This window comes from Rattus rattus, chromosome 14 (genome assembly GCF_011064425.1).
Source record: "Rattus rattus isolate New Zealand chromosome 14, Rrattus_CSIRO_v1, whole genome shotgun sequence".
Taxonomy (NCBI): Eukaryota; Metazoa; Chordata; class Mammalia; order Rodentia; family Muridae; genus Rattus; species Rattus rattus.
The window spans coordinates 74,473,231-74,617,409 of NC_046167.1; the positions used below are offsets into that span (position 1 = coordinate 74,473,231).

Below are 144,179 nucleotides of genomic sequence, written 5' to 3' on the forward strand. Positions count from 1 at the left end.
TTCCCAAACTGCACCCACTATTGACCCTACAGCCCCACCTTTCCCCTCCACTGCCCAATCACAGACTCTAGCCTTTATTGACCAGGTAAAATGGGGAGAAGGTTGCATGAGATCACTGGAGTACCTGGGTGGACTGCTTGCCTGGGGCAGCCACTCCCGAGGAAGCAGAATTAACATCAGAATGTGAAAAGCATCAGGTCAACCCACAACAGGACTGAAAATGAGTGTTGGTTGAGAGAGTTAGAAAGGAGAGTGCAGTGGATGGACAATTACTGAATGCAAGAGAGGATGGGAGACTTCACTTCCTGGGCTTAGGGTTAGGGGTTAGAGGAGAGAGAGTCCAGATGGAGAAGAAAGAAGGGATGAGCCAGTGAAGAATGTCGGCGCCTGTAGGCTCCTTGTGGACACAGAGGAGACAGAGGAGGCAGCCCCGTGTGGGTGGAAAACATGGACAGGAGGCAGGAAAGCCCCTTCAGGTGGCTGGAAGGGCCTTGAGCGCCTCAGCAAACATTGGAATTTCTATCTGTAGGTCCTTCTGAGTCTGGGAGCACCATGATTTGTTCTGTCTTTCCTAGGAGAGGTTCTGGAAATAGAATGAAATTGTAAAAGTAAGGTAACTTATTAATTTAAAAATTTAAAAATAATTGGAGAGGAGAAAAAACTTAAAAGTTTATCCTATTATATAAAGGAAAAGTCATCACTACTACAGAAAAGAGAATCTGTTTGAATGAAAAGGTTGTCGCACACTCATGTGGTATTCCGTGCCTACACATCTAGAGCTTGGAGGCTGAGGCAGAAGAATGAAGAGTTTGAGTCCAGCCTGAGCTACATACAGAGACCTTGTCTCAAAAATAAAAAAGAAAGAGAAGAAAAGAGGAGACAAGAGAGGGAAGAAAGAAGATGGGAGGGAAGGGGACTGATTTCAAGTGGGGGTAGCACTTAAAAATTAATGGTTGAAGTCAATTGTAAACAGTGCCAAAGTCTACAGAAAGGGTAAGAAAATAAAAGCTAAATAAAGATTGGGGTTTTGAACGTAAGAAAAGAAGTTTGGCTTGTGTTTGATCTCACGTAATTGTAATAGGCTGACTCTGCTGTGTTTTACAAGTACCAGTAACTAGTGCTTGTAAAATGCAGAATATGTTTTTGGAATGCATAATGCTTTTCTTCAATGCTTCAGACTCTTAAACGTAATTCTGGGGAACACATAATTTGACTGTTCTATTAGTTCCTTGTTGGGGAGGGTGTTCTTTGTAAGAAAAAGGCATTTGTCTCACGCTACTGCCTTCAATTTATTTTTCTTTTTGAGTTCAGAATATAATGGTTTAATTTGAAAATTGAAGATAGAATGCTCTTTTAACTTAAAGAAAAAATAGCTGGTGGAAGAAAATAGTAACAGAAATATAGTTACAGAGAAATAACTTCAGCAGGACAGCTACTAGAAGGAGTAGAGCTAGAAATAGGAAATTGGGGGCTGGAGAGATGGCTCAGCAGTTAAGAGCACTGACTGCTCTTCCAGAGGTCCTGAGTTCAATTCCCAGCAACCACATGGGATCACAACCATCTGTAATGGGATCTGATGCCCTCTTCTGATGTGAGTGAAGACAGGTACAGTGTACACATATGCGTGAAAAATAAATAAATAAATCTTTAAAAAATGAAATAAGAAATTGGGGGCAATGGGTATTGCCCCAGGACCCTGTAGGCATTGGTTTTTGCTCTCATAAAACTGTTATTCTTCCAACCACATCCTTTAGTCACAGATTCTGAGAAAAGTCTTATATGTTTGATTCTTCTGATATCACACAGGCGCAGGCAGGAAGGAGGAAGGGTCCTGATGGCTGCCAGTGGAGAACAGGATGTTATTTATTTTTTTTAAACATTTATTTATTTATTATGTATACATCATACAGCTTTCTTGCAGGCCAGAAGAGGGCACCAGACCTGGTTATACATGGTTGTGAGCCACCATGTGGTTACTGGGAATTGAACTCAGGACCTCTGGAAAAGCAGACAGTGCTCTTAACCTCTGAGCCATCTCTCCAGCCCAGGATAATATTTTAAAGAAAACTCTTCCTCATGACTGAAGGAGATTTTCACACGTAAGACATAGACCAGCAGCTGGTGTATCAGTGACATGTCATGGCGTTGCTCTGCACATAGGTACAGGGGAGTTCACAGACTGTGGATGTGGAGAAGGGACTGTCGGGGTAGTAGGTGTGAGAATTGCAGTCTCTTGTTTCCACCAGGATCTCAGAAGTAAATGACTCATCCCCAACTGTCTCATTGCCTCTTTGCTGAAGTTTATCTTTTTCCTGTTGAACTTGTCTAATAGGGTGCAGCATTACAAGAAGAATTTCTAGAGAAATTCTAGAAAAGTCGATTGTCTAGTCTCACCTTTGAGAAAGGTGCTATATTGTGTACAGTAAATTTTCTTTAAACAAATGTTCTTATGTGATGCTTATTTTATTAGAAAAAATTTGTAATAATTTTTATAAATAATAGTTATATATAAAACATTTAAAAATAAATGATTTAAAATAAAAATTAAATTTCAAAAAGTTTTCAACGGTCTTTAATTTTAAAAGAAAAATTGATTCCGGAGGTAGCTTATTACCAATGTGATCAGGACTCTAGCTGGAGGACAGGATGTGCAAACTTGCTCAAACACTTGTATTTTACATGACTGTCCTCCCACACAAAAGGGAATCTTCTGATCTGTAGTTTAGGTGCTAATTAAAGCATTTGGGTAACACACCATTTTCTTCAAATAGCCATAGAGCCTTTTTCATCTCAAACAAATTTCACCTACCTTAGAGAGGGAAGATGAGAATGTCCCCCCCACTTTTTTCTTTTTGCATTTTTATTCTTTATTTTTTTTAAAGATTTTTTTATTATGTAGTGTTCTGCCTGCACGCCAGAAGGGGGCGCCAAGATCCCATTACAGATGGTTTCTGGGACTTGAACTCAGGACCTCTGGAAGTCATTGCTCTTAACCTCTGAGCCATCTCACCAGCCCTCATTTTTATTCTCAATATAATTTCCCAGTATTACTTTATCCATAATTTAGTTAATGTACTTTAATTTTCTGGTAATGAACAGATTTATAGTAGATCAAGATGACTAAATGGAAGAAATATGAATCACACTTGACAACAGTTTGCAAAAGCAGACTCTGTTAACTGTGAATGTGTGCATCTGAAAGCTGCTCTCTTAATTTGCTGATACAAAATTAATCGCTGAGCACAGTCCAGAAAAATAACACTTTTAACTTTAATATTTGCTAGTGCAAATGTCATGAAATAACAAATTGAAAAGGAAGTTTTCCTGTATAATGTGCTTCCTGGGAGTTAAATGGTCAGGAAGTGATACTGAGCAGCCACAACAACGTAGTTGAGTTAAACTCTACCTAATGCACATAGAATTGTGTAGTAACAGCATAGAACCCAGACACATCCTCCTCACACTGAAAATCAGTTTAGATATTTTACAATATTCAATACAATGCTGATTCTAAGAAAACACATTGAATTTATTAGGAGATTGTGATCTCTGCATGCACATTAAAGACCAGAAGTCATTACCTGCTCATCAGGCAGCATTACCAAGGAGAAGTGGAGCAAAACCTCAGAGAACAATCACAGTTCATGCTCTGCATGATGCAGAAGAGCATGGGAGGGAAGGCTTTAAGGAAAGCCCCTGGCTTAAGCTCAGAACAGGCTGGAGTATGGTATAATGCTGCAGTGCAGTCAAGGGTTTCACACTCCCCAGCCTCAGTGACAAACCTAAAAAAATAAAAAAAATTGAGGACAAAGGAAGCATCGAATGCTGGCTTCTTGTAAAAGTACATGTGATTAACCAACCCAAACAGATAGACATAAAATTTCATTCTGTAAAGTTTTATAAAGGAAAGTAAACTAATCCTGGGAGTTAGTGCTGTGCAGAGCACTCAGGCTTCTCTGCACCTCACAGCCAACAGCTGCTTCCATTGCACTAAGTCACTCAAAGGAGTTTCCTTTGAGATTTCAACAGATACCTTAGAAAGACCTTGGTAGGGTTGGGGATTTGGCTCAGCGGTAGAGAGCTTGCCTAGCAACCGCAAGGCCCTGGGTTCGGTCCCCAGCTCCGGGGGAAAAAAAAAAAAAAAGAAAGACCTTGGTAGACACTTTAATGTTACTTTATTTTTAAGATACAGTATCTAAATGCAGTGAGACCCTTAGATAACATTGCTGTTACTGAGTTGCAGCTATGCAAGGCCCAGCCTCCCAACCACTTTGTGGTGAGGGAGGACTTTTTATTTATTATTCTTGTAAAATATACATAATATGAAAGCTGTCATTTTAATCTAAGTTGATAGTTGAGTGGCATTAGGTACATTCACAGTATTGTGGGATTATGATTCCCATCCATCACCAGAATTCTTTTACCATTTCACACTGAAATTCTATACCCAATAAATACCAACTCTTTACTTCTCCGTCTCATAGCCCTTCCCAACCGTCATGCTATTTTTCACTGCTACAACTTTGATGTTTCTAGGCTCTTTGTACAAATAAAATCATATATTATTTGTCTCTTGGCAACTGGGTTATTTCTTTTTGTGTAAAATCCTTTGGGCATCTATGTTCTGAAATGTGCTACAGCTTTTAATCTGAATTGTGTTCTATTTGTATATAGTTGTGTTCATGTATGTTTGCATCCATCTTTTGACCAAAGGTTGACACATGGGAGGTAGAGTTAGTTACTGCTCCTCTTATGTACCCAAGTTTGGTTCCTAGTATCACCATTACATGCTAAGATCTACCTGTATTTCTAGTCCAGGAAATCTGATGCATTCTTCTGGCCTCCTAGAGCACCAGGTATAAAAATGGTGACAAGACACATATGTATGTGATTTCCTATTTTAAAGATGGTTGTCTTCATGTATATGTTATTTTTTAACTAAAGCTGATTTAATTTAGGTGCATAAATTTTGCCACTGTATATTCCAAGTGCATGCCAGGTATCAGTGGAGGCCAGAGAGAGTGCCTGATCCCTTGTGATTGGAGATACAGGCATTTGTGACTGCCTCTTGGGTGCTGGGAATCAAAGCCAGGCCCTGTGGATGAGCAGCAAGTGCTTTTAGGGGCTGAGCCGTTTATTCAGCCCCATGAATATGTCTTTTACAACAATAATGTTTGAATGGTTGACCCTAAGATCGTCTTTACCTCAGCCCTCATGACCCAGAAGAAATATAAAATTAGTAGCATCGGAAACTGACTTGGACTTAGCACTTAAAGAATCTTCTCATCCCAAATCTCCACAAAACTAAGGAGAGTTAAAAAAAAAAAAAACAAAAAAACAAAAAAAAAAAAGGGAGCAAAAATGACAATGCAAGTCTTTACAAGGTGGTCGAGCACTTGACCAAAGCCACAGACTGAGTTTATCTCACGTGTGGTAAATAGGAAGCATGGGAGCCCACGTCAGGTATATGCCGGCTGGGGTTTATGCCTGTTGTAAGGAGAGAGAAGGAACTTGCAGGCATGAAGTGTGCCTGGTCTGAATGGGACTTTCTTCTGTTTCCCTGATGCCTACAACACGTTCAGTTAGGAGCCCCGTGCAATTGTGACTTCAGATGTCAATGAAGCTGTTGTCAGGAGAACCTGAGCCTCAAACAGAAGTCCTCTGAGGCTGGGGAAATCAGGCTTTTACAAAGAGCTGGGGGTGTGGATGAAGTATTAGCGAGGAAGCTTTGGATGTGAAAGGAGGAGAATTAGCAGGCTAGAGACACCTGAGAACAATCTGGCTCCTACTGTGTTCCTTGTGTCGCCTCAGCTGTGGTGGGTGAACCCCCTCCAGATCTTCCACTCTTTCTTTTTCTTGGTAATTGCATGTACCTGTCAGTGGCAGCACCCTGCAGGCCCACCTTGGTGGCCTCAGATTAGTCCTTAAAGTTCCTTAGTCCCTGCTCTGTGATCCTTGTAACCTGCATAGCTGATGGAAATGAGGACATTTAATCTCTCCCTTAGACTAAGACCCGTGAATTTCCCCTGGAATCCCATTCTGGGAAGAGACTGATTCTTCCAGATTAAAACTTTGCTGAATAAATATTAACTCATTATCTGAATACCTTGATTCAAAGAAGGGAGCTGAGAATTAGGGAGGGACTTACAGATGGGAAAAGCTCATTATATGGCTTCGTTAAATTACTTAGTTATGCATATCTCTTGTCTGTATCTAAACCTGTTAGGACCCCAAGGTACAGAATAGTTTCCTTATATCTATATCACTGTTCCAAATTAGTCACGTGGGATAAACATGTTAATATGCTCTCAGTTTTCATTAACAATGTTCTTTATTCTTTTCTGTTGCTTTCTTTTTTATTATAAAGAATAATCTCACTATGAATCGCTGGCTGGCTTGGGACTCAGTACACAGACTAGGTTGTCCTTGGACAGCAGAGAGATCTGTCCCTTTTGCCCCTGGTAGGCATGCCACGGCTAGAAAATTCAGTTCTTTTAGTTGGTTTATTTAGGATAAATGGCTGAGCCTGGCTGGTTAGGGTAACCAGGACAAAGCCTTTGGTCCTAACTCCAGTAACAGAAGGTTCCCATAAAATGCAGCCTTTTCTGCCTTAAACTCCACTGTCTTCTATGAGCCTTAGTTTTTTCTTTAGCATAGTCTGTTGTAAGTCATCAGAGGACTGGGACAGAGTTCTTTCCATATTCTACAGATGGCGAAACCCAGGCTCACAGAGATAAGTGGTTATGTTAAGTGTAGCTGCTCATCTTACTCATCCTGCCATTGTAAAGACTCAGTAAATGAAGTTGAAGCCATCCAGCAGGCGTGGCAGCACAGGTTGTAATCATGGTGCTTAGAAAGTGGAGACAGGAGTTTCAGAATCTCAAAGTCATCCAAGGTGAGAACGGTCAGTAGAGTCGGATGATAGGTCCATGGAACCAAGGGAGACTGTGATTGGTTAAGGACAGTGCCTATCCAGTTCCTGCAGCTCCAGAAGTTCAGGTCCAAGGCCCGGTTTGGATTCTGGATTCTGTTTACTGTCCAAGGTAGCCTAGGTCACTTCAGGGCCAGTTTCTCATTGCTCATTAAAGAAAGAAATTCTCCTGCAAGTGGGAGAATTAACCTTAGGCAGGGATGAGCTCCCAATTGCATGTGTCCCAGTGCAAAGTGTTCATCCCTGAAACCATAAACACACAACCAACAGAAATGGACTCAGCAGGTTTTACTCCTATATTGCATGTACTTACACATACTTAAAAGGAAGAAATTGGAAGGGAAAAATTTAGGAAGGGATGAAGAAAAGAAAAAGGAAAGGGAAAAATGATGTAATATTTTTAAAATATATATAAATACATTTTAAATTAAAAAAAAAGGCTAGAGAAATAGCATAGCATTTAAGAGCACTGGGTATTGTTACAGAGGACATAGGTTCTATTCCCAGAAACCACCTGGTAGCTAATCGGCTCCTGTAACTCCAGTCCCAAGGGATCTGATGTCCCTTCTGGTCTCTGCCAGTACTGCACACAGACATATGCTGGCAAAACACCCATATGCATAGCATAAAAACGAAGCTTAAATGGATTTCTCTAAAGTGATGTCTTAGTCCCAAGACGGGGCTAGTTAAAATGAACTCCTTTTGGCTTCACTTGGAGGCTGCTGTGGCCTTCCTCTAACTCAGGGAGGGGCTGTCCCAGTAACCCATTATTAGACACTGGAGTTGAAAGGCCGGGGTGATGCTATCTGTGGTAGCACAAGCCTGCGATCTCAGCGCTCAAGGGACAAGGCAGGAAGATCATGAGTTCAAGACCCACCTCAGCTACATAACGAATTTGAGGCTAGCTGGAGCTAAATAAATCCTGTCTCATTGTTATCCCAAATATTTTCAAAGTAATTTATAACCATAAGGGATAGAGACCATGTTGTATACTAGAATTGAAATAGAGCTTAAGGAGATATCATTGTGACCAGAATTGTATGTTTATATGCATCATGTCCTTAAAAGTAGACATTAAAATTTAAATATAAATCCTCATGTTACATATTTCAAACAAAGATTCAGACCCTTTATCATTTTATATTTATTTTGCCTGTGTGGTTATATAGATTACATATATATCTTAGTCTTTTCACATTAGTTTTTAAGTTTAATTTCATTATAAAAAGTAAAGTAGGACCAATTTAACAAGTTTAATTTACATATAATCAATGTGTTAGTAAGTACATGGTGTTAATAACAAACCATGATCCTATGTAGATAAAAAGTCTATTCATAAATAATAAAAAGTCAAATTTTAATAAGCAATGAATTTGTGTTTATTGCTTGTTGGGATTCTGTTTTCATAAATTTCAAGGTCAAATGGAAACTTAACATGGAGATCCTTAGTAAACATATTGTTAGTTTGGGCAGAAACAAAAACAATTATGTATAGAACAGAAAAGTACTGAAGGACATTTTATCTCAGAGGAAAATTAGCCTGGATTTATTAGGCAGAAATTGTTGACAATGAGACCGAGAAGAGGATACCATAAATGTTCTTTACTGGCAGCAGTCTGTCTAGCACTTGACAACTTATCCTTTGGTTCTCTGTTGGAATCCATGATTATCAAAAGTGCTAGCTTCCCTTTTTAGTACGCCAATTTTGGAGGCACATGGCCAAGAAAACTTTTAGGTTCTTTTGAGAAGCCATTAAATATGTAATGTAGCAGCTCTCAGAATCAAAACGAAACACTAAGATATAAAATAAACACCTCGTAGGTCTGATATTTCTACCTTATCTAATGTAAATGTGGGATTGGGATATCATTGACTCAGTGGTACCAGAAAGTATAATGGTGGCACCATTTTAGCTTGTGCCATGTGGTGATATTAACCAAAGATATGGTGAAATCACATGGCATATGCTTTATTTATGATGCCATTATCAAAGAAGGACATGCCAAGCCCCATGATTGATTCCATCTTATGAGTATCCTCAAGTAAAATGAAGACCAAATGCGGTAGCTGTTTTCCATTCCATGCGAAGTCGGGTCCCACCGTAAAGTAAACATATTTCCCATCAGGGAATTCCAGGTTCCTGTGTAGCCCACTTTCACTGTGGCAGGAAGGAAGATAGTGATAGTACAAGAAAGGCTACAATGAAGGCAGATGAGAGAAATGATACAAACTGATTTCACATAGCACAACAAAACACTAAGCCAACCCTAACCCTAACCCCCGACCCTGACTCTGACCCCTAATCCCTGACCCTGCCTCTAACCTGACCTTGATCCTGACCCTTATTCTAATCATGTCTTAATAACCTTTTCACGAATGTGTTTTAATGGACATTAATTTTGAACAGATAAAATTGAAATTTCTAAATAATATTTAGTGTATATCTTTATCATACTTTCTTTTCTATGAGATATGTTGGAATATCCTGAAATTACAGAATGGGCATCTTAAAATGTAGACAATTAGCACTCAAAACATGTGTCTCCAACCCTGCTATGAAGAGTTAAAATACCACATAGCATGTTGGTATAAAAATAAAAATTATCAGAAATATTAGTGCCTGAAATAATGTGGTAAGGTCTTAGAATATTGCAAAAACATTTTGAAAATCAAATATTTGGAGAATAGTCATGGGACTCATTAACCTAACAAGAAGACCAATTTTTTCTGGAGCTCATCTTCGTGTTCTGTCCTCTGGGCAGCCTATCAAATTTTAATCATTGTTAGTGTTGTGAATAACATCTACAGACAGTCATCTGATGCAATGAGCACCTCTTGGGAAACTAAGAGGCTAAGTGAATGCCACTGTAGAACTGAGAAAATTAATGATTTTAATACATTGTGGGAGAAATGCTCCAAGGAAGAAGGAAACACAGAAGTAAAGAATATCATACTTTTTTGTAAAGTTAAAAGCAAAGCACAGCTCATTGCATAAAAAGGAAGAACCATTAATGTTTTCCTTAGGTAATTCAGTTTATCTTACTGTCGGTGAAAATTTTCAAGTAACCTGAAAATAAAGTATTGAGAGTTTAGTTTTTCATAATGAGAAATTTTATTGAAAATGCCTTCTTTAAACAAAATGAGAGGGGATAGTTACTCTATAGAGATTTCTATCAAATAATTAAAAAATAAAGAACATCTTTCTTAGTCTTTATTCAAGAGAGGAAGAGATTAGACATTATATCAAAGCTACAAATGAACCATAGAAAATATGTCTAAGCAATATTAATGAAAAAACTAAATGAAATATAAGAAATTTGATTTCAAAATCTCAACTTAGAATCATCTGCTAATGACCAGGTTAAATTTATATGTTTAATAGAAACATGGGACAATCCTGAAAGCCAATCAATATAATATACCAAATTTAAAAAATGAAAGAAAACACCTGATCATTACAATCAATTCAAGAAAATGATAAAATTTGACAACTTTGAAGAAAATAGCAGGTTAGAAGGAAGAGTGTAGAAGGAAAGTGTCTCCTATAAAACACTGAGATGGAAAATTCTTAAACAGCATTACATTCACTGGGAAGTATTGAAATATGTCCAAGGGTGTGAATAAATCAAAAGTGCCCATTTCAGCACTGATATTCCACAACATACTAGAGTTCTTTCAAGATCATTCAAACATTAAAAAAGATAAAAGCACATTCTCATTAATATATCCATCACGTTGCATAGACAGGTGTTATTTTTATTTCTGGGGTGAATACATTAAAGATGCACATCCACCAATTTCCAAATATACAAAGTATTATTGTACGTTGGTTGTGCCATAGGTCTACAGACCTAACTCAGCTTGTATGAAGAAATGCTATATTGAACTAAATCATATGATATAAAATGTCAAAGACCAGCTTTGACACCACAGGGTGAATGGAATCAGGAAGTGAGGTGAGACACCTGCGACTGATGTCAGTGATGAAAGCAGCTGTCAGCAGTCAGCACTAAGAGACTATGGTGCCAGTGCAGACAGTGACTGAAAAGAAAAGGAGGAAAATCAAACACAAACACACACACACACACACACACACACACACACACACACACACACGAGAGAGAGAGAGAGAGAGAGAGAGAGAGAGAGAGAGAGAGGCCCCAGCACTTCATTTTTCTCTTAACCTTTTTTATTCCCCTAAGACAAAGTTTTTCTATTTAGAAAGAAAATACCTCATAGCCACAAGGTATACATTTTCTAAAAACAATCACCACAGAAACATATGCTTCAAAAAAGGTTAAAATTATCACCCAAGAGGAAATTACAACAGTATTGTTGATTGTATATTATTTTTGAAACATATCTAACTAAACAATTCTTATCTATCTTTCCACAAGCTGATTGTGACCCCAAAGCAATAATTCTTTTCTCATAAATTAGCAAAATCTAAGAGGCCACATCTATAGCTGCAAGTTTCTCCCTGTGCTCAGTTGAGGACAATCTGTACTTACTAAGGAACAGGTCGTGTCTCTTACATCGTATTTTTGAAGCCTTGGTCAGTTAGATTGGTAATCATGTGTTCTCTGTTCTTATACTCCTAATAGAATGGTTTGTTCTTTATTTTCACGGTGCAAAACGAAAACCTGTTACCACAACCCTAAATCACAAGATCAAGGAACTCAGGCCCAACCTAGAGCGAACACTTTCTTTCATCATTAACCTGTCCCAATCCTATTCTTCTTGTTAGAGCGATTAGCTGCTTGTGATGCATGAACACTCACTACGCTCTTTTCTTAACTCACGCAGCTTTTGTCACTCTGTGAGGAAGGGGCATAGTCTAGCCTCGATTCTAACTTTAGACTTTCTATCAACAACCCTAACTTCACAAAATCATTTAAATCAGGATAACTTCCTAAAATTAATCAAATCAGAAATTCCACAAAAATCATTATTTCATCTAAACAGCATTCTCAAGAGCTTTCTTCATGTTGACCTTCAGGAAACTTGCCTAGAAGTGAACACACCAGAGAAAGTGAAGTGAAGCAGCTTGACCATTGTGAGGAGACATGGAATTGGAGACTCAAGGGTGGAGAGGAGGGACCTACTATAAGTAGGAAGCCCTGCCACCTGGAGCCATGGTGAGGTCCCAGTGGTGAGGCCACTGAGGGCCACGTCTGGCTTCATTGCTATGTAGCAGTAGAGGTCGATGTCAATGTCTGTGGCTCACATTAGCACTAGAGGACATGAGACGCCCCTGGTGGGGAAAGCCACTGGGGATCATGTGGATGTTCAGGGGCTGTGCATAACTGGCCGCGCCCCTTGCTAGATGAGGTGCCCTGGAGAGCTGGCCCCATCTCTCACAGGTGGCAACACTGCTGATGGCAGCATGAGGTGGTATAGTCAGGGCAGCGCTGGAGAGCTTGCTTGGTGATTCAGAGAAGGGAGAGCTGACCAGCTCAACTACCACCCAGGCCCAGATCCAGGGCTCTGAATTGGTCCACCTCAAAATCTATACCATCTCCAAACACAGGTGGGATGCGTGAAAGGGCCAATCCCACAGTTCCAAAGCTTCTGGATCTCCATGACAGAGGGCAACAACAGGATAACCAGGAGGAGTCTTAGTGAGGATCCAATATGGATGGTGTCACAGAAGCCAGGACTCTCGAACCAGACCAATGACTCACTGCAATGAACATTTGCAAATGAAGATGTGTGGGCAGAGGGATATACTGTGGGGCACACTGTGACACACTCCTGCTACATACTACCTTAAACATAATGAGAGGTTTTCTAAAAAAAAAGAAAAGAAAAGAAAAGAAAGCAAGAAAGAAAATCTAAGTTGCCTGTAAAGAGAGGCCAATGAGAAAACAACTGATTGCAACAGAGTAACACTGCCAGAAATCTTTACAGCAGAAGGGCCTGGGAAGATGTCCTCCAAGTCCTAAAAGTTCACAGCCGTCAGCCAGATCACTGTATCCCACAAAACTATCTCTTAAAGTTGAAGGAGAGAAGCTAGAGAGATGCTCAGTGGTTAAGAGCCCATGTTACTCCTCCAGAAGACCCAGGTCAGTCAAGAGGCTCACAAGTATCTGTAAACCCAGGTCCAGGATGATCTGATGTCTCTGGATCCCTGAGCACTTGCACACACGTGTGCATCACTCACATGCAAACAAACAGCACCTACACATAAATAAAAGTAGAAAAAAATCTTTAAAAAGTAATAAAATTAAAAATTCATGATAAAATAAAACAAAACAAAAAGTCTTCAAACAGATTTTTCATTTTCTAGGGATTTCATCCAAAGCCCCTCCCCTTGCCATTCCTGTCATGGAGGCTATTTTTAGAAGAAAGTCATGCATTCCCTTTAAGGGCCCCTCATGTTTAGATCTCCATATATTGAATTGTTTCTGTCTAATGCTCTTCTTCTCACATCAAGGCTTTGTCACGTTCTTGAGAGTTTTTCATTCAAATAAATCTTAAAGCTAAGGTGAGTTGTGAATTAGGTTTGGCTTTCTTTTATTCTTTAATTGGATTTTTTTTTACTTTTTTTTTTTTTTATTAACTTGAGTATTTCTTATATACATTTCGAGTGTTATTCCCTTTCCCAGTTTCCGGGCAAACATCCCCCTAATCCCTCCCCTCCCCTTCTTTATGGGTGTTCCCCTCCCCATCCTCCCCCCATTGCTGCCCTCCCCCCAACAGTCTAGTTCACTGGGGGTTCAGTCTTAGCAGGACCCAGGGCTTCCCCTTCCACTGGTGCTCTTACTAGGATAGTCATTGCTACCTATGAGGTCAGAGTCCAGGGTCAGTCCATGTATAGTCTTTAGGTAGTGGCTTAGTCCCTGGAAGCTCTGGTTGCTTGGCATTGTTGTATTAATTGGATTTTTTAGTTAACATTTAAAATGTTATCCCATCTCCACCAGAAACTCGTTCTACCATCTACCCTCCCTCTGCTTCTATGAGGGTGTTCCCCTCACCTACCCACCTACTCCGTCCCAACTCCCCACCCCGATATTTCCCTACACTGGGGCATCTATCCTTGACAGGTCCAACGGCCTCTCCTACCACTGATGGCTGACAAGGCCATCCTCTGCTACATATGGGGCTGGAGCCACAGGTCCATCCCTGTGTTCTCTTGAGATGGTGGTTTAGTCCCTGGGAGCTCTGGGTGGGGGGTCTGGTTGGTTGGTACTGTGTTCTTCTTATGGGGTTGCAAACCCCTTCAGCTACCTCAGTCCTTTCTCCAACTCATCCACTGGGGACCCTGCTCTCAGTTGGCTGCAAACATCTGCTTCTGTATTTGTCAGGCTGTTACAGAGCCTCTCAGGAGACAGCAACATCTGGCTCCTGTCACCATGAACTTCTTGGCATCTGCAATATTGTCTGGGTTTGGTGTCTGTATATGGGATGGATCCACCAGGTGGGGCAGTCTCTGCTCCACACTTTGTCTCCATTTTTCCTCCTGTGAGCATTTTTGTTTCCCCTTTTAAGAAGAACTAAAGCATCCACACTTTGGTCTTCCTTCTTCTTAAGCTTCATGTGGTTTGTGAATTGTATTTTGGTTATTCCCAACTTTTGAGCTAATATTGAAAGACCACTAGAATGGGGAAGACCCCCACTCAAATCTCGCGACGACGCAACTCCCCCCAAGAACTCACGAGAAACCGGTCTTGATGGTGAACAAGATGTCTTGAACAAGAGGTGTATTTGAGGAACCAGAGCTCTGGGGACGACACGTATCTCACACAGGAGACAGAGAAGTCCCAATTAGGGGAAGGTATTTATAGGGAAAATTACATAGGCAGTTGGCAACAGTCACAAAAAGCAGTTTCATTGGTTGGTTTACATGGGCACACATGATCTAACTTGGGCTCAGTTCAACTCTAGGCCACCCTGCTTCTGGGGTGAACTGACCCTAGTTCTTGTTTTTCTCAGGACTGTCGTGTCAGGCCTTATCGAGGCCAGATGGTTTGTGGTGGCTATAGCCAAGCTACATCCCCAAAATATGTTATGTTATTCTTTTGTGAGGTGCACTTGACCTCATAGCAGGTTCAGTGGGGGATAGTTTAAAATCTTTATTCTTTCAATATCTGCTTATCAATGAGTGCATACCATGTGTGTTTTTCTGTGATTGGGTTACCTCACTCAGGGTGGTATTTTCTAGTTCCATCCATTTGCCTATGAATTTCATGAAGTCATTGTTTTTGGTAGCTGAGTAAATATTCCATTGTGTAGATGTACCACATTTTCTGTGTCCATTCCTCTGTTGAAGGGCATCTGGGTTCTTTCCAGCTTCTGGCTATTATAAATAAGGCTGCTATGAACATAGTGGAGCACGTGTCTTTGTTGTATGTTGGAGCATCTTTTGGGTATATGCCCAAGAGAGGGATAGCTGGATCCTCAGGTAGTTCAATGTCCAATTTTCTGAGGAACCTCCAGACTGATTTCCAGAATGGTTGTACCAGTCTGCAATCCCACCAACAATGGAGGAGTGTTTTTCTTTCTCCGCATCCTCGCCAACATTTGCTGTCACCTGAGTTTTTGATCTTAGCCATTCTCACTGGTGGGAGGTGAAATCTCAGGGTTGTTTTGATTTGCATTTCCCTGATGACTAAAGATGTTGAACATTTCTTTAGGTGTTTCTCAGCCATTCGACATTCCTCAGCTGAGAATTTTTTGTTTAGCTCTGTACCTGATTTTTAAGTAGGGTTGTTTGATTCTCTGGAGTTTTTCTTGAGTTCTTTGTATATTTTGGATATTAGCCCTCTATCAGATATAGGGTTCGTAAAGATCTTTTCCCAATCTGTTGGTTGCCGTTTTGTCCTAATGACAGTGTCCTTTACCTTACAGAAACTTTGCAATTTTATGAGGTCCCATTTGTTGATTCTTGATCTTAGAGCAGAAGCTCTAAGATCAAGTTTTCTGTTCAGGAAATTTTCACCAGTGCCCATGTGTTCAAGATTCTTCCCCACTTTTTCTTCTATTAGTTTGAGTGTGTCTGGTTTGATGTGGAGGTCCTTGATCCACTTGGATTTAAACTTTGTACAGGGTGATAAGCATGGATCGATCTGCATTCTTCTACATGTTGACCTCCAGTTGAACCAGCACCATTTGCTGAAAATGCTATCTTTTTTCCATTGGATGGTTTTGGCTCCTTTGTCAAAAATCAAGTGACCATAGGTGTGTGGGTTCATTTCTGGGTCTTCAATTCTGTTCCATTGGTCTATCTGTCTGTCTCTGTACCAATAACATGCAGTTTTTATCACTATTGCTCTGTAATACTGCTTGAGTTCAGGGATAGTGATTCTCCTGGAAGTCCTTTTATTGTTGAGGATAGTTTTAGCTATCCTGGGTTTTTTGTTATTCCAGATGAATTTGCAAATTGTTCTGTCTAACTCTCTGAAGAAATGGATTGGTATTTTGATGTAGATTGATTTTGGCAAAATGGCCATTTTTACTATATTAATCCTGCCAATCCATGAGCATGGGAGATATTTCCATCTTAAGAGATATTCCTCAATTTCTTTCTTCAGTTCTTGTCATACAGATGTTTCACTTGCTTGGTTAGAGTCACAAAGAGGTATTTTATGTTATTTGTGACCATTGTGAAGAGTGTCGTTTCCCTAATTTCTTTCTCAGCCTGTTTATCCTTTGAGTAGAGGAAGGCTACTGATTTGTTTGAGTTAATTTTATATCCAAGCCACTTTGCTGAAGTTGTTTATCAGTTTTAGGAGTTCTCTGGTGGAATTTTGGAGGGTCACTGAAGTGTACTATCATATCATCTGCAAATAGTGATATTTTGACTTCTTCCCTTCCAATTTGTATCCCTTTGACCTCCTTTTGTTGTCTGATTGCTGTGGCAAGAACTTCAAGAACTATATTGAATAAGTAGGGAGAGAGTGGGCAGCCTTGTCTAGTCCCTGATTTTAGTGGGATTGCTTCAAGTTTCTTTCCATTTAGTTTGATGTTGGCTACTGGTTTGCTGTATTTGGCTTTTACTATGTTTAGGTATGGGCCTTGAATTCCTGATCTTTCTAGGACTTTTATCATGAAGGGGTGTTGAATTTTGTCAAATGAGTTCTCAGCATCTAATGAGATGATCACGTGGTTTTTTTCTTTGAGTTTGTTTATATAGTGTATTATATTGATGGATTTCAGTATATTTAACCATCCTTGCATCCCTTGGATGAAGCCTACTTGATCATGGTGGATGATCGTTTTGATGTGCTCTTGGATTCAGTTTGCGAGAATTTTGTTGAGTATTTTTGTATCGATATTCATAAGGGAAATTGGTCTGAAGTTCTCTTTCTTTGTTGGGTCTTTGTGTGGTTTAGGTATAAGAGTAATTGTGGCTTCATAGAAGGAATTTGGTAGCACTCCGTCTGTTTCTATTTTGTGGAATAGTTTGGAGAGTATTGGTATGAGGTCTTCTATGAAGGTCTGATAGAATTCTGCACTAACCCCATATGGTCCTGGGCTTTTTTTTGCGGGGGGGGGAGACTTTTAATAACTGCTTCTATTTCTTTAGGAGTTATGGGGCTGTTTAAATGGTTTATCTGATCCTGATTTAAATTTGGTACCTGGTATCTATCTAGAAAATTGTCCATTTCCTCCAGATTTTCCAGTTTTGTGCAGTATAGGCTTTTGTAGTAGGATCTGGTAACTTTTTGAATTTCCTCAGTTTCTGTTGTTATGTCTCTGTTTTCATTTCTGATTTTATTAATTTGGATTCTCTCTGTGACCTCTGGTTAGTCTGGCTAAGGGTTTATCTATCTTGTTGATTTTCTCAAATAACCAACTCCTGGTTTAGTTGAGTCTGTGTTTAGTTATTTTTGTTTCTACTTGGTAGATTTCAGCCCCCAGTTTTATTATTTCCTGCCTTCTACTCCTCTTGGGTGTATTTGCTTCATTTTGTTCTAGAATGTCCAGATGTGCTGTCAAGCTGCTAGTGTATGCTCTCTCCAGTTTCTTTCTGCAGGCACTCAGAGCTATGATTTTGCTCTTAGCACTGCTTTCATTGTGTTCCATAAGTTTGGGTTTGTTGTCCCTTTATTTTCATTAAATTCTAAAAAGTCTTTAATTTATTTCTTTATTTCTTCCTTAACCAAAAGATATTTGTTAAATCCCTTTGGTTCATAACTTCTGTTCATTTCTCTATATCTCTGTTTAGTTTCTGATTCCATGATCTGTCCATTGCTGAGAGTAGGGTGTTGAAGTCTCCCACTATTATTTTGTGAGGTGCAATGTGTGCTTTGAGCTTTAGTAAAGTTTCTTTTATGAATGTGGGAGTCCTTGCATTTGGAGCATAGGTATTCAGAATTCAGAGTTCTTGGTGGATTTTTCCTTTGATGAATATGAAGTGTCCTTTCTTATGTTTTTTGATAACTTTTGGTTGAAAGTCGATTTTATTTAGTATTAGAATGGCTACTCCAGCTTGTTTCTTGGGACAATTTGTTTGGAAAATTGTTTTCCAGCCATTTACTCTGAGATAGTGTCTGTCTTTGTCCCTGAGGTGTGTTTCCTGTATGCAGCAAAATGCTGGGTCCTGTTTATGTATCCAGTCTGTTAGTCTATGTCTTTTTATGGGGAATTGAGTCTATTGATGTTAAGAGATATTAGGGACCAATGATTGTTGTTTCCTGTTATTTTTGTTGTTAGAGGTGGAATTATGTTTGTGTGTTTCTCTTCCTTTGGTTTTGTAGCAAGGAGATTACTTTCTTGCTCTTTCTAGGGTGTAGTTTCCCTCCTTGTGTTGGAGTTTTTCATCTATTATCCTTTGTAGGGCTGGATTTGTGGAAAGATATTGTATAAATTTGGTTTTGTCATGGAATAGCTTGGTTTCTCCGTCTATGTTAGTTGAAAGTTTTGCTGGATATAGTAGCCTGGGCTGGCATTTGTGTTCTCTTAGGATCTGTATGACATCTGTCCAGGATCTTCTGGCTTTCATAGTCTCTGGTGAGAAGTCGTGTGTAATTCTTTAATTTAATTTTTTTTTCAGAGCTGGGGACCAAACCCAGGGCCTTGCGCTTGCTAGGCAAGCGCTCTACCGCTGAGCTAAATCCCCAACCCCATCGTGTGTAATTCTAATAGGTCTACCTTTATATGTTACTTGACCCTTTTCCCTTACTGATTTTAATATTCTTTCTTTGTTTGTTGTATTTGGTGTTTTGACTATTATGTGATGGGAGGAATTTCTCTTCTGGTCCAATCTATTTGGAGTTCTGTAGTCTTCTTGTATGTTAATGGACATCTCTTTCTTCAGGTTAGAGAAATTTACTTCTATAATTTTGTTGAATATATTTACTGGCCCTTTAAGTTGGTAGTCTTCACTCTCTTCTATACCTATTATCCTTAGGTTTGATCTTCTCATTGTGCCATGGATTTCTTGGATGTTTTGGGTTAGGATATTTTTGTGTTTTACATTTTCTTTGACTGTTGTGTCAATGTTCTCTATGGTACCTTCTGCCCCCAAGATTTTCTCTTCAATCTCTTGTACTCTGTTTATGATGCTTGCATCTATGTCTCCTGATGTTTTTTCTAGTTTTTCTATATTCAGAGTTTTCTCCTTTCCTGCTTTCTTTAGTTTCTATTTCTATTTTTACATCCTGAATGGTTTTGTTCAATTCCTTCACCTGTTTGATTGTGTTTTCCTGTAATTCTTTAAGGGATTTTTGTGATTCTTCTTTAAGGGTTTCCATCTGTTTACCTGTGTTGTCCTGTATTTCTTTAAGGGAGTTATTTATGTCCTTCTTAAAGTCATCTAACATCCTCATGAGATGTGATTTTTAAATCAGAATCTTGCTTTTCCAGTGTGTTGAGGTATCCTGGACTTGTTTTGGTGGGAAAACTGAGTTTTTGAAGATGCCAAGTGGCCTTGGTTTCTGTTGCTTATGTTCTTGCACTTGCCTCTCACCATTTGGTTATCTCTGGTGTTAAGCTTGTCTTGCTGCCTTTGACAGTGGCCTGACCCTCCTATAAGTCTCTGTGTCAGCTTTCCTGGGAGACCATCTCTTTCATGGTGGGTTCCGGGCACAGAGAGCTGTTGCACAGGTCAGCTCCAGATGCACACAGAAACCAGAAGGATCCTGTCTCTCAGACTCTCTTCTTTGCATTTTAAAAATGGGAAATATATCAAATGAAATTAGAGATTAATGTATTAGTTAAATAAAAATGCTTTTGGTTGTAAACTTGCAAATATAATATTTTTTAAAAATTGTTCCTGGAGTATGTTGGTAATAAATGACAAAGGCCAATAAAATAATGATAGTATTAAGTGTATCAGTAGTTTAAATTTTAAGTAAGATGGAGTGAAAGATTGCAGAATTTTTTAAATCAAAACAGTGAAATGTCACATTAGAAAGTGCTTGTGTATAAGTCTGTCAGTCAAGAAATAATGATTTCATTGAATCTGTAGATTGCTATTGGTAAGATGGCCATTTTTAATATGTTAATCTTGCTTATCCATATGCATGCAAGATCTTTCCATCTTCAGAGGTTTTCTTCGATTTCTTTCTTCAGAGACTTGGAGTTCTTGTCATATAGATCTTTCACTTGCTTGATTAAAGTCACACCAAAATATTTTATATTTTTTGTGACTATTGTGAAGGTTATTGTTTCCCTAATTTCTTTCTCAGCCCATTTATCCTTTGAGTAGAGGAAGGCTACTGATTTGTCAGAGTTAATTTTATATCCAGACACTTGCTTAAGTTGTTGATCAGCTGTAGGCATTCCCTTGTAGAGTTTTTTGGGTCACATATGTATACTATCATATTGTTAGCAAATAGAGATATCTTGGCTTTCTCCTTCCCAATTTGTATCCCTTTGATCTCCTTTTGTTGTCTAATTGCTCTGGCTAGGACTCCGAGTTCTATATTGAATAGATGTGGGGAGAGTGGGCTACCTTGTCTAGTCCCTGATTTTAGTGGGATTGCTTCAAGTTTCTCTCCATTTAGTTTGATGTTGGCTATTGGCTTGCTGTATATTGCTTTTATTATGTTTATGTATGGGCCTTGAATTCACGATCTCTTGAATTCTTTTAACATGAAGGGCTGTTGTATTTTGTTAAAGGCTTTTTCAGCATCTAATAAGAATCTGATTTTGTTTATGTAGTGGATTACAATTATGGCTTTCCATATGTATTGGACCATCCCTGTATCCCTAGGATGAAGCTTACTTGATCATGGTGAGTGATCATTTTGATGTGTTCTTTCTGGTGGGACTGCAAGCTGGTAAAACTACTTTGGAAATCAATCTGGTGGTTCCTCAGAAAACTGGAAATAGTTCTACCTCAAGAGCCAGCTCTACCATTCCTGGGCATATACCCAAAAGAAGCTCCAGCATATAACAAGGACACGTGTTTCACTAGGTTCATAGCAGCCTTATTTACAATAGCCAGAAGCTGGAAACAACCCAGATTGATTCAACTGGAGGTCATCATGTAGAAGACTGCAAATTGATCCATTCTTATCGCCTTGTACAAAACTCAAGTCCAAGTGGATCAAAGACCTCCACATAAAACCAGATATACTAAATCTAATAGATGAGAAAGTGGGAAAGAACCTCGAACACATCAGCGCAGGGGAAATTTTCCTGAACAGAACACGAAGGACTCAGGCTCTAAGATCAACAATTGAAAATGGGCCCTCATATAACTGAAAAGCTTCAGTAAGGCAAAGGACACTGTCAATAGGACAAATCGATAACCTACAGATTGGGAAAAGATCCTTACCAATCCTACATCTGATAGAGGCTAGTATCCAAATAGATATACAAAGAACTCACAAAGTTAGACTCCAGAAAACCGAATAACCCAATTAAAAAATGGGGTACAGAGCCAAAGAATTCTCAAATGAGAAATCTTGAATGGCGAGAAACATCTAAAGAAATGTTGAACTGTAGCCATCAGGGAAATGCAAATCAAAACAACCCTGAAATTTCACTTTACACCAATCAGAATGGCTAAGATAAAAAAACCCAGGTGATAGCAGATGCTGGCGAGGACAATGAAGAAAGGGAAACACTCCTCTGTGACTGCTGGGATTGCAAGCTGGTACAACTACTTTGTAAATAATATGTATTTCAATAAAATGTTAGACAATGTGAAGGCAAATACCAAACCACACAAAGGTTGTTTGGGTTTTTTTATTCTAATTTCACTCTAAATGACATTATTTTCTTATGTTTGTTTCTTAATTTTCATTTATATAATTTTATTTTATTTTATTATTTTTTTCTTTTCTTTTTTTCGGAGCTGGGGACCGAACCCAGGGCCTTGTGCTTGCTAGGCAAGCGCTCTACCACTGAGCTAAATCCCCAACTCCTATATAATTTTAAAATTATGGACTTGCAGGAATTCTCATAAAAGCAAGTATTTTATTGTATGTTACACAATTGACATATGACACACTTTCAGAAATTATATGTGGTATAGATATTAGTTGTCCTTATAATAAGTCAGAATCTTTATTCCTTTTCTACTATTTCTTATTTCCATATAACAAAAACACAATCTGAAATACATCACAAAACATAACAACAACATTTCCCTGTCTTGGTGTTTTATATTAGCACAGAAAGTCAGACACCTGTCCAGTATTGGGATGATTCATATATGTCCACAGCGTCTTAGACCCTAGTCCTAGGGTAGTATCAGGTAAAATTTCATTTAAAATTTCATTTTTGAAGCTTATAAGCATGGATTACTCCTAGTTTTAAAAGTAGGTGTTATTGACTCCCGGGTCGGGATTCAGTCAGAGAAGATGCACCTAACCCTCAAGAGATTGGAGGCCCCAGGAAGTTTAGAGGTCTGGTGGGGTGGGTGGGGTGAGGACATCACTGTGGAGACTGGGGGTGGGGAAGTGGGGGGAGGAGGTATGGGATGTGGAACAGTCGGGGGTGGACCAGGAGGGGAATGAAATCTGGAGTGTAAAAATAAATAAATAATTTAAAAATAGGTGTTATTATTTTAATTTCATTTTGTTTTTCTTTCAAATTTTTACTCTAGGACTTCCTTTTGCCACTTTTCCAGTTATGAGAGTGAGCAAACTCTTCTTGTTAAAGCAGAACCTTAGGGAATAAATCTCTGATGACCAACACCATGGAAACTATATATTCTTTATCCTTATCTCTTGCAAAATTGGGCTGTGAAAATTTCGTGTGTACATAATTTGCTGCATAGTTGAAGAGGAACTCAAGGGTCAGCTAGAAAGGGAAGGAAAGAGACTACATATTTAGGTGAGGTCTATTTTATAGAAAATATAGTGCTTTCTCAAAGACCCTGTAACCAAATATATTAAGTATATTTGAATTGTAGTTAAATAGATGGAGCTTCTGAATCACTCGTAATTTGCTGAGAATAACAATTGATTCATAAATATAACAGTTTATGAATTGATAAACTGATAATTTGATAAAATGATAACAATTGATTCATAAATATAAATACAACAGATGAATCCAAACACATTGGAGAAACAGTGTATCCTAAACTATTGATAATTTTAAAACTGAAATTGTGCTTACTATATGCCAGGAATCTGCAAAATACTTTTACGTATAAAATGCCTTAGTTTTCACAGTGAACCATCACTTTTAATTTCCACATCTAACAGGTCAAGCTACCAGAAAAGTGGTAACACTAAGGCCAGTGTTTTTGATACCAGAGCCTTATTATACCAGACACTAGAGTGCTACATTAACTAGTACACTGAACTGTTTCTCTGTTTCAGAGCTCTACTTTGAGTCTTAGAGGTTGCTAGCAATATATAAGCAAAATCAAAAACAGTAGCCAAACTTTTTTAAAATTGCCAATACCTCCACGCATACAAATACCTGCCTCATAAATACACAGCTTCATCAGTTACTGTTTTGAAAATTGACATCTCACTACACAACAAAATCTCAATTTACTAAAATACAAGTGTTCCTTAAGTGAAGATACTAAATTAAATTATGTTTTATGTGATATTTGTATAATAGTTCATGAAGAAATGTGTATCAGAATGAAAAAGATAAAAGAAAAATAATTTAACAATCACATATTCAAGAAAGACAGCACATCAATTACAATGAAATGATCTAATCTTATAAGAAACTTATGTGTTATTTGATTTAATTTGTCTTGTATCTTAACAAAAATTCATGAGTTTGTCTAGAATGTATCCAATAAACATTTTATGGAATGAATAGCTCCTCTCATGACACATACTGCATATTTTATGGATCTTGTGAATATATCATGTTACCTTATAAAAGGTAATTTTCAGACACAGTTATGAAGAATACAGAAATAAGATTATTGCAGCCGATCTAAAAGGATCTAGTGTCATCGTAAGGGACCTTATAAGGATTAATAGGGTGACCAGATACAAATTATAAAAGACAAAAGGTCGGAGACCAGAAAAGTTGAGAGAGTGTATGCTAAGCAGCTAAGCTAGGAAACAGAAGACACCACACACGAAGTGATATGAGGTGATTTTAGAAGTGGAGATTTCTCTTTTAGATCCTTAAAAGGGAAAAGGAACTGTATGTGGCACTGAGGCGCATTCTGTAGTCGCGTCCTCTAAAAAGATGGAGGTTTTTGTCTGAAGCTTTTAAATTTAAGATACGTTATAGCCTAAGAAAGAAATTAAATATTGAAACACGAGACTCTAGGTGAAGTGATTGTGCACAGTACTTATAACTTGCCAGCATCTCCATAGTGCACTCAATATAACAATTCTTAAATTGTGTAGTTGAATTAGTCGTTTTGTCTCATTTATCCCCATGTCTGTTTCTGTGCTTTTTTATGTTTCTAGGGATTGCATTTAGAACCTTGGGACTATGTGCAAACACTTTACCACTGAGCTATACCTGTAACCCTTAAATTTTGAGATTTATCTGTATTTTATTAATTAAGAATAAAGTAATTACGTGATTTAACATACCTCATAGTTTCAGGTCCTTAGTGTTGCCGATAAGGTGAGCATATTATTGATATAGTCATAGATGCTGCTTCTTTGTATACCAATACTTATTTATTTCCAACTCCTTTCTCCTGCAGCTGTACCTTTTCCTATTTTTCATGGCAAATGGAACACAGTAGACCAAGGTTATAAGCAGAATGATTCTAATGCTACGCAAAAGTCTATAATTTAATTTAATCCTATAGGTAGTAAAGTATGAACTTTTTCTTCTTCGTGTATCTCCTCTTTCTTTTCCATTCTCAGTGGCTCTGATTATAAAATGACAAATTTTACACATGTCTCAGAGTTTATTCTACTTGGATTCAAAGGAGGTCCTGGTATACAAATGTTGCTATTTCTGATTTTTTTATTTTTGTATGTTATAGCAGTGGTGGGAAATTTTGGCATGATTATAATTATCAGGATGGATGCACACCTCCACACTCCTATGTATGCCTTCCTCCAAAGCCTCTCCTTTTTGGACATCTGCTATTCCTCCACAATTGCTCCTAGAGCTCTGATAAACTGCTTGAAACAGGACCACACAATATCCTTTGGTGGGTGTGCTACGCAATTCTTCTTTTTGTCTCTTTTTGGTACCACGGAAGCTTTTCTGCTGGCTGCCATGGCCTATGACCGCTTCATTGCTATCTGCAACCCTCTCCTATACTCTGTGAGTATGTCTCGCTGGGTCTGTGGACTCCTAGTATCAGGGTCCTACTCATGGGGTGCGGTGAACGCTGTCACTCAAACCACAATGACCTTCACTTTGTCTTTCTGTGGGTCCAATGAGATCAATGACTTCTTCTGTGACGTCCCACCACTCTTATCCATCTCATGTTCAGACACCTTTATAAACCAGCTGGTTCTTCTTGCTTTATGTGGTTCCATTATTGTCAGTACCTTCCTGACTGTTTTTGTCTCATACATCTACATCATTTCAACAATATTGAAGATCCGCACAGTGCAGGGACGCCAGAAAGCTTTCTCCACGTGTGCCTCCCACTTGATTGGTGTCTGCTTGTTTTTTGGGACTGTTTTCTTCATGTATGCACAGCCCAGTGCTGTCTCCTCCATGGAGCAGAGCAAAGTGGTATCTATCTTCTACACTATCGTCATCCCCATGTTGAACCCCCTCATATACAGCCTGAGGAACAAAGATGTCAAGCAAGCCCTGAAGAGAAGCAGGCAGAGATTTTTTTCCTGATTCTCTGGATGTAAGTCTTACAAGCTAACCTGGACTTTATTCCAATTCACTGTTATTCTCATGGTTTATACTACAGTAGTAATTCCTTTTTTGAAGTCTTTGATTTAGGAGATAAAATATTTTATTTTTATATATTTATTAATAAATGAAATCATGACTGATGAGAAATAAAATGTAAACTGGAAGAATGGACAATTGCATTGGTATGTGTTTATTTTGCCTCATATACAGGAGCCTAATCAAACTTCATCATTAAAAATACTTATACAATCAGAAAATTTTTATCTTGAATGCAACTCATGAAGCAGTAAAACAGATCTTCCCAAAGTTGAAGAAACTCAAAATGCTTCAATACGAACTATTCAGTGATGTATAAATTAGTTATTGGTATTTTACAATCAAAATTAATAATAAATTAGATAAATTTCATTGATAAATTGTTTTAAGCAGATTTTACAGTCTAATCAACATGCAACCTATCAATTCATTCACTTGAAGTATTAAAATATATTGTTTTAACAAATGTGTGTACTTGTATGATCATCTCATAGTCAAGACAATAAGTGTGCACTGTGCCACACACTTCCTGAGAAAGCCTTTATAATGCTTTCCCATTTCTCTCGAAACAATGCCTCACCTGGATAAGCTCTGATCTGTCTTCTGTTGTGTAGTAAACTTGCTTTTCCTTGGGAATCACACATAATGGGGCTTAGAAGGGTTATGGATCTCTTAACTATTTTGATATATATCTAGCTCATATAATTATAATTCATTTGTGGGTAACATCACATAATATTAAGATATCATATGAGTGTACTATAATTTGCTTATCCATTTATGTGTTGATAAATATTTGAGCTGTTTCATTTGAGGGCTACTATAAACAGAGTTGTTATGGATATTTTCATGTATATATGTAAGTACATATGGAGAGAGCGAGACAGAGAGAGAGAGAGATAGGAACATATTCTTTAATTTATCTGAAATAAATACCGGGAAGTTAGTACATTTTTCTATGTTTTGAAATTGTAATGTTCCATTACAGTTTACATTTTCAGTGTGTGTTTCAAATCCTCTGTATTTTCATTACCATATGATATTCTCTCCCTTTTTTGATGTAAACTTTTTTTTACTAAATTTGTAATGTTGTCTCATTTTGATTTAAGTTGTGTTTGCTAAACAGCAAGTGATGCCCAAAATATTTTTATGTGCTTACTTTTTATCTGCATGTTTTTGTTTTTTGATGTGTTTGTTTAAATCTTATGCACATTACCCACACTTGGAAACTGCTTTTTATTACTAGGCCTGGAAAACAGACACACCTTTAGTACACACCTTTAATCCCAGACATTGAAGGAAAAGCTAGTTTTGTAGAGGGGAGAAACAACGTTTGAAAGCGGCCTCTAACTGAGGGGCAGATAAAGAGATGAGTCAGAGAACGGTTTGACAAAATGATTCAGAGATGGATATAACCAACTCTCACAAGAGAGAGAAAGGAAAGGGTGCGTAAAGGAGCAGTGCAGGAAGAGGCAGTCAGTTCTGTTCAGTGGAGTTGGGAGTGCAATGAGGGCAGTGAGTGCAGCTGAGTTTGTTCGTGAATCCACACAGTTCAGGTCGGCAGAGGCAGTTGAAGCCGGAGAATAAGAAGCCAGAAGACAAGAACAAATTGTCAGAGTTATTTGAGGCCAAGCAATTTAGTGAGAAACCAGTCAGCTTGGAGAAGATTTTGAGCCAGAAGAGCTGAGATGACCCAGGCAGGCAGAGTTCAGAAAGAACGGGAAAGGTGAGCTTATTCCACATTAAGTCTCAGAGGCTGAAGATACTCCCGGCCTGGATTACATTGTTCAGAGGCCGGAAGCTTCCAGGACTAGGCCCAGGTTAGCAGACCGAGGCAATAACCCTCCTAGACAATTACATCTGGAGAATACAAGTTATATTTACAACATCCCTTATGAAATATGAGGATTAAAACATTTTCTCAGGCTTTTAGTTTGTCATTTCATTATTTTAAATGTTGGGATCCAAGAGTCACCCTACAAACCACATAAACACCAGTCTCAGTCAGGTAGGGATGGTTATTGAATGAACGCTGATCGACCAGGACCGTGAGCTCAGATACCGGGGCTGGAACTACAACCCCAAACATTCCGCAGGGCCAGCTCATAGAGGAGAAAAGCAAAGAAGCTCATGTGCAGGTTCAGGAAGTGATGCCTGGTGGTCAACTCAGACTCAAGCCATTTGGCCGGTCAGACAGAACAGTTCTAACTGACCTTCAATCTGATTGGTCCTAAGTGGGGCTCATGGTTGTCAAATTTCTACACAAACCTCAGAACATACAGAAAATAACAGGGGATGTGGTCAGCTTGACCCTGCTCTGAGTTGAGTTATTTTTCTGTGTCAATGACTGGCAGGCATTTTGTAGCAACATTAAGTAGCTGGCAGGCATGGAACAAAATAGCTATAGCTATTCTGGGGATGGAGGGCAGACCTCAGAATTACACCTGTATAGGAATAGAGCTCTAATTAAATGCAGTGCATTAGTTTTTCATGTATTGATTGCTGTTCCATTGTCTTATATAAAAGACTTTTGATGCTGACATGGTGGTGGTACATTCTTTCAATCTGAGCACACAGAAAGCTGAGGTAAGAGGGCTGTGAATCTGAGGAGAGGCCGGTTAACATAAAGTCAGACACTTTCTCAAAAATGATATAACTTTTAAAAAAGACCTTTGCTCAATTCAAAATCACAAAAACTTTCTGCTAATTCTTTTTACAGATTTATAGTTTCATGTTGATAACTGGTTCCAAGACTTTATGTTTTAATTTTAAATTAAAATTTAATTTTATGAACCTAGCTCAAAGTTTCATTTTTTTGCGTGACTTTAAATGTTTATGAATTATTTATGGATGTGAATTTTTTCTACTGAAATATTTTTGGACTTTTTTATTGGATATATTTTTATTTACATTTCAAATGTTATCCCCTTTCCCAGTTTCACCTCCATAAGCCCCCTCCCCTCGCCCTTCTTCTATGAAGGTGTTACCCCACCCATCAACCCACCCCTTCCCGACTCCCCACCCTGACTTTCTCCTACACTGGGAGGTTGAGCCTTGGCAGGACCAAGGGCTTCTCCTCCATTAGTGTCCAACAAGGCCATCCTCTGCTACATATGCAGCTGGAATCATGGGTCTGTCCATGTGTAGTCTTTGGATGGAGGTTTAGTCCCTGGGAGCTCTGGTTGGTTGGTATTGTTGTTCTTATGGGGTTGCAAATCCCTTCAGCTCCTTCAATCCTTTCTCTAATTCCTCCAATGGGGACCCCATTCTCAGTTCAATGGTTTGCTGCTAGCATCCGCCTCTGTATTTGTCATGCTCTGGCAGAGCCTCTCAGGAAACAGCTTTAGCATCAGCAGTGTTATCTGGGTCTGGTGGCTCTGTGTATATGGGCTGGATACCCAAGTGGGGCAGTCTCTGGATGGCCATTCCTTCAGTCTCTGCTGCACACTTTGCCTCTGTTTCGCCTCCTATGAATATTTTTTTTAGGTTCCTCAGAAAATTGGACATAGTACTATCTGAGGACCAAGCAATACTACTCCTGGGCATATACACAAAAGATGCCCCAACATATAACAAGGCCACATGCTCCACTATGTTCATAGCAGCCTTATTTATAATAGCCAGAAGCTGGAAAGAACCCAGATGCCCTTCAACAGAGGAATGGATACAGAAAATGTGGTGCATCTTCACAATGGAGTACTACTCAGATATCAAAAACAATGACTTCATGAAATTCATAGGCAAATGGATGGAACTAGAAAATATCATCTGAGTGAGGTAACCCAATCACAAACAAACACACATGGTATGCACTCACTGATAAGCAGATATTAGTCCAAAAGCTGGGAATACCCAAGATACAATTCACAAACCACTTGAAGCTCAAGAAGAAGGAAGACCAAAGTGTGGATGCTTCAGATCTTCTTAGAAGGGGGAAGAAAAATACTCACAGGAGGAAATATGGAGACAAAGTGTGGAGCAGAGACTAAAAGGCCATCCAGAGACTGTCCCACATGGGGATGCATCCCATATACAAACACCAAACCCAGACAATATTGTGGACATGCTCATGCTGACATTTGCCTGATATCTCTGACTGCTGAGAGGCTCTGCCAGAGCCTTACAAATACAGAGGTGGATGCTTGCAGCCAACCATTGAACTGAGAACAGGATCCCCAATGGATGAGTTAGGGAAAGGACTGAAGGAGCTGAAGGGGTTTGTAACCCCATAAGAAGAACACAGTATCAACTAACCAGACCCCCCAGAGCTCCCAGTGACTAAACCACCATCCCAAGAGAACACAGGGATGGACCTATGGCTCCAGTCCCATATGTAGCAGAGGTTGGCCTTGTTGGGGACCAGTGGGAGGAGAGGCCCTTGTTTTTGTGAAGGTTTGATGCCCCAGTGTAGGGGAAAGTCAGGGTGGGGAGGTGGGAGGGAGCGACTGGGTGGGTGAGGGAGCACCCCCATAGAAGCAGGGGGGAGGGTGGGATCACGGATTTCTGGAGGTGAAACCAGGAAATGGGATAACATTTGAAATGTAAATATAAAATGAAATTACAAAATAAAAAATTAAAAATTAAAAAAACAAATAAGAAAAATATTCTAGGACTTCTTCACTCTAGGAACTTTTAACTGTCACAATGATAAAATTAGGAAAATGGCTAAAGGAACCTATCATGAAATATTTATATTTGAGATACAGTGCCAAAAAAGAAATCCAAATATAATGAGTGGTATTGGTAAATATATGGCTATGAAATGAAAAATATTATTCTAATATTATTTTAATAATATTATGTCTAATATTGATATAGACATAATATTTGGAAGATTTCCTCTGAATTTGTAATTTAAAATCCTCTAATATTCAGTCCCACATCACATTATAAAGTGAATCTTTTTTTTTGTTAGAGCAAGATACTATAGCATATAGCAAATAATTTTATTAACAGGTTTGAATGAACAGATAATTTTATATAGTTTGTTTTATAGTACATAATATTTTCAAGATTTAGAGGTATGTGATCATTTTTTCACCAAAAATGTTGTGTAGGGCTACTTTTACATCTGAATTTCTAAAGCTATAAATCACAGGATTCAGGCTGGGGGGTAACAGAGAGTAGAACACTGACATAAAGACGTTCAGTGATGATGGGGATTTTGCTGTTGAGCCTAAATATGCAACAAATCCAGAAGAGAGAAATAAGGTCACTACAGTAAGATGGGGTATACAGGTAGAGAAGGTTTTAAACCTTCCTTGTGTGGAAGGGATTCTTAGGATAATAGTGAAAATGTGAACATAGGAAATAACCATCAATATAAAACACACGAAGGCAAAACAACAGCTAGTAATAATAAACACATATTCTAGAATTTGGTCTCCAAAACAAGCAAGTCTAAGAAGTGATGGGATATCACAGAAGAACTGATACACTACATTTGGACCACAAAAACGGACAGAGAATGTTCCTGTGGCATGGACGGACCCATAGACACACCCGCTGAGCCATGCTGCTGCCACCATCTGAACACAGGCATCCTTACTCATTATGGCCTCATAGTGCAGAGGGAAGCAAATGGCAGCATAGCGGTCATAGGACATCACTAAGAGCAGGGCGAATTCAGTGCCTGCCAAAAATATAACACAGAAAACTTGTAAAACACATCCCAGGAAGGTGATGGAATGGGTGTTAGTCGCAGAGTTCATGATGGATTTGGGAACAGTGACAGAAATATAACAGATGTCAATCAGGGACAAATTCTTCAGAAAGAAATACAGAGGGGACTGGAGATGCTTGTCTACAGTAGTAACGGTGATAATGAGGAGGTTTCCCACTAGTGCTGCCAGGTAAAGCAAGAAGAAAAGTGTGGCACACAATGTCTGCAGCACCTGTTCATCTGGGTATCCCATGAGGAGGAATTCCATGTATTCTGTTGTGTTGGCTACTGTGTCAGCCATTGTGGTTCTTGTCTGGGGAGATACAAGGGAAACTCTTACTGCTTCACTTACATACATCTCCCTCCTCTAATTTTGTGAGTTTCTAAAATTTTAAGTAATTATTGATTTGTTTTATTCAATTCACATTGGTGTTTTTGCAATATGATATCATAGGGTGAATGACATCTTGCAAACTGGAAAGTTATAATGTACAGTAAGTTTTATAAAAAGGTATTAAAAACAGTTACCAAATGTGTGATGATGTTATCAAATGATATCGTGAACTTTATATAGTAAATAGAAATAAATAACCCAATCAGGTTATACAAAAAGGAATTTATTGACTTTAATAAAATATTTAAAGTAATAGAATTTTTAGCATTAAAAAGTTTGATATCAATTATACTTACAAATCTGCTTTACTCCCCAGAAGAATGTTTTGTAAGATGAGAAGGCATGTGGAAAAATTCAGCTACTTCCTTCCTTATTTCTCTCTACTGTGTTATAGTACAGATATGCAAGAAAACATTAGTGAGCAGAGGAAAAGATTCTTTTTACAAGATAAATGTAAATGTGGGGTAATAACAGGGAGAGGGTACCGGGGAAAACGTGACCAAACAAAAATGATACACATCTAGGGATGTATCATTAAGTCATTACTTTTCTAAAACAACAGAAGTGCATTTAATTGTTATCCCAGCATGTTAGGTATGCTAACACAGTTTTTCAACAAATAATGCTTATAAATTTTTAAATTTGGTAAAAGTAAAAAATTACATATCAAAAAATTAAAAAAATCATAATTAAAAACAAGAAGGTAGATATACAAAGGCAATAATAACAACATGGATTGTATAAATAAATCAACCAGAAAAATTGAGTTCATTACTTGTAAGCACCCTGTTAATTATCATGGAAAATAATGACAACGAGAGTACTGGGATAATGTATATAGTGCTTCAATAAAGAAAATTCCTCACCTAGAATCTATGTACATCAATTAGTTCCTTAAAGTTAAGGCTATCTTAACATTGCTTCAGATGAGTAAAAGTTGGCGATATTTATGAGGAGCTATGATAGTCATGGGATCACCCATGCTCACTCATACCCGTGAGGCATTTTCTACATTTGCTTAATTGAAATGGGAAGACCCACCCTAAGACGAGGATAGGTTCCAGACTGTGTAAAAAGAAAGTTACCTGAATATCAACATTCATCACCTTATCCTTCCTGCCTGCAGATACAATGTAACTAGTTCCTTCCTCAAGCTCCTGCTACCATCACTCCCTTGGGACAAAAACTTTGAAATAGGAATCAAAAATAAAGATTTTTTTATCTTTTGCATTCCAAAAGATGAAAAATAAAAGTAAAGATTAATGATAAAAATATCTTTGGGAATTTAAAGATCAAGACAATTTTTTTCTAATTTTAGAGACATCACATTCTTCAAACATTGAAAGATTAAAAATGGAATATTAAAGGTTATACATAAAAATGAAGGCAACAGGCATGCTACACATTGGGGCAAATATAAAGACTCTTTGCTTTGCTATTTCATTTCCTTACAAACCTAATTTTGTTATAAAACTTATTGAAACTATTCTAGATTGATATCTAAGAAAATCAAAATGTACAATTTTAAAAATATCAATGAATATTACTATAATGAAATATGTTTTTATATTATGTAAAATTACATGTCATTGAACGTTGCCTGTGATATGTTAAAGTTATATTGCAAATCATGAAATCATCAGATCAAATTGAAGTTGGTAAGGAAAATGTATGGATATAATGAAATATGAATACTTAATTTATAAAAAGAAAGATAGAATAGGGAATAGGGACTATTAAAGGACACGTTGTTCAAACAGAAAACAAATGAAGAATTTTAGATATGAGTTCAAACATGAATACTTACTGCATAATAAATGCACTGCATAACACTTATTGGTGCACAAACTGCATTTTAACATTTTAACCTTCTATTTATCCTTTGATGAAGATTGAGATCTATAAGCCTGTGTCATACTGATTTAAGATTTTATGGTGTTTGTGTAAAAATTCCATTACCATACACATGATTTTAAAAATTCATGCATCGGGTTTAAAAATCTCTATATGTAAGGAAAAATACTGTATATCTTTAGAAATATGTAGACTGTAAGACAATTGGTGAAGTAGAGATAACAACGCTCGAGATTCAAAGTTAGAAAGAATGTAAAGATTTGGTCTAAGTATACAAAGCTAGAGTTGAGCAGGCAGAAGAAATATGTTCTGGCATTTCTGTATAAGCTGATTAGCCTTATCCAATATTTCCATACTAAATACAAATATTACAAAAATATTATGTACTTTGATTATATATGACTATGGTAATATAAAACATTTAAATATAAAATGAATAAATAAACACAAATAATAATGTAATTATACACTTCAACAAAAAGATTAAAGTCACTAAACTTTATAAAATACCTAATTAAGTGCTAAAACAGATGTCACAAATGGATGTAAGCAGAAAACTGATATAACCATAATAATGTAACATAAATATCATAAAACATGGAAACAAAGAGAAAGAGAAAATAATTTATAACTAAATTCAAAAGCATCTGAAGTTTATAGTAATAAATTCAATGTTGAAGCAAAATTTGAAACAAAACATCCAAACCTGGAGCCAGAAATATATCTAAAAATACAATTAGAAAATGCATAGTTTTTTTAATCAGTGATTGATAGAAAAAGTAGAAAATATAAGTAAATGTATTAGAAGGCTTAAAATATTATAAAACAAGTTTACAAGTTATGCATATAGTCCAACACATTTATTTCTTTTGGTGTTTATGTGGATCGCTAATGACTATGAACAAATTAACATTTTTAAATGTTAATTTAAAAACCTCAAACCATAAATCAGATTTTAATTAAATTAAGAATCAGTATCACTACATGCAAATTCTGAGATAGTAAATTTAAGGATTTTTATCTAAGACAGTCATAGATAATTTGAACTAAATTATATGGAAATAAACAGAGGTAAGTTTGTGTGATCTCTGTAAGCAAAACATTATTACATGTAGTTTTTTTCCATATTTTTATATTACATTACTTTATATATCAAAATTTAGTTACCTAGTCTTAATTCTAAATATGCATTAAAAAAGGCTACATTAACTCATAAAAGTCTATAATAAAATTATAAAGAATTAATACTAGTTCTTAAAAATGAGAACAGCAACAGAAACGATCCATGTATACTACCTAGACTGTTGAACAAATTAACAATGAAAATATTTTAAATAGACTCATTTTTAAATAAATATTCACTCAAGTCAAAATAATGACAATAGTGCAAAGTAATAATATAAGTGCAGTGAATAAGTTTCAATCAGACCACAATAATCAAAATAAAAAAGAAATAGGAATTATAAATGTTTATTAAATAGGAATTTTTAATGTTCATAAAAAGAACAAGTAAATTCTACACTAGAAAATATTTATTTTTTCTTTTATTGGATATTTTTTATTTACATTTCAAATGTTATTCCCTTTCCTGGTTTCCTCTTCCCCCTCCCCCTCCCCTTCTTCTATAGGGTGTTCCCCTCCCCACCCACCCGCCCCTGAACATATTTATTTTTAACTCAGAAAATAAGTGATATCATCTCAAAAATTTATGATTATCAAATATTTGCATAAATGTTAGAACAAATAAAACCTACACATTAGTGAGATTAGATAATCCTAGCAGTTTTCTAAACCACCTTGAGACTGAGGTGCCATGAGAACATCTGGACTACGACGGTAGAGATTCAGAGAACGGGCACCGCCAGGGAATACCGGACTTTAGATTTGTAATAAACAAGACAGCTAACACGGAGCACTGTAGATGTGGCAGGGGACAAAGTTCCTCACAGTTGTGCTGTAAGCAAACAGAAAAACTGGGTTTCATTAGTGGGCAAGGACAGAAGGCCCCTCGGCAGTCAGCTGTCCTGAGGCTCTACTGCCTCAGGTCTTTGATGTTGGTGATCAGAAGCCCCTGCATTTGAGATCTTCTGTTTCTCACGGTCCTTCCCTTTCAACAGCTAAGAGTGCAGCCACCTTAGAACCCGAGACAGCCCTGAAAACAAACTGCAACTTGAATATATGCTTAAGATCACACGTCGGTCTGATTGAAAAAGTATTGCTGGGTGTCTGAGAGTTTAGTATATGAGGCAGATGTAGATGTAAGAAATATTTTATATACACAATGCACGATCACTCTAATTAAAAACCATCATAATGACCATAGACTTCTTATCTAATAAATAATATGATGTTGCTGACTATCTTGGATGAGTTTTGCCCCATTTCTCAAGCTTTCCCAGTTGCTTGGAAGAGATGAATTAACACCAGTTCCAGATGCCACAGCAGAACCTTCAGGAATCCCAGATTTCAAGGATGGCACACGTGAAGTTTGGGAACTGGCTTTTGCAATTCGAAATGTAGTCCATCAAGGCAATTTTTATCTGATGTTTGTATCAAGTTGGCCTTTCTCAAAGATACTGCTTGAAGCAGAAAAAGTTAATGAGATGGGAAGAAAACGTTTTGGCTCTTGGTGCTGAATGAGCAGCGTGATCAGAAGACGCAGGACTGTGAATGGACTTGGACGGAAAGGGGCATTAAACAAGAGTTATTAACAAACCTGTGCAACCTGAAGAAGTTACAGTGCATCTTTATTGTCTTCTCATTTTTTTTTTTTGGAAAATATTGTTTGGGGAATTCAAAACTCGTGTTTGGTGTCTCAAATAATCCTCTTCTTAAAGGATCTGTTTTTCTAAGGTTTCTTCCAGAGGCCTATATTTTAAAGTTATTATACAGCATAAATACACATTAAAAACTCAAGACATGAGATATAATTGTCTCTCATAGTAGAATACTTGACTAATAAGTTTATAAATCTGGGATCAATCCTCAGCACTGCCAAAACCAAATATTAATGAATGAATAAACAAATAACCAACATGGAGTAAAAAAATGTGTGAATGAAATGTGTTGACTCCAGTTTTCTTTGTTAAGTGAAGAGTTTGGGCTTTGCGGTTGCTAAGAAACTTGTTCTTCTAAGAAAGACTTACTGTTCAATGCTCATAATAATTGATCGGATTCCACGTTGATACAACAGACTGTACTGAGTGATTTAGATGATTTGCTCAGTCTTATTTAAACCCCAGATTACTTCAGATTAGTACCGCCATCACTGGCATAGCAGACTTTTAAGAATAGATTTAAAAGCCTAAGATTATTCACCTTCACTCCATGAGCATTGGAAAAGATGCATCAGTTATCTGTATTGGTTCTCGGATATCTCTACTATTCTGTATGCAAGATAGGTAATGGTTTATCATTTTTAAAATAATTTTTGTAGGTAAGTGTGTTTAATGATTCTTCATTGTAAATGTGATCAAATGTGGCTCTGTGATCATATTCAAGAGTGAAAATAACTGTGTTTTGAAACTTACCAACTGAGCACTCATTCCTAGAGATAACTGGATTAGACATCACGATGAGAAACAAAGGTTTTGAGCTCTGCCAATGTGGTTTCCACACATATCCTGGCAAAGTTTGGGAGGAAGGTGGGTGTCTTGAAGGATTCTAGCATAAGGAAATGATGTTTTTTCCAGGTAAAATACTAATTACTCTTATTTGATCTAAGTTAATGCAAACACATCAAAGGAAACTTAGATTTTTGTGTAAATCTGCTCTCTGACAATACGTGAAACCCCATAATTCAGACTCACCTGGTATAACTCAAAATGCAGGGTTTAATTTTTTTCCTTAGGCGCTCTTCTACTGTTCAATGTGTTGGGAAGGACTTAGGTGAATTATCTAAAAGGCTTGCCTTTTTTAATGAGGTGGGAATGATATTCAACTGTTTATACTTCATCCCCTGGGAAAATCATAGATTGAAGGAGAAACATAATTGTTGTAGGAGAGACACACTGTTGTGGTTTTTGTGGAGCCTTATTCACCCAGGACATTATAATCTATTCATGCTCTGGCTTTTCCCATGGCGTGACACTGAAAGTTCTACTTGGCCTCCCAACACACCAGACAGTGCCCAGTACACCTGGCCTACTGTCCTACTGAAGGCAGACCCAACAGGATTATACTAGAATTCTCAACAGAGACTCTAAAAGCCACAAGATCCTGGACAGACGCCATTCAGACCCCCAAGAGAACACAAATGTCAGTCCAGGAAACTATTCCCAGCAAAATTCTCAACCATCATAGACTGAGAAACCAAGATATTCCATGACAAAACCAAGTTTAAACAATTTCTTTCTACTAATACAGCCCTACAGAGGATCCCAGAAGGAAATCTCGAGAAAAAGGATGTTAACGGCACCCAAGAAAACACAATAAATTAAATATTTCACAACAAACCCAAAAGGAGAGAATCATACACACACAATACCACCTTCAGCAACAAAAATAACAGGAACTAACACTCATCTGTCTTTAATATCTCTTAGCATCAATGGACTTAATTCCCCAATTAAAAAACACAGACTGGATACTTAAACAGGACCCAGCATTTTGTTGGATACAGGAAACACACATCAGTGACAAAGACAGATACTACCTCAGACTAAAAGGCAGGAAAAAGTTTGCCATTCTATTATTCAATAAAATAGACTTTCAACCAAAACTTATCAAACAAGATGGGGAAGGACATTTCATATTCATCAAAGGAAAAATCCACCAAGAGGAAGTCTCAGTTCTGAACATCTATGCCCTAAATACAAGGATACCTACATTCGTAAAAGAAACTTCACTAAAGCTCGGAACACACACTGAACCTCATACAATAATAGTGGGAGACTTCAACACCCCATTCTCACTAATGGACAGGTCATTGAAACAGAAACTAAACAGAGACAGTGAAACTAACAAAAGTGGATTTAGCAGATAACTACAGAACGTTCCACCACAAAACAAGACAATATACCTTCTTTTCAGCACCTCTTGGTACTTTCTCCAAAATTGACACAAAACAAGGCTCAGCAGATACAAGAAGATAGAAGTAAATCCATGCATTCTGTCAAATCACCACAGACTAAGATTAGACTTCAATAACAACAAGAACAACAGAAAGCCCACACACTCATGGAACCTGAACAACTCCCTGCTCAATGACAACTAGATCAGGGAAGAAATAAAAAAGGAAATCAAAGACTTCATAGAGTTCAATGAAAATGAAGACACAGCATACCCAAATTTATACCCAAATTTATAGGACACAATGAAAGCAATGTTAAAAGGAAAATTTATAGCACGAAGTGCCTTTATAAAGAGATTGGAGAGATACAATATCAATAACATAACCGCACACCTGACATCTCTAGAACAGAAAGAAGTGAATACACTCAAGAGGAGTGTATGGCAGGAAACAGTAAAACTCGGGGCTGAAATCAAACAGTTAGAAACAGAGAAAACAATACAAAGAATCAACAAAAGAATCAACAAAGAATCAAAGATAGATAAACCCTTAGCCAAACTAACTGAAGAACACAGAAAATGTATCCAAATTTTTAAAATAAATGAGAAATGAAAAGGAGACATAAAAACAGAGGCTGGGGAAACTAAAAAAAATCATCAGAACCTACTACAAAGCCTATACTCTACAAAACTGGAAGATCTGGGTGAAATCTAGACAGTTACCATGTACCAAAGTTAAATCGAGATCTGTTGAACTATTTAAAGAGTTCCTTAAACCCTAAGAACATAGAAATAGTCATTGAAAACCTCCCAACAAATAAAAGCACAGGGCCAGGTGGTTTTAGTACACAGAAATCTATCAGATCTTCAAAGAAGACCTAATACCAATATTTCTCAATTTATTCCATAAAATAAAACAGGAGAAACACTACCTGATTCATTCTATGAAGCCAGTTATGCTGATACTTAAGCCACACAAAGACCCAACAAAGAGAGAGAACTTCAGACCAATTTTGCTCATAAATATCAATGTAAAAATATACAATAAAATTCTTGCAAACCAAAATCAAGAACACAGCAAAGCTATCATTCACCACAATCAAGTAGGCTCATTCCAGAGGTGCAGGGATGATACAATATATGAAAATCCAACAAGGTAATATCTTATAAAACCAAACTCAAGGGAAAAAAGCCACACGATCATCTCATTAGATGCTGAAAAAGCCATTGACAAAATACAACACCCCTTCATGTTAAAAATCTTAGAGAGATGAGGAATTTATGGGACAAAACTAAACATAAAGAAAACCAATATATAGCAAATGAACAGCCAACATCAAATTAAATGGAGACAAACTAGAGGCAATCCCACTAAAGAGACAAGGCTGCCCACTTTCTCCCTATTTAATCAACATAGTACTTGAAATTCTAGCTAGAGCAATTAGACAACAAAAGGATATCAAGGGGACACAACTTGGAAAGGAAAAAGTCAAACTATCACTATTTGCAGATGATATGATAATATACATAAGTGACCCCCGAAATTCCACCAGAGAACCCCAACAGCTGGTAAAGAACTTCAGCAATGTGGTGGGGTAAAAAATTAACTCAAACAAATAAGTAGTCATCCTTTATACAAATGATAAACAGGCTGAGAAAGAATTTAGGAAAAAACACCCTTCCCAATAGCCACAAATAGTATAAAATATCTTGGTGTAACTATTACCAAGTAAGTGAAAGATCTGTACAACAAAAACTTTAAATCCCTGAAAAGAGAAATTGAAGAAGATATCAGAAGATGGAAAGCTCTCCCATGCCCAATGGATTGGTAGGATAAACATGGTGAAAATAATCTTACCAAAAGCAATCTACACATTCAATGTAATCCTCAAAATCCCAACACAACTCTTCACAGACAAGGAGAGAGAAAATTTCAACTTCAAATGGAAAAACAAAAAACCCAGGATAGGCAATACTATTGTCAACAATAATAGATCTGGGGGAATCACAATCCCTGACCTTAAACTGTACTACAAAGCAATAGTGATAAAACAAAACAAAACAAAACAAAACAAAACAAAACAAAACAAAACAAAACACCCACATGGTATCAGTGCAGGGATGCACAGGTTGATGAATGGAATGGAGTCGAAGACCCAGAGGTAAACCCACACGCCTATGGACACTTGATCTTTGATAAAGAAGCCAAAAACACATTGGAAAAAAGAAAACATCTTTCATAAATGGTGCTGGTCTAACTTGTGGTCTGTATGTAGAAGAATGAAAAGGGGTCCGTATTTATCACCTTACACAAAGCTCAAGTCCAAGTGGATCAAGAACCTCAACATAAAATCAGATACACTGAATTTCTCAAAAGTCAAAGTGGGAAAGAGCATCGAACTCATTGGCACAGGGGGGAATTTCCTGAACAGAACTCCAGTGGCTCAGGCTCTAAGATCAAGAATTGAGAAATGGGCCACCAGAACGCAGGTGTTGTGAAAGCCACCGCTAATTCAAAGCAAAAATGGCAAAGGAAAAGACTCACATCAACATCGTTGTAATTGGACACATGGATTCCAGCAAGTCCACCACAACCGCCCACCTGATCTTCAAAAGTGGTGGAATCGACAAAAGAACCATGGAAAAGTTTGAAAAGGAGGCTGCCGCGATGGGAAAAGGTTCTTTCAAGTATGCCTGGGTCTTGGACAAACTGCAAGCTGAGTGCGAGCGTGGTTCGCTATTGACATCTCCCTGTGGAAATTTGAGACCGGCAAATACTATGTGACTGTCATTGATGCCCCAGGTCACAGAGACTTCATCAAAGACACAATTACAGGCACATCTCAGGCTGACTGTGCCGTCCTGATTGTTGCTGCTGGTGGTGGTGAATTTGAAGCTGGTATCTCGAAGAAGGGCAGACCCCTGGGCATGCTCTTCTAGCTTACATCCTGGGTCTGAAACAGCTATTGTTGGTGTCAACAAATGGATTCACGAGCCTCCATTACAGTCAGAAGAGGGGAAATGTGGAAGTCAGCACCTACATTAGAAAATTGGCTACAAAATTTTGTGAGCATTTGTGCCAATTTCTGGTGACAAATGCCAAGGGCTAATGTGGCTTGGTTCAAGGGATGCAAAACCATGTTATGGCGTGCCAGTGGCACCACACTGCTGCTTGGGACTGCATCTGCTGCCAACTCGTCCATCTGACAAGCCTCTGCGACTGCCCTCCAGGATGTCTGTAAAATTGGGGGCATTGGCACTGTCCCCGTGGGCGGAAATAATTTCTCAAACCTGGCATGGTGTTACCTTTGCTCAGTCAGTGTAACAACCATCGTCTGTGCAAATGCACCATGAGCTCTGCTGAAGCTCTGCTGCAAGGGACAATGTGGGCTTTGATGTAAAGAACGTGTCTGTCAAGATGTTAGGCGTGGCAATGTTGCTGGTGACAAAAAGACCCACCAATGGCAGCATGCTCACAGGCGTTATTGCCAGGCCAAATTATGCTTAAATGCTGGCCTGTTCTAACATCAGCATGCAATTTGCCACTTAAAGTCGGTGTCTTCTTCTAGGATTTGGGTCGAAAAAAAAAAAAAAAAAAAAGAACCAAAAAAAAGAAGCTGGAGGATGGCCCCAATTTCTTAAAGTCTGGTGATGCTGCCATTGTTGATGTGGTCCCTGGCAAGCTTCTCTGACCATCCTCCACTTGGTCATTCTGCTGTTTGTGACACGAGGCAGACAGTTGCTGTGGGTGTCATCAAAGCTGTGGACAAGAGGCTGGGAGCTGGCAAAAGTCACCAAGTCTGCAGAAAGCTTAGAAGCTAAATGAATATTATCTAACACCACCCCCCGTCTTGCTAGGTGGTGGAAGATGCAATCTCAGAACTGTTTGTCTCAGTTGGCCATTTAAGTTTAATATTAAGAGACTGGTTAATGACAACAATGCGTTGTAAAACCTTCAGAAAGAAAAGAATGACCTTTGTGGTGTGTGTGTGTGTGTGTGTGTGTGTGTGTGTGTGTGTGTGTGTGTGTGGCAGTTTTAAGTTATTAGTTTTCAAAATCAGTACTTTTTTTTTAAAGATTTATTTATTTCATGTATATGAGTACACTGTCACTGTCTTCATGCACCCTAGAAGAGGGCATCAGATCCCATTACAGATGGCTGTGAGCCACCATGTGGTTGCTGGGATTTGAACTCAGGACCTCTGGAAGAGCAGTCAGTGCTCTTAACCACTGAGCCATCTCTCCAGTCCCCTCAAAATCAGTACTTTTTAATGGAAACAACTTGACCAAAAATCTGCAACAGAATTTTGAGACCCATTAAAACAAGTTTAATGAGAAAAAATTGATAAATGGGACCTCATGAAACTGAAAAGCTGAAAGCGAAAGACACCATCAATAGGATAAATCAGCACCCTACAGGTTGGGAAAAATATTGAGTCACCCTACACCCAACAGAGGGCTAATATCCAAAAGATATAAAGAACTCAAGAAGTTAACCCCCCCAAAACCAAATAACCCAACTTAAAATGGGGTACATAGCTAAAGAGAGAATTAACAACAGAAGACTCTTGAATGGCTGAGAAGCAATTAAAGAAATGTTACAAGTCCTTAGTCATCAGAAATGCAAATCAAAACAACCCTGGGATTCTACCTCACACCATCAGAATGGCTAAGATCAAAAACTCAAGTGGCAGCACACTTCTCTATTGCTGGTGGGATTGTCAACTGGTACAAGCAATCGGAAATCAATCTGGTGGTTCCTTAGAAAGCCGGAAATTGTTCTATCTGAAGACCCAGCTATACCACTCTTGGGCACACACCCAAAAGATGCCCCACATACCACAAGGATACATGCTCCACCATGTTCATAGCAGCCTTATTTGTAATAGTCAGAAGCTGGAAAAAACCCAGATGTTCCTCAACTGAAGAATGGATAGAGAAAATGTGGTTCATTTAAACAATGGAGTACTATTCAGCTATTAAAAACAAGGACGTCATAAAATTTGAAGGCAAATAGATGGAACTAGAAAACATTCTGAGTGAGGTAACTCAGACTCAAAAGGACATGCATGTTGTGAATGCATGGATAAGTCGATATTAGCCAAAAAGTACAGAATACCTAGGATACAACCCATAGACCGTAAGAAGTTTAACAAGAAGGAAGGCCCAAGTGAGGATGCTTAAGAGGGGAACAAAATAATCATAGGAAGCGGAGGGAGGGAAGGACCTGGGTGGAAGTGGAGAGAGGAGGGGAAAAGGGGAACAGGATCAGGTATGGGGGAGAATGAATGGAAATTGCATTCTCAGGTAATGGGAGGTGAGGGGACCCTCTATGTAGCAGGAATGGAGGGGCTCCCTCTGTTTCAATGCCGAGGGCTGTGCAGCTGCAAAAGCATCTCCTGCAGAAGGACCTAATTGAAGTCTGCCTGAGAAACCAAGGATTGCTAGTGCAAACAATGCCAGCCAAGCAGGAACTGCTGCTTAGAAGAGATTCTTTCTTAGGACCCATGGAGGTGTGGGTGGAGGGTATTAAAGGAGCTTACAGCTGTGCTCAGATGAGCTTGCTGCAGCATTTCTCACCTGCTCCCAGAGTCTGTGTGGTTGACCCTGCACCAACTCCCCCTGACCCTGCCAGGGCAGGTAGGGTTGGGTGGAGAGCTGTACAGGCAATGCCTCTAGAAAGTACCAAGGACCTGGGAGGTGAGAGACTGTCAGGACTCTATGGGGGTGACCTTAGCCAAAATGCCCAACACTGAGAGGAGGGAACTCAAAGAGCCTACCTTCAGCAGATAGACAGGGCATCAAGTAGAGGCACTTGGTTACTAATCCACAGTCAAAATTTCTGACCCAGAATCGTTCCAGTCTACAACAACTACAGAGGCAAAAATGGAGAAGAGACTGAAAGAAAGGCAGTCCAATGACCTGCCCAACTTGGGATCCATCTCATGAGTGAACGCTCCAAAGCCTGACACTATTACTGATGCTATGCTGTGCTTACAGACAGGAGCATGGCATGGCTGTCCTCTGAGAGGCCCTACCAGCAGCCGACTGAGACAAATGCAGATACTTACACTCAACCACTGGACTGATGTTGGACCCCAAATGGTTGAATTAGGGGAAGAATTGAAGAAGCTGGAGGGGAGAGTGAGCCTCTATGAAGCCCAGCAGCCTCAAGGAGCTTCCAGGACTGAGCCACCAACCAGGAGCATAAACCAGCTGGTCTGAGGTCCCTGGCACATACGAGCAGGGGACGGCCTGATCTGGCCTCAGTGGAAGAAGATTGCTTAATTCTAGAGAGACTTGAGGCCCCGGAGAAGGGGGAGGTCTGGTGGGGGGACACCCTCTCAGAGGAAATGGGGAGGAGAAATAGAATGAAGAATTGTGGAAAAAGAGACGGGGATGGGGGGCAACAACTGGAATGTAAACAAATAAAATAATTATAATTAAAAATTTCCACAACCATAAGCTCCATTAGAAGCAATCAGAACAAAATATCAACCAGAACTGTTCTGTCCAGGCAGCGAGGAGTTGGAGAACAGAAAGCTGGTGATAATGTAAGAGAACAAAGGGACCATGCTCTACCTCCAGCAAGCAGCAGAACTCGCAAGCTTTGGCCATGTGGCTCTGGCTTTTTAAAGTCCAGAATAGAAGGGACTACTTGAAAAATTGATTCTATTCAGCTGGAGCTAAGAGATTAGCAGTAATTATTTGTAAATTCATTTGGAATAACAAAAAAAACCCCAGGATAGTGAAAGCTATCCTCAACAATAAAAGAACTTCTGGGGGACCAAGAACTTCTGTTCTGACCTCAAGCAGTATTACAGAGCAATAGCGATAAAAACTGTATGGTATTGGTACAGACAGGCAGATAGATCAGCGGAATAGAATTGAAGACCCAGAAATGAACCCACACACCTATGGTCACTTGATCTTTGGCAAAGGAGCTAAAATCATCCAGTAGACAAAAGACAGCATCTTCAACAAATGGTGCTGATTCAACTGGAGGTCAACATGTAGAAGAATGTAGATCGGTCCATTCTTATCAACTTATACAAGGCTCAAGTCCAAGTAGATGATGGATCTCCACATAAAACCAGATACACTCAAACTAATAGAAGAAAAAGTGGGGAAGAGTCTTGAACACATGGGCACTGGGGAAAATTTCCTGAACAAAACACCAATGGCTTATGCTCTAAGATCAAGAATCGACAAATGGGACCTCATGAAACTGCAAAGCTAGGGGTTGGGGATTTGGCTCAGTGGTAGAGCGCTTGCCTAGCAACCGCAAGGCCCTGGGTTCGGTCCCCAGCTCCGAAAAAAAGAAAAAAAAACTGCAAAGCTTCTGTAAGGCAAAGGACACTGTTGTTAGGACAAAACGACAACCAACAGATTGGGAAAAGATCTTTACCAATCTTACATCTGATAGAGGGCTAATATCCAAAATATATAAAGAACTCAAGAAGTTAGACACCAGAGAGCCAAATAACCCTATTAAGAATGGGGTACAGATTTAAACAAAGAATTCCCAACTGAGGAATATCAAATGGCCGAGAAGCACCTAAAGAAATGTTCAACATCTTTAGTCATCAAGGAAATGCAAAGCAAAACAACCCTGAGATTCCATCTCACACCAGTCAGAATGGCTAAGATCAAAAACTCAGGTGACAGCAAATGCTGGCGAGGATGTGGAGAAAGAGGAATACACCTGCTAATTATACTGTGGACCTCTGGAAGAGTAACCAGTGCTCTTAACCACTGAAGCATCTCACCAGCCCCTGGGAGCCACATTTCTTATTGATTGAGTTTGAAAGAAATGCTTTCATCTTTGTTGGCTAAAGATAGCACTAGATCTGGGTAGTTGGCTCATATTTGCGTTCTGCAGAGCAGAGCAGAGCAGAGCAGAGCAGAGCAGAGCAGAGCAGAGCAGAGCTTTCTTCATTCTAGGAGTTAGTGACACAAAAGGTTGTTTTGTGTTAGGAACTTCGGAGTGGCCACCAGCTGACCTCTAAAGCCTTCAGCCTCCTTGACACTTACCTCATGGTTTCTGAGTCTAGCTCCTTGATGCTGCGTCTCCTCAAGTTGAGTGTCCTTCTGGCTAGAAGTCAGGTACAGAGTCTGGAGTAGGGTTAGCCATGGCAGGAAAAGCCAGAGGGGTCACATCAAGAGCTGTCATGCTCATGTGTACCCCAAATCATCATGTATCGCTAGCTTTATTTTAACTTTGAGTAAATTAGTACACCCCATATTCCTCTCTTGTTTCTGTCAGATATTTTATCACAGTAAAAGGAAAAGTAAGTAGCACAATCTATCTATAGTCCTCTACCAAGGCTCAGGGATCATTGCTTAAGAAGGACAGAAAGAATGTAAGGGCTAGAAGTGGTAGATGACTGAAAAGCAGAAGGATCTTCCCGACACAGAAAGGTAGCAATTACAAGGCTTGAGTAAGCTCAAATCATACCAAATATCAATATAAAGAAGGGAAAACCAAGAAGTCATTAGAGGTTGATAGCTACTTGGATTGGAAGACTCCATTTTCCTTAAGAGTGTGGCACCTGGTAAGTCAACACAGGACACATGTTTATAGATCACCATTAGCGTGATTTGTGAATGGAGATTTGTCCCTTTGATATCAAAGTGTCATCCATTAGAGAGCTGAATAAGTCTAAGGAAAAAGGACAGTGATTTCAATTAATTTGTTCTAGAAGAAGAATTTGTTACCTCCAAATTCCCAAAGAATGACTTACAGTTATGATGCTACATTAGGGATATTATCTCAAGTAGAGTAAGGGCCTGTTGCTTTAATGCCTTGGTAAGTGATTTCTAAACTCAGTGACTAAAGTGAATAGATGAGAAGAAAATAAAACAAGGATTTATTAAGGCCAGGACATCCAGGGCTACTGAGTGAGACCCTGTCTCAATAAGAAATAGCTATAAGCAAGTATTTTTTTTCAAGATTCTGTCACTGTTTTAATGGTGTTTCAAAACAAAAACAAAATCACAGAATTACTTACATATTTTAAATCTGATACAGGGCAAAAGAAACAACTACCAACAAGAAAACCACCACCACCACCACCACCACCAACAACAACAAACCAAAAACCACAACACTTCTATACCCTAAATAAATTCCCTGCAAAGATTTGAAAATTTAAGCCTGCGGCACACAGGTTCTTTAATATTTGACAGGACAGTTTACAGAGATGGAAATGAACTGACTTTTTTATTAGATAACAGTGTGCACAGTAGCCCTTGCTAAAGATGTTCTTGATGCCCAGGTGGTTCTTCCCGAGCTCTGTTGAACCTGCCGCTCTCTGGATCTCTCGGGTGCTCAGCGCACGCTCTCTTCTGTGGTCGCGGTCACCGTGGCTTGGGTGCCCTTTCTCCCCTTCTGCTCTTCACTAGGGCTCCTCGCCTCCCTTTCCCTTTGCTTCTGACTGCAAGGGCTCCTGCTTCGGCTTCGCCTGCTGCTCTCAGCCCGGCTACGGCTTCGGATTCCCGCGTTTCCGTCAGACCCTTTGTCCTCTGGACTGTGCTGGTGGCTTCTGGACTTCCGGTCAGAACCAGAATGGACCCGTGTGCTATTCTCTCCAGGACGCTCTTGTTTTAGAAGCCTTGATTTTTCCTGGGCTTTTCCCTTGTCAGTATGGCTGCTAGAAAGTTCTTCATAAAGAATGTTCTTAGACTTGTACTCTTTACAGACACCGGATTTATTTCCGGAACATTTGGTTTTCTTCCTTTTCTTCCTCTTCTCTTTCTCTTTCTTTTCTTTGTTATCACTCTCACTGCTGCCATCTGTCTCCGAGGAGGAGGAAGAGGAGGGAGAGGAGGAGGAGGAAGAGGAGGGAGAGGAGGAGGAGGAAGAGGAGGGAGAGGAGGATTTTTTCCCGTTTTTTTTTGTGTTTATTTTTGCTCTTCCGTAACTTCTTTTTCTTATCATTTTTCTTTTTCTTTTTTGTCTTTTCAAGTCTATCCAATTTCCCGAGAAGCTTCTGCTTTTGTTTGGTGGTGAGCGACTTTAAGAACTCAACCTCGGGGTCTTCTTCACCGTCCCTTGTGAGAGTCCTGCGACGGATCATTTGCGTCAAGTTTCTCCCCAGTACATTTCGCTTCAGCGCAAACCCAGTTTCTCGTCTCCGCTATTAGCTCCGAGGGGTGCATCGACGGCCCTGAGCCATCAGCAGGAACTGAACTTGCATTGATCCCAGAAAGACCAAACAAGGGGCCCTCTCGATCTGTGTTCACATGGCCCCACCTGTGACATTTAATACACTTTACATTTCGAACCTGAATACCAAAGGGCCGATCTCTGATGTTCATGTCATCTTTGGCATATTTTTTCCCTCGGAGCACCTGCCATTCAAATTTGTATTCTGTCTCTCCTTCCGTTTCTCCTTCCTCTTTGTTTTCTTTTTTAACTCCTGGCGGGGCCTCATACATGAAATTCAGGCCGTTCTTTACACGCTCATCTCCCATAAGTAATCTGTTATCATATGACTCTTGTTCTTTAAGGTACTGTTGCGTTAATCCTTCTTGTATCTTTTTAACATATGATATTTTCTGTTCTGCCATCCATACCTTCTTGATGCTGGATTTGGACGCAGGATGAAAGTCCTTTTTACACATGAAATTGGTGAATGACTTCCCCATCTTGGAGTCGGAGCCAGAGAAGTCAACTTAATTGCTTCATTTATTTTGCACATTGTACATTGCATTTATTTCATACAACCCTGAAAACAACAGAGGCAGGTATGAACTTTATATACAAAAGATGTCCACGTTTTTGAAACTTGTTTTCCTAGGATCTTGAGCCATGAATACTGCTTTCTCCCTCTAAGGCATATGTGATTTTTCACTTTATTGTCAGTTAATGCTTTCACTATTTTATATTTGGTTAGCTTTTTGTCTTGAAAATATTTTACAATTAGTGAGTAAGTCAAATATATCTGTGGTAAATCTGTGCTATGAGATAGTATATTGGTAAGGACACAACAACCTGCTAAGTCCAGCTTCAGGGAATGACACACCCTATTCAGGCCTTTAAGAGCACCTGCACACACACATAGTATATACATCCACACTTTATACATACATAATAAAAAGATAAAAGCAAATCTTTGAAAAACCCAAACTTTGTTTCTATAAATAACAGCTTCCTGTTTTTCCTCCTCTGCCATCTGGCCTCAGGTGTTCTGCCTTTCTAGGAGTTTCACATAGAAGAATTGTATAGCATTTGAGACTTTGAAACTGGTTTATTTTGTGTATTTTAGTACTTTGAAAGACTATCAAAGTTGAAGCAGGTGTCAGAATTTTCTTTGTAAAGCAACATAATAGTCTATAAAATGTACAAAATAAAATATGTATCATATTTTACCTATTTTTTCATTTGTAGACACTAGGTTTGCTCCCCTTTTGGCTACTGTGAATAGTCCCGCTATGAAGATAAGTTTACATACTTATCTTCCATTGTCTGCCTTTGATTACTTTAGGTATATATCAGAAGTATAACTGGTAGGTCTCAGGATTATTCAATTTTCAGTTTTTAAAGGAATCTGAATTTTTAGTATTTACACAATTTCAAATTCCTGACCATAATGCAAAAATGATACTAGTTTTACCACATTGTTACCAAAATTCTTTAAAATGTTCATAACAGTAATAGTTGATGGTAATTAATGATGACGGATGAGTTTGTTTTTCTGAGATATGATATCCTTTTATAGCCCAGGCTAGCCTCACACTCGTGAGCCTATTGTCTCTACTTCCTAGGTACCGAAATTATGGTTGTATAGGTTAAGACCAACTGCCAATTGATAAAGGTATAAAAATAATTCACAGGAAAAGACACAATTTTGCCAAATATACTGTTGGAAGAATTAGAGATCCTACAGCAACATCAACAAATGAACGTCTATGTCTGGCCCTGTGGCTGCAGACTGGGCAGTCTGTCCTGATCCCTGGTTTTTGAAGCTGTCTTTGCTGCAGGGAAGGTATGCCTTGTCCCACCACCACAATGGTTCCAGTTCACAGTTGTTTTGACGTCTAGGACTACAGGTCTGCACCACAACATCCAGTCATCCAGATTTGATATTTTTTATGCCATGTATCACCTGCTGTATACATACTGGTCTACAAAATAAGTCCCAGGCCAACCAGAGATATATGGTGAGACTCTGTCTCAAAAATCTTTTAATATTTCCACCCCATTTTTTCAACTACTCAAAATTCATTTTAAGGAATGGCTCACTTTGTTAGGAAAGATGTTTCTACATCCATTTCAGGTCTTAGTGAAATGTTATATGAACAGCAATGTTCTTAGAAGCTGCTTAAAAACTCATTCATAAAACATTTTTATTCTTCAGAATTTACTGAAATTGGCAAGCAGCTTGAGAATGCCTTTTGTAATCTATACATGACTGCAAAAGTCAGAAATTGTGACCACAAGTGATTGCAGACTCAAAAAGCAAGCATTTCCTGTTCAGTTGGGAAATTCAGAGGGTGGGGCAGATGGCAACACCCTGGCCCCAGCTCTATTATGTTAGCTGGTATGTCAGATAATAAAGGCTGTAACACAGGACAGTTTGATCTGGGACAAATTGTATTTTGAATTTACTCTTTTCCAGTTGAGTGAACAGTAAACTACACAAGTCGGAAACACCTACCTAATATAGGTGAGTGGCTAAATTGCTTTCTTAGCTAGTTTCTTACAGTCAGAGAAGGCAATCAGGCTTTGGATGTTAAAAATAAAAAGCAAAACACAACACAACAAAAAACCCACCTTTCTTTTATTCATGGTTCCCTAAAACAGAACATTTCCTTGGTCTTTAGTCTTTTTAATTTTTTTTATTTATTTACATTCCAAACGTTGCCCCTCTTCCTTGTCCCCCCTCCAAGGGTTCTTCACCCTGTCCTCCCTCCCCTTTGCATCTGACATGCTTATTTATTTTTGTAAGACATTTTAAAGACCTTTGGAAGATCACATGCTACAAGATATCTTTATAAAGGAGATCCTGGGACAGCTGTCTGAAATATATAAAGAATTCTTACAATTCAGTGTTAAAAACAGACTACCCTAATAAAATATCTGCACCAATAGAGGCTGAAGGTTCTCATATCTGCTGCATTCAATCCATTTTGGTTTTTTTATTGCTTGTTGAGATTCTGTTTTCATAATATTCTTTTTAAATTGTTTTTCTGTTTTATTAAGCATATATATATAAATACATTTATAAACTTGCATAAACATATTCTTTTGCTTTATAACAGGAAAAACAATGTTGGTATCATGTTTCATGGACCTTTTTTAATTGGAATTTTTAATTTATATTTCAAATGTTATTTCCTTTCTTGGTTTCCTGTCCATAAGCCCCCATCCTATCTCTCTCCCCTTGTTCTATAAGGGTGTTTCCCTCCCCATCTACCCCCTTCCTGCTCCCCGACATTCCCCTGCACTGGGGGTCCAACCTTGGCAGGGCCAAGGGCTTCTCCTTCCACTGGTGCTCTTACTAGGCTATTCATTGCTACCTATGAGGTTGGAGCCCAGGGTCAGTCCATGTTCAGTCTTTGGGTAGTGGTTTAATCCCTGGAAGCTCTGGTTGGTTGGCATTGTTGTTATTATGGGGTCTCAAGCCCCTTCAGCTCTTTCAGTCCTTTCTCTGATTCCTTCAACGGGGGTCCTGTTCTCAGTTCAGTGGTTTAATGATGGCATTCGAGTCTGTGTTTGACATGCTCTAGCTGTGTCTCTCAGGAAACAGCTATATCCAGTTCTTGTCAGCATGCACTTCTGAGCTTCATTAATCTTATCTAGTTTTGGTGGCTGTATATATATGAGGTACATGCGGGGCAGGCTCTGAATGGCTGTTCCTTCAGTCTCTGCTCCAAACTTTGCCTCCATATCCCCCCTACGGATATTTTTGTTCCCCATTTTAAGAAGGAGTGAAGCATCCGCATTTTGGTCATCCTTCTTGAGCTTCATGTGGTCTATGGATTGTATCTTGGGTAATTCGAACTTTTCGGCTAATATACATTTATCAGTGAGTGCATATCAAGTGTGTTTTTCTGTGATTGGGCTGTCTCACTCAGGATGATATTTTCCAGTTCCATCCATTTACCTATGAATTTCATGAAGTCATTGTTTTTGATAGCTGAGTAGTACTCCATAGGGTAGATGTACCACATTTTCTGTATCCATTCCTCTGTTGAAGGGCATCTGGATTCTTTCCAGCTTCTGGCTATTATAAATAAGGCTGCTATGAACATAGTGGAGCACGTGTCTTGTTATATGTTGGAACATCTTTTGGGTATATGCCCAGGAGAGGTATAGCTGGGTCCTCAGGTAGTGCAATGTCCAATTTTCTGAGGAACCTCCAGACTGATTTTCAGCATGATTGTCCAGTTTACAATCCCACCATCAATGGAGGAGTGTTCCTATTTCTCCACATCCTCGCCAGCATCTGTTGTTACTTGAGTTTTTGATCTTAGCCATTCTGACTGGTGTGAGGTAGAATCTTGTTTTGATTTTCATTTCCCTGATGACTGAGGATGTTGAACATTTCTTTAGGTGCTTCTCAGCCATTCGATATTCCTCAGCTGAGAATTCTTTGTCTAGCTCTGTACCCCATTTTTAATAGGGTTATTTGGCTCTCTGGAGTCTAACTTCTTGAAATATTCTTTTTTTGAGTGTCACAAGTTACTGTAATGACCTGTTTGCGAAAAAATGGAGTAACTATTATACAAGTTTTACATTCAAGATATACATATTTATAAAACTATTTTAAAATACATTTTATATCCTACAACAATATCACATTTTTTGGTTAAATCTTGCCAAAACTTCTGGGTTTTTTTATTTCTTTTTATTCTTTAATTCTTTTTTTACAGTCCAGGCTTCATCTTCCTCCCGGTGTGTACCCTGACTGCTTTCCACCCATATCTCCTCTCCTGCCTCCCAGAATCTTCAAGAAGTTGTCTCCACCCCTCCTTTCCCCACCAGGCCTCTCCACTCCCTGGGGCCTCAAGTTTCTCAAGGGTTGGATGCATCTTCTCTCAATGAGGCCAGACCATGCAGTCCTCTGCTGTATATTTGTCAGGGGCTTCATATTTGCTGGCCTATGCTGCCTGGTTGGTGGCTCAGAGTCTGAGAGCTCTCGGGGGTCCAGGTCAGTTGAGACTGCTGGTCTTCCCATGGGGATGCCCTCCTTCTTAGCTTCTTTCAGCTTTCTCCCAATTTAACCACAGGGGTCCCTGGCTTCTGTCCATTGGTTGGGTGTTAGCATCTGCATCTGACTCTTTCAGCTGCTTGTTGGGCCCCTCGGAGGGCAGCCATGCTAGGGTCCTGTCTGTAAGCACAGCATCAGTAACAGAGTCAGGCCTTGGGGCCTCCCCTTGAGATGGATCCCAGTTTGGGCCTGTCACTAGACCTCCTTTCTTTCATTTTGTCCCTGCAAGTCAGGAACAACTCTGGGTCAGAGTTTTTGACTGTGGGATGGCAGCCCCATCCCTCCACTTGATGCCCTGTCTCTCCACTGGAGGTGGGCTCTACAAGTTCCCCCTCCCCACTGTAGAGCACTTCATCCTAGATTCCTCCCTTTGAGTCCTGAGAGTCTCTCACCTCCCAGATCTCTGGTTCATTCTAGAAGATCTCCCCACCTCCTACCTCCCGAGGTTGCCTCTTTCCATTCTTTCTGCAGTACTGTCCACCCTGCCGCACTACCTGATCATGCTCCCCTTCCCCTCCCTGTCCCTTCTCCCAACCAAGTCCCTCCTTCAGTCTGCGCCCCCCTCCCACTCCTCTGTGACTTCTTTCTTCTCCCTCCCATGTGGGATGGAGGCATCCTCACTTGGGTCCTTTGGATTGTTAACATTCTTGAGTCCTGTGGGTTGTGTCCTGGGTATTCTGTACTTTTTTGGTTAATATCCACTTATTAATGAGTACATATTATGCACATGCTTTTGGGTATGTTACCTTGCTCAGGATGATATTTTCTAGATCCATCCATTTGCCTGCAAAATTCATGATGTTCTCATTCTTAATAACTGAGTAGTATTCCATTGTGTAAATGGACTGCGTTTTCTATATCCATTCTTCCATTGTTGGACATCTGAGTTGTTTCCAGCTTCTGGCCATCACAAATAAGGCCTCTATGAACATAGTGGAATGTGTGCCCCTGTGGCATGGTGCAGCATCTTTTGAGTATATGCCCAAGAGTGGTATTGCTGAGTCTTCAGGTAGATCTATTTCCAATTTTCCGAGGAATCACCAGACTGATTTCCAGAGTGGTTGTAGCAGTTTTCAATCCCACCAGCAATGGAGGAGTGTTCCTCTTTCTCCACATCCTCGCCAACATGTATTGTCACCTGAGGTTTTGATCTTAGCCATTCTGATTGGTATGAGGTGGGATCTCAGTGTCATTTTAATTTGCATTTCCCTGATTTCTAAGGACTTTGAAAATTTCTGTAAGTGCTTCTCAGCCATTCGAGATTCCTCTGTTGTGAATTCTCTGTTTAGTTCTATACCCCATTTTTGATTGGCTTGTTTGTTCTTTTGGTGGTTAGCTTACAGGATTTAGGCTGGCCTTGAAATCAGCAATCCTCCTGCCTCAGATTTGGGACTTGAATAGACATTTTTCCAGAAAAGATATACAAATAGGCAACAAATAAACCAAAAATGTGCATAACATTAGGGTACTACAATTAAAAACCAAAATATTTGGAACCTTTAATGCCACATCCATATCACCTCTTCCTTGGCTCAGAGAAGATCAGAAGAATCTTCTGCAAAGAATACAGAAACCTGGCAATAGAAAGGGGCCCTGAAACACTGTCTTATGAATTTACAACAGCTGTGGTTGCCTACATAGGAGCTAAACAAGGCCAAGCCTTTAGCCATTCAATCATAGATGGGCAGGAATTTTGGGGGCTCAGGGAAGGTAATGATAATCAAAGGCTATGGGGAGTAAGTCATTGCCTTCACTGATAGAGCCATTGTTGAGTTACCCATGCCTCAGTGGATCCTTCGCACTCACGCCTATGTACGTCATGCCCTGGTTAAACCCAGTAGATCACAAAACAAAACCAAAAAGACATGAAAGTGGAATGAGAACTTGGTATGGAAAGGGATCAGATGGTGGGGAAAGGTTAAGTAAAATTGGAGAGAATAAGTATGCCCAGAATGCATCTTATGCACGTATGGAATTGTCATAGAATACTACTAATAAAACCCACAATGAGGTTCCATTTAATGTCCACAAGATAATAGTTAAACTACAACTATAATTTTTGAAAATTAAAAACTTTTAAAATTGTTTTGTTTAACTTTTTGTTTTGTTTTGCCTGCACGTACATCTGTGTATCATTTGTATGCCAGGTGCCTGCAAATTTCCTGAAGTTTGAGTTACAGACCATTGTGAGCTGTAGTGTGGGTGCTGGGAATTGAACCTTGGTCCTCTTGAAGAACATCTAGTACTCTTAACTGATGAGCCATCTCTCCAGCCACTACACTACTTTTATAGCTTTATTTCTCTGACACTGAAGAGTGAATCCAGGTCCCTGTGAATCTGGGTAAGTCCTCTACCCAGACATATATGTTCACCTGAAAATAATAGTGTTGTTTTGAATCTGAAGAGTGAACTCCCTCCTCCACACCGATGGCAAAATGTAAACTAGGACAGCTACAGGTGAAAAGTTTGGTGGCTCCTTAAAAAGTTAAGAAGTAAGTAGCCAATAATTCTACTCTTTAGGCCTGTAACCCAAACAGTGAAAACTATGTCCAAACAAAAACTTGCATATTAATTAATGTTCACATAAGCACTATACATAATAGGCAAAGTTAGAAATAAGCCCATTGAAAATGCATAATTAAATGCAGCATATGCATTTAATTTGAATGACTTTAAAAGAAGGACAAAGAATGAACCTTAATGACACACAAGCATAAATATCTAAAATAATCAAAATTGAAGAATCAGAAGAATGTCATTTTTCAAGGTCAGAGGGAATAGGAAGTAGAAAGTCAGTCTTTTGTAGACTCTGAGTTCAAGTGTAGAAGCTTAAGAATTTATGGAAATGGATGATAGTGATCAATGTACAGCAGTGCAGTATGAGCTTAGTAAGATGAAACTTTTCACTTGAAAACCATGATCCCTGTTACGACTATCTTACCACAAGTTGTGTGTGTGTGTGTGTGTGTGTGTGTGTGTGTGTGTGTGTCTGTGTCAGGGTCAGTTCCACACAGCGCAAACTGGTCTTTAACTCCTGATCCTCCTGTCTATACTTCCTAAATGTGATATATAAACAGATTTTTATCACCATATTCTGTAAAATTTCTTATTTTATATGTAATTAAAATCAATGTGGTATTCAGAGTTTCCAATGGCGATTTGACATGTTCAGTTTCATGTTAGATAAAAGGATGCTCTTGGGGCAATGCTTTCTCTTTGGTGGTGTTCTTCAGTGTTGTTCTTGCCTGGTACTTGAGATAGTGAGATCCAGTGTGTACTCGACGATTACAATAAGAAATGGTAGGAGGCATTGTGGAGATGTCAGAAGAGTCACTGAAAGGTGGAGAAGAAGAACTTTTAGAACAAGGACACCTTTCAGGGGCCAGGTTGACTATAGGAAAGAGTTCATTCTAGGGCAGCATTCTTTGGGGGGCATATATTAGATATCCTTCATATCAGATATTTACATTACAAGTCATAACAGTAGTAAAATTACAGTTATGAAGTAGTAACAAAATAATTTTAAGGTTGGAGTCACTACAACATGAGAAACTGTATTAAAGGTTTGCAGCATTAGAAAGGTTGAGAACCTCTACTCTAGGACAAAGGCTTAGTAATTGACCATTTGCAAGCTATTTGGAGACATGTGAGCTCTGGGAAACTACATATCACCAGGAAAATATATACTCTAAATTGAACACCAAAGCTCTAGGTTTCTAAAGTTCACGGTGTGGGCCAGGACTGAGTGAGTTAAAAAGAAAGTACGGCTGGCTGTTGTGACACATATTTGTAAACCCAACACTTGGGAGGATGAAGCAATAGTGTTGTCGTGAGCTCCAGGTCAGTCTGTGTTACACTGTGAAGTCTATTTAAAGAAAGAGAGAGAGAGAGAGAGAGAGAGAGAGAGAGAGAGAGAGAGAGAGAGAGAGGACAGTGCTGAGATAAATTGTAAATTTAGGTATAAAAGATAGATGTTGTTGTGATAGAATCGTGGCTCATGTCTGAACAGACCACACCAGGCCAATATAGTCCCACATGGAAGATGATTATTGAAGATGATGGAGACAAGATGGGGAAAAGAGAGAGAAGAGAGAAAAAAGAGAAAAGAGACGGAAAGGGTCTGCCTTTTATTTAAACTGTGATGTAACTGATCCCAGGTGAAGGTGGGAGCTGAACCAAATGTATGCTGGTAATGTATGGTCATTGGCATGGCAATGGATGAGCAGGTCCCCGTAGCCTGTGGGTGGCATCACTGTTGGAGGCGAAAGCAGTTCCTGATAGCAACAGATTTCAACCAGTGTTGCAGTAGAAGATAATTTTCCAACAACTTAGCTATGACTATTTCTCTTTGGCATTATATTATTTATTAGTCCTGGGTATTTAACATTTATAAAAAGTTTGAAATTAGGCAAAACTGATGAGTTTATTGTCTTTTCTGGGATAAAATTCTACAGTTTAACTACTGCATCTAATACAGCAGCCATTTCTTAGAATTCTTGGGCTGGAGGTGCTGCTAAATGATAGAGCCCACACTTAACATACAAGTACTTGTGTGTTCAACCCACAGCACCACAGATTAGATTCAATTCAGGTATAAAATATGCTATTCTATCTTGTTTGAACTAACTCTGAAATCTTAGATTTTCAAATTTTTCTCTTTACGTTATTTTTATGAGTTCCTTTGTTTTTTGTTTTGTTTATTTTTTGCTTTGTTGAGACTGGATCACACTATGTAGCTCTGAGTGTCCTGGAACTCACTGTGTAGACCTGACAGGCTTTGAATTCACAGAGACCTGTCTGCCTCTTGAGTGCTAGGATTAAAGGCATGAGCCGACACCTGGCCTGGGCTCTTTTGTTAATGAGATAAATTTAGTGTAGGCACATGCTCATGCTTTTTGCATACATTTTTTTCTACCAAAACACAATTCTGTAAATGTTAAAGAAAAGGCTTACACAAAGTGCACAGAAGGTACAAGCAAAGAGAAAGTGATACTAAGAGCCACCATGGCCACCATATGGTGAGAAGACACCTGAGCCAAGTGTTCATGTAACAGGAGCTGCTGCCATGCTGGAGAGCAAAGAGAAAAGCAGGATTTGAAGTGAAGAAGCATCGCAAGGCAAGGGAACAATGTGACATAGGCATAGATGGTTTCAAATGAGATTGCAACACAGGAAGAAGTCAGAGCCTAAGCTGCACAGCTCATAATAATGAACAGTCTAATCCTGTATGAAAGCACAGATGTGATATAATAAGATACCTTTTTTGTTTTAGGAAAACTTACTTTGTCTTCAGAATGGATGGTTATTTGAAAATAGATCGAAAAAATAAAGGTATTGTACAGGTAAGTAGTAAGAAGGCCATGGATTAAGGCAATGCTGTGGTGAAGAGCAGGCACAGAACAATTTGTAATAAATAGGGCACAGCGGTTGCCTAGATGTAAGTAGGAGTGGGAAAAGAAGGGTAGGAGGTGAGTGAGTTAGATGGAACATTTGATGAATGATCATGCGGGGGTGGTTGTGATAAGAAGGCACTGACCTACATTCATACTAATTTCTTCTTTGGGTGTAGAGATAGTATTGCTTAGATTGTAAATGAGGCAGGAACAGCAATTAACAGCTGCATATATTTTGTAGATGAGAAACTGGGATAATAGCAAGGTGTTCCTAACTTTTTGCCCAGTTTACACACACTAGAGAATCAACACTTTGTCTACCTGGGCAACCTGAGTGTCTATCTTTCCTTTCTTTTTTTAAAGACAGGGTCTCACTATGTAGCCCTGGTGGTCTTAGAACTTTCTGAGTCGACCAGGATGGCCTTTACTTGCCTCTGCCTATAGAGTACTAGAAAGTAAAGCCATGAGCGCGCGCGACGTGGGGTCTCCCAGCTCGGGATTCCGAGCTTCTTTACAGCATGTCCGTCATCTTCGCTCCTGACTGGTTACACCGCAAGGCCAAGGTCAACCAGGAGACTATCCAGCGGGTGAGCGACAGCGAGCCGGAGACCTGGTGCAGGAGCTTCCTGCAGGGGCCGGACCGTGGTGGGGACAGTCTGTGGGCCAAGGAAGGAATGGGAGCAGGGTCAACTTGGCGCCTGCCCCGGACCTTCACCTGAGAGCTCCCTGCGCTTCCCCCTCGCCCATCTTTCAGCTCCTGGAGGAGAATGACCAGCTGATCCGCTGTATCGTGGAGTATCAGAACAAGGGTCGAGCGAACGAGTGCGTCCAGTATCAGCATGTGTTACATAGAAATCTCATTTATTTGGCCACCATCGCAGACGCCAACACAAGCAGTCTTACAAAGGCAGTGGAGTAGTCTTCCAGGGGGCTGTGATGAGCAGTGACTGCATGGAACCCATCTCCTGTGAAATAGAGCGCTGCTTAGAACATGGCGAAAGGTGCCATTCATTTTAGACTGTGATGAAACTTGCTACCAACTCTACCATATTCTTACTGTAAATATTTTAGTGATAAAACAGATCCCACAGTAAAACTGTGAGGACCTGAGGTATGTGTGACGGCAGTGTCATTGTCAACAATACTGCTTCATTATCTAATACTGTGTAATAATAAATGATGCACGCCTCCCCCCAGTGTCCCACAAAAAAAAAAAAAAAAAAAGAAAGTAAAGCCATGTACCATCATACTCAACCTATCTTTTCTAATAAAATGCTAGATTGCTCACTCTGGGAGTCTCCCCAAACTTTTTATGCTGTAATTTTAAATGAGTATCTTTCTATTGCTTAATACTTATCTTTCAAAAATAAGAAATGCAAGCATTACTTTCCATACCATGTTTTACACATTCTGTAAGATATTAATCCACGTTCTGTAAGAGTAGTGTATACAAGTAAATTTTGGAGATGTATATATATATATATATATGTATATATATATAGATGTATATATAGATGTATATATATGTATATATATATATGTATATATGATTTTGAGACTCATATAAGACTGTGGAAATCTAATAAAAAGAAATAATTTTCATTTTGGGTTTTAACCCAAAGTTACTTTCCACCCGAAGACAGATGTTTCCTCTGTGTATCTTTTTACTAATATGAATTTAAGCCACAAGTCAATACAAACCACTCCTGGATCAAGCATAGCAATATTGGTTAGTGAGAATCATTATTTTTCTAAGTCTATAAGATGCCAAATTATGTGGAATACATGGTATCCACCTGAATTATAACATAATCAATCAATTCCCATGGCTTAAATGTCATACAATAAACAGTCTCTAAAAAAATTACTTCATAAAGGGCTAGCAAGATGGCTTAGAGAAAAGGGGAATTTATTCCAAGCCTGCATGCCTGAGTTCAATACTAGGCACTCATGTGGTGAAAGAAGTTAAGAAACCCCTACAAATTCTTCTGTAACTTCACACATGTGCTGTGGCACTATGTGTACTCACATATGTACTCACATACATAAAACAACATACCCAACAATGAATGTAATTTAATTTATTATTATTTATTTATTATTCTTAAAAAAATAAGAAGAGGTGAGGCCTGGTAATGTAGACCTTTTTAATCACCCCACTCAGGAGGAAATGGTAGGTAGACTTCTGTGAATTCAAGGCCAGCCTGATCTACACAGGCATTTCCAGGATAGCTAGGGCTCCTTAGTAAACTCCATTTCCAAAAATAAACAAACAAAAACAAACATATCTGTACAGACTGCTCAATGATTATGAGCCCACGCTGCTCTTGCATAAGTCTTGAGTTTAGTTCCCAAGATGGGAGTTTGGTTCTCAGCATCTATGCAGGGTGGATCACAACTTCCTGTAGCCTTACCTCCAGGGAATCTGCAGTTTTTTAATGGCATCCATGATCATCCATGTGATTCATATAACACTCAGACTTATGTACATAAATACAAATTAAATGAATATAAATAAATAAAATGAACATAAAAATAAAAATGGCTTAAAGGTGGTGTGCTTGATGAGTTTCATGCCCCAATTCTACACATCAAGGCACCAGACATGGTTATATATACTTGTATGTGTATGTATTTTCCATGCATGTGTGTTTATGTATGTATCATATATATGCTAAGCCCAGAGAGTGTGTCAGATCCCCAAAACTAGAGTTACAGTTGTGTGTTGTCACACTGGTGCTGGAGACAAAACTTCTGTCCTCTGCAAGAACAGCAAGTGCTTTTAGTTCTGAGTCATCCCTCCAATGCTCAAGGTTACATTTTAAATCATTGCATCTTTATTTGGGTTTTCACAAACTGGAATTTAATCAAAGACTATCTGAAAGACCAGAGGTCCAGGTTGGCATTTTAACCAAACTGTATTAGATGTTTTTTGTGTAGGTATAGAGGGCAGACTCAGAATCAACAAAACATGGTTGGATCAGAAGGAAAACTTTGGCTCATTATAAAGATATTGAAAGCCATCCCATCTCAATTTGAGTCTATAGCCAAGTTAAATTTCTGTTTACTATAAAACTTGAGGTTTATATATTTGTCAATGCTGAGTTGCACCGTACCCCCCCCCCCCCGTTCTTGAGAATGTCCTATACCCATTGCTCCATGACCCACTTTATCCTTAACCACCTGCTCTCACTTCTGTAATGCAAAATCCCCCACCCTACGATTTTTGCCCTGTATAAAGGGCTAGAGAAGTTGGCTTTGGGCTGGTATTATGTACCCTATTTTAGGGGGAGACAGCTGCTGACTTGGCTCTGGTTTGTACACAGTAAATCTTGCTTTAATTTGGCCATAATTTGGTCTTTCTCCTCACGTCTGTCACACTATAATTTATAAAAACGACAGAGATCTGTAAATGGGCTTGACTTAACATACCATCTCTAGTTATATTTAACAGTTGAGAACAATGTCCCGTGTGGTGGTTTAAACCTACACCCAGCACATGGAAAGACTGAGGCAGGATCATGTATTTAAGGCCAGTCTGGGTAATATAAGGAGAAGGGCTCCTGAGGACAATCTGCCTGAGATTGTAGAGGAGAAACTTCTAGGTTTGTAAGTGCACGCTTGCCTCTGGGGACTGAGCATAGCCAGAGCCTAGCGAATACCAGGCACTATCATTGCTCTACCACTGAGCAGTATACTCTGTGGAATTTTCTGTTAACCAGTGCATGGTTGCAGGCTTCTGAAACCTTCTCTATTGTAGACCACTTCCCCATTGCAGGATTCCAGATCCCGGGGCTGTGTGTCAGTTTGTTCATTTATAACTATCATCATTAATCATTTACCTGGGGCATGGGCTGGAAAGAGCTCAGTTCCTATAGTGCCTAAGGACTTAAGTCAGATCCCTAAAACCCACATAAAAAGGAAGGTGTGGTGACGTGCAGTTGGAATCCTATCCCGGGGCGGTAGGAGGAAACAAGAGGACTCACTGGCCAGTGTAGCCCAATCGGGAAAGCTTTGGGTCCTTCCGGTCTCGGTAAAAAGCCACAGGCCTGGAGTCACTCGAAGATGACGCATTTTTGCTGCGCCACGCAGACGGGGCGGAGCTTGCTGGAGCTACTTGAGACCGGTGGGCGTTCTCGGCGGGAGCTCCCTTTGCTTAGTTCTCTGGGCGGGACGCAGTCTCCCGACTGTTCCGGCGCCACCGGTAACTACTCACTGCCGGTGTCGGGGTCCTGCGTTCACGACAACCATTGTATAGTTGAGGGCCCTGTTCACTTCCTGCACGGATTCAGCCTCGGCGTCCTCTCGGCAGCCGGTGTCGCCACTGGCGCCGCCGCCGGAGCGGCGGGCCGCTGCGGACCGCGGAGCCCATGAAGGCTCGGGCCCCGCCGCCGCAGTTGCGGCGTCGCCGGTGTCTTGGAGCGATCCGAATCTGCCCTGGCGGGACGGCATGAGCACGGACGGGGAGTCGCCGGAGGAGCCGGGGTGGAAGGCGGTGGCCTCACCCAAGGCGTCAGCCATGCCTGAGAAGCGCGGGAGCGCTCAGGCCGCGAGCAGCAGCTGGGTAAGTTTTGACTGGGCTCGGACAGGGACTCTGGAATTTGGCTTTTCTAGGAGAGCCAGGTTCATTGAGAAGCTAGCATTCCTAGCAACTCCTCCCTAGACAAACCTCTGGGAGCTTCTTATTGACTCAAAAGCCACCGGACACGGGACGGTAAATATAATTTGGATAGCGCAAGAGTTCTCCATTCTGTGTCAATTGACAGAATCTTCTGGACACCGAGTTTGTCCAAAGCAATTTAGACAGTGGATTGGGGGGAAGTGGGCAAGGTGTCTTAAAACAATTGTTTTGCCTTGAATAGCCTACAGGGATGCTGGAGGTCTAAGTGGGAGACGCCTTTCTGATACTTCCTCCTCCTCTGGGTTTCAGAAGAGACTGGTGTACTAAGAGGAAGCTGAAGATCTCTGTAACCGAAGGTGAAAGTTCAGCCTGATCTCTAGTGACACATAAAGTTGAGATGACTTTGACAGCTAAGGAAAGCTTATTTTCCTTGACCTGGATTCACACTACAGGCCTTATCACTGCTACTTTTTCTTTTTCTTTTTCTTTTTTTAATGGTGGGAAACTAAGCACAGGGAATGTCATTTCTTTAGTCATAAGTATAAAAAGGATTTTTGGGGGAAGGATCTACTTAGGACCTAAAACTTAAGAAAGATTTGCAGTGAGTTGAGTACAAACTCATAACTATGGGAAAGTTTGTCCAATGAGAACTAGGAATTTAAGTAAAGATATGTGTAGTCAGGTGTTTTTCCAGTTTTTAAGCTTGCATATTTAATTTCTGTTAAAGAATACTAAGTGGTTACAAGTGCATATTTGACTGTGAATTCACCTTTGGAACAGATGAGAGGGTAGAGAATAAGTAGTAGTATGCAGAATGGAATCTTAAGTCAAAATTCAAACATGCAAAATTATTGAGGTAAAACAGAACCACATAGTATTTTAGGAAGCACTTACTAGGTACAAAATTGCTGTCACTCTCAAAAGTCTGCAAAGTACAGACCTTAAAGTTTTGTTCTGTCTGGATCCCTGTGGTTCATCTCCTTGGTGTTTTAGACCTAGACTAGAGCTAGTTTCTAGTCCTGATTCTACCAGAGTTTTACCACTCAGTGTCTGATCTGTAAAAATGGTCTCATATTGAAGCATGGGGGATAATTTTTTTTTCCAAAGGTAAAAAGGTTTTTCTAATGTAGAAAGTGTACCTTGTGGCATAGGTTCTGTAAAACTGGTTTTTCTCATTAAATAGGTTGCACTTCTTCCTACTCTTTAAATGAAACTAAATCACCAGTTCTCCCTCTTGGCTTCTACTAGTGGATGGACAGTACTAATAAGTGGACAGGCCAGTAGCCTAAGGAGTGTCTTCCTTTATCTCTTCCCCTCCTTCCAACATTGCATCTGTGTGGACAGATTTTAGCTTCTTGTTCTCTCTTTTGTATCCCTAGGGTTCAGGTCCTCAGCTTTTTTGCCCCTGTCTTCTTGAGATCCTGTTACCACCAGTCTGCCCCCCTCCACATTGTTGGTTAGTGAGAATGACCATGTTAATATTATTGGTAGTACCATTTCCCCAGACTTTCCCCCAGCTGACTCCCTTTGGCATACATAATAAGTAAACTGTCAAGACTGAACATCTTAGCATTGTAATTAGGTAACTATACTTGGAATTCCAGTTTCGATTTTTATTACTATGTTACTTTAGAGGAGTTATATAACTTCTCCAAATAGTAGTATGTACCTCATAAGTAGTGAGGGTTGCTGTAATCTGAACCTGCTAGACCCTAAATAAATATTTGGGGATATGCTTTGTATTTTTTGCATGTGTAAAGTTTTTAAGATTATAGTATATTTGTATATGTATGTTCATACACTTCTTCCTACCCCTTAAATGAAACTAAATCACCACTTCCCCTTCTTGGCTTCCACTAGTGGATGGACAGTACTAATTAGTGGACAAGCCAATAGCCTAAGGAGTGTGCAAGCCAATGTATGTATGTGGGTTCAGGAGCACATATGTTTTGAAACCTTATGTTTTTAAAACAAAAGCTCTCTCAACTTGGAGCTCACAGCTTTTCTAGGCTGGCTGGTTAGTGAGTCTCAAGGATCCTCCTATCTCTACTTTGTGGCCTCATCCCACCCCTTCCTCCTCTTCCTGCTACTCCGGTTACCAGCACATCCACCTTGCCCAGGTTTATATATATGTTAGATATGAACTCAGATCCTGTTGCTTGTATGTCAGGTACTTACAGAATGATCTATTTCCTCAGCTCATGTATGAATTCTGAATGGTCATATTATACATGTGAACCTTTACTGTGATAAAAATATTCAGTTCTCTCCCGTTTTCTAATTTAGAAAGGAGCCAGACCCCAGTCTAGAAACAATGTGCTCAAAGCAGAAACTTTTGTGGGTGTATTTATTCAAAGAAACCCAGACTTGTTTATTCCCTTACTTTTCTTTGGATCCTGACGCTTATCTAATTTTGGGCAAAGGTAAATTACTCACATTCTTTTCTCAACTTTAGGAATAGTTGGTACAGTAGTAAAATTTGATTGCTGAGAATACTGGTTTTTTTTTTTTTCTTTTTTCCGTATAGTTAATGGGATGACTAGCATGTGCAGGCCTAATGGAGGGTGTTTATGGCATATGCCAATACTTCTAAATTATAAATTTTTTATTTCATAGTTTTTTCCAGAATTATTTTCAAATACTGTAACATCCATGGTTTGATTTTATTCTAATGAGTTATTTTCTTTTTTCTTTGTTCCTGGTAATACTTTTATACTTTTAGATTCTTTGATATTACTACTAGTCACTGCCTAGACACAGGACTCTTATTCAACCAACAATTTTTTTCTACCCCATTAGTAAAAAGATATATGAACTTGAAAAACATTGTCAAAAAGATATCATCTGAAAAATAGAAGGGACCTAAGCCTTCAAGGAATCAGGCATTTCTTCCATGAGATCCTTTGTCTACGAGAGGGGAGTCTGTCAATTAAGCTCACATTTTATTCTTTCTGTTCTTCCTTGCTATGAGTTAATATACAATTTCAGGTGTTTTATCCAAACTTTTAATTATTGAATATATGCTGTTATATATAGTTTTTATACCCAAATAAAGTAAGTTGTTTTACAGTGATAATTTTTTGATTATTTTATTTTATACATAAGTGTTTTGCTTGCATATATGTATGTAGGCTTCATATGTGCTTGGTGTCTGCAGAGGTAGAGGAAAGCATTGGGTCCCCCGGAACTAGAGGGATGAATGGTTGTGCACCATCATGTGGGTACTGGAACCAGATCAGGATCTTCTGGAAGAGCAGTAAGTGCTCTTAACAGCTTGAACCATCTCTCCAGTCCTGTTTTGTAGCCATTTATACCTGGGCATCTGATTAATGATTTATTGCAAAGAAAATAGATTGTTCAGTGTAATATTCCAAGGTTTGTTCATGGAATAAACTCCAAGAAGCCAATATTTGGATTTCAGTAAAGAGCACTGATGAAAAGATTCATAAATCAGTACTATTCTAGTGACATTTGATGTCTCTTGAGATGACTCAGTAGGAAAAAGTTCTTGTAGCCCTATCATGCAGACCTGAGTTTATGTTCTTAGCACTCAGGTAAAGAGTTTATCAGTCTCAACTTTGAGAATTATAAAGTCTAAATATAAACCAACTCTGCATGATGGAGTATCAGATATTTAGACAATATTTAATTCTTTAAGTAAATATAAAGCATATTCATGTTTTAGTATTCTTTCATCTTTAATAGTGATATATGTCAAAGAATTATTTTGAAATAAATTTATTTACGACATATTGTCAATAATTGTTTGATTTTATACCTCCCTTTTGGTTGTACAATTGTTTAACAGTTGATTGAGCCAAGAAATGTCTATACACCATCTCTGAATAACTTATAATACACAATACAATATAAAGGCTATATAAATCATTGCTGTTACTTTATTACTTAGGGGATAATGATGAGAAAAATTTCTGAATTTCTAGTTATCTTTGAATATTTTCAATTTATGGTGAGTTGAGTCTGTTGAATTGATGTGGAAGTTACAAATTATGGAAAATTGGCTATATAATGTGATATTAGCTATAGGCAACTGGCTTACAACAGATTTATAGAACTTTATTTTCCATAGCTAACTTTTTATTTTACATTATAAAACTGGCAGTCAAATTAAATTTAGAGTTCTGAGGATAGTCTTTTTTTTCTTTTTTCTTTTCATAAATAATTAATATGTCTTCCTTCAAGGGTCTGAAACATTATATCTGGTACAAGTAACACATTTGTACCCTCTCTACCCCCTTAAAAAGTAATAACCTTTTATCTTATAAAATGCATTTATTAAAGTGGCCATACCATCTGTTCTTTAGTGCTGACCATCCTGTAAAGAAAGTGGGCCGAGACATGGAGGACAAATAGCTAGTGACTGCATGTTAGATCAAGATCAAGACAAGATGACAGCATCTCTAGTGACTTCCATGCTGGTAGGAATTGGTATTTACTGTGTACTTTGATCAGGGGATCACATTTGGAACAACAGTCTTTTTCTGACAGGCAGATCAGATTGAGAAAAGTCAATGCCCCAGTTCATCTGAACTTTTCAGGTTATGTAGACTAAACGATTTATTAAAATTTTGTATATATTAAATAATGCTGGAAATTAATATGGCAGCAATTATTTCTTAATCAGTATTTTCCCAAATCACTTCACAGAGACCTTTTAATATTTCAAAGTCTTAGGCCTTAGCTAGGCAGATTCTCAGCCAGCTCATCTAAGTTAACCTGACCACCTGGCCCGCCAGCCTCATGGCTTGTTGTCCCTTCCAGACCTGTGATCACAGCTGTCTCCACCCATGTCTCCTGGTGAAAGGCTTTCCTTCTCTTCTCAGAGCTCCTTTCTCCCTCCTAGAAAATCCCACCTTCCACTTCCTGCCCAGCTAATTGGCCATCAGACATTTCTTAAAGCCAACCAGAGAATGCCTTGGGTAGGTGAGGAGGGACAGAGACACAGCATACCCCAACAGGTTGTATTCAGGAAAGGGTAAAAGCACTGTTGGGAACTACACAGTAGCCAAGCCAAACTTTTTAGTGTAGGAAACAAGGGTGGATGCTAAGTGAAGATCTGAATTTTGCTTTACTTGAGAAGCTGGCTAATGTTGATTCCTGTTAGTTCTTAGATTTCTGGGGTGCAGGCTGCCTGCCACTTGTATATGTTGATTCTCTTTGTATAACGATACCAGCATATTATAACTGATAGGAATACACACTGGAGATGTGTGACCTTTTTGATTGAATGCCAGCTCATTTATTGTTTATATCTGAGTTTTCTCATCTGTAAAATGTAGATAATTGCTTCTAACCCTGAGTACTATTTTTTGTTAGAATTTAATGTTAGAAGCACAGTATCAGTACTCTACTTCAGTTCTGGAATTTTTCTGACCTCCAAAATGTTGTTTCTTTTTAATTGGAAACCTGAGGTTCAATATTTTGATGACTTTGCCAACATAATGCTACAATTTGGGACAAAGCCAAGGAATGTCAGCAGTCTTCCAAAACTAATCCACTTGAAAAGTAGGTATTGCAGAGACCGTATACATTAGTTGAATTGTTAAACATAAAATAAATAAATAGGTCCTTAGGAGCCCAATTAAAGATAGGAGTATTAATGCAGAACAGAGAAAGGAGATTCTCTGTGGCTGGGTTGGTGTGCTGTGGATGTTACTCCATTTATAGAGTGCTAGCCTAGTATACCAGAGGATCTAGGCTCAGTCCTAAAATAGGATGACAGAAACACTCGGGTCCAGAGGAACAGGATTTTAAATTCATATTTGGCCAGCTTGAGACCTACCAGTACTCATGTGAAGCCTTGTTTCAGAACAACAAAAGAAAACTTAGCACATTGTGGCTACATTGGGAAGATAAGCCAATAAAGAGGTCTTGTGACATGACATTTAACAAAATTCACTAAATTTTCTTTGAAGTTGTTTGCACTACAACTTGCCTGTGCTGAGAACTCTTACACACTCAGTAACATTCCTCTTTGTTCTACATTTTTTATGTATATAGAATAGTTATATTTGGAGAACCCTGAACTGGCTAATTCTCTCACACATTAATAGTGTTTGGCGAATATTTCCCTAAAAATGGAATGACCCTACTACCCAAGGAAATCCCTGTCCTATATCACCAGAATCAGGAGGGAATACCAGTACCACTTAATTTATAAAGGGAAGACTATGGATACCCAAAGCCCCCAGTTTTCTCACTCTCCCCCCTTTCTTTTTTCTTAGAAATGTAGCAGTGGATTTCTTGCAAAGGAAATGAAATACCTCTAGGATTTTAGAATTCCCATTTGCCAAGAGTAACAATCCACGAGCTTGCCTCTGTCATCATCTACATTATGTAGATTCCCTCTGCCAGAAATCTGCTTTTCTTCTCTGAAGCCCATAGGCCAGAGACTTTTTAATTTCCCCAACAGAATTAACTGGTAATCTTACATTTTGCAAATGAGGAGTTCAAAAACTTAGTTTTTTCCCAGATTGCTGTTTAGTTTTACTTCTTATCAGAACTCAAATCTATAGTAACTGACATGCCACAGGCTGATGCGTGAACCTGTGGAGCTCTTTCCAGTAAAGCTCAGTGTCCTGCAGTAGGTACTCCTCCATAGTGGGCTCAGTGACATAGGGTTCATTCTCACTGTGCTGGTCATGGGAAGCACTCATTTTTACTATCCATTGTGACCTCATCCAAGCTGCACGTGTTCCTCTAACTCTCCCCCGCCCCCACCTCTTAACCTTTATACCCACTACAGCTTTCGTACCTGAGAATAAGGCAGTTAGGAGCCACTGAGACCTGCATTTTAAATAAAATGAGTTCCAAAGTTCTGTTGGTTTGAAAAAAATGATTTGCTGCCTAAAAACAAACAAGCAAAAGCCCTTATGGTCCACCCATCCCACTGATGTTCTCGGTTCTTTTTATGCGTGGTTATGTTCTGAAGCAATGGGATCAAACAAATGCTTTGTTATATTTTTTTAAATCATAGAAACTTCCTTTCCTTTAATCTAAATTGCTTTTGAAGATGAGTAGCTTAAAGTACAAAAATGTGCTTTGGGGCACCTTTAGCAATCTCTCTCTCTCTCTCTCTCTCTCTCTCTCTCTCTCTCTCTCTCCTCTCTGTGTGTGTGTGTGTGTGTGTGTGTGTGTGTGTGTGTGTGTGTGTGTGTGCTTGTGGTAAAATACATATAACAAGATTTACTTTTATACCTTTTAAAATAGCATATTTTCATATTATGCAATGAATCTCAAGAACTTTTTACATCTGAAAAAAACAGAAACTCTGTCCTTTAAACAACTCTTTATTTCTTAGCATATAGCAGCAAACTTTTCTTCCTTTGAGAATGAAGTGTTCTTCCCCTTCTCTTTTGATAAGTTTTGGCTGAAAGTCTATTTTATTGGATTTTAGAATGGCTATTCCAGCTTGTTTCTTGGGCCCATTGGCTTGGAAAATTTTTTTCCAGGCTTTTAGTCTGAGGTAGTGTCTGCCTTTGTCACTGATGTATATTTTCTGTATTCAACAAAATGCTGGGCCCTGTTTAAGTATCCAGTCTGTTAGCCTATGTTTTTTTTTTTTTTTTTTTTTTTTTTTGCGGGGGTGGGTGTGTGGTGGTGGAATTGAGTACTTGTGTTTCTACATTTTCTGGAAGTTTAATAAGAGTAAGCCATCTCAGATCATCATTTCCAAAGTGTGGCGGCTTTATGGTTGCTAATGTAAGCTCTAATGGAAAAAATCTTCTGTGTACTCACTTTCCTGTGGATACAAGACATTTTTCCACATGGGGACTCAAAATGTTTAAGTTCACAAGTGTGTGTTATTTCCTTTGGCTGTGTTGGTCAGAACAGGTTGCTGAGCAACAGAAAGCACAGGAAGTAGAGGTAACAAACTTCCACAATATATTTTTCTGTTTTAAGTTGTGCTGGAGATTCAAGCAAAGGTCTCACTCCAGGCTAAACATTGGCTCTGTCACTGAGCCACATACATTTTCAGCCTTAGAATTCAGCCACAGTGTCATTTTGTGAAAAGGTCCATGGATGTCAGTAATTTATGTTTTTAAGTGGAGTATAAGGTAAGTGTAGAAAGATCAGTGAGTGGAAGGTTAAAAAAGATTTGAAGGCACAAGGAAAAGTAGTAAGAGGAGACAATTAAACCAGAGATATTGCCCCAGTTCGGGTTAATTGGTTTCAGGGGAAATGGAGAATCTATTTTCTTTTGAGTATGGCATCTGGTAGGTTGATCACACTCCAGTGGTTGGCTCCATGCTTGCAATCATATTTGCAGCAAATTTTTTAAAAAAGACTTACAAAAAGGAGAATATTGTTTCTGCACAGGGCCAGGCTAGGACCAGGGGTCTGGCCCACATCATGAGCTGCTGTTGCTGCTGCAGTTCACACTGCTCGCCCTGCGTGGGAGAGGAGAGCTCCAGGTCGTGGTTCTGCCTGTTGCTTGCAAGCACAGAGTTGTGCCAAGAGATTTGGGAACTCTGTGGGATCTTGCCCCAAGTTGCCCTGCCCAGCCACAAGATAACCCTGACTCTGGGCAGCATCAGAATATCCAAGAGGAGTGCTTCAGAAACCAGAAACTTTAAACGAGACCACTGACTCGTTGCAATAAGTATTTGCATGTAAAACTGTTTGGGCAAAAATCATATACTGTGTGACACAGCAGTTTGCAGTGCCACGTTGATAAAGTGCAGTGGAGAGGTGGTTAAGGTGGAATAGAGCAGTGGAAAGAGGTGGAGCAAGATATATGGCTAGGAGGCAACAGGTGTGGGAGTGTGGCCACACGTTGCTGCTGGGGAGTGTTCAGCAGTTTGGAGCTAGTGCAGGTTCTGTCCCCTAACACACTGCCCAGTGTACAGTTGCCCTGGCTCTGAGCAACAGTAGGATATCTAAGATAGAGAATGGTTCACTTTTAGGGTTGGGGCTTCTTGATGTTTATGGTCATTCTGGTGTCAGTGGTCTGGTAGTCCATGTTGCTGCTGGGGTTCATGTTGGTGTTTGTGATTCCTGTTGCTGAAGGAGGCATGTTGAAGTCTGTGGTTCATGATTCCGCAGTGCTCTGTGTTGGTGTCTATGGTCCACTTCAGCCATGAGCTGTGTTGTTGTTTGTGGTCCATGCTGCTGCAGAAGGTCATGTTGAGGTCCAGGTCTGTGCTGCCTCCACAAACCATGTGGTACTTCATGATCTATGCTGCCATTGGCTGTTATGGTCAGGAAATCTTCTTTTGCAGTAGTACGAATGACTGCAAACTCATAATTGAGAATAAGAAACAATGAAGGCTTCTATGACAAACTCACCCCTCCAGAACTCCCCCCACCAAACAGTCTAGACAGGAAGCCATTGAAGTGAGCCCTTAATAGTTGTGATAAAAATGATGAAATGTAGCTCTTCACAATCAATGGCTTGTGGTGGTGGTGGTCTGTGTGGGATTCAGTTATCTTTTAAGTGGCAGGCCACTAGGAGTTTGATCATGCTCCTGTGAGTATATAGGCAACGCAAATTGACTTGGTATTTTGTTTTTCTTTATCTTGGCCAAGGGCATAAGGGAGGAATGGGAAGCAAATGTGATCAGGGTGTGTTCTATAAAATAGCCAAATAATCAATAAAAATATTGTTGGAAAAAAAGAGAGTAGCAGCTGGACTGTGGTGATATATGGTTGTAATTCCAGCACTCTAGAGGGAGAAGTAGGTGAATCCCTGTGAGTTTGAGGCCAGCCTGGTAAGGAAGAGGAGAAGGGAGAAGAGTGTTATTGATGTGAAATCTTCTGGGAAGTGTTTCCTGAGAATCCGCAGATAGACCTTTGCTCCAGATATTATATGGCCAAGGTTGTACCTTGTGCTGGCAGCCAAACTTGGTAGCTACCTAGGTGATGCTTGTTTTGAAAGTATGAAGTTGTCATGAAGAGCAGCTAAGTGTTGTCACTGTGTGGCAGGGCTGGAGTCCTTGAAGATAGCCTAGAAGAGACTGCTACTGAAAGTGCAGTCCAGTTGCAGCAAGGGGCCCTTGCCCTACAGTTTTGGAGATGCCAGTACAGTGGGATGACCATTGAGAACAGCATCAGTAGTGGAGTGGAACCAGCCAGGGCCTAAAGGACAAACTGTGCTGCAGAGGGTACAGCTGGTGAAATGACACAAACCCCTTAGAGAAGCCCAGTGGATTGTGAGTGAATCCCAGATAATTGGACACATCAGATTTACACTGTTAGAGTATGGTTTTGCTTAATTCAGATTGTGACTGTGTCCTGATTCTTCGCTCTTTAAGAAAGTATTGTTTTTAATTTTTAAGTAATATTTACATCTCTGTTTCATAGAAGTGTAGGTTATTTACTTTTTAAAAAAAATTATTTAATCTGTTTTTACAATCCAGATTTTATCTCCCTCCTGGTCTGCTCTCTGACTGTTCCATATCTCATATCTCCTCTTCCCCCAACCCCTATCTCTAAGAGGATGCGCCCTCTACACCCCTCCCCCCAAACCCCCTCTGTGACCCTCATCCCTGTGACCCCACAAGACCTACCCACTCCCTGGGGCCTCCAGTCTCTCTCTTTTTCCCCCCATTGGATATTTTTTATTTACATTTCAAATGTTATTCCCTTTCCTGGTTTCCCATCCATAAGCCCCCATCCCATCCCCCTCTCCCTACTTCCATAAAGGGTTTTCCCCTCCCCAACCAACCCCCCCACCCCTGACTTTCCCCTGCACTGGGGGTCTAGCCTATAGCAGGACCTAGGGCTTCTCCTCCCATTGGTGCCCAACAAGGCCATTCTCTGCTACATATGCAGCTGGAGCCATGGATCTGTCCATGTGTAGTCTTTAGTCTGTCCATGGGTAGTGGCTTAGTCCCTGGGAACGCTGGTTGGTTGGTATTGTTGTTCTTATGGGGGTTGCAAACCCCTTCAGCTCCTTCAGTCCTTTCTCTAATTCCTCTAACGGGGACCCAATTCTCAGTTCAATGGTTTGCTGCTAGCATTTGCCTCTGTATTTGTCATGCTCTGGCTGAGCCTCTCAGGAGACAGCTATATCAGACTCCTGTCAGCATGCACTTCTTGGCTTCATCAATTTTACCTAGTTTTGGTGGCTGTATATATATGGGCTGTATACCCAGGTGGGGCAGGCTCGGAATGGCCATTCTTTCAGTCTCTGCTCCAAACTTTGTCTCTCTATCTCCTCCTATGAATATTTTTGTTCCCCTTTTAAGAAGGAGTGAAGCATCTGCACTTTGGACACCCTTCTTCTCTTGAGCTTCATGTGGTCTATGGATTGTATCTTGGGTAATTTGAGCTTTTGGGCTAACATCCACTTATCAGTGAGTGTATATCATGTGTGTTTTTCTATGATTGGGCTTTCTCACTCAGGATGATATTTTCTAGTTCCATCCATTTGCCTATGCATTTCATGAAGTCATTGTTATTGATAGCTGAGTAGTACTCCATTGTGTAGATGTACCACATTTTCTGTATCCATTCCTCTGTTGAAGGACATATGGGTTCTTTCCAGCTTCTGGCTATTATAAATAAGGCTACTATGAACAGAGTAAAGCATGTGTCCTTGTTGTATATTAGAGCATCTTTTGGGTATAAGCCTAGGAGAGGTATATCTGGGTCCTCTGGTAGTGCAGTGCCCAATTTTCAGAGGAACTTCCAGACTGATTTCCAGAGTGGTTGTACCAGTTTGCAATCCCACCATCAATGGAGGAACGTTCTTCTTTCTCCACATCCTCGCCAGTATCTGTTGTCTCCTGAGTATTTGATCTTAGCCATTCTGACTAGTATCGGGTGGAAACTCAGGGTTGTTTTGATTTGCATTTCCCTGATGACTAAGGATGTTGAACATTTCTTTAGGTGTTTCTCAGCCATTCGGCATTCCTCAGCTGTGAATTCTTTGTTTAGCTCTGTACCCCATTTTTTAATAGGGTTATGCTCTCTGGAGTCTAACTTCGTGAGTTCTTTGTATATTTTGGATATTAGCCCTCTATCAGCTGTAGGATTGGTAAAGATCTTTCCCCAATCTGTTGGTTGCCATTTTGTCCTAATGACAGTGTCTTTTGCCTTACAAAAGCTTTGCAGTTTCATGAGGTCCCATTTGTCAATTCTTGATCTTAGAGCAGAAGCCATTGGTGTTTGTTCAGGAAATTTTTCCCAGTGCCCATGTGTTCTAGGCTCTTCCCCACTTTTTCTTCAATTAGTTTGAATGTATTTAGTTTTCTGTGGAGGTCCTTGATCCACTTGGACTTAAGCTTTGTACAAGGAAATAAGAATGATTCAATTTACATTCTTCTACATGCTGACCTTCAGTTGAACCAGCACCATTTGTTGAAAATGCTATCTTTTTTCAACTGGATGGTTTTAACTCCTTTGTCAAAGATCAAGTGACCATAGGTGTGTGGGTTCATTTCTGGGTCTTCAGTTCTATTCCACTGATCTACCTGCTTGTCCCTGTACCAATACCATACAGTTTTTATCACTATTGCTCTGTAATACTGCTTGAGGTCAGGGATGGTGATTCCCCCAGAAGTCCTTTTATTGGGTCAGTTGTATTTGCTAGTTTATGTCAGCTTGACACAAACTAGAGTCATTAGAGAGGAGAGAACCTCAAATGAAAATACCTCCATACGAACTATCTGTAGGAGAGCCTGTAGAGCATTCCTAGTTAGTGACTGATTGGTAGGGTTCAGTGCATTGTGGGTGAAGCCATCCCTGGGCATTATAGACTCTCTGCAACTATAAGCCAAAATAAACTTCTATAAATTGCTTATGGTCATGGCTTTTACCACAGTGATGAAAAAATAACCAATACATAACTGTATCCTAGTCCCCAGTGTGGTTTTATTTTAAGTGATAGAGGTGGTCCAAAGTTTATATATTTCTTCATACATTGAAGATAATATCTTATGTTTATTATTGTTTTTAACAGCATTCTTTTCTTTTCAGCTACAAGGTTTTGGCCAGCCAAGTGTTTACCATGCCGCTTTTGTAATCTTCTTTGAATTCTTTGCGTGGGGCCTGTTAACAACTCCAATGTTGACTGTAAGTACTACTGGACCTTTAAACATGGTGTATATGAAATACAAGACATTGTTGAAGTTGGTTTTTTTTTTTTATTTGGATGTTATTGGTTTTTGATTTAAGCACCTAATGATGAATGTGAAATTAAACATATGCTTGGTTTTGATAACTTCTCTACACAGCCGTTTCTTTAAATCAAATATTGAATTTCTTTTTAAAAATTGTCTTTTAAAACATTTATGTATATGACTCTTGTTTATATGTATATTTATGTACCTCTTGCCATGCCTACTTCTGGAGACATGCCTAGTGCGAGGCACACATCATTATATCCCCTGAAACTGGTATTACAGGTGGTTGTGAGTTACCATGTAGGTACTCAGAATTGAACCTGGGTTCTCTGGAAGTGCAGCAGTGCTCTTAACTGCTGAGCCATCTCTCTAGCAGCATATATATTTGCCAAGAAATAAGGTGTTTGATGTATGCATATGTCATCAAACAAGTACCAGAGAAGATGTGGGGATCAGGGGTGGGGTGTGGGGTGGTACAGATTTTAAGAATTACTTAACACTTATGGTAAGTTTTAAATGTCTTTGAAATTAAGTTTCAGTTGTCTTTAGTTAGTTTTAAAAATAACGAATAGGCCAGGTGTAGTGAGTGGTATATGCCACTGGGGAGGCAGAGACAGGTAGACTCCGTTTAAGGCTAGCCTGATCTACAGGAGTTCCAGGACTGTACAAAAAATCTTATCTCTCAAAAAATAAAACAAACAACAAACAAAAGCACTAATAGTTCTCTCTTCTTAGTCGTTATTTTGCCATAGCAGAAAGGTCCTTTCATACATTCAATTTTTGTCTCATAGTTAATTCTTGAAAAATATAGAAGTTTAAAAGGTAGACATTAGCCAGTTAGCCTTATAGAAGATTTTGGCATGAATTTTTAGAGAATATTTCATTATTACTAATTTTTGTGTGTGTGCATACATGTATATGTTTTTGTAGGCCAGAGAACAGTGGGAGAATGAAAACTGAAAAAGAATACCAAAATTCCAAATTTATAAATTCCAAAATCCTCCCAAGTAGTTAATATCTTTGGGACACTCTTAACCTTTTATCAGGGGCCCTATTTTTATTTTGTTGTTAATTTTTTCACTCATTGGTTTGAAATTAGTATACATAGTGCTGGCTTGCACCTCATAGCTTGCTCAGCCTGCTTTCTTATAGAATCCAGGACAACCAGCCCAGGGGTAGCATCACCCACAATGTGCCGGGCCCTCCCCAATAAATCACTAAGAAAATGCCCTACAGATTTACCTATGTCCTGATCTTAATGGAGGCATCTTCTCAGTTAAGGCTTCCTCCTCTCTGATGATTCTAGCTTGTGTTAAATTGAAATGAAACTAGCCAGTGCAAAAACAATGTTTTCCACTTATATCTCCTTGCTATTAATCCTTTTCTCTCAGTACCTTATGTTAATCTCCTTTCTTCCTTCACTAACCCTTTGGTCTTTGATCTCCTTTAAGACCTCCTTTCCCCCTCATGGTCCCCTTTTGTTTTCATGGGCTATATCTCTCCATACACATGATTTAATTTTGAGAGATTACATGTTTTTAGGAATTTATCCACATTTTTTTCTAGATCTGTTTCTGCTAATCGAAAAGTGACTTTTTAAAAGTTCCTGACAATCCCATTATAGTTCATTATAGTCTATTACAACATGCCTTTTCATCTTAATTGTTAGTAATTTTGTCTATTCTTTCTTTTCATTCATTTCACTAGAATTTGTCAGTATTATATCTCTTTTCAAAGAACTACTCTTTTTAATACACACACACACACAGTCTTTATTAGTTCCTACTCTAATTTGTTGTTTCTTGCTGTCTACTGCATTTTAGTTTGCCTTATTTTTCTTTTAAATTAAATTTTTTTTACTTATTTACTTTACATCCTGCTCCCCCGCCACACACACACACAATTTCAGCCCCTCCTACAATTCTTCCCTTCTCCTCTGAGCAGGTTTGGGGGTGGGGGCTCCCTGGGTGCCCCAACCCTGGGACTTCAAGTCTCTGCTAGGTGCTTCCTCTCCCACTGAAGCCAAACAAAGCAGCCCAGTTAGGAGAACATATCCTATAAGCAACCGCTTTTGGGATAGCCCCGTTCCAGTTCAGGATCCACACGAAGGTTAAGATGTACAACTGCTGCATATGTTTAGGGAGACCTAGATCCAGCCTGTGTATGTTCTTTGGTTGTTGGTTCAGACTCTGAGAGCCCCAAGGGTCCAGGTTAGTTGGCTCTGTTGGTCTTCCTGAGGTATATGTCATTAGGTTGTGATCTAAATTTTTTTTAATTACTCACTTTATATCCTGATCATTACCCGCCTCTGAGTCAACCCCTTCTATTCTCCTTGCATTGGGTGGGAGATCCCCTGAGTATACCCGCCCCAGGGAATGGCTACTCCAGCTTGCTTCTTGGGTCCATTTGCTTGGAAAACTTTTTTCTAGCCCTTTACTCTGAGGTAATGTCTATCTTTATTGCTGAGGTGTGTTGCTTGTATGCAGCAGAACCATAGAGCCTGTTTTGGCACACATTCTGTTAGCCTGTGTCTTTTTATTGGGGAATTGAGTCCATTGATGTTGAAAGATATTAATGACCAGTGATTGTAACTTCTTGTTATTTTGATGTCAGTGGTGTTAGTAGTCAGTCATCTTCCTCTCTTTTCTCTGTGTGTCTTTGTTTATTTTGTGTGTGTGTGTGTGTGTGTGTGTGTGTGTGTGTGTGTCCCTTGTTTCTTCTGGTGTGGAATTATTATTTCTGGTATTTTCTTGGATGTAGTTATCCTCACTGGGTTTGACTTTCCTTCTAGTTTTCTGTAGTGTTGGATTTGTAGATAGATATTATTTCAATTTGGATTTGGCTTGAATATCTCTTTTCCTCCATCTATGGTGATTAGGTTTAGGTTGGCATCTGTGGTTTTTTTTTTTTGTTTTTTTTTTTTTTTTCCAAGAGATTGAAGATATCTTTCCAGGCCCTTCTAGCTTTTATAGTTTCTGTTGAGAAGTCTGGTGTAATAGGTGTAATAGATCTGACTTCATATGTTATCTAACCTTTACCCTTACCACTATTAATATTCTTTCTTTGTTCTGTAGATTTTTGTGTTTTGATTATATCTGGCAGGAGGATTTTCTTTTCTGGTCTAATTAGTGTTCTCTAAGCTTCTGGTATGTTTATAGACATCTCTTTAGATTGGGAAAGTTTTCTTCTATGATTTTGTTGAGAATATCTTCTGGGCCTTGGAGCTGGGACTCTTCACCTTCTTCTATTCCTATTGTTAGGTTAGGTCTTTTCATGGTATGCCAGATTTCCTGGATGTTTTGTGTCAGGAATATTTTAGAGTTAACATTTTCTTTAACTGATGTAACAATTTCTTCTATTGTATCTCTTAACACCTGAGTTTCTCTCTTCCATCTCCTGTATTCTGTTGGTGATGTTTACATCCCTAGGTTTTCCATCTCCTAGGATTCCTTCAATTTATGTTTTCTTTATTGCTTCTATTTCCATTTTCAGGTTTTGAACAGCTTTATTTATTTCCTTTACCTGTTTGATTGTATTTTCATGTAAGTCTGTAAGTGATCCATTTGTTTCCTCTTTAAAGGTCTCTATCATCTTTTCAAGACTGGATTTAAGGTCATTTTCTTGTGCTTAGGTTGTGTTAGAATATCCAGGCCTTACAGTAGTAGGGTAGCTGTGTTCTGAAGGTGTCATATTGTCTTGGCTTTTGTTGATTGTGTTCTTTTGAGAGCCTTTAGCCATCTTGATAGCTGTGGTCCCTGAATTTTCCTGTTGTAGTAGGTATTGGGCGGGTGGGGGGTTAACCTTGATAGTCTTGATTTAGCAGGCCTGTGATGGGTATCCTCTGGCTGTATGGCTCTGGATCTACACATCTTATGGTTCAGGATCCATAGGACTGTATAGTTCAGGAGGTGCAGGTCTAATGCAAGTGGGCAGAGAGGTGCAGGAGAATGGATGTTCACCTTGGCTAGCAGACTGCTCAGGGCACCTTGGCAGGCTCAGAGAACTTACCAAGCATGGAAAAATGAGTGGGAGAAGGGAAGCTTACCTGTATGGTTCAGAATTCACAGGTTTGATGAAGGTGGGGAGAGGTGTGGGGAGAATAAAGGGTCCCCCTAGATAGCAGGCTGCTCAGGGAGGGCAGGCGTCTTGGCTTCCTCCAGAGGACTCTGTGATTTAAAGTTTTAATGTTTGCTTTTACAATGAATCATTTCTCTCAGAGCCCTCTTTTAGGTATATCCCAGAAAAGTTATCATTTTCATTTGTGTCTAACAAGCCTTTTCTTCTTTGTTTTTGTTTTGTTTTGTTTTCAATGATCTTTGTTTAGTTTCCAAGCATTTGTATAGTTTCTGTGGTTTCTCACACTGTTTTATTGTTCTGTGGTCTGGGCCAGATTAGAGGAGATTATTTTTTTTTTTGCAAATGGTCCTAGGAAAATTCTAAGAATATTTATTTTCCATCCATTATGTGGAATATTCTGTGTAGACATACATACAGTTTTTCCATAGATATGTTAAATCCAAGTGATTGGTGCTATAATTTAACTTAAATCTTCCAAATTAAAACTCAGAAGAGAATATAACATGTAAAAATGAGAATGATGTTTAGAAGACCACTCCAAAAATGATAGTGGGATGTGAACCTCCTATTTTTAGTTCTGTCTTAGCTTAGTGTGTCTTAGTGTTTACTTTATGGCATTGGTAGTTCCATCATTAGGTACATAAATATCTATTTTTTTTTTTTTTTTTTTTTTTTTGGTTTTTTTTTTTTCGGGGTTGGGGGCCGAACCCAGGGCCTTGCGCTTCCTAGGCAAGCGACTCTACCACTGAGCTAAATCCCCAACCCCATATATATAGTTTTTATATCTTCTTTTTTTTAATTTTGTAATTATATTTATGTACAGAAAACTTAAGTGTACATTTAGCCAAGTTTAGTGGCGAGTTCTTTAGCCTTTGCCTTTTCCAGCTTGGCAATGCAAGCCACAGACTTAGGACCCAGGATGTTGCCTCCCCAGTGGCGGCGGATCTCGTCATATCTGTCATTATAATTGGTCCTAACAGCTTCCACCAGTTTAGCCAGAGCACCCTTGTCTTCCGAGTTAACCTGTGTGAAGGCAGCAGTGGTGCATGTCTTCCTGTGGACCAGGAGCCCCAGCCTGGCCTTTCCCTTGATGATGCAGTAGGGCACCCCCATCTTTCGACACAGGGCAGGCAGGAAAACCACCAGCTCAATGGGGTCTACATCATGGGCAATCACCACCAGCTGAGCCTTCTTGTTCTCCACCAAGGTGGTGACTGTATTGACCCCTGCTCGGAGGACAGGTGGTCTCTTAGTTGGAGCAAGTTTCCTCTCAGCTTGGGCCAGCAGCCTTTGCTTCTTCTCCTGCTTTGTCTTTGGCCTGTACTTGTGGGCGAGCTTAAGCAGCTGAGTCACTGTTTGCCTGTCCAGGGCCTGGGTGAACTGGTTGATGGCAGGAGGTACTTTGAGCCACTTATAGAGGATGGCTCTTTGCTGCTGTAGCCTGATGTAGCGGGGCCATTTGACGAAGCGCGTGAGATCTCTTTTGGGCTGGATGTCCTGCCCAGTGTCGAAGTTCTTAGGCCTTTTCTCAAACAAAGGATTGACCACCTTTTTGGCCTCTTGTTTCTTGACCACGGCGGGGGCCGGGACCACCTTCTTCCCCTTGGCCTTCTTTCCTTTGGGCATCTTGCTCGGCTGGAGGAGAGCTATATCTTTTTGATAATTTATTTCTTTTATTGATGTAATACTCTCTATCTTTGAACTAGTTTTGGTTTGACATCTATTTTTTCATATCTGGGAATAACTATGCCTGCTTGTTTTAAGCTTCCATTTGCTAGATTATATTAACATTTAACCATTAGCTCTTAGTTTATAGCTATCTTTGCTAGTGAGACATGTTTCTTGGAATCAACAGATATAGTTGTATATTGTTTTTCAATCTAGTTAGTCATACTGCCTCTTTACTTGCTCAGTTGATATTTGCATTAAAGCATGTCTTAGTTACTTTTCTATTACCTTGAAAAGACACCATGATCAAGACAACTTAAAGAGTTTATAGGCGGGGTTGGGGATTTAGCTCAGGGGTAGAGCCCTTGCCTAGCAAACGCAAGGCCCTGGGTTCGGTCCCCAGCTCTGGAAAAAAAAAAAAAAAAAGAAAAAAAAAAGAGTTTATAGGCATTTACTTCCAGAGGGTTAGAGTCCCTGCCCATTACAGCATGCAGTAGGGAGCATGGCTGCAGGAAGGTAGGCATAGCACTGGAGCAGGAGGGAGAACTTACCTCCTGATCCAAACAGGAGGGGGAGGGGGAGGGAGGCAGGGAGAGGGAGGAGGAGGGAGGAGGGAGGGAGGGAGGAGGGAGAGAGAGAGAGAGAGAGAGAGAGATAGAGAATATGAATGAGAATGAATATGTACAAACAGGAATTTTTTAAAACCTTAAAACATACCTCTAGTGATAACCTTCTCCAACAAGATCATTACCTTCAATCCTTTCTCAAACAGTTCCATCAATAGGTTCAATGGTTGGCTGTTTTTTTCTTTTTTTTTTTTTTTTTTTTTTTTTTTTTTTTTTTTTTTTTTTTTTTTTTTTTTTTTTTTTCCCCCTTTTTTTTTTTTTTTTTTTTTTTTTTTCTTTTTTTTTTTTTTTTTTTTTTTTTATTTTTTTTTTTAATTTTTTGGTTTTCTTTGTTTAATAGTATGGTTTCCTTCCCTGCTTTCTGTTTTTATCTGTTTCTAAGATATCCTTTTGGTGTGCTTTTGTGGATGGGACTATCTTCTTCCTCTCCGTATAATATTCCTTTAAATATTTTTGCAGTGTTTTCTTGGTTGTCCTGAAATACCTTATTGTTGTGCCTATCTTGAAAGTTCTTATTACTTCATCAATTTTAAGAAATAACCTTACTGCATATAAAATCTTGGCTTATAGTTACTTTGAAAGTTTCAAATAGTCTATACTTAGGTACCTAAATTTGTAAGAAAAAAAAAACCCTAAATCTTTTAGCAACAGTCCTTAATTTTTTAATGTTATTTCTTTTGTACTTTGAATATCTTGACTATGATATATCCTATCAATTTAGGCTTCCATTTCTTTCTCTAGGTTTGGGAAATGTTTTGAAATGTTTTCTTCTTTTTCGGAGACCTGACTTTTAATAGCAGAGCTCCAGCCCCAGAAAACAAGATAGACAGCAAGCTATGCAAAGCTGCCAGAGGTGCAAAGCGCAAACAACTAGGAGGTTGCTCTTGTTCCTGCCCATCCCCCGAGATTGTGAGGTGGCTGCATGCCCAGGAACTTTGGGGCTGCCCAGTCCTCATTCCCAAGTCCTCAGTGGTCAATGAAGCCTGGGCCAAGTCTTGCTTCTAGAGCTGTTGAGTGAAGTAGCAGCAAGAAGAATAAAGTAGTTCAACCACCCAACACAGAAGCTATCAGTTCCTACTTCAAAGTGAAGACTTGTATCTTGCAATAACTTGAAGCTAAACAGATAGGTCCAGGATTTGGTCCCTGTTTCTTTCCTATCCTGGGCATCCTTAGGACCTTACATCAAAGTCCTTAGGTTTATACCTTCTGGGGTTCAATGTGGGCCCCCTTGGCAAGTCTCATTCAGCCATGTAAAGATAAAATAAAAGGTCATGAGTGGCAAATAGCAGGAGGTAGCAGCCAAAGCTGAAAGGGAAGACAAGCAGAAGTTCAAGCAGTGACAAAGGGAGCAAGAAATCATGCAAGGAGACTTTATTTTGAGAGGATTTTTGCAATAAACACAGTAAACAGGCTCCAAGTAGCTGTCTATTCTTCTCCCTCATCCTCGTCCTCATAGGAGTTGATGTGTACTTCCTCACAATCTTTTTCCAGGGCAGCTGTTTCCTCTCGAGCTTCAGAGAACTCCCCCTCCTCCATTCCCTCACCCACATATCAGTGTACAAAAGCCCTCTTGTCATACATCAAGTCAAACTTGTTGTTCAGGCAGGCCCAGGCTTCAGCATGGCAGTTGTGTTGCTCAGCATGCACACTGCATGCTGCACCTTGGCCAGGTCATCCCAAGGCACCATAGTGGGTAGCCAGTAGTTAATACCAACCTGGAAGCCTGTGGGGCACCAGTCCACAAAGTGGATGCTGCGCTTCATCTTGATGGCAGTGATGGCAGCATTCACATCCTCGGGCACCACATCTCCATGGTATATCAGGCAGCAGGCCATGTACTTGCCATGCCGAGGGTCACATTTCATCATCTGGTTGTCAGACTCAAAACAGGCATTGGTGATCTCTGCCACTGACAGCTACTCGTGGTAGGTCTTCTTCACAGAAATGACTGGTGCATAGGTAGCCAAGGGGAAGTGGATGAGAGATTGGTCTGGAACTTCCACATTGAGGGCCCCATCAAAGCGCAAGGAAGCTGTGATGGAGGAGACAATTTGACTGATGGTGGTGATTGAGGTTGGTATAGGTTGGATGCGCAATATTTAGGGTACGGCAGTAGACGTCATAAATGGCCTTGTCCACCATGAAGGCACAGTTTGAGTGTTCCAGGGTGGTATGGTTGGTTAGGATGGAGGTGTAGGGCTCCACTACAGCTGTAGATACTTGTGGGGCTGGGTAGATAGATGGAGAACTCCAGCTTGGACTTCTTGCCATAGTCAACAGAAAGCCGCTCCTCTAGCAGGGAAATGAAGCTGGAGCCATTGTCCCCTGCAAAGCTGTGGAATACTAGGAAGCCCTGAAGTCCTGTACACTGATCAGACAGCTGGCGGATCTGGTCCAGCATCTCCTCACCAATGGTGTAGTGATCACAGGCATAATTGTTGGCTGCATCTTCTTTCCCAGTGATAAGCTGTTCTATGTAGAAGAGCTGGCATTATGGGCCATTTTGATCTCATCAATTACAGGAGGCTCCAGATCCAAAGACTGCTTGAGCCACAAGTTTTCCAGCTCTAGTTTCACAGAAGAAGTCGGTGAAGGAGTTGTCCCCTCCACCAGTGGTCTTATCACTGGGCATCTGCCCATCAAGCTGAATCCCATGTTTCAGACAGTAGAGCTCCCAGCAGGCATTGCCCATCTGGACACCTGCCTGCCCCACAAGGACTGAAATGCACTCACGTATGCTGAGTTTGGGTTGGAGGTCTCATGTAGAGTTGGGGTCCCAGCTCTCAGTGAGATCTCCAAATGCTTTCATGATATAAATTGTCATCACCTAATGCTTAGTCCTCAATCGCCCTTTCTCCTGCTTTTTCTAATTTCTTAACTTTGGTCTCTTGACTATGTCATAGACTTGGAAGTTTTGATCATCTTTGTTACTTTTTTTGGTTGTTGTTGTTTTTGTATTTTATGTCTGAATATACTATTGTCTTACCCATCCTTGTAATTTTCTTTTTGGTTTCATTGCTTATGCTTTCTACTCTCTTTTATTTTGTTTATTTTTATTTATTTTGTCTTAAGAAGTTGATTTTTTTTTCATATCTAGAATTTGAATTTGGTTCCTTTCAGAGGCTGAACTTCTTGTTCAATTTCTTCTGATAACAATTTTGTCTACATTGATAGAATTTTTGAGTAGGTCGCCTTTGAGTTGATTCCTTTCTTTCATTCTCTGCTTATTTGAGTCTTTTTTTTTTTTTTTTTTTTTTTGGTTCTTTTTTTTTGGAGCTGGGGACCGAACCCAGGGGCCTTGCGCTTCCAGGCAAGCTCTACCACTGAGCTAAATCCCCAACCCCTTGAGTCATTTTTAAAGTAGGAATGTGAAGTGTATTTCTGGCATTTTAGCCATCTTCCTATCTTTTGTTTACAATATTTAGGTGACTGGTTTTCGTAATTTGCATGTCTGCTCGGATGTAGGTGTCCTTCAGTTTTATCTCTCCCAACTTGGCTCCACTCTTTGTTGTTGCCTTGATTTCTTTGTTTTGTTTACATGAATCCTGCTGACTATCTTCATTTGGATATTTGTTTTGGACTGCTATTTCGGGGGAAGCTAACTGCAATAATTTACACAACAATTGGACAACAGCCTTTATAGCAGGCAACATCTGTACATTTCATTTGTGTCCCTTTCAAGGTGGAGAGGCAGCTATACTTGGTTACTGGTTAATGAAACTATTATTTATAGGTTTGTTTCTTTGTTTCTTTCTTTCTTCTTATATTGGTACTTTTTTTTATAGCTACTGAGAAAGAATGAAGTAAGATCAAGTTAAAAAAAATTTGTAGAACTAGGGTATGTGAAATAGTATACAGTGTTGTAGAGGAAAAACAGATAAAAGCTTTTCCTAGCAAGATAAAAGTTAAAACCACGAAGAATAAAGTATAAACAAATATGGGGGTGGGAATTAATCAAATAAAAATGAGCAATAAAATAGTAATGTGACTTCTGTTTCTTCCTATTTGGGGAGATACTGTCTGTATGTGGGGATAAAACTGTTGGTCTCTATAATTCAAACAAGTTAAGTCAGCAGTGTTTCTGTTAGAAGTTCACTTTCTGATAGAATTTGTATGTGCTCACCCTTCACACCCCCTGCAAATTACAACCTTCACTCTAGTGTTTTGGGAATTAGTCTTGCTCCTATTTTTGTTTGTTTGTTTGTTTGTTCGTTTTGTTTTATTTATTTGTTTTATGTATGAGGGCTCTGCTGCATGTACACTTGTATGCCAGAAGAGCATGAGATCCTTTTATAGATGTTCAGGATTAGGGTGGTTGCTGGAAATTGAGCCCAGGACCTCTAGAAGAGCAGCCAGTGGGCTTAGCCGCTGATGTTTTAGGATGTTTGTCGAGGTACATCCTTACTGTGACTGAGGTTCTGGGGATGGGTCTAAGGCCTTTTCCCCAGCTGCCTGTGTTTTTCTTTTTCCTTATTCCACACTGACACAGGACACTTTCATAATCCTATGTAGCTTCTCCTCGAAAATGTGTTTGGGGAGAGGTAGACATAGACTATCTCTTAACTGCAGATACCACAGTTGTACTATTTTCTCCAGTCAACTGTATTCCACTGCCTCATATCTTATCTAGCTTTTCTATTATAATTTCTAGTGAATCTTCCTTTAATGTCCAAAGAAGATAATTTTGGGGTGGTAGAATGTTCTGGCAAACTCTGAAATGGCCAGCTGAAAAGCTGCTCTGTGGCTTCTTGCATTTCTGAACAGTTAAACTGCTTGTATAAATTTGCTTAAAATGTGAATGTTTAAGTGTGAGGCATAAGTACCCAGTTGCTAGTATAATTTAATTGTTATTTAAGAAATATAGCTAAGTGAGTAGTGATGAGTTATCCTCTTCATCAGTGAGATGAGCCAATTCAAGACAGATTAGAGTCAGGTTTATTGGGAAACTGAGTTCATTGGTCCCAAAGAATGAGGCCAGAGAAGTTGCCACGGGGAAGGAGACAGGAGAGGTGAACTGAAAGAGAAAGCACTCTTGTCCAGTGAGGGAGAGAAGGGAGAAGGGGAGAGAGAGTAATATGAAAAAACCTCTGGGGGAGGGGAATCCAGCTCTTGGGCTGGAAAGTTCAGGATAGAGGGCAGGGCATGCCAAGTAGGGAGAATCTGGAAGCCAGGTCTGCTTTAGTATTTGTAAAATAATGCACCTCAGCTGTTTGTCCTGTCTCAATCCCAACAAATAGGTAGCTGCATTAATTTTCCTTCTGTAGGTTCTTCACTCTTTATATGTTGTGTCATGAGATACTCCACTGCTGTTCAGGCCACAGTGCATTATCCCTGTTCTGTTTTTTTGACTCAGGAGATGATCAACTCCTCTTTAAGAAAAAACTTACTTCTTTTGTTTGTTTGTGTATGTTATCATTCTATTTTTTGGCATCTTGAACCCATTACCCATAGTGGTATAACTATTAAGATGATAGCATATATATGTTTTTTGTTTTTTACTTTAATGTAGCAAGCAGACAGCATTCCCTTATTTTTAATAAGGCAAAACCAGAAGATCCTTTAAAAAAAAAATGGGATCATGATATGGAAACCTAGAAATATATTTTTTTTGGACCAGTTTTGACTAGTTCTTCATCTGAGAATTATTAGGATTATCTTGGAGCAATAAAAAGCAGTTTACTTCTTGGTCCATAATCTTTGAGATATGTTACTTATCTTAGGTTGCCATACCTTAGCTTTTAGTGCCAGTTCATTAATTTGATAATATAAGTAAAGTTTACATCACTTAATGTGTCATAGCACTTTTAAAAAATAGTAGTAGTATTAGTACATTAAAATGACCTTTCCCTTATCTACATGCTCTTTGAGGGCCTAATCTTAATTAGTTATGATTAATCTGGTTAAACCAGTACCCTAGGTATGTTTAAATCAACTGCTTAACTTAATACATTCTATTTAATAATCTGAGAAACAAGAATTTCGTTTTCTTTAATTTATAGAATTTATGTTTCATGTAACTTTGAAACCTTGGTAGTCATTTAAGAATTGATCGTTCCGTACTCATTTATCTATTTCATGTGATGGTCTGAAAAACCCACACTATTCTTTGAATACTTTCTTGTGACATTTTGTTCTCTTATCTTTTATTGTTAACTGACTCTCAAGATAATGTGCTCGTTCATTTCTTCATTTGACTAACATTTATTTTCTCTTGTTTGCTGCTTGTTCTTTTGACTGGTGGTCTTGTCTCTTTAATAAGTGTGCTTTCCAGGAATTACGGTGGGTGGGATGAGGTCCAACTGTCTACTAGACTATGGGAGATCTTTCCATCTTCTGAGGTCTTCCATTTCTTTTTTCAGAGAATTGAAGTTCTTCTCATACAGATCACACCTAGGAATTTTATCTTATTTGTGACTATTGTGAAGGGTGTTATTTCCCTAATTTCTTTCTCAGCCTGTTTAGCCTTTGTGTAAGAAGTGCTGTTGATTTGTTAGAGTTAAATTTAAATCCAGCCACTTTGCTGAAGTTGTTTACCAGGTTTAGGAGTTCCTTGGTAGAATATTTGGAGTAGCTCATGTATACTATCATATCATCTGCAAATATTGATGTCTTCCTTTCTAATCTGTATCCCTTTGGCCTCCTTTTGTTGTCTGATTGCTCTAGCTAGAAGTTCAAGTACTGTATTGAATAAATAGGGAGAGAGTGGGCAGCCTTGTCTAGTCCTTGATTTTAGTGGGATTACTTCAAGTTTATCCATTTAATTTGATGTTGGCTGTTGGTTTGCTATATATTGCTTTTATTATGTTTAGGTATGGACCTTGAATTCCTGATTTTTCCAGGACTTTTATCATGAAGGCGTGTTGTATTTTGTTGAAGGCTTTATCAGAATCTAATGAGATGATCATGTGATTTCTTTTTTACCTTTGAGTTTGTTTATATAATGGAGTACATTGATGGATTTCAGTATGTTGAAGCATCCCTGGGATGAAGTCTACTTGATTGAGGCGAATGATCGTTTTGATGTGTTCTTAGATTCGGTTTGCGAGAATTTTATTGAGTAATTTTGTATCAATATTCATAAGCAAAATTGATCTGAAGTTCTCTTTTTTTTGTTGGGTCTTTGTGTAGTTTAGGTATCAGCAGAAATGGCTTCATGGAAGGAATTGGGTAGTTCTGTTGCATCTGTTCTTGAGCTTGCCTCTCGCCATCTGGTTATCTCTGGTATTAACTGGCCTTGCTGTCTCTGACTGGAGTCTTTCCTTCCTGTGATGCTGTCTCTGGGTATGGGAGGTGGTCTGGAGTGCCTGATCTGTGAACCTGGCTATGGCAGACCTCCTGTGAGCCTGGTTGAGTCTGAACTCCTGGGAGTCAAGCTATCTCTGTGTGTGGGTGTGGCAGGGCTGGTCTGCTCCCAGGGGCAGTTGTGGAATAGATGAAGATGTGTCTCTGGCAGAGTGGGAGGGCCTGCCTTTTCTGGGCCCTGGGAGTGGGGCAGGGGACTGTCCCTGTTAGGTCAAGTATTGGGGTTGGGGGGTTCTCCCCTGTGATCCTGGTGGTATCAGAACTCGTGGTGGATCAAGCTGTTTCTGGGTATGGGCAGGTTGACCCCTGTTTTGTTTTGTTTTTTTTTTTTTTAAAGAGTTATACATCCTTCTAAATGATGAAATTTGCTATTGAAAGAATTTTCTAATAACTTTGTTTCACCATCATTTTCAATAGAAAAAAGTAGAGCTTAAATGCCAATATTGGAAATAACAGTGTGATATATTTCAATTTCATTATTAAAAGTTTTAATTTCATAAAAAAATTGAGAGGAAAGTAGATTTTCTGTATTCCACAGCCATGACATATTTAAGCCTCTTTCTTTATCAAAATCTGCTACTATAGTGGCAGTTCACATGACAATGACAAACTAATCTTTTTACTATTCTCTGTGGTGTTTTTTCTTTTAGAATGTTGTATTACAGAATACAGCTTTTTCAGATTGGTCTCTCTTATTTGGGAGTATGAATTTATGAATTTGTAGGGTCTTTTTTGCCTTTTAACAATAACTCATTGTCTTTTCAGACATCTGTAGAAAGGTTTTTGTGTAGCTACACTTTCAAGTCCTTTGTACAAATGCCAAGGAACATCATGATAGATGGATCATATGCTAAATGGATGTTTAGCTTTATAAGAAACTACAAAGTAACTGCATTATTTTGTATTTCCACTCGTATTGCATGAGAGTTTCTGTTGCCCCATCCTTGTTTGTGTTTAATGTCATCAATTTTTTTTTTTAAATCTTGGCTAATACATACAGTAGATTGTCTTACAGATGTTTTGTAGGTGTCTTGATTAGCTATACAGTTTTAAATGGCACATTTTACTTTTTCATATGTTTACTAACTGTCAACTTTGATGAGGGAGTATATACCTTTGATATTTGGGTCACATTTTAAGAGGATTTAAAAAGAAAAGATTTGTTGAGTATGTGTCAGTGTAGCATGTGCATGAGAGTGCAGCTGCCCACAGAGGCTTTAAAGGGTGTTGTATTCCCTGAAGTCAGTTATAAATTATCCCTTGTGGCTACTGGGAACTAGCCTTGAATCTTCTGAAAGAGCATCAGGTATTCTTAACTGCTGGGCCATCTCTCAAGTCACTGGAATTTTTTCCCTTAAATTGGATTTTTGGTGTTTATTACTCACAGTATCTCCCCACCAAAATATATACACATACATACATACATACATATATATTTTTTTTGATTAGATCATTGTATTTGGGCAAAAATGTTTCCTTCAAAGCTGTTTTTGAGGTTTTATAAGCTAGATTAGGAACACTATATAATACACATATAAGGCTTGATATTTTTCTGGACTACCCTCAAGTGATGAACATGAGTCTGTCTTTGAGTTTTATACCATTTTTTGGGAATAAACACTTATGTTGCAGCAAAAAAAAAATTCTTTGTTGGCTACTCCTTTAGCTGTAATTTATGACAAAAGTACCTATGAGTGCTAGGGCTTACGATGTCTGGTTCTTGCATGGTGTTTTATTAGGTCACTGCCTTTTTATGTCTTTAAGGAGTTTATTTTATTTTGGAGACGAGGTTTCACTCTGTAGCCCTGGCTGAAGCAGTTTGTTCATTTGTTTATTTTTTTTAAGATTTCATTTACATTTAATATTTGTCTTTATAGTTGATCTTACTTGTTTAGCCTTCCAATAATAAAGTGTAAAACCTTCACCTTCAATTTGTATTTAAATAGATCTTGATGTTTGTTTACTTTTATAGGTTTTACATGAAACATTTCCTCAACACACATTCCTCATGAATGGTCTCATTCAAGGTGTAAAGGTAAGAACAATTGTGTGAATTTATAATGAACTCAACCCAGGAATCCCTAGAAAGATCAAAATGCAGCACAAATACTTATAAGGCATAACTAATTTAATATTAAAAAGCCCAGTGAATTCTTTACATGCTATAGCATGATATATTTTGTGTGCTTGGCCCTTTAAAAGACCCTATGTTTTTCAGTGTTAGTTGCCTCTTGGAATTCTGGGAACAGGAGAGACTATAAAAAGCCAGCAGAGGCTGAGAGATGGGGAGGGGAGTAGGATTCAGGAGGAGACAGAAAGGCGTGAGAGAAAATAGTTGGTAACAGTTCAGACAGGAGAAAGCTGAGCTAAGCCAGAAAAGATATTGTTAGGAGACAGATGGATACAAATGGAATAGCTGAAAGAAAAAGTTAAACCTACAAAAGGCCTTAGGAGATATATATATATATGGTTTACTTTTAATTATTATATAAACTTCTAATTGCTCTGACAGGCAACAAAATAAAATGAATTAGCTCTACTGTCTTCTTGGACATTGAGACTGAGGAAGAAAAAAACAATCCAATTGGAGATTTTAGTCTTTTAGCCAGGTCAGTGCTTAGTCCAGAACTTTCCTAGCTCTCCTTGACTTGACATAATTAACCTTTCATTATTTCAGTGTTAATAAAATATATATCAGAAATTTATGAATAAGATTAAAATATTATGTATTATAATTTTACCTTAAAATTTATGGCAGTTCTGTTTAGCCTTTCCAGCTTATATAATACTTGTCTGTGCGTTATACTATATGTTAACATAATTTAAAATAAAATCATTCTTTAGTAACTTGAGTAGCATTAATTAACAATAATATTAGTCTTTGGGTTTTATTTTTTGAGATTTAAGAATTCTGACTGTAATGATAACAAAGTAATGTTATTCTAGAAGATAAATAGAATTTTGTCTTATTAAAGAGCATGAATTTCAATCATAGGTAATAGGGTAACTGTGGCCTCATAGAATGAATTAGGTAGCATTCCTTCTGTTTCCTCTTTTGTGGAATAGTCTGAGGAGTATTGATATTAGCTCCTTTTGGAAAGTCTGGTAGAATTCTACACTAAAACCATATCTGGCCCTGGGCTTTTTTGTTTGGGAGACTTTTAATGACTGCTTCTATTTCCTGAGGGATTATAGGACTGTTTAGTTTAGCTTATCTTTATTTAACTTTGGTATGTGTTATCTGTCTGAAAAACCATCCATTTCATTAAGATTTTCCATTTATGCAGAATGCAGGCTTTTGTAGTAGGATCTGATGATATTTTTTTAATTTCCTCTGTCATATGTCCCTTTTCATTTCTGATTTTATGTGGATACTTTCTCTCTGTCTTTTGATTAGTGTGGGTAAGGGTTTGTCTAGTTGATTTTCTCAAAGAACTAGCTCTTGGTTTTATTGATTCTTTGTACTGTTCATTTTAAATCAGTGCAATCACCAGTCCCTTAGACAAGGCTGTGTATAACATTCTTTGCTTCAGAAAGACTTTAGTTGTGATTTTGATTATTTCCTGCCTTGTACTCTTTGATATGTTTGCTTCTTTCTTTTTTCTTTTTCTTTTTCTTTTTTTTCTTTTTTTCTTCCCCCCCCCCTTTCTTAAAGAGCTTTCAGGTGTACTTTTAAATTGCTGGGAGAAGAAGTTTCTACTTTTTTTATGGAGTCACTTAGTCCTGTGAATGTTCCTCTTAGCATTGCTTTCATTGTTGCCATAACTTTGGATATGGAGTGCCTTTATTTTCATTGAATTCTAGAAAGTCTTTAAGTTTTCTTTTCTATTTCTTCTTTATTTCTCAGTGTGCGGAGAACATCGAGTAGATAGTTGTTCAGTTTCCAGAGTGCATAGGCTTTCTGGTGTTTCTGTTGTTGTTGAAGACCAGCTTTAATCCATGGTATTCTGATAAGATATGAGGAGTTATTTCAATGTTCTCATATCTCTTGCGGCTTGTTTTATCTGGCTATATGGTTGGTTTTGGGGAAGGATCTATGGGGTGCTGAGAAGCTATATTCTTTTGTGTTTGGGTGGAGTAGTCTGTAGATGTCTGTTAGGCCCATTTGATTCATAATGTGTGTTAGTTTCATTATTTCTTGGTTTAGTTTTTGTCTGGATGACCTGTCCATTGGTGAGAGTTGGGTGTTGAAGTCTCTCATTATTAAGATGTGGGGTTTGAAGTTTGATTTAAGTTTTAGCAGTGTTTCTTTTATAAATGTAGATGCTTTGTGTTTGGGGCATATATGTTCAGAATTGAGATATCATCTTGGTAGATTTTTCCTTTGAGTATGGAGTATCCTTCCTTGTATCTTTTGATTAACTTTGGTTGAAAGTCTGTTTTATTAGGCATTAGAATGGCTACTCGATCTTGCTGCTTATATCCATTTGCTTGGAAACCTTTTTTCCAGCACTTTACTCTGAGGTAATGTCTATCTTTATTGCTGAGGTGTGTTTCATGTATGCTGCTGAACAATAGATCCTGTTTTTACATCCATTCTGTTAGCCTGTGTCTTTTTATTGGGGAATTGAGTCCATTGATGTTGAGAGATACTAATGATCAGTGATTGTAACTTCTTGTTATTTTAATGTTGTCCTCGCGCGCTCGTGTGTGTGTGTTTATTTGTTTATGTGTGTGTGTGTATGTATGTGTGCGCGTACGTGCATGCACGCATGCATGCTTCCCTTGTTTTTGCTGGTATGGAATTACTTGTTTTCTATGTTTTCTTAGATATAGTTATCCTCCTTGAGTTAGAGTTTTCCTTCTAGTATTTTCTATAGGACTTGATTTGTGGGTAAATATTGTTTAAATTTGATTTGTTTTGAAATATCCTTTTCTTCTCCATTTATGATGATTGAGTTTAGGTTAATATCAGTGCTTTTTTTAGAGGTTGAAAGATATCTGTCCAGGCCCTTCTAGCTTCTAGAGTTTCTGTTGAAAAGTCATGTGCAATTCCAATAGCTCTGCTTCTGTATGTTCCTAACCTTTTTCCCTTGCCGCTATTAATATTCTTCCTTTTGTGTTTTGATTATTATGTGGTAGGAGGATTTTCTTTTCTGGTCTAGTATAATTCATGTTCTCTAACCTTCTGGTATGTTTATAGGCATCTCTTTCTTTAGATTGGGAAAATTTTCTTCTATGATTTTGTTGAGAATATTTTCTGGGCCTTGGAGCTGGGACTCTTTACCTTCTTCTATTCCTATTATTAGGTTAGGTCTTTTCATGGTATGCCAGATTTCCTGGATGTTCTGTGTCAGGAATATTTTAGTTTTAACATTTTCTTAGACTGATGTATCAATTTCTTCTGTTGTATCTTGTATGCCTGAGAGTCTCTCTTCCATTTCCTGTATTCTGTTGGTGATGCTTGCTTCTGTTGTTCCTGTTCCCTTCCCTAAGTTTTCCATCTCCAGGATTCCCTCACTTCTATTTCCATTTTCAGGTTTTAAACAGTTTTATTTATTTCCTTTACCCATTTAATTATATTTTGTATTTCTTTAAGGGATTTATTAATTTTATTTTTAAAGGCCTCTATCATCTTTACAAGATTGGATTTAAGGTCATTTTCTTGGGCTGTGGTTGTGTTAGGATGTAGTAGGGTAGCTGTGTTCTGAAGGTGTCATATTGTCCTGGCTTTTGTTGATTGTGTTCTTTTGAGGGCCCCTAGCCATCTTGATGGCTTTAGTCCCTACCTGTTGTAGTAGGTATTGGGAGGCAACCTAACTGTCATGATTCTGGTGTGGCAAACCTCTGATGAGTATCCTTGGGCTGTGTGGTTACAGATTAGCAGGTCAGATCAGAGGTAGTGGGAGAATGGGAGTTCATCGCGGATAGCACATGGCTCTGGACAGCTGGAGATGCCCCAGAAGATTCTGGAGGCAAGAAAGATGGGCGCATGAAGGGAATCTATCCTGTATGCTTCTGGATCAGCAGGTCTGAGAAAGGTGGGAGGACAGGTGGGATTATTTAAGGTGGATTCTTTTCCTTCTTCTTCATTCAGTAGCACATGTTACTTTTTTGAGAAATAAGAGGAATTGAAGCCAATAGATCTAGAAAGAAAGAATTATAAGTAATAGAGGGGTCACATTTTAAATCTAACCTTTCCTTCTGTTTATTCTCTAGGGCCTGCTCTCTTTCCTGAGTGCACCACTCATAGGCGCTCTCTCTGATGTTTGGGGCAGGAAGCCTTTTCTCCTTGGCACGGTCTTCTTTACCTGCTTTCCTATTCCACTAATGAGGATTAGCCCATGGTGAGTTGCTGAACTCTTCATTAGCATACTGGTGTGTTTTGAGTCCTATGTAAATAAAATTATGTTGGCTACTGCTCCTAATCCAAATATTCAAAAATGCGAAATGATTCCAATGTTTTTGAGCACTGATATAACACAGTTATGATTGGGTCAAATATATATAGACTTTACCTCATAATGAACAAGTATTTTAAAAAATGAAAAACATTTCAAATATTGTATAAAGTGACTTTAGAGTATGTGTATAAGGAATATATAGAATATGAATAATTTCTATTTTATATTTGGGCCCTATGCTTAGGAGAGCTCATCATATACATTCAGAATTCTGAAAGGAAAAAAAAAAATCCAACGTATTTGAATCCCAATCATTTATGAGCTCAACCTTCACTTTGATCTATAGAATATTCTTTAACCATTTCAAAATAAGCTACGTTACTTGAAGAAATTTGTGGTGTCTTTAAGAGCAGCTGGTATGCCAAGATATCAGTTGTAGGGAGTCAGTGCTGAAAGCCTGCGAACGGTTTCTGCCCTCACCTCTGTGGCTTGGTTGACTTTGTGAATTTTCTGTTTTTGTCATCTCATTGCATTGTGGCACTGAGTGAGCATTATTTCACTTGTACACTCCATTAAGACTATTAGCTTATTCTAAAGCATGATATGAATTTAATCAATTCTTCTCCTTCAGTATAATGAATCCAGGTAATTTAATTATCTTAGAGGAGTTAGGATTTTCTCAAGCTATTTTTTTTTCCTTGTTAGACCGTGGGATAATATCTTAGCCAGTATTTGATAGAAGCCATCCAGGAAAGGCTATGGCAAGCAAGTAGTTTCCTTGAGATGGCCCACCATTTTGCATGGCTGCAATGGAGAGGCGTAGCCCAGAGACTTCAACCCAGGATTGCTTCTCACTGTTGATACGCCTTTCCTGCCATTATCGGATAGCATAGTGATTCCTGGCCATTAGCCTACCCTATTGGGCAAATCTCCTGCATATCAACATAAAGATGAACTTGGATGAATTGATGCTGTTTAGATGAATTAATGACTATCAAATTCGTGATTTGGTTCAAATAATTTTAAGAAGAAAGTTTAAGGAGATGGTTTTAGTTGTTTTGCCTGAGAGAGATAATATAGTTAGAATCAAGAATAGAATATGCCCCCTCCTCCTAGAATAGTAAGGAAAGCCTGCATAATAAGGAATACAATAAGCTTTCATAAATTGCATGAAGAAGAAAAATAGTCTTGGCACAGATTTGTGATCAAGGAAAAACATTTATTCTACGTCAGATCCAAGGATGAAACCACAGATGTACACTCTGATAAAGCAAGGCCATGTGAAACTGCTGCTTTGACCTTATAATGAGCATATAGAATAAAGTACTACTTTGAACTTACTATCAACATCCTTCTGTAATTACCCTTTTGTGTAACATTTTATCCATGAGTAATTTTATAAAGAACTTTTGTCTAAGAGGGTATAAGAAGGCCAGAGAGAAGAAATATAGTGTGGCTACTGGGACTCTGTTCCACTCAACAAATATATATACATACATGTGGCATTTGGGACTCTGCTCCATTCACCAAATGCATATGTCTGTCTGTTTCTATGTGTCTGTCTATATGCATGTGCATACATACATATGTAGGTATATGTGTATGTATATGTATGCATGTACACTTGTGAAATGATGAAACAGGTGGTTAGGCTCAGCCAGAGCATGCGTGTGTGTGTGTGTGTGTGTGTGTGTGTGTGTGTGTGTGTGTGTGTGTGTGTGTGTGTGTACGTGCATGTGCACATGTGTGCATACCTGACTTTTGTGCTTTATTTTTCTTTCTCTCTGAAAATGCCAAAAGTCATTTTTGGCCCCAGAACAGTAAAAGTTAAATTGTCAGAAACTGTCAGCTTTTGACCACCAGAGCAGTAAGAGAGTTAACTACCTCAGTACATGAATGCTGGGGCTGCAAGTATTCCTGATACTGAAATGCTCTACCTATGAGAAAATATATTCATATTATTATCGGGAATTCCTGTTAATATTTGTAAATTTGTTGGCACCATAATGATTTTATCTTCTACCACATAATTAATTTTTGTAGAATATTAATGTGTTACACCTTTCTAGTGAGATTTTCAAAAAAAAAAACCTCTTTGCTAGCTTTTCTATTCATGTTGCTAGTCTTTTGTCTAGATGTATTAATGTCATCTGAAAATAATTTTATCTCATTCTTTCTAGTTTTATATATTCACTGCTTTTTAAATTTTTATTAGCTAATAAATGTTTAATTGAAGTAATAATTGTGGGTTTTCTATTTTGTAAAGAGTTATAATTTTTCTTTATTAAGCCTCAAGCTAGCATTTTCTTTTCTTCTTCTTTCCGTTTGACTGTTTTGCCTTTATGCATGTCTATATGCATCATGTGCCTGCAGAGGTCAGAAGAAGATGTTAGATCCCCAGAGACTGGAGTCACAGACAGTCGTGAGCTGCCATATGGGTGCTGGGAATTAAGCCCAGGTCCTGGAAAAGCAGCCAGTGCTCTTAACCACTGAACCATCTCTTCAGCCCTTTATTTCTATTTAATTCAAGGGTTTTCTCCTTTAAAATAAAGATTCATTGAATAGATAACAGATTTTACCTCTACCAAGATTACATATCAGATTTTATTAGATACATTTTAAAAAATATTTATTTATTTATTCATTTATTCATATATTTGTTCATTCAATTAAGTGAGTATTCTGTTTTCACACATGCCAGAAGAGGGCATCAGATCTCGTTACAGGGATTGTGAGCCACCACCTGTTTGCTAGGAATTGAACTTGGGAACTCTAGAAGAGCAGTCTTTGCTCTTAACTGCTGATCTGTCTCTCCAGCCCCAGATAAATGTTCTTTTGTTTTTGTTTTTGTTGGGGGGGCTTTTCGTTGTTGTTTTGATCCTTAAGAATTGTTATGATGTCCATGAGATGGCTCAGGGAGTAAAAACACTTAATGTGTAAGCATGAGAACCTCAGTTCAATACCTAGAACACACAGTGGAAGAAGAAAATCAATTTCTGTCTGACCTGGACAAGACATGATATCTCATGCATGTCTCTACTTTCCCACACATTGTACATATATAGAGATGCAATAACAGTAATAACAAAATTTGAAAAATTTAAAGAACTATTAATATGATTAGTTATATTAATATCAAAGTAATTATTTTTAAAGTATCTATGGTGTAGAATAAACTCTACTCTGTTATGTAAGATTTTAAGTGGATTCTTAAAATGTATTTATGCATATTATAGAAATTTTTGGTTTGAATAATATTAACATTTTTGTTATACTCTGTGTCTGTATTGATTTTTAAAAGGAAATTGGAAACATTATTGTATTGACTAAACCTATACACCTAAAACCTTAATTTTTATATAGTACTCTTATTCTTCCTTCATTCCTTTTTCTTTTCTTTTTTTTTTTTTTTTTTTTTGCCAACATGTACTTCTTTGGATATTGTCAAAATTCCAGTTAATTTTATATTTGCCTTCAAGTATATATACAGATACTTGAGTTTATTTTCATTAGTGTATAATATTCACTTGGTTTTCTCTGACTTTGATTACAAAATTCTCTTGGGTAATTCAAATAGTCTTTCAGTTGGTAAAAGATGATATCACTAATCATATTCTTTTTAAAACAATCTTTTTATAGGTGGTATTTTGGCATGATTTCTGTATCTGGAGTCTTCTCAGTCACTTTCTCTGTAATTTTTGCCTATGTAGCTGACTTCACTCAAGAGCACGAAAGAAGTACTGCTTATGGATGGGTAAGACAGTAAACTTTTTGTTTGTTTGTTTGTTTTGAAACAAAAACTAATGTAGGTCAAGTTGATTTCAAACTTGGAATCTTCCTTGTATAGTCTCTTGAGGGCTGGTGTTATAGGTGTTAAGTAATTTACCTGTCTTAGAAGGTTTTGTTATTTTGAGAACAGGCCTGTCTCAAATTCAGTAAGTATCTTGAACTTCTGATCCTCCTTTCTCTACTTTCAAAGTGCTAGGATTGCAGGCATCCACCATTATACCCAGCTTGTAGACTTTCCAAAAACTAGAATAATAATTATTATTTTATTTATTTATTTATTTAGCTAGTTATTTTTACACTCCAGATTTTATTCCTCTCCCAGTCCACTCTCTGAGTGTTCCACATCCCATCTCTCCCAAATTCCTCACCCGAGCTCCCACCCCCCCCACCCCACCAGACCTCTAAACTTCCTGGGTCCCCAGTTAGGTGCATCTTCTCTGACTGAACCCAGACCCAGCAGTCCTCTGCTGTATATGTGTTGGGGGCCTCATCTCAGCTGGTGTATGCTGCCTGGTTGGTGATCCAGTGTCTGAGAGATCTCAGGAGTCTGGGTTAATTGAGACTGCTGGTCCTCCTACTGGGTTGCCCTCCTCCTCAGCTTCCTCCAGCTTTTCCCTAATTCAACCACAGGGGTCAGCAGCTTCTGTTCACTGGTTGGGTGCACATATTTGCATCTGACTCTTTCAGCGACCTGTTGGGCCTTTTGTAGGGCAGTCATGGTAGGTCCCTTTTTGTGAATGCCCCTTAGCCTCGGTAATGGTGTCAGGTCTTTGGGCCTCCCCTTGAGTTGGATCCCACTTTGGACCTGTTACTGGACTTTGTTTTCTTCAGGCTCTTCTCCATTTCTATCCCTGCATTTCTTTCAGATAGGAAGAATTATGGGTTAGACTTTGACTGTGAGATAGCAGTCCCATCCCTCACTTGATGCCCTGTCTTTCTGCTGGAGATGGATTCAATAAGCTCCCTCTTCCCACTGTAGGGCCTTTCATCTAGCCCCCCTCCCTACCTTGCTTTGAGTCCTGAGGCGCTCTTACTTCCCAGGTCTCTGGTACATTCTAGAGCGTCCTCCCAACCTCCTTCCTTCCGAGGTCACCTGTTTTCTATTCTTTCTGCTGGCCCTCAGGGCTTAGGTCCTTTTTTCCCCACCCCCATCCCTTTTCCCTCCCCCCTCCCTCTCCCCCCATGTGGGACTGAGGCATCCTCATTTGGGCCCTTCAGCTGTTGACCTTTTTGAGTTCTGTAGACTGTATCTTGGGTATTCTGTACTTTTTTTTTTTTTTTTTTTTTTTTGGCTAATATCTGCTCATTAGTGAGAACATATCATGCAGGTTGTTTTGGGTCTGAGTTACCTCACTCAGGATGATATTTTCTAGTTCCATTCATTTGCCTGCAAAACTCAGCATGTCTTCATTCTTAATAGCTGAGTAGTATTTAATTGTGTAAATGAACCACATTTTCTGTATCCATTCTTCTGTCATGGGACATCTGGGTTGTTTCCAGCTTCTGGCTATCACAAATAAGGCCACTGTGAACATAGTGGAACACATGCCCCTGTGGCTTGGTGGGGCATCTGTTGGGTATATTCTCAAGAGTGGTATTGCTGGGTCTTTAGTTAGGTCTGTTTCCAATTTTCTGAGGAACCTATGAATTGATTTCCAGAATGGTTGTACCAGTTTGCAATCCCAATAGCAATAGAGGACTATTATTCTTTCTCCACATCCTTAACAACATGTGTTGTCACCTGAGGTTTTGATCTGAGCCATTCTGACTGGTATAAGGTAGAATCTCAGGGTCGTTTTGATTTGCATTTCTCTGATTACTAAGGACCTTGAACATTTCTTTAGGTGTTTCTCAACCATTCGAAATTCCATTGTTGTGAATTCTCGGTTTAGTTCTATACTCCATTTTTTGATTGGGTTGGTTTGATTTTTGGTGGTAGGCTTCTTGAGTTCTTTACATATTTTTGATATTAGCCCTCTATCAGATGTGGGGTTAGTGAAGTTTTTTTCCTAATTTGTAGGATGCTCATTTGTCTTATTGATTATGTCCTTTGCCATACAGAAGCTTACCAGTTTCATGATTTTGTTTTTTGAGACAGTCTTACTCTCTAGCTTAGAACTAGCCTTGAACTCAGCATTCCTATGCCAGCCTCCTAAGTGGTGGCTGTGATTACAGGCATAAACTAGGATCACATGCCAGGCAAGTGCTGCTGAGCTATAGTCCTAGCCCTGCAGGAATTGTCTTCATATTTTTTTGTGCACATGTCTGTTTTCCAATTAAATGAACAAAATGGTGAAGTGAATGTTTTATGAGGAGAGTTTCTACAGTGCTAATTTCTATCATATTTTGATCCTTGCTCACCAATGTATCTTCACTTAGTTAACAGTGTGAATACATTTTTTTTTTTATTAACTTGAGTATTTCTTATATACATTTTAAGTGTTATTCCCTTTCCGGTTTCCGGGCAAACATCCCCTCCCCCTCCCGTGAATACATTTTAAGCAAAAAATGCTTTTCTAGTTTTTATTCTTAAAATTTTTATGGAGCACATTTTTCTTGCTGAAACCAAGAGAGGGGACTGGAGAGGTGGCTTAGCAGTTAAGAGCAGTTGTTCTTATAGAGGACTCAGGTTTGATTCCTAGCACCCACATGGCTGCTTATAACCAACCATAATTTCATTTCTTCTTCTGACCTCTGTGGGTGACAGGCATGTACATGGTGCATGGATACTCACAAAATAAATCTTAAAAAAATAAAAGACAAACAAAAAATGAGAGGCTAGCTGCAGCTATGCAACTGTGTTTCTGCAGTGTGTGGGACTCTGGGAAAGAGCATGCTCTCTCCACTGCTGCTTCTGTTAGGATCCTAAATGACTGTACTTTTCCCATAGGTCTCAGCCACCTTTGCAGCCAGTCTGGTTAGCAGCCCAGCCATTGGAACATACCTCTCTTCAAATTATGGAGACAGTCTTGTTGTGCTGGTAGCCACAGTGGTGGCTCTCCTGGACATCTGCTTCATTTTGGTGGCAGTTCCAGAATCTCTGCCAGAGAAAATTAGACCTGCTTCCTGGGGAGCTCAGATTTCTTGGAAACAAGCGGACCCTTTTGCGGTAAATTAAGACCTGAAAATATTTACTTCCTATAAATCTCTTTTCTCTAAGAAAGACTTTATATACAGCTGCAAGGATTCACAATAGTTGTCGATTTATTTCTTTTACAGTAAAAACAGAAAAATGTCTTCTAAGTAAGGGTTTGAGAGACTGAGAAATATATAGACTTAGCAATTAAGCCATGTAAATCATGAGACAAAATAAATATTCAGGTTACCCTTAAGGACATGGTTGTTTTTATCATTTAATAAGATGAATGAATGAAGATGGTCGAAGAGGGAGATATTAGGAAGTATATCATACTAACAAGAAATAATACTGGAATAAATATCTCTACTCCCGTGTCTGCCACTACTTCTATAGAGCAATTGTAAGCCAGAATATGTGAGCTTCTGTAGGCCACAGGCTCCAGGATCTTCCTGTCTCTGCCTTCCTAGTACTAGGGCTATAGGCAAGCACCCTAATTCCTAGCTTTTTATGCAAGTGCTGAAAATCGAACTTGACTTCTTTTGCTTACCATAGCAGGCACTTACCAACTGAATCATCTTCCCAAATCCCTTGAAATTATTTTCTAAAATGATTGCTCAGATTACTTCCTGGAAATCTTGCCTGTTCCTCTTGTGTATTATATTGTAAAATGGTAGGAGGGGAGTTGGGGAAAGGAAGCAGGAATGGGTAGAAAACTTGCAAGTAAAATTTTTTTCCTTGTAGTGATCAAGTCACATGTAGAAATTTCTCTGTAAAACAGAACTACTATGGCTTATTTTTCAGAGCAACTATAAGGACTCTAGTCAACATGTGTAAGTTAACTGGTCTAACATCTTATGTAGCAAGGTTTTAGTAGATGTTAGTTGTTTTGGGTATTATGGTGACCTAAAAGCTCTGTGATACTTGTCATTCAGTAATAAAAGTTTTAGAACATGCTAATTGTCTTCCTGGTTCCAGGCAACTTGAATATCAACAGTTTGTAAAGACTAGAGTGAATTTATGTATAATGAAAACTATGGAACAGGCAGAAAGGAAGATCAGAATGTCTTAAATCATTCTTGGCTGCATATCGAATTTGAAACCAGCCTTGGCTACATGAGTAGCCCCTGTGTCAGAAAAAGAAAGAAAATCCTGCAGTTAAAATTACTTAAGTTACTTTAAAAATCCAGAGAAAATCAATTTTTCTTATAGAGTTGTGTAGAAATTTTTTTTCATGGTCTGTTTGTAGGATGGTTAGGATCTCTTACAGAAGATGCATGAAAATAGTGGTCAGTATCGAAAGAACATTGACGTGTGTTTTTGCTTTCTGCTTATTCACAGTCATTAAAGAAAGTCGGGAAAGACTCTACTGTCTTACTCATCTGCATCACAGTGTTTCTCTCATACCTTCCTGAAGCTGGGCAGTACTCAAGCTTTTTTCTCTATCTCCGACAGGTGAGTAGTAGGTCTCTAGAAGTCTTCCAACATGTAGAATATCAAAGATTGGGATTTGTCTAAGATAATTTGAGGAAACCATTGTTTCTAGAGACTTTATAAAGCAGGGACCTTGTGATCCAGTGATTTCAGTGATGGCCTCATAAGTAACTGGAACTATAGGTGTGTATGGCCATGCCCAGGTTCTTGCCGATGCAGGGGCATTGCTTATATCAGGGTTTAAGAACAGTGTGGGCAACATAGTAAGACGTCTACTGTGCAAAAGTTCCTTTAACAGAGATAGTTATCGGAAACAACATTCTGAGACTTTTGAGTCTGTATACTTAGTTGACATAGAATTCACTGTGTAGACTAGACTAAGCTCAAACTCAGAGTAATCTAACTATCTTGGCCTCCCAAGTGCTGGAATTAAAGTCATCCACCATCAAGTCTGACTCTGAGACCCTTTTCTAAAATAGGGTTGAGATTGAACCAAATTAAGAGAAGATACAGAACTGTCATATCTGTTCCCCACAGGTACACAGTTGGTGCCAAAGTGGTTCATTTGGTACATTTTAAGAGCCTATATATATTAACAGTGCTCAGTCTATAGTTGTGATAAGGTTACTGTTGCTTCCATGTTTTTGTGAATAAAGCTGATAGGCTGCCTCAACCTCCCTAAGCACTGAAATCATAGACATGAACTACCCCACCAGTTCCAGATTTTGTATTAAATATGATTAAGTAGTAATAGAAAAGCCAAAGTTTCAAGCCCTAGAATTTTTATTGTCTAATTGTGATTGGAAGAAAGATACTTGTTATAAGGTTATTTTAATGTATCTTCCTATATTTTATAGAATTTCAGTAGAAGATAAAGTAATATATCCTTTTAAAAATAGTTATTTCATAGTTACTGGTATAGTTGGAAGTTTAGAGCTCAATTGCAAAGTCAGACTCAGCTGCTTACTTAGTAGAAGTGTGTGGGAACCTTTTAGAGCACACCCATCCTAGGCCCATACCTCAAACCTGATGTCATTGGTCTTCAGTGGATTCTGGCTTCCTGTTGTGCTTCTCCCTTTCCTCCCCTTCTGTCCTTTTCTCTGTTGCCCACATAATTTTAAAATACAGCCAGACTCACGAGCCATTGACTTCATTGACAGTCCAGTTCTGCCTTGTGTGCTTTCATTGTCTCCAAACTGAGACAGCCTAATTAAGAGGAAATACTAAGCATCAGGTATAATAACATTAAAAACAATCACAATTCATGCCTACTAATTCCACCTTTTTTTGTCATATTTAAATATAAATTGTAGGGTTGTTTTTTTTTTTTCAGTTTCTGTCTCTGCCCTAATTTCTATTGGTTTTTGTGAACTTTTCCTCAATTACTTTTCATATCAGTATTAATAGGAAAAACAATCATTTCTTATTAATTATATCTCTAATACCTATATTACACAAGTGTTTTTTGTTTTATTTCGCTTTTATTTTTACAGGTTATAGGTTTTGGATCTGTGAAAATTGTAGCATTCATAGCCATGGTAGGAATTCTGTCCATTTTGGCTCAGGTGAGTATTTTTTTACATGTGGGTTAAAATGACAAAGCTTTTTATTTTTCAATTCTGATAACCTCAGATCTACAATAAAGCAAGGATATGAGTTTCTAAGAGTTTCTCCACACTGTGACCTCAACTGCTTAGCTCTTGCTGCTGCTGCTGCATCTTGCTCATGTAGAGAACTTCACCTAATTCAGGTAGCTAACAGGGACCCAGCTCACAAAACTGGTCATTCACAGGATATTCAGGTGCTCAGGATTCAGTAGAACTTCATACAAATTTCGTTAGAATGTTGTTTGTGATTTGCTCTGGATCGATTGTCATCCTACTTTCTTTTTTTTTTCTTTCTTTTTTTTTTTTTTCTTTTTTCGGAGCTGGGGACCGAACCCAGGGCCTTGTGCTTGCTAGGTAAGCGCTCTACCACTGAGCTAAATAAGAGGGTGGTAAAATGATTCAGCAAAAGATGCTTGTCACAAGCAGTGACCTGAGTTTAGTCTCTGGAATCTACACAGTAGAAGGAAAAAACTGATTCTTGAAGATTGTCCTCTGACCTTCATGAACTTGCTTCGACATTTATACACATGGAACAAATAGGTTTAAAAACTATTTAAAGGAAAAATAACCAGATATTGTCAAATTAACCAGAGGAATGTGTTTTAGTGTTTACTTACTAACAAAAATTAGGTAGAAATAAATGTTTTCCAGATCCTGCTGTCTCCAGGACTAAACAAATAAAAATCAGTATATTACAATATATGCATTGAGTGAATAGCAGTAAACACTTTCCAAGCTTATTACAGTTATCAATCCAGAAAGGCAAGGTGTATGCCCCATTTCTTTCAGGAGCATTCACTGCAGCTTTTTTGGTTTTCCTAGAGCCTCTTTCCCTTGAAATGGCATCTAGGCTAAGCTTCATATTCTTCTGTGATTAACTCTCTGCAGAGGAAATGAGAAGGCTGGGAAACTAACTTATCCTGCCCAATGAGAGAATGCCAAGGCTCTTGGGGATGCATGATAGCAAAGGTGTTCCTTGCTGTTTTTGTTTTGCCTGTATCAGCAAATTCTAATTATGCTAAACGTCCAAGTTTATTGTGATTTTTGTTTTTTACATTAACCTTAGCTGTTTGTCCTTAGGTATCTTTATCTTTCTTTTCATACTGTCCCTACAGGCTGTATTTAACAGAATATATATTTATTAAAGCTCACATCATTCTTAATTTTGGGAAATTGCTAACTGTGAGTTAACAGTATAAATCCTGAACATTTACAGGTGTGGGATTTTGCTGAACATTAAGTGCTTGTTGACATTCTTCAAGGAAGACTAAGGTGTAGTTCTATCAGCCATGATAACTGGAGTGCAGCTGTCTTAACCTTTTGAGAGGTACTAGAAGAGAGCCAGCTAGATAGCTTCTCTGGAAGGAGGTCCAAAGCGTCAAACCTGGTCAGCACTGGAGCTCTTGAAACTCTTATTTCCAAAGAGTTATCACTACTGCCTGGCCTTAGGGATCTTAGACAGTCAGTGTTCCCTTAAAGGCCCTTGGTGATCAGTGAGTGGACTTCACTAAAAGAGCTTTTGCTCTGAATTTGAGTTTGTGATCAAATTCTCATGTGCTCATATGGCTTCTCAGAGTTGTCTTCTTTCCTTTGCAGACAGTCTTCCTTAGCAAATTGATGAGATCTCTAGGGAACAAGAATACTGTCCTCCTTGGCTTGGGTTTCCAGATACTCCAGCTTGCCTGGTATGGTTTTGGAGCTCAGGCCTGGTAAGCCTCCCCTAATTTACATATTATTAAAACAAACAAAAAGACCGAATTAAAAGATATGATGAGCCTTAAAGGAGCATGTTGAAAGAAGGGTTATTTCATTAGTTTGATTCATTCAGCGTTCCACCCATGTATGGGCAAGAGTGGAAGTAGATGATTTGATATAACTTATAAAGATTTTTACTAAATCTGAAGTCATTGCTTATTAAGTGTGTTGTCATCTACCACTCCTCTAATAAAGTTCTCATGAGCTCATGATCTCTTTCTCTCTTCTGTTTTCCTTCTGTCCCTCTTTTGCTCTCCCCTCTTCTCTCTTTTTGGGGGTGAGTGGTTTGTTCAGTCATGCATTGTAGCCCAGGCTGTTCTCAAACTTGTAGCAGTGCTGCCTAGGCCTCCTGAATGCTGGTATTATAGGTCAGAGCCACCATATCTGGCTTTGTGTCCACTTTCTCTTTTAACTCTTTGAGAATATCTTATATGTATATATGTTTTGATTAGATATATTTCTAATTTTTCCTCTATGCCCATTACCACTTTCCCCTTACTTTATGTGATCTTTTGTTTTTAAACACACTATGTCCACTTGGTACTATTTCTATGCGCAGAGTATTAGGACCTTTACTAGAACACGAGTAGCTTCTCGGGGGCTGCATCTTTAAAGAAAGTTGACATTCCTAATCCCCTTTCCCCAGAAGCTATCAGTTGTCAGTTAGCTCTTCTGATTGGGTGAGACTTCATAAGCTCCTCCTCCATCCATGCTGGTATTTTGGCTGGCCCAGTCTTGTGCAGGTCTTGCTGTGAGTTCATGTGTGCAACAGTGCTGTCATGTCTGGCAAATACTGTTTTACTGCACTACCTCTCACCCTTAAAATGTTTCCCCTCCCCTCTTTTTAGATGATCCCTAAGCCTTGTGGGAAGGAGGTGTGATAGAAATGTCAGATAAAACTGAGCACTGAAGTCTTATCCTCTGTACTTCTACTTCTTAAACATATTGATACAGTTTCAGGATATGATATTTAATCAAAGCAAAAAGACACTGAATAACAACTGATTACAGCATGCTTTGCTGGTATACTTAACTGAGTAATATAACTATCATAAAATAAATCAGTGATCAACTCTTCTCCAAAGTCACCTGAGTATCCTGTTAGTTTTTTTTTTTTTGTTTTTGTTTTTGTTTTTTTTACTTTTTTTCGGAGCTGGGGACCGAACTCAGGGCCTTGCGCTTGCTAGGCAAGCGCTCTACCACTGAGCTAAATCCCCAACCCCATTAGCTTTAAGTATTCATATTTTAGCTTCCTGTAAATGGGAAGAATGATCAAATTAAGGCCTATTAATAAAAAGGAACAGAAAGAATCCTGAGTTCCGTCTTTTTGTATGGCAAGTGTCCTTACATACCTGATTGTCAGAAACTGCAGAATCTCAGTCTCCATTTTAGACATGAATTGATTCTTACTTTGCATTCATAAGTAGAACTATTAGAAATGTTTTATTGATTAGAGATTAGTTGGGAAGAAGATATATGAAATGCTGAATTTCATTTGAACCACTTGTTCTGTATTACATTTTGCCTAAGATTAACTTGGCTGCTCTTCTTCCTTCTACTCTTCTTCTTCCTCCTCTTCCTCTTCCTCCTCCTCCTTCTTTTCTTTCTTTTTTTTTTTTCTGGTAGGGGGTGGGGGGTCCTGTGAACTCTGGTTCATTATATAGCTAGTCAAAACTCTTTAAGTGTTAAAAAGACTTTATGATAATGAGATTTTTTTCATTTTCAATAAAGACTATCCCCAAGGAACTCAGTGGAACTCACTATCCTCAAACAGCTTAGTGGATTATAAGAGCCTTAGACCTTAATTGTCATACATGGTTATGACTCACCCATAAACATTTTTCCCCCAACTGAAGAAAGGACTAAGATCTGAAGCAAACAGTCTTTGTCTGTTCATATAGGAGCAGACATTGGTATTGAGGCTGACAAACAACATAGCCCAAGAGTAGTTGTGAAAGACAGGAAGTCGGTGGGGAGTATATGTGAGGTGGGTGGATAGAGATGTAGTGCTTATTTAAAACAAATAAATAAAAAAAGCAAACCCAGACATGCTTTTAAAAACTTTATTGAGCCTACACTTGAAAGTGTCAGTGGGGTAATCTGTGATCAGTTTGAAAAGTATAGATTCTTGTTTGAACTTGGGTATTTCTTATTTACATTTCGAGTGTTATTCCCTTTCCCAGTTTCCAGGGACCAAGGGCTTCCCCTTCCACTGGTGCTCTTACTAGGATATTCATTGCTACCTATGAGGTTGGAGCCCAGGGTCAGTCCATGTATAGTCTTTGGGTAGTGGCTTAGTCCCTGGAAGCTCTGGTTGGTTGGCATTGTTGTTCATATGGGGTCTGGAGCCCCTTCAAGCTCTTCCAGTCCTTTCTCTGATTCCTTCAACGGGGGTCCCATTCTTAGTTCAGTGGTTTGCTGCTGGCATTCGCCTATGTATTTGCTGTATTCTGGCTGTGTCTCTCAGGAGAGATCTACATCCAGTTCCTGTTGGCCTGCACTTCTTTGCTTCATCATCTTATCTAGTTCGGTGGCTGTATATGTATGGGCCACATGTGGGGCAGGCTCTGAATGGCCGTCCCTTCAGTCTCTGTTCAAAACTTTGCCTCCCTATTCCCTGCCAAGGGTTTTCTTGTTCCCCTTTTAAAGAAGGAGTGAAGCGTTCGCATTTTGGTCATCCTTCTTGAGTTTCATGTGTTCTGTGCATTTGGGCTAATAGCCACTTATCAATGAGTGCATACCATGTGTGTTTTTCTGTGATTGGGTTACCTCACTCAGGATGATATTTTCCAGTTTCATCCATTTGCCTGTGAATTTCATGAAGTCATTGTTTTTGATAGCTGAGTAATATTCCATTGTGTAGATGTACCACATTTTCTGTATCCATTCCTCTGTTGAAGGGCATCTGGATTCTTTCCAGCTTCTGGCTATTATAAATAAGGCTGCTATGAAAATAGTGGAGCACGTGTCTTTTTTATATGTTGGGGCATCTTTTGGGTATTTGCCCAAGAGAGGTATAGCTGGGTCCTCAGGTAGTTCAATGTCCAATTTTCTGAGGAACCTCCAGACTGATTTCCAGAATGGTTGTACCAGTCTGCAATCCCACCAACAATGGAGGAGTGTTCTCTTTCTCCACATCCTCACCAGCATTTGTTGTCATCTGAGTTTTTGATCTTAGCCATTCTGACTGGTGTGAGGTGAAATCTCAGGGTTGTTTTGATTTGCATTTCCCTGATGACTAAAGATGTTGAACATTTCTTTAGGTGCTTCTCAGCCATTCGGCATTCCTCAACTGTGAATTCTTTGTTTAGCTTTGAACCCCATTTTTTAATAGGGTTATTTGTCTCCCTGCAGTCTAACTTCTTGAATTCTTTGTATATTTTGGATATAAGCCTTCAGTCAGTTGTAGGATTGGTAAAGATCTTTTCCCAATCTGTTGGTTGCCGTTTTGTCCTAACAACAGTGTCCTTTGCCTTACAGTAGCTTTGCAGTTTTATGAGATCCCATTTGTCGATTCTTGATCTTAGAGCATAAGCCATTGGTGTTTTGTTCAGGAAATTTTCTCCAGTGCCCATGTGTTCAAGATTCTTCCCCACTTTTTCTTCTATTAGTTTTAGTGTATCTGGTTTGATGTGGAGGCCCTTGATCTACTTGAACTTAAGCTTTGTACAAAATGATAAGAATGAGTCCATCTGCATTCTTCTACATGTTGACCTCCAGTTGAACTAGCACCATTTGTTGAAAAGGCTGTCTTTTTTCCATTGGATGGTTTTGACTCCTTTGTCAAAAATCAAGTGACCATAGGTGTGTGGGTTCATTTCTGGGTCTTCAATTCTATTCCACTGGTCTATCTGCCTGTCTCTTTACCAGTACCATGCAGTTTTTATCACTATTGCTCTGTAATACTGCTTGAGTTCAGGGATAGTGATTCTCCCGGAAGTCCTTTTATTGTTGAGGATAGTTTTAGCTATCCTGGGTTTTTTGTTTTTCCAGATGAATTTGCAAATTGTTCTGTCTAACTCTATGAAGAATTGCTTGGAATTTTGATGGGGATTGCCTTGAATGTGTAGATCGCTTTTGGTAAAAATGGCCATTTTTACTATATTAATCCTGCCAATCTGTGAGCATGGGAGATCTTTCCATCTTCTGAGATCTTCAATTTCTTTCTTCAGAGGCTTGAAGTTCTTATCATAAAGATCTTTCACTTGCTTGGTTAAAGTCACACTGAAGTATTTTATATTATTTGGGACTATTATGAAGGGTGTCGTTTCCCTAATTTCTTTCTCAGCTTGTTTCTCTTTTGTGTAGAGGAAGGCTACTGATTTATTTGAGTTAATTTTATACCCAGCCACTTTGCTGACTTTGTAGCCTAGACTGGCCTTGAACTCAGGCTACTTCTGCCTGAACCTTTTGGATGCTAGATTACTAGGATTACTGAGAAAGCCATGCCTTGCCCAGGAAATCCATTTTTAAAGAAGGAAAAATAAATAAAATGGAAATGAAGAAACTACAAGGCATTTGTACTCTTACCACTGACCATATTGACTAAAAGCATCTGATGAAGCTTCCCCTAATCTTTTCAGGATGATGTGGGCAGCAGGAACTGTGGCTGCCATGTCCAGCATTACATTCCCAGCAGTCAGTGCCCTCATCTCTCGGAATGCAGAGTCAGACCAGCAAGGTGAGATTTGTACTCCTTTAATTTCGTGCCTTCTGGAACCTCTCTGCCCTGAAGTATGGAATCCTGCATTCTCCAGAACAATAGCAATTGACAGTAGTGGCTCCTGTCACCAGAGTATGCCTGCTTATTTTGTCAGTATAGAAGTTCTGTTTTCCTCCTTGCTCACACTCACATTTTAGCAATCCAGATTCAGCCAGTCAGGCTATTATATTAGTAGGAGTTAGAAACGGCAAAGATCAATTTCCAGTCTCAGTTCTGATTCTAGATTGCCATCAGGATTAACCATTTTATAGTCTTATTTCAGCAGATTTCTATTAATAGCAAAATGGTAATGGAATATCCACTTAGTCACTAAAGTTAAGTTGAAATATTCAGAGTCTTAAAAGCTTAAATTAAGAAATGGATCATTGAAAGGACGAAGAAAAATCTGTTGTTAGTAATTGGATATAAGGAGAGATGAAATATGTTAGAACTGTTGTGTAGAAAATAGACTTTACTTCTTCTTCCTTTGCCTGATTCCTTTTTTAGCAAATTCTGATGCTAAAATAACCCTTTTTCTCCATCTTCTAATGCCCACCTTACTATGGTCAGGAAGTAGGAGATTTTATTTCATTTATTATGTCATTGTAAATATTCATTGTAATATTCATTTGTGTTACAGGAGAATGGAGAATTTTAGAGGATTTATAAAATGTTGTGTGTGTATAGGTATAAAATAACACATATGTACATAGTGGCTTGATTTTGTTTCATGCCAGTATCAAACTCAGTGCCTAGAATATACTAAGTTACACCTCTGTCCCTAAAAGGAAAAATTTTAAACTCTTGGAGGACTTTTAAATTTTTCAACCAAAATTAAAATTTAAGAGTTTATTCATTATCATTACACCTGTTTTCCTTATAATGAGTTTGCTGATATCCATCCTTACACTTATGGACTTTAAGTGACAGCCTTTGCGTGTCACCATTAACTGTAGTAACTCAGCTGAGAGTGAATACTATTAAGCCTGACTGGTTTTGACTTACAGAAATATCCATTTCATATTCATCCATATTCATATTAATGTTTTGCTTACCATACTAGGAAGTAGAGATATCTAGAAATTGGTTCTAGAATTTTTGAGTGGAGGTCTCCATGAGATGGAAGATTGCAGATGACAATCTGGGGGCAGGAGGAGCCCGTTTGTATTCACTTGTAGCCAAAATTGTCTGAGGAGAGGACATATTTTTTATTGTACATGAACAATTAAATGAGACAAGGAAGTCTTAATCCATAGAAAAAAATGAAATTACCTCATAAAAGAAATGATAATTTTATATTTTATTATTTTCCATTAAATGGTAGATCCTACTCCAAAAGGATTCAGAAACTGAGTTCATTTTTTTCTCCTTGTAAACCTATTCAATAGATATAGTATATCCAAGAAAACATTTGTATAATGAATGACAATATCATGATGAACGCTAATGACTGTAATAGATGCGATAAGATAATTAGCCTAAGCTATGATAACTTGGTCCAGTCAGGTATGTGTGTCGTAATATGATGGAGCTATGGTGAAGCACTTTTCTAAGAAGACTGACTTCCTTCTCATTGCTGTGGTTTAGGGGTTGCCCAGGGGATTATAACTGGAATACGAGGACTGTGCAATGGCCTAGGGCCAGCCCTGTATGGCTTCATATTCTACCTGTTCCATGTTGAACTGAATGAGTTGGGCCCAAAGTTGGATTCTGATAATGATCCCCTACAGGTAATTTGGTGATCTGTATTCTGGTTGTGTTTGACTATAGCATAATCTCTTAGCTTTAAATTTCTACTTGTTTATTATCATTGTATTTGACATTAGTAAAGTCTATGTTTATTACTTGGAATCAGAAAGTATTCATAACAGGGATTGTCATTTATGGAAAATATGTATCTGTACTTTATATTCTCTTTTCACCTACATAGCCACTGTGAATAATAAACTATCATCTGGCTAAATTCAATCTAAAATGAAGTGACCTAAAACTCTTAACTTATGGGATTTGGAATGTAGCTCAGTTGGTAGCCTAAAATGTACAAAACTCAAAAGTGTGATGTGCATGCTTGTAATTCTAGCACTCAGAAGGTAAAGGCCAGGGATTTTAAGTTCAGGGTGGGTCATTTCTTGTATTCTTGGTTACATAAGTATGACGCCTGCCTGGGATACAGGAAACACTGTCTTTAAAAATAAATAAACAAATAAACAAACAAACAATAAAATAAAATAAAAAACTTGATCAAAATTGAACTAATGTGCTTTCATTTTTAAAAAGAGAAACAGTTAACAGAGTTCTGTACAAGTCTGAAATTATTATGTTCATATGTGGAAATGCATGATCTGAGGTCATAAGATGAGATTATAGAAAGAAAACTATTGCTTTTGAACATTTATTGCTTAGGTTCTATTAATTAGAAATGGTATTAAAATAAGGATTAGTTACTTTGTATTATTTTCCAAACACCAAAATGTATTAGAATTTGCCTTGGTTAATGAAATATACAGGCTTATGAGAAAACCATTAACATATAGTGGCTTTTTAAAAAATCATTCAAAACTAGTTTAGAGTTTAAGAAAAGAGCTGGGTATGGGGACGCATGCCTCTAGTCCTAGCATTTGGGAGACACTGGCAGAAGGGTTGTGATGTTAAGGCCACTCTATATAGAACAAGTCTGTCTTAAAACAAAACAAAAAACCTTACTCTCTTCATTTGTTTTTTATCCACCAGGGAGCTTTCATCCCCGGCCCGCCATTTTTATTTGGAGCATGTATAGTTCTCATGTCATTTTTGGTTGCCTTATTCATCCCTGAATACCGCAAAACCGGTGGAGTTCAGAAACATAACAACAGCATCAGTGGCAGCCTAAGCACGCCCCCTGAACGGGGCAGTGATGAGGACATTGAGCCATTATTGCAAGATAGCAACATCTGGGAGCTTTCCTTTGAAGAACCTGGAAATCAGTGCACTGAGCTATAACCCAGTAGTGATGATGATTCTACAGATGCCGTCTCTGAGAGCCGTAGAGGAAGCTGCACCACATGGAGACTTCATGGTGCTGGAGGGGCGATGCTAGTAGCATCCTTTGGGCCAAGTTTAATAAGTTACTCTTCTCATGCCTCTGCCCTTCACTCTGTCTCTCTCTGTTCTTTTACTCTCATTCTTTTTTTCTTTTTATATATTCTAGGAAAGATTGAAAATTCTTCAAGGTTATCTAGAATCTAGACTTTAAAATTTTAATAGAAAAATCATGTCTGTGGTAGGAAAGGTGGTCTTTCCCTTCAGTAACTAGAATAAGAGTGACAGCAATTTTTCTATGTCCTTTTTGGTAGAAGATTTGGACAATGGTGTAAACTGCTCCCGTTCATTGTCTTTCTGTACTCATTCCCTCTTAGTCCGGAGATGTTGATGAGGTGATAAGAATCACTTGGTATCAGGGATCTTCTGACTTTGTCTAGAGGTCAGATGAAAACCTAGTTTTGCTTTCCTTTTGTTTTCTCTACTTCTTAAGCTTCTCAAAAATGAACATTATTAATATTGATCAATGATCACCTTTATCAGATAAAGAAAAATTTTCTTAGAAAATTCAAATTACATAGAACAAGCGGCTCAGATTCTGGACTTTGTGTCCTGATTGAGGTTGGCCTTGGCAACAAACTAAGATCCCATCTCAAGGCAAAACAACCAACCAGGAAGCTTTCCAGTGGCAACAAAGAAATCAGAGTAGACTTCAAGAAAAGTTTTTTATTACTTTGTTTTAAAAATTTAAATATTTCTAATAGAGGAGAGGGTGAGAAATAGCAATGGAGTTTATTTCTAAGTTCATACTCATGTACTGTATGCTCTTTCCCATGTCTCCTTGTCCTACTTCTGTTTCCTTCACCATACTCCTGCCTTAACTGTTAATGTAGAGCGTTGTGTAGGATGTGTTTGTTTTTGACTAATCTGTATCTTGGTATGTCTTTCTGAATCCCATAGGAATGCACACATCAGATTCCTTTCTAAAATATGAGGGTTAATGAAGCTCAGTTTCATGATAAGTGTCTTGCTAATTTTTGAGATGTTTTATGGACAAAGAAAACTACAGATTTTATATTTTGCTGCACAGTAAATGGACCACTAACTTGGGTCTATCTTCAACAAAGTACTCCTTTGAAAGTTTTATAGGTATGAAAACATGTAGATATTTGTAAGGATTTTAATTTTTTTTGATGGGGGTGCTGTGTAAATCTTGTATTTATAAATAATGAAGGTATTGACAGAAAAAATATATACAACTTTTATAAGGGATCATGTACTGACTGAATACATTTAAAGGAAAATATATTTTGAAGCCTGTTCTGCCGTGAACAGATATAACATATCTTTTTACTATGCTGTTGGTTTTTAGGTTAAGCTTCCTAATGCTTAATAAATTTTCAGTGGATACTTGTATGGCTTAAAAACAATTTCTGTCATTGCTCTTTTGGGCTCTTTGTGGGGGGATTGCTATCAACATAACTGAGTTAGTAATCAATCCTTCAGCTAATTAAAAAATGGTTTTAAAAAATGGTTCTAAGTTTTTTGAAAATCGCTCATCAAATATAAGTCATATTTATAGAAACTTGAACAATGCTGCTATGGGTGTAGAAATATCTCTTTATTTCTTGTTCCTAGTATCTAAGAACAAAACAAAGGTAGATGGTACAAAAGCAAAACAAAAACAAAAACCAGAATTTTGAGAAAACAATTGCTGCTCTTGATGACGAAAGAGTTCGATTGCCAGCATCCAGCATTCACATTGGGAGAATCACAGCCACTGCAACTCCAGCTTCAGGAAATGTGACACCTTCTGGCTATACTCATTTGCACGAATCTACACTCACACACCCCTACTGTTTGCACTGTATCCATTTTTTTATGGCCTGCTAGACACTCTCCAACCCATATATAAACTTCTATATGTTAAGGCCTTCTGAAGACTTCTATCCAAGGCCATTATAACAGATACACTGCTACATGCCAGGCCCTGCTGGATGCTGGATACTTAGTCAGAATTTCTATTGCTACAATGAAACACCATGACCACAAAGCAAGTTAGGGAGGAAAGAATTTATTTGGCTTACAGTTCTACATCACTTTTTTTAATTTTTTTTTCTTAATTTTTATTGAAGGAAGTCAGGACAGCAATTCAAACTAGGCAGGAACCTAGAGGTAGGATTTGATGCTGAAGCCATGGAGGGGTGCTCCTCACTGACTCCTCATGGCTTGCTCAGCCGGCTTTCTTGCAGAACCCATGAACCAGCCCAGGGATGGCACCAACTACAATGGATTTGGCCCTTCCCCATCAATCACTAATTCAGAGAAAGCACACTACAGGCTTGCCTACAGTTCCATCTTATGGAGGCATTTTCTCATTTGAGGCTCCCTTCTCTCAGATGACTTTAGCCTGTGTCAAGTTGACACAAAACCACCTAGTACAGTTGGCCTCTTGTCAAACTGATATAAAAATACATTACTATTATCATTAAACCCCTTTTCCTTTCTCATTTATCCCCAAGATATCACATTAAAAATATAAATAACTTTAAAACCTTACAAATTTAAGCACTAAAAGTTCAGTCTCTAAAACACCCAACTTCTTAAAATCCAAAGTCTTTTAAAACTCAAAAGCTCTCAACTGCAGGCTTCTGTAAAATCAAAAATAAATTATTTTTTTACTTCAGGAAGGAAGAGCACAGTCAAATCAAAGCAAAACCAAACTCCAAATACATAAATAACACAATGTCCAAATGTCTGGGATTCACTTACGGTCTTCTGGGCTCCTCCAAGGGGCTTGGGTCACTTCACCTCCACCCTCTGCAGCACACAGCTTGTCTTCTAAGCTCTAGGTAGCTCCACTTCTCTGCTGCTGCTGTTGTTGGTTGTCATCTCATAGCCATTATCTAGTATCTCCAAGATGATGGGATTTTCTGCGGTACTGGACAGCAGGAGTCCATCAGGGCCTGTTAGCTAACACGTATGGGTTGTGCACTAGCAGGCAACTGAGCCTGATACCTAGAAACTTCTGTCTCCAAAAGATGGTGTCCAGCAGAGATTGATATCTCAAGTATATGTGGAGTGGGAGGTGCCCTACAAGGGCTGATACCTAAAAGGGGAACAAGAATACCCTTGGGAGGGAATAGGGAGGCAAAGTTTGGAACAGAGGCTGAAGAAACGCCCATTCAGAGCCTGCCCCCCATGTGGCCCATACATATACAGCCACCCAATTACACAAGATGGATGAAGCAAAGAAGTGCAGGCAGACAGGAACCAGATGTAGATCTCTCCTGAGAGACACAGCCAGAATACAGCAAATACATAGGCGAATGCCAGCAGCAAACCACTGAACTGAGAACGGGACCCCCGTTGAAGGAATCAGAGAAAGGACTGGAAGAGCTTGAAGGGGCTCGAGACCCCATATGAACAACAATGCCAACCAACCAGAGCTTCCAGGGACTAAGCCACTACCCAAAGACTATACATGGACTGACCCTGAGCTCCAACCTCATAGGTGGCAATGAATAGCCTAATAAGGGCACCAGTGGAAGGGGAAGCCCTTGGTCCTGCCAAGAGTGAACCCCCAGTGAACATGATTGTTGCGGGGAGGGCGGTAATGGGGGGAGGATGGGGAGGGGAAGCCCATATAGAGGGGGAGGGGGATGTTGGCCTGGAAACCGGGAAAGGGAATAACAATCGAAATGTAAATAAGAAATACTCAAGTTAATAAAGATGGAGAAAAAAAAAGCATTAAAAAATAAAGTAAAAAAAAGTTGTATGTTCTGGACACACTTTCCACTATCACTGGCACACATACACTGCTGATTTTCATTCTATGTGGATACTCCTCCTTTGGCATCCCATAGAAATATATAAGTATTAAGCCTTAACTGGGCAGCTCACCACTGTAGCTGACCACATACATTTGGGATATCAGACCCAAAGCCACATACACTAGGTTCAGAAGTGTCTGAATCTATCGGCCACATCATCACATACACTGTAAGGTCCTCTTGGTCACCACTACCATTACAGCTCAAATATACTGCTAGGAATCGGGCTCTGCTGGTTACCCAGAAACCCTCTGAAGCTCCATGTACAAGTACTGTTTCAAGTCCAAAAGGACCCCCTCCCAATACTGTCCCACATAAAGTGCTAAGTGTCAGGCCTTACTAGACAACCTCACCCCCATTGCTGCGAAGTGTACTCTGCTATTCATCAGAGTTTGTGGAACATTCTCCACAGCTCACCACCTGCACTGCTGGATGCTACTCCCCTGCACCAAAATCCCACAAAGAATGCTTTCTATCAGGTCCTGCTGGGTACCCCCAACCCTACCATCACTTCACATATTCCTGGGTGTCAGTTGGATATAGTCCGTCTGTCCACATAGTGTTAAGTATCAGGTCATAGTAGTCATACCTGTTGCTGACCAACATACACTGACAGTTTAAAGTCCACGCCAAATACCTTCCTGTCACCATCTCATAAATGTTTGGGTATCAGGCCCAACTAGATAATACTCACATACAATACTACATAACATACTCTACAGTATATCCCACTACTGTTTCTGACAACCATCATACATTGCTAAGTATCAGGCCATGCTAGGGTCAGAGTATGCAGGGTTTCCACGGCAGAAGGATGGAGTGGTGTTCAAGCAAGTCCCAATAGATACAGTGTGAGATGGCAAGAATTGGGGTGTCCATCAGGGCCTAATAATGTAGAAGCTTATATATGGAAGTGGCAAGTAGGTTACCTTGGTGTCAGGAGGAAGTGTATCACTTGGCTTAATACCTAACACCTTACGTGGCTGGGTTACCACCACCCAACTCACACTCCTAGGGATTAGGCCATGTAACTCCCTACCACACAGCAGACTCTCTATACTCTTAGGTATCAAGCCTTGTTAGACTTCCAGTTAGAATCACAATACTATTAGAAATTAGGCCCTGATTGTATCTGACCACCCATCATATATACACTTCTAGAAACCCAGCCTTGCTGGACCTTCAACCAGCATCTTCCAGCCATACACTCTTAGGGTTTCAGACCACAACCACCCGACTTGCATTCTTAGAGAAACTACATTAAAGGGTCTCATCAGGAAGGCTGAGAATGATTGTGCTAGACCCCTCCCCCTTCTCCACACAAAGTACTAAGAATCTGGCTCTGTTGGACACAAGTTCCCTTCTTCCCTGCTATACCATTCCACACATACTTCTAGTTGTAGGGACATGCTGGGCATGCTCCTGCCACTCCTTTGCTTCTAAAGTACCTGGCCTTCTATCCAGCCTCCTAGGCTGTTGTCCCCCACACAGTAGCTCTCAGAACCTACTAGACATTACCTCTACAATCAACCCTTATACAATAATAATTCGCAAGTCCTGCTGGAGACTCCATCCTCTTTTGGATATGTACACACTAGTACAAATCAGTCCAATCTTGATACCTCCATTTCGTCCCACATTTTATGTGCAGTGAGAGCTTGACATCCAAGATACACTGTAATTTATCAAGCTCCACTAAACATCCCCCCATTGCTGCCACATGTAAGAGTATAAATATCAGATGGTACATGCACTGCCAAGTGTTAGGCTCCTTTGAATTTCCATTCCAAATAAAATTCTAGATATCAGATTATGCCAGACAGCACCTTGCTACGACTTGCTGTACTGATAAGAATCATGCGCTTCTGGACACCTTCCCTGTTGCTTTCCCCAAACACTATTAGGTCCTATTATCCCTCCACCCCACATGAACTACTAGATTTCAGGCCCTACTTAACACCCCCTGCCCCAACCCATATATTGCTAAAACTTTCCCTATCTCCAAATAAAGTGCTAGTATCAGGCTGCTTTGGTTATGCAGTCCCACCCCTATCACAGCCTGACATAAACTGCTAGATTTCAGGCCATGCTGCACACCACCCCTAATTGCCTCAATACACATCCTAGATATCAGGACTAACTGGACCATGGCCTCAGGTCAGTCTAGTATATACATAGCTAAATATCAGGTTTTGGTAACCTTGATGCCAAAGCCTCACATGCATGGTTAGGTATCAGGCTAAACACTACACACCCCCACCCACTAATGCCCTCAAATATATTGCAAGGTAACCGGTCTTGCTGCATTCCCTTACTGGCAGGCCTGGATGGCAGCACAACTGTTACCCAACCCCACATTTTAATGTAGCAGATCTTGCTGGATATACCGAGTCCCCAGCTTTATGACTCCACATAAACTTCTGGGCATATGTACTTGTTAGACATCATCCCCAACACCCCCAACCAACATATAATGTTACATACCAGATCCTGCTGGACAGTCCCGTTTGCAGCCTCTCACATATACTATATTTATCAAGTTCTACTAAATAACACAGATGCCAACACATATTAACTTCTAGGTATATTCTGCTGGACATGATCACTCCTAGCTACAGAAACACATAAAGCACCATGTATCAGGACCAAATGGAGACCCTGCTCCCATCCCGTATAAAGTTCTAAACAGGACATGCTAACCACAACCCTTGCTGCTGCCCAATATTATCAGTCCCTGCTGAATACCTTCATACCTATTCATATCCATATACGATGGAAGGTACAAGGTCCTGCACTATTCCATCCCACCTTGACCCCCCAAAAGTGTAGGAATCCATATCTTATTGGACACTGCCCTTTAGCCCTAATTACATTTAAATATCAACTGGATCTTTTCTCCATCCATCCAGTAACAGGGTTTACTAGACACACACACACACACACACACACACACACACACACACACACACACACACACACACACACCCCATCACCATTGTCCTTCAGGATTTCAAACCATGCTGGATGCCCTCACATCTGGGGCAGATTTGCCTAGACTGTCTCCTTTACACTAGCTCCCAACAGGTATACACTTCAAGGTAACACTGCCATCTTGTGGCTGTCTCAAACACTGGGGTCCCTGGCACCACCCAAGACAGTCCTGCTGAATTTGGACACTCTACCCAACGCTAACTCAAATGTATCAGGACCTGCTGGTCAACACTTCCTCTTGCTCCACATATACAGGTAGGTATCAGACCCCACTGAACAATTGACGAGCAGCCCCCATACACTACTAGAAATTAGATTGGACTGGGTTCCTCCCCTTTTCCTTAATGATATCAATTATGAAACCCGGATAGACATGTTCTCTGTGGCTACCCAGTGTATACTGCTATTTTTCAGTCCATGCTGGGTACCTTTATAATGCTACATCACATATAGCACGCGCGCACACACACACACACACACACACACACACACACACACACACACCATCACTATCACCACTGTTCTTCAGGGTTTCAAACTGTTAGATATCAGATCCTGCTGGATACCACACAATCACTGCTAGAAATCAGTGTATGTGGAGTTTCAGTACTGTAGATGAGTATCTAAGATATCCTGACATCTAGCAGTATGGGTGTTGTCCTGAGTGTAGGGTGCCTAGCAGGACTTACTACTTAGAAGTTTATATACAGTAGTAACAGAAGGGTGCCCAGCAATGCCTAATAATATAGCAATATATTTAGTTACCCTGGAATGGTGAGTCTATTATCTTTTTTTTTTTTTTTTTCTTTTTTTTCGGAGCTGGGGACCGAACCCAGGGCCTTTCGCTTCCTAGGTAAGCGCTCTACCGCTGAGCTAAATCCCCAGCCCCGTGAGTCTATTATCTAGCAGGCCCTGTATCTTAAGGTTACTATTGCTGGGATAAAACACCATGAACTAAATCTAGTTGGGAAGGAAAGGTGCTGAGGTCCACCTTGGGATTCAGCTATCTGAGGAAGGCAGTGAGTGTGGCATCAGCAGGGGCCAAAAACTGATGACTTTTTGGCAATTTAACCCTTTCTACTCTGTGGCCAAAAGCTGTTGGTTTCTGGCAATTAACTCCTGCAAATAGCAGCAGGAGGTAAGAAAAGAAATTTATTTACTTGGGCTCTTTTCTCTTTGACTAAGGTTTCTCACTGGCCAGGCCAGAGGCTTAGAGTTCCTTAACTCTTCATGAGACAGAGAAAAAAGAAAAAAGAAAAGTCAGGTATACACACAGACACATGTACACTGGATGAAGCAGAAAAGGGCTACACTGCTGGGAGCCTGCTCAACTTGGAATGGGCTGAAGCAAGACACTTAGTTGGATGTAAGGGTAGCTTTAAAGACCAATGGTCTATGGCCTTTAAAATCTCTACATTGCATCCTGAATGCTACTGGTGTCTACAAAATCCCAATAACTTTCTTGCTTATTCAGAGGTTAAAAACCTGCTGGCTTGGGCAATTAACACCTGTAGCCTAACAGCAGGGGAATTAAGTAAAGGACTACGACTTTTTTTTCTCTTGCCCAGAAGCCATGTGGGCAAAGGTTTGGAGCAATAAACTTTTATCGAACCAGGAGAAGAGAGTCACACTCCTTTGCAGAAGGGAAAACTTTTACACAAGCAAATATGCATAAACTCACATACATTCATATACAAATTTGTGCATGCATAATCATACGATAATACAAATACAGCTAAGCCATTTGGGCTCAGCTACATACTTACCTCATAATTACATACTTACACACACACATACTTACATATGCATATGAAGCAAAAGCCCAAGCACCAATGCAGAAAGAATTCATTCATTCTGGTTGAAAAATGAGCTCCAATCTTTATTATATAAAGAAAAAGTTTTTACCCTTTTATTGCTAAATGAATTAAACCCAAGTTTGTAAGAAAGAAAACTTTGTCCTCTTCAGTAAGACTAATCCTGCCTTGCTGACCTGTTTCATCCCAGGGCTAGGAAAAGCCTGCCTGCTCGTTCTGCTCTCTGTAACTTCTTTGTCCATTTTTCCCTCTGCATTCTGTGTATTTTCCCCCTTTAATTTTTTATTTACACTACGCAGCTGTCCCTTTTCCTCCTAATCTTGTTCTCTCCTGCTCTTATGTAATATGCCCTGCAAATTGTTCCTAGTCTTTGGTACCTTTCTTAGGGTAATAGATCTCATGTTTTTTTCCAAGTATTCCCCCCACTTTGTTTTACAAAAGTTCTCTAAAAAGTTCAAACATAAATTCAAATCATAAATTGAATACGAAGTTTACAACAGAGCTGTTTACATGTATTTTCATTAAGAATAATTGTCTGGCTAAACATTAATTGTTACTGGCTCCACATGCTCATGGAGAGTTAAAAATTATAATTTTTGTATCTAAGTTGACACTGAAGTTTTGTATAGACACACCCAGTCAATATTTTATCTTCTCTCCTTGCACCTATAATAAATTGTTAGTTCCCTTTTATGACCTTTAGTTAATTGTTTTATAACTTCTTGGAATGTGTTCTAAGTTGTAAATGCCTGCTTTCTTTTTCAGAATTAACTCGTGACAGTACTCATTGCAGTTTTCATATCAGAACTTTAATAGCAGTCTTATAAAGGGATTAATAATTACTAGTATAATATTAGGATTCTTATAGGATCTGCATGGTATTTTCTCAGTAATAAGTGGATATTAGAAAAAAAATAGTACAGAATACCAAAAATACAGTCCACAGAACTCAAAAAGGTCAACAAGCTGAAGGGGCCGAGTGAGGGTACCTCAGTCCCACTTGGGAGGGAGAAGAAAGCAACCACAAGGGGGGAGGGAGGGATGGGCAAGAGAGGGAAAGGGGATGGGTGTGGGGGGAGAGGGGAACATGATCTGGAATTGGGTTGGGGGAAGCCCTGAGGGCCAGCAGAAAGAATGGAAACAGGTGACCTCGGGAGGAAGGAGGTTGGGAGGACGCTCTAGAATGTACCAGAGACCTGGGAAGTGAGAGGCCCTCAGGACTCAAAGGTTGGTGGGGGCTAGATGAAAGGCCCTACAGTGGGGAGAGGGAACTTACTGAGTTCACCTCTAGCAGAAAGACAGGGCATCAAGTGAGGGATGGGACTGCTATCTCACAGTCAAAGCTCTGACCCATAATTCTTCCTGTCTGAAAGAAACGCAGGGATGGAAATGGAGAAGAGCCTGAGGAAAAGAAGGTCCAGCAACAGGCCCAAAGTGGGATCCAGCTCAAGGGGAGGCCCGAAGACCTGACACCATTACTGAGGCTAAGGGGCATTCACAAAATGGGACCTACCATGACTGCCCTAAAAAGGACCCTACAAGCAGCTGAAAGAGTCAGATGCAGATATGTGTACCCAATCAGTGAACAGAAGCTGCTGACCCCTCTGGTTGAATTAAGGAATAGCTCGAGGGAGCTGAGGAGGAGGGCACCCCCTGTAGGAGGACCAGCAATCTCAATTAACCCGGACCCCTGAGGTCTCTCAGACACCGGATCACCAGGCAGCATACACCAGCTGAGATGAGGCCCCCAACACATATACAGCAGGGAACTCCCGGGTCTGGGTTCAGTCAGAGAAGATGCACCTAACCCTCAAGAGACTGAAGGCCTCAGGAAGTTTAGAGGTCTGGTGGGGTGGGTGGGGTGGGAGCATCCTTGTGGAGACTGGGGGAATGGGGGGTTGGGGGGGGAGGTATGGGATGTGGAAGTCGGGGGTGGAGCAGGAGGGGAATAAAATTTGGAGTGTAAAAATAAATACATAAATAAATAGAATTAAGAAACCGTCTGTATGTAGCATCACTACAAGACAGCACATCTTCGTTGATCTGCAGAAATCTGCTTAAAAGGGTGGACTAATACCTACTGATTGTCTCATAATATTTAATAATAACAGGAAAAGCATCTTAATAGCAAGAATCTTTCCTAAAATGTACTGGTAATGGCTATTCCTGGTTGTCAACTTCATTCAGATGCTTGCCACCACTGTGAAGAAAAATTAATGCATGGCTAGGAAACCCTAAGTCCCATTCCATTAGCCATTTGATTGCTAGAAATGATACTTTTCGTATTTTGTTTACCTAACAGTTAGTTACATTTTCCCTATGTGAGGATCTTTTTATTCTCCCTTCTTCCATGAATTAACCTTCTCTATATGTACGGGTGCAGGGGGAAGTTCGGGCTACTACTACTGAGCTACTGCCCCGGCTAAATTACCTTTTTCATATCGTCTCCTATTTTCTGTGATTAGACTCGCTGCCTTTTTTCTTCAGTGTGTTGGAACCTTCCACTGCGTTATTGCTGGCTATACTAAACATGTTTTAGCGGCTGAGAATGGCAGAAATTAGAACCAGGGTCATTATGGTCTTGGGAGAGTCCTAATAGGATAAGAGCAGGTAGGAAGGCTGAATCCAAATCGGGCTTGGAGACCTGTCTCCAGAATTGTCCCAGCAGAGGTCAGGCCCAGGTCAGGGCGGGGTCAGGCCTAGGTCACAACCAACTTCCCCGCAGGCCCTAGCATCTGGGATGGGCACTAGGGCAGCGAGGATCCCCTGTGGGCATGGCGGTGCCCTACTCTGGCCCCTGCTGTTACTGCTGTCCCTGAGCCCTAAGGCCGGTCCTGTCCTAAAGTCTAGCATCCCCAGTCCCTCAAAGGTTCCTGAGATAGCACCAGGAAGACCGCAGCCACAGCAAGGATGGGAACGGTCGGCCAGCCGGAACCAAGATCCTGTGAGCAGACCAGGTCTGTGTGAAAGGCAGTGGGCGGGCGATGAATGGGTGGAGGCCATAAGGGCCAAGTAAGGCACCGGAAGTGGTTCGCCTTTTGCCTTCCCCTCAGAACCAGGTAGTCCCAAAGAAAATATCAATCAAAGGAGTTTAGGTTCCACTCAGGGCCTGACTCTGCATCTTAGAGCCTTATGTGGTGCCATGGGACCAAAGAGCTGTCCAGGGCTGTCCCAGTGGTGATGGTAGAGAACATGGGATTCCTAAGAGTAGGGACAAAGAGAACCAAGCTTCCTGAAACATAAAGTGCCCATTCCTGGAGAAAGTAAATATAACCTGCCAAGATCCGGGGCCATGACACTGAGCAACTAACATCGGCAACCCATGAGACTTCTAGTTCTTTGATCTGAAAAGTAAGTACGGAGCTCGGTTGTTGAGGGAATGAAGTCCCATGGCCTCCTTCTGTCCATCTACCCTCGCCAGGACCACTTAAAGATGGGCTGTTGTGACCACCCTTTCATTCACTCCATCCCACCTTCCCAGACTCCTGGTCTCTTGTTTCCACAGAACCATTAGCTGAACTTTTCATGTCCAAGGTGGCAACCAGTGAAAGCAGAGACCAGAGTCGCCCGAAGTCACTTACACAAGTCACTTGTCTTTTGCCATGGTCTCCCAACCTGTGAAGTGGAGGAGGAGCCTCCTCGTGGTATTTATTCTGCCCCTCAAGGACTGTGTCTCTAATAGATTGCATGGGGGGTGTCTCCACAGTGTGTGGGAAGCCGAAGATAGTTGGGAAAGTGTTCGGCGGCCAGGACACGTTGGCGGGCCAGTGGCCATGGCAGGCCAGCCTGCTGTACCGGGGCTTGCACCTCTGTGGAGCTGTCCTCATCGACTCCCACTGGCTGGTTTCCACAGCCCACTGTTTTCGAAAGTGAGTTTGCTTTATTGGGAGCCCCCAGAGAGGGACTGGGTGGTAAGAAAGATGCAGGATGAGAGGAGGAAAGGTTCGAGATAATATGCTATTCTCTGGGCTTTTCTCTGGGGCAGTTTACTTCTACTAAAGATGCATTGGTCCTTCTTTGACCCACAATCCACTCTATCTGTATTATCCCCATGTGCCCTAAGAATTTCCTTCATCTGCTCAGGTTTTCATTATCTTTCATATCAATTCCTACAGAGATCCTCATACTCCCCTTCTGTGTCTGCTATCACAGATGTTTTCCAAGAGAATTGGCCATGCTTTGACCTCTACTGGTAGACCTCAGCTTATTTCACTGTCCCTTACTCTCCTGTGAGCCAGGTTCTAGGCAAAGACCACATATGACTACCAGCCAGGTGATTCCTTACCAATTTCGTAAAACTGAGTCCTGAGAAAAATGTGGTTTTGCTTATGCCATTATCAGACTGTATGGATGGAAAATGTAGGCCCTTAGGCCTTGAACAAATGATATGGCCAGTCAAGAGTCTACTTCCTTTGGCTCTCTGGAACCTGACTGAGGGTCCAACTTCTGATAAGATATGGAGGGAACCAGAGGGACCTGTGTTCCAGGTCAGGGAACTGAAACTTTGCTTATTGATTTTTTGAGATTCTAGCTTAATCCTGTCGACACCTATTCTATTCTGTGCTGAATTCACCTGAAACACTTTAGGGAAGAGAATATAGTAGATCCCAGGTCAACATTTCTTTTTCTTTAGAAGGAACAAGCTTCAGTTGGTATGATGCAAGTGAGACAGGCCAAAGTGTGTGAGGAAGGCAACAGCTGAAAGAATAGGTCTATAAGGATGTTGTAGTCTGGGAGGAGGGAAGGGAATTGCAGAGGCTACGAAAGGAGGGGCTGGGTATGTGGAGTGGGTGAAGAGTTTCCTGCTGTGGGAGCTGTGGGAACAAAGCAGCAAACATAGGCTGTTTATACAGTGCTATCCACAAATAAGGGACGCTTCTTTTTCGTGCTCTCATATGCATTTACCAAGTCCTAAATGAGTGCTTATTGCCAAATCCATGGCAGAGGGTCAGGAAAAGATGCTAGATGCTAGATTTCCATCTCTGTGACCAAATAACTTAGAAAATAAACAAGAGGAAGAAAGATTCTTTTGGCTTATGGTTTCAGTCCAAAGTTAGCCTGGTTTTTTTGAATCTATGATAACACAATGCATCATAGCAAGAACATATGGTGGATAGGGCCTGCTGACCTCATGGTAGCCAGGAAATAAAGATAATGAAACGAAGGAGGCCTTCAAGACATTCTAATGACATAGCTTCTTTTCATTAGGTCTCACTTCCTAAATGTTCCACCCTTTCTGGGTAGTACCACAGGCTGATGAGTATGCCTGTAGTTATTGACCTAGGAGACATTTAAAAATTAAAATTATAAAACTAGGATTACGCCACAGTTTTTCCTAAGTTAAATAAAAGGTTTAATTTGATGTCACTATCAAGGATCCTTCTAGTGCTGGAATTCTTTGTTCCTCCAATTCTAAGATGTAGTGGGGAATACTCTGTCATGAGGTTTGAGCAGAATATTCATCAGCCTGCAGGAAGAAGGCTCCTATCGTAGTTACTTTTCTATTGCCATAATGAAACACTATGACCAAAGAAACTTATAAAATAAAATGTTTATTGGGGCTCACAGTTTCAGAGGGTTAGAGTCCATGACCATTACAACAGGGAGCATGGCAGCTGAAGCAGTAGCTGACGGCTTACATCCTTATCCACAGACACAAAGGCGAGAGGTGGCAGGGGACAGGCAACTGGGAATGGCTTAGGCTTTTGAAACCCCAAAGCTTACCACCACCTCTGAGTCACATTTCCTCCATCAAGACCACATCTCCTAATCCTCCCCGAACAGTTCCACCAAATAGGAACAAACATTCAAATATATGAGCCTATGGGGGTCCATTCTTATTTAAACTACCATCTTACTTGACTGTCAGAAGTGGGGGAGACCAAGCCGATTGGAATCAGGGCACAGTGACAAGTGATACATGAGGGTTCAGTAAGACAGGGTTATCCTCCCACTCAAAGATAATGGTGATTATGGAATTCTTTATCTTTCAGCAAATCCCAGGCCCCAGAGGACTATGAGGTACTGTTGGGCAATAATCAATTGTACCAGAAAACAAAGCACACTCAGAAGATCCCTGTGAACCGTATCATCAATCATCCAGACTTTGAGAAGTTTCATTCTTTTGGGAGTGACATTGCAATGCTGCAGCTGCGTTTGCCCGTAAACTTCACAACCTATGTTGTACCTGCCTGTCTCCCATCCAAAGACACACAGCTCTCCAATCACACATCCTGTTGGATAACTGGTTGGGGAATGCTTTCTGAAGACAGTAAGGGAAAGAGAAGTTGGAGAGGGAGTGAGGGTAGGGAGAGGAGGAAGATAAGAGGTGAATGAGGGGGAAGGAAAGAGTGATTCAGCTGGCAAGAGACCCAGGCTGGTTTCTGAAGTCACTGGATATTGCCCTCTGTACCTCATCTCTATGGCTTATGACATTCAAAGGCAATCCCAGGCTCCTTCTAGCTCTGAAAGTGTGAGAGTCCACAGTCACAAACTCCCCTGAAACTCAGGTTCTGGAGGTGGGGAAGCTGTTGACATTTGCCATCAAGAATCTGGGCTTTTTGAATATTAATGATCTTTTTATTCCAAGATTTTAATCAGTCATGGATCTGAGGAGACTTGATTAAACTCAGAGGTCATGTGTGGCAGCCAACCCATTCCATGTTAGTCAGGTTTCCCGCACTAACAAAATACCAGAGGTAATCAGTTTAAAAAAAAAAAAAAAGGTTTATTTTAACTCATAGTTTCACAGATCACATGATCATTTGGCCCTGTTGGTTTGTACGAGCTGTGGACAGCACATGGTAGTGAGAAAATGTGTGTTAGAACAATGATGCATACCATATGGTGGTCAGGAAGCAAAAAGAGGAAGAGGAGAGGCCAATGTAATCATACCATCTTAACAGATACACATGCACAATGACCTAACTTGCCTCCACTATGAACTACATCTTTTTAAAATGTTTTTACTAAATATTTCTTTTACTTTCATTTCAAAGGTTATTTCCCTTCCAGGTTTCCTGTCCATAAGCCCCCATTCCCTAAACTTTGCTTCCATATCCCCTCCTATGAATATTTTCCCCCTTTTAAAAAGGAGTGGGACCATCTGCATTTTGGTCATCCTTCTTCTTGAGCTTCCTGTGGTCTGTAGATTGCATCTTGGGTAATTTGAGCTTTTGGCTAATATCCACTTATCAATGAGTACATACCAAGTATGTTTTTCTGTGATTGAGTAACCGCACTCAGGATGATATTTTCTAGTTCATTCCATTTGCCTATGAATTTCATGAAGTCATTGTTTTTGATTGCTGTGTAGTACTCCATTGTGTAGATGTACCTCATTTTCTGTATCCATTCCTCTGTTGAAGGGCATCTGGGTTCTTTCCAGCTTCTGGCTATTATAAATAAGGCTATGTTGGGGCATCTTTTGGGTGTATGCCCAAGAGAGGTATAGCTGGGTCCTCAGGTAGTTCAATGTCCAATTTTCTGAGGAACCTCCAGACTGATTTCCAGAGTGGTTGTACCAGTCTGCAATCCCACCAACAATGGAGGAGTGTTCTGCTTTCTCCACATCCTCGCCAGTATCTGCTGACACCGGAGTTTTCGATCTTAGCCATTCTGACTGGTGTGAGGTGGAATCTCAGGGTTGTTTTGATTTGCATTTCCCTGATGACTAAGGATGTAGAACATTTCTTTAGGTGCTTTTTGGCCATTCAATAATCCTCAGCTGAGAATGTTTTGTTTAGCTTGGTACCCCATTTTTTAATAGGGTGATTTGGCTCTCTGGGGTCTAACTTCTTGAGTTCTTTGTATATTTTGGATATTAGCCTTCTATCAGATGTAGGATTGGTAAAGATCTTTTCCCAATCTGTTGATTGTCATTTTGTCCTAATGACAGTGTCTTTTGCTTTACAAAAGTTTTGCAGTTTCATGAGGTCCCATTTGTCGATTCTTGATCTTAGAGCAGAAGCCATTGGTGTTTTGTTCAGGAAATTTTCCCAAGTGCCCAAGTGTTCAAGACTCTTCCCGACTTTTTCTTCTATTAGTTTGAGTGTATCTTGTTTGATGTAGAGGTCCTTGATCCACTTGGACTTATGCTTTGTACATGATGATAAAAATGGATCAATTTGCATTCTTCTACATGCTGACCTCCAGTTGAACCAGCACCATTTGTTGAAAATGCTATCTTTCTTCCATTGGATGGTTTTAGCTCCTTTGTCAAAGATCAAGTGACCATTGGTGTGTGGGTTCATTTCTGGGTCTTCAATTCTATTCCACTGAGCTACCTGCCTGTCTCTGTACCAATACCATACAGTTTTTATGACTATTGCTCTGTAATACTGCTTGAAGTAAGGGATGGTGTTTCCCCCAGAAGTCCTTTTATTGTTGAGTATAGTTTTCACTATCTTGGGTTTTTTGTTATTCTGAATGAATTTCCAAATTGCTCTTTCTATCTCTATAAAGAATTGAGTTGGAATTTTGATGGGGATTGCATTGAATCTGTAGATTGCTTTTGGCAAAATGACCATCTTTACTATATTAATCCTGCCAATCCATGAGCATGGAAGATCTTACCATCTTCTGAGATCTTCCTAAATTTCTTTCTTCAGAGATTTGAAGTTCTTGTCATACAGATCTTTCACTTGCTTGGTTAAAGTCAGACCAAGATAATTTTATATTATTTGGGACTATTGTGAAGGGTGTCATTTCCTTACTTTCTTTCCCAGCCTGTTTATCTTTTGAGTAGAGGAAGGCTACTGATTTGTTTGCGTTGATTCTATACCCAGCCACTTTGCTGAAGTTGTTTATCAGATTAAATAGTTCTCTGGTGGAACTTTTGGTTGTTTAAGTACACTATCATATCATCTGCAAATAGTGATATTTTAACTTCTTCCCTTCCAATTTGTATCCCATTGATCTCCTTTTGTTGTCTAATTGCTCTGGCTAGGATTTTGAGTACTATATTGAATAAGTAGGGAGAGAGTGGGCAGCCTTGTCTAGTCCCTGATTTTAGTGGGATTGCTTCAAGTTTCTCTCCATTTAGTTTAATGTTAGCAACTGGTTTGCTGTTTATTGCTTTTACTATGTTTAGATATGGGCCTTGAATTCCTGATCTTTCCAGGACTTTTATCATGAAGGGGTGTTGAATTTTGTCAAATGCTTTCTCAGCATCTAATGAAATGACCATGTGGTTCTTTTTTTTTGTTTGTTTTTTTTAATTTTTATATTTTTATTTATATGAGTACACTGTAGCTTCAGACACACCAGAAGAGGACATGAGATCCTATTACATACAGATGGTTGTGAGCCACCATGTGGTTGCTGGGAATTGAACTCTGGACCTCTGGAAGAGCAGTCAGTGCTCTTAACTGCTGAGGCATCTCTCTAGCCCGACCATGTGGTTCTTATCTTTGAGTTTGTTTATATAGTAGATTACATTGATGGATTTTCATATATTAAACCATCCCTGCATCCCTGGGATGAAGCCTACTTGATCATGGTGGATGATTGTTTTGATATATTCTTGGATTTGGTTTGCAAGAATTTTGTTGAGTATTTTCGCATCAATATTCATAAGGGAAATTGGTCTGAAGTTTTCTTTCTTTGTTGGGTCTTTGTGTAGTATTGGTATAAGAGTAATTGTGGCTTCATAGAAGGAATTTGGTAGTGTTCTGTCTGTTTCAACTTTGTGGAATAGTTTGGATAGTATTGGTATGAGGTTTTCTATGAAGGTCTGATAGTATTCTGCACTGAACCCATCTGGACCTGGGCTCTTTTTGGTTGGAGACTTTTAAATAATTGCTTCTATTTCTTTAGGAGTTATGGGGTTGTTTAGATGATTTATTTGTTCCTGATTTAACTTTGGTACCTGGTATCTGTCTAGAAAATTGTCCATTTCCTCCAGATTTTCCAGTTTTGTTGAATATAGGCTTTTGTAGTAGGATCTGATGATTTTTTTAAATTTCTTCAGATTCTGTTGTTATCTCTCCCTCTTCATTTCTGATTTTCTTAATTTGGATACACTCTCTGTGACCTCTGGTTAGTCTGGCTAAGGGTTTATATATCTTGTTGATTTTCTCAAAGAACCAGATCCTGCTTTTGTTTGGTCCTTTTTGTTTCTACTTGGTTAATTTCAGCTCTGAGTTTGATTATTTCCTGCCTTCTACTCCTCCTGGGTGTATTTATTTCTTTTTGTTCTAGGCTGTCAAGCTGCTGACATATGCTCTCTCCTGTTTCTTTTTGCAGGCACTCAGAGCTATGAGTTTTCCTCTTAGCACCGCTCTCATTGTGTCCCATAAGTTTGGGAATGTTGTATCTTCATTTTCATTAAATTCTAAAAATTTCTAATTTCTTTATTTCTTCCTTGACCAAGTTTTCACTGAGTAGAGCATTGTTCAACTTCCATGTATATGTGGGCTTTCTGTCATTATTGTTGTTATTGAAGACCAGTCTTAGTACATGGTGATCTGATAGGATGCATGGGATTATTTCTATCTTCCTGTATTTGTTGAGGCCTGTTTTGTGACCGATTATATGGTCAATTTTGGAGAAGGTTCCATGAGGTGTTGAGAAGAAGGTATATCCTTTTGTTTTAGGATGGAATGTTCTATAAATATCTGTTAAATCCAATTGGTTCATAACTTCTGTTAGTTTCTCTACATCTCTGTTTAATTTTTGTTTTCATGATCTGTCCAGTGATGAGGATAAGGTATTGAAATCTCCTACTATTATTGTGTGAGGTGCAATGTATGCTTTGAGCTTTAGTAAGGTTTCTTTTATGAATGTAGGTGCCCTTGCATTTGGATCATAGACATTTATGATTGAGAGTTCATCTTGGTGGATGTTTCCTTTGATGAATATGAAGTGTCCTTCCTTATCTGTTTTAATGACTCTTGGTTGAAAGTCAATTTTATTTGATATTAGAATGGCAACTCCAGCTTGTTTCTTCAGGACATTTGCTTGGAAAATTGTTTTCCAGCCATTTACTCTGAGATAGTGTCTGTCTTTGTTTCTGAGGTGTGTTTCCTGCATGCAGCAAAATGCTGGGTCCTCTTTATGTATCCAGTCTGTTAGTCTACCTCTTTTTATTGGGAAATTGAGTCCGTTGATGTTGAGAGATATTAAGGAATAGTGATTGTTGCTTCCTGTTATTTTCATTGTTAGAGGTGGAATTATGTTTGTTTGTCTCTCTTTTGGTTTCATTGCAAGGAATTATATTCTTGCTTTCTATACGGTGTAGTTTCTCTCCTTGTGTTGGAGTTTTCCATCTATTATCCTTTGTAGGGCTGGGTTTGTAGAAAGATATTGTGTAAGTTTTGTTTTGTCATGGAATATCTTGGTTTCTCCATCTACGTTAATTGCAAGTTTTGCTAGATACAGTAACTTGGGCTGGCATTTGTGTTCTCTAAGGGTCTGTATGACATCTGTCCAGGATCTCCTGGCTTTCATAGTCTCTGGTGAGAAGTCTTGTGTAATTCTGATAGGTCTGCCTATATATGTCACTTGACCTTTTCCCCTTACTGCTTTTAATATTCTTTCTTTGTTTTATGCATTTGGTGTTTTAACTATTATGTGACGGGAGGAATTTCTCTTCTGGTCCAATCTATTTGGAGTTCTGTAGGCTTCTTGTATGTTTATGGGCATCTCTTTCTTTAGGTTAGGAAAGTTTTCTTCTATAATTTTGTTGAATATATTTACTGGCCCCTTAATTTGGGAGTCTTCACTTTCTTCTATACCTATTATCCTTAGATTTGATCTTCTCATTGTGTCCTGGATTTCCTGTATGTTTTGGGCTAGAAGCTTTTTGCGTTTTACATTATCTTTGACAGTTGTGTAAATTTTTTCTATGGTATCTTCTGCCCCTGATATTCTCTCTTCTATCTCTTGTATTCTGTTGGTCATGCTTGTGTCTATGGCTCTTTGTCTCTTCCTTTGGTTTTCTATATCCAGGGTTGTCTTCCTTTGTGCTTTCTTTATTGTTTCTACTTCCATTTTCAATTCCTTCACCTGTTTGGTTGTGTTTTCCTGTAATTCCTTCAGTGATTTTTGTGTTTCTTCTCTAAGGGCTTCTACTTGTTTACTTGTGCTTTCCTGCATTAGAACTGTTTTCCTGTCTTCTTTCAGCCTTTCCTGAGAACAGATGCTCTGCTCTCAGCTGTGGCAGTGATCCTGGAGACTGTCTTCCAGCTCCTGGCGCAGGCAGGAATCAAAGGGTCCTGCCCCTGATTGCTCATGTAGGTCCTTGCACCCAGTGTGCACAGTTGGCACTATGTGATTCCCTCTTGGGGAATCCCTTGTGGGCAGAGGGTATTCTCCTCTGACTTGTCAGGAGTATCCACACTTCTGAGTTTCCAGATCTGCCCCCATGGGATTTGGGTGTAGGGAGCTGTTTGGCTGGCTCAGTTCGGTCCTGGGTGCAGACCAGAAGCGCGGGTACTTGCAGCTGTCTGTTCCTATACCCCTCTGTCCAGAGGTACTGTGCAATTTCCCCATGGATCAGGAATGTGGGCTGAGCTGTGCAGAGGTGGCAGTCTGTCCTGTGGGCTCAGAATGTCTGCACTCCTGGGTCTATGATTTACCTCTTAACAATAGGATATTCTATGACCAATAGTGCCACAGGGTGAGGGCAAAGCCTCAATACTTTATCCAAAGTATAATGCATGACATTACTGAATATCTTGGCAAGTATTTGGGTAAAGTGAAAAGTGACATGTAGTGTGTGACCCTGAGAATGCATGATTGAGAACTATTGTGGGTCCAGAGTATTTAATCTCAGCTGGTTCTCATTCTGTTTCACAGTCTTTTTGGGTGAATTGCATAATGGTGAAACTTTTTAGGTTTTATTTGCTTGTTTGTTTCTGGTATTGAGGATTGGTCCCAGTATTTCATACATACTTTAAAAAAGGCTCTACCAGTGAGACACTAAAAACACTTGTTTTTATTATTTTATAATGAAAGTGGAGACTATGCAAAGTCATACCCAGAAGTATTTAATAAAGGATTTTGACTTGGGAAATATACTTATGGAGTAATGTAAATGAAAAAATATATGGATTTTTCACTGTTTACAGAATCATAATTTGGCATATTTCTTCTCAAAAGACATACTTTGGGTCTTCAGGGAAGAACATAGCTTTCTAAGGAGCTTCGCTTAGCATCCGTGTCCTTGTCCAATAAATCTATCTATCTATCTATCTATCTATCTATCTATCTATCTATCTATCATCTATATATCTATCTCTATCTCTCTTTCTCTCTCCACTTTCTCATACACATGTACATCCTTGAAGGCAGAGCCCACATTTTGTTTTACAATACCAGTCTAGTTCCTAATGAGTACTCCACTATGCTGCTGCTGTTCACCCTGGCATACTTAATATTCTCTCTCTCTCTCTCTCTCTCTCTCTCTCTCTCTCTCTCTCTCTCTCTCTCTCTCTCTCTCTCAACTGTAGTCTCCAAAATAGTCCCCTACTTCTATTTTTGTGTGCTCCTATATGAGTCTCCTTGTGGTTATCAGCATCATGTTAAAACATAATCATGGGGTTGGGGATTTAGCTCAGTGGTAGAGCGCTTGCCTAGCAAGCGCAAGGCCCTGGGTTCGGTCCCCAGCTCCTAAAAAAAAAATAATCATGCCATGTCTCTTTTCAGGACCCTCACCTACCTTCTCACTTGTACTCATAATCAAAAGTAAAAATCTCTGTTATGGTATAAGGCTTTATGTGATGAGAGCACCCAGATCCATCTCTGCTTCCTCCATTACTTCCCTCATATACCCAAACCCAGCTTCCTTACTAATCCTTGAATATGTTGAAGTCATTTACATCCAGGGTACTTGCTTTACTTTTTTCTATGTAATTTTCTCTCCCCTCTAGTCTTGTCACAATATATGGTTTTTTTCACAGTCTTCTATCTGAATTTTGTGAGCTAAAGTAACCAGTGCAATTACCTTTCCCTGTATTATTTCTTTAACACCAATGGGCAAATTTATTTTCTTTGATTTTCCCTTCTTAAAATGTTCCTTTGTATCATTTTAGCTATCATAAATATGAATGATGAATAGACTGGTGATATAATCAGTGGATGGATGAGTGAGATGGAGTCGAGTGAATGGGGGAGAGGAAGGAGGAAAGGAAGGAAGATGGGTACCTGGATGTTGTGGATAGAAATGTTAGTAGGTAAGATAAAGGATGGATGGAGATACTAATGAAAGAATGGGTGGATGGAAGGATACATTTGGTAAATGGATAGACTGATGAAGGGAATGAAAAATGAGTGGGTCTGTGGGTTAATGGGTGGATGAAGACATAGAATAAAGGTTAGAGATGGATCATAGAAAATGGATAGTACTATTCATAAAAGTGAAACTACTAGTGAAAGGTTGATGAACAACATTGGGCACATTGTGTGTTAGTGGGTTTTGCCTTTTTATATACTAGTTATGTGATCTGTTACTGTGAGAGAGGTGAAGGTGGTAAGTGAGAGTTTCTGAGAAAAAGGAGAGGAGTTCATGAGGACTAGATAGAAGATGGAAACAATCTGATGCTCAGCTGTTCTATAGTGAGCATCAGTCAGAGTAGCCTGGACTTTCCCAAATAAGCCACACTGACCTCCTCCTTATTTTCACAGCAAAACTGTTACCACCATTCTCACTCCAGGAGGGCGAGATGGGCATCATTGAGAATGAGTTCTGTAATGCCTTATATGGGCAAAGACTAGGCCAAAGCAGGAACTATGTGCATGAGGAAATGCTGTGTGCAGGGGGGCTCTCCACGGGAAAGTCCATCTGCCGGGTGAGTAAGGCAGTAGTGTGTTCTCCCCATGTCTGTTTTATCTCAGTTCCTCTAAGGGTGACTGTATTGACCTCTAGTCTCTGTGGAGACCCTTCCTGCTTCATTATCTCTATTTGTTTTTCTTGAATTCATGCATCAATAGTCTCCTTGAGGGTAATTGTTCCTTTAGAAAATCCTACCATCAATTTTTGTTACATACTTAATACCTTTTATTGAGGCATAACATATATAGAAATATGTAATTTGTAAGTAAATGGTTTGGTAAAGTTTCTAGTACTGACTCAGCATGTTCCTGGTACCCATCTCCCTTTTTTGCTACTAAGTTTATTTTGTCTGTACATTGTCACATGTTGTCCACTATGAAATCTTAAGTTTCTCATTTTGCTGTTGGGTTGTCAGTTTCTCAGCTCTTTATATGGTATAGATGAAAGTTCACTATTGGACATGAAGGATTGTCCTGGGAAACTGTCCGAGAGAGGGAAAATGGCTAGTCTGAAGTAAAGTAGCACTACCAGGGCCCATATGTTTGGACTTCAATTCCATCCCCATCTCTGCAGGCTTCAGCCTCCTGAGATGACACAGTCTCCATTACAGACTGATATAGGGATATGGGGTTTTCCTAAAGGCATTTCATAACTCCTGGCAGTGTTCTGAACTCCTGTCTATTGCTTGGTGATATGATCTGCCTTCGCCCAGCTAGGAGATAGACATTTTTTTTCAGGACTCCCAGTACATAGGTTGAGAAAATATTTCAGGCCAAGGTGACCAAAAGCAGAGGAGTTAACTGGATATGTTGTCACAGCTCGAGGTTTACAGAGCTAGAATCTACACATAGGTGTTTGCAGAACCAGCTTGCTTTCAAGTCCCTAAATTTTACTTTCTAGAGTCAGGATGGCAGGCGAAGGGAGTATGGGAGGTTTCCATACGTTTATATCTTGATATATGTCCTCGTCTATCTAGTAAACTGACTTAGAAGCTTCTTGCTGTTCAACCCTAACGTCTCTCACCTAGATTTTGCCTACTGGGCTTGTGTAGTGTCCTGACATGCAATTGGTATTTCTGGCCCAAAGCATATCCCACACTAACTACTCTCTCTCCTCAGGGTGATTCTGGGGGCCCCCTCGTCTGCTACCACATCAGTGCTTGGGTCCTGGTAGGACTGGCCAGCTGGGGCCTGGACTGCTGGCCTTCTATTTACCCCAGCGTCTTCACCAGGGTCACCTACTTCACTGACTGGATCAGCCAAGTCGAGAGACTCACTCCACTTCCAGTACCTGAATCTGTGTCTCTTCACACAGAACTTCTACCCAGACCTCTGAAGGCTGCTGGTTCCCCACAACCCTGCAGCATCCTTGTGGCTGCACAAATCTGGTTCCTGCTGTTATTTATCCCCGAAGCTCCACAGTGGGCCCCAGGGTGAGCAACCAGGCCTTTAGGTGTTTTTCACTCAGGGTTTTCTTTCTAGATACAGCCCCCACTCCTTAGTTTACCATCTGCACCTTTTCCTCAGCATATCTGGCCATTCATTGTTACTACCCCAAACAGCCTAGAAAAACCTACCAATAAAGCTTCATCTTTCTTCAGCTCTGATTGTACTGCCCTTGCAGGGTTCCTATATCCCTCGATGACCACACTTACCATGGAATTAGCCATTACACCTCAAAAGGAAAAAGAGAGCAACTCAAGAAAACTCTCCTTGAGGAAAAGGCAGAAAAATGGGGAAGCGCACAACAGGGATACTGGGGAGTAAGGGTGTATCCTGGGAAGAGAGTAAAGTTTAACTGGCCTTATGGATGGACCCTGCCTTGTTTTAGAGTCAGGGATAGACATGACCTGTGATGATATGGGGAAATAGATCATTGGTCAAAACCAGACAGAAGTGGCTCTAGTGACTGGATGAAGACTAAGCATACTGTGCTCAAATCTCTACTTCTGGGTAAATATTCAGCATCACCCTCACCTACTCTTAGGGCCCAATTCTCCCCATGAGCCTGGCCTCTGATGTCTGAAGCGCAGGTAACACCTGTCTCTATCCACACTTCAGTGGCTAGAACTTAATGTAATCTCTGTTTAGTTGACCATGACTACATAATCTAGGAAGATTTAAAACAACAACAACAACAAAATGGTGTTCTGAGCCCATTATTTCTGCAAGTGTACCGAGTAGAGTATGTGGCCAGCAGGAGTTAAGAAGCCTCTTAAATGCTACCCACCCCAGCCTTTAGAAGCCTCTTTATTGAGAACAACTCCCATTTACCCCAGGTCCACAGGAACCAGACAGCACTCACGAGGTTCAGTACAAATCCTTGCTAGTCCTGGTGTTGTCTAAATTCCTGGATTCTCATTGCTAGTACAGGTGAACTTGTGTTCACTATCAGCAATCTTTTGATGTTTGTACAACAGGATTTCATCACAAAAGGATCTTGTGGACACTCAAGAAAGTATATTCCCCAAGAGATGGTCAATAAAGTGCATGTCTAGCATGAAAAAGCCCAAGTTTAATCCCCAGCACTGCATAAACAAGGCATGATGATGAACATCTGTAATCCCTGTACTTTGGAGGTAGCATTAGAAGAATCAGAAGTTCAAGACCATTTTTAGCTACTTAGTAAGTTCCAAGTGAGACTGAGTTGCATAAAAGCAAGTCTCCCTGGCCCCTACCCACCACACACACACACACACACACACACACACACACACACACACACACACGTCGTCTAGTCCATTCTTGCTAGAGGTTTATTGGCAGATCCTGCATTTGGACTCAACTCTACATATACAGCAGCTTGTACATCTGTATTAGTATTAGACCTTGCTGCTCTAAGATCTATGGAATTAAGAACTCAAACAATTCACCTTGAGACAAATCTGGTTATTGGGTCTTCGAGCAAAATCAATTATGACTTGCAATGCCAGTTACTAGTTTTTACTCCTTTTTTAGGGCTCTAAAGTCTGGGGAGGAGTTAGTCTGACAGTGATATGCTCCATACATATTTTTCAGTCAAGGAAGCTCAGGTGGCTCAATGTGATTTATGAGTTCCTTCACTGACCCTACAGTTACCATCACAGTCCATCAGACTATTCACAATCTAGAAACCTGGGTGTCATTGGGCCTGGCATGGGTTTTTCAAAGCTTAAAGCCAAACCCCAGTAATATACTTCATCCAACAAGACCACACCTCATAATCCTCCCAATCCTTTCAAAGAGTTCTGTTCCCAGGTGACTAAGCATTCTAATATATGAGTCTATGAGGGCCATTTTTTTTACTAGCCCAAATGCTACCCTTCACTGGATCCTCCCTTCACAGAGACCCTCCCCCATCCTCCTTTCCCTTCTCTTCTGAAAGGGTGCTTCCCACCCCGTATATCCCCCAACCCTAGAATGTCAAGTCTGAGCTTCATGTCTGCTACATATGTACAAGGGGCCTCATTTCAGTCCATGTATCTTCTTTGGTTGGTGACTCAGTATCTGAGAGCTCCGGCCCAGGTTAGTTTACTCTGTTGATCTTCCTGTGGGGTTCAGATTCCTGTCGGGGCCTTTAATCCTTCTCCAAACTTCCATAAAAGTCTCCGACCTCTATCTAATGTTTGGTTGTGGGTAACTGTGTCTGTTTCATCCAGTTTCTGAATAAAGTCAGAGGGCAGCTGTGCTAGGTTCCTGTCTGAAAGCATAACAGTGTTGTTAATAATGTCAAAGATTTGTCTTTGTCCATAGGATGGGTCTCAAGTTGGGCCAGTTATTGGTTGGCCATTTCTTCAGTCTTTGCTCCATAGATTCACTGAAAAGTGGGTATTAGTCATAAAGTGTGGAATAGCCATGGTACACCCTACAGACCCAAAGAAGTTAAACAAGAAGGAAGGCCCAAGCAAGGATGCTTGAATTATATTTAGAAGGGGGAACAAAATAGTCATAGGAGGCAGAGGGAGGGAGGGAAGTGGTTGGGAGAGGGAAGGGGGAGGGAAATTAGGGACAGGTG

The 144,179-nt window shown here is 39.5% G+C and overlaps 6 protein-coding genes and 2 pseudogenes across 6 annotated transcripts; 5 read left to right on the plus strand and 3 right to left on the minus strand.

The window, feature by feature from the left end:
• The first annotated feature begins 25,153 nt into the window (after nucleotides 1-25,153).
• LOC116884020 (olfactory receptor 12-like) lies at nucleotides 25,154-26,080 on the plus strand. The gene has a single exon (XM_032885258.1). The coding sequence runs from the start codon at nucleotides 25,154-25,156 to the stop codon at nucleotides 26,078-26,080; it is 927 nt and encodes a 308-aa protein (XP_032741149.1).
• A 5,072-nt stretch (nucleotides 26,081-31,152) lies between these two features.
• On the minus strand, nucleotides 31,153-32,100 carry LOC116883308 (olfactory receptor 14A16-like). The gene has a single exon (XM_032884362.1). The coding sequence runs from the start codon at nucleotides 32,098-32,100 to the stop codon at nucleotides 31,153-31,155; it is 948 nt and encodes a 315-aa protein (XP_032740253.1).
• Nucleotides 32,101-41,570: 9,470 nt separating this feature from the next.
• On the plus strand, nucleotides 41,571-42,883 carry LOC116883535 (annotated as a pseudogene).
• A 4,683-nt stretch (nucleotides 42,884-47,566) lies between these two features.
• LOC116883259 (corepressor interacting with RBPJ 1-like) lies at nucleotides 47,567-63,738 on the minus strand. The gene is given in 6 exon segments (XM_032884254.1): nucleotides 47,567-47,609; nucleotides 48,277-48,430; nucleotides 48,433-48,943; nucleotides 48,945-49,182; nucleotides 49,184-49,787; nucleotides 63,655-63,738. Coding segments are annotated over 5 exon segments (1,470 nt in total). The 5' UTR covers nucleotides 49,708-49,787; nucleotides 63,655-63,738.
• LOC116883316 (SS18-like protein 2) lies at nucleotides 60,144-60,858 on the plus strand. The gene is made up of 2 exons (XM_032884372.1): nucleotides 60,144-60,255; nucleotides 60,423-60,858. Exons 1-2 carry the CDS (start codon nucleotides 60,187-60,189, stop codon nucleotides 60,585-60,587), a joined length of 234 nt encoding a protein of 77 aa, XP_032740263.1. The 5' UTR covers nucleotides 60,144-60,186; the 3' UTR covers nucleotides 60,588-60,858.
• Nucleotides 63,739-63,756: 18 nt separating the features above from the next.
• Nucleotides 63,757-118,307, plus strand: LOC116883317 (hippocampus abundant transcript-like protein 1). The gene is made up of 12 exons (XM_032884373.1): nucleotides 63,757-64,232; nucleotides 77,232-77,327; nucleotides 93,023-93,085; nucleotides 97,210-97,337; nucleotides 101,034-101,148; nucleotides 104,074-104,292; nucleotides 105,601-105,714; nucleotides 107,187-107,258; nucleotides 108,897-109,009; nucleotides 113,639-113,736; nucleotides 115,345-115,487; nucleotides 116,488-118,307. Exons 1-12 carry the CDS (start codon nucleotides 64,119-64,121, stop codon nucleotides 116,734-116,736), a joined length of 1,524 nt encoding a protein of 507 aa, XP_032740264.1. The 5' UTR covers nucleotides 63,757-64,118; the 3' UTR covers nucleotides 116,737-118,307.
• Nucleotides 85,166-86,479, minus strand: LOC116883318 (annotated as a pseudogene).
• A 9,846-nt stretch (nucleotides 118,308-128,153) lies between the features above and the next one.
• On the plus strand, nucleotides 128,154-141,622 carry LOC116883260 (putative serine protease 47). The gene is made up of 5 exons (XM_032884255.1): nucleotides 128,154-128,425; nucleotides 129,079-129,282; nucleotides 131,407-131,684; nucleotides 140,039-140,202; nucleotides 141,305-141,622. The coding sequence occupies exons 1-5, from the start codon at nucleotides 128,154-128,156 to the stop codon at nucleotides 141,620-141,622; spliced, it is 1,236 nt and encodes a 411-aa protein (XP_032740146.1).
• Nucleotides 141,623-144,179: the final 2,557 nt, after the last annotated feature.

Coding starts and splice junctions, on each gene's coding strand:
- LOC116883308 (XM_032884362.1), bottom strand. CDS start 32,100: ATGGCTGACACAGTAGCCAACACAACAGAATACATGGAATTCCTCCTC.
- LOC116883316 (XM_032884372.1), top strand. CDS start 60,187: ATGTCCGTCATCTTCGCTCCTGACTGGTTACACCGCAAGGCCAAGGTC. Junction 60,256..60,422: donor ACCAGGAGACTATCCAGCGG/GTGAGCGACAGC, acceptor CCCATCTTTCAG/CTCCTGGAGGAGAATGACCA.
- LOC116884020 (XM_032885258.1), top strand. CDS start 25,154: ATGACAAATTTTACACATGTCTCAGAGTTTATTCTACTTGGATTCAAA.
- LOC116883260 (XM_032884255.1), top strand. CDS start 128,154: ATGGGCACTAGGGCAGCGAGGATCCCCTGTGGGCATGGCGGTGCCCTA. Junction 129,283..131,406: donor ACAGCCCACTGTTTTCGAAA/GTGAGTTTGCTT, acceptor TTTATCTTTCAG/CAAATCCCAGGCCCCAGAGG. Junction 140,203..141,304: donor CGGGAAAGTCCATCTGCCGG/GTGAGTAAGGCA, acceptor CTCTCTCCTCAG/GGTGATTCTGGGGGCCCCCT.
- LOC116883317 (XM_032884373.1), top strand. CDS start 64,119: ATGAGCACGGACGGGGAGTCGCCGGAGGAGCCGGGGTGGAAGGCGGTG. Junction 93,086..97,209: donor GTCTCATTCAAGGTGTAAAG/GTAAGAACAATT, acceptor TTTATTCTCTAG/GGCCTGCTCTCTTTCCTGAG. Junction 109,010..113,638: donor GGTTTTGGAGCTCAGGCCTG/GTAAGCCTCCCC, acceptor TAATCTTTTCAG/GATGATGTGGGCAGCAGGAA.